The following is a 144,179-nucleotide window of genomic DNA, read 5'->3' on the forward strand; positions in this document are numbered from 1 at the left end:
ACCTGACTGGATTTGTCTATTGATGCTGAATATGTTAATGTTTCTTCTCTGTCCTTGTCTTTGATGTTGATCTATTCTCTCTTCCTTTATAGCTGACTTGGTTCTTCATTATGAGCCATCATAGTTTTTCATTAACTTACCAATTTTTCAAATGTTTTTCAAATTTTTCTGAATTCCTTAAGTGTGTTTTATTTACATTTGCTCATTTTCTAATGACTTTTGAAATTTTTCCAACAACTTGACCTTGAAGTTCTAATTGAGCATAACTGTAAAACGTTTTCAGATTAACGTTTGTCCAACCCGTTGATAATAGCAACTGTCAGAAACAATGGCATTGTGGCAATGTCACTAGACCAGCAATCCAGCACCGCCACCCCTCCCCCCACAATCCCCCACCCCTGCCCAATGATCAAGGAAAATGGGTTCAAAATTCCACCATGGCAGATATTGAAATTTGATTAATATAACAAAACTAGCCCAATGGTAACAATGTAGCCACTATAGTCATAAAATTGCATGTTGCCCCTTCGGGAAGGAATTCTACTTTCCTTAGTCAGTATGGCCTAAATGTGATCTAGATCTACAGCAATGCAGTTAGCTTTTAACTGCCTCTCTGCACAATTGGGGATGAGCAATAAATGTCAGTGATGCCATTTCAAAAAAAACAAGTTATCTAAACAGGACCACAAGGCAAACCTTGATCAGTGAGCGATATTCATGATTGACAGAGAGAAAGCAATGTTTGGCCAGGGTGTCCCATGGCTTGGCAGGTATTGTAATTGTAATGAATGGGCTGTACTATTGATGGATGATGGAATGGATGGGTAGTGCCACTGACCATTCAGAAGTGTACTAATGATTGATGAGAGAGTACAATAGACATTGGGGAGATTTCAGCAGTTTGGGTTTTGTTGCTCTAGCAATATTGTTTCTGGGTGGTGCTACTTTTTTTGATTTTGGTTGCATATCAGTTTATTGCCAAGGGGAAGAATCAAGCTCCGTGAAAATTTCATGTCTAATATCCCCCTGTTCCAGGGTACAGTTAATTACATTGTCATGTGATATATAATAATTTAGAGATTCCAGAAAATAAGATGTCAAAGTCTCACCGATAGAACACGAGTGCTGCCAAGAACTCTATTTGTGAATGGTACAGCGGTAATGAACAGTTAGGGGTTACTCCTAATATACTAATATAGCTCATGTGACTTGATAGCTGATATGCGATATAGAGCTATGTCGGTAGTGTGGGTAGTGTAGTCAATTCCCACATTGGCTGAGACTACGTGAAGGACTCACCTTCTCAATCTCTCCCCTCATGAAGGAGCAGCGTTCTGAAAGCTAATGCTTCCAAATAAACCTGTTGGATGATAACCTGGTGTTGCGTAATTTTTAACTTTGTACACCCCAGTCCAACACCAGCACCTCCAAATCATCTTCCCTCACCCAATGTGTGGTGGCCCTCAAGTTAAACTTTTGCCAGGCATCTCTGTATAATGAGAAAGCAGCTATATGGTGACTTTATTCTTTCTTAATAGATGTTATACAAGCATTAACAGCACATCATACAGGTTGGTCCTTATCAGAACAGTGTAGTTATCCTCTGGCATTTAATGGAATAGAAAGCAGAAGACAATTGCCCACTGCTGGAGGATGAGACACTTCATGACCTGTTTCTATCCAGTTATCAAGCCATATAAATGAAGGGCTGAGGGTGAAAGGAGACCAGTCTCCACCACTAAGTCTCCGTCATAATATTCCTTCCTGTTTCCCAAAAAAATCCCACGAGCTACAAACTGTCACATGTACCATAGCAGCTGCTTAGTAAATGGAGGTCACCATTACATTCTTCTCAAAACATTCTGAGAGACTTTGGGGGGATTCAAATTTCCAAATCATGACATGTCTTTTTAGTGACAGTCAGCCAACAGCAACCTTACCTCAGCCACTAAGAGAGTTTCACTGAGAAGAAATACATCATTAGCTTAACAGTTCAATATTCTGCGCAGGAAAGGAAAACACAGAGAGGAAGCAGACACTAAACGTAAGGATACTTATGTGAATGTTGGACAGTAAAGAATATAACACCCGATATTGTCCTTTGGGAGCTAGTTTCTCTCATTAATGCATAAGTACATGTCAAGTCGACAAATGCTGTTCTCAAGAGAGAAGTGTTTTGTTCTGCCTGACATGCTTCTTAAAGGCATAATTTCATGGGTCAGAGATGATGGTGGATGTGTTTATGGCAATGGATCAGTTACTTTCAAGAGAACGGTCTGTTTTAAGTGTTTGCAAATGGCTCTAACATCTCCCAATAAGGTTTATGGTGTGTCGCATACTCTCCTGGGTCCTCATGTCCCTCCAACCTTTCATTTCTTTACAGTTTCACTACCTTTATGTCTTATTGTAATCACTGCTTCAAACCTGAATCTGACAAGGTGAGGGGGATCTCGTGATTTGTTCATCTCAGTTCCAACTAAAGGCTGCCAAACCGAAGGACGTGCAATTAAGTGCACTGGAGCCAACCTGCCCCTACCCAAAGGAAGAAATATAAACAAGAGTTCTATCCTCATTCAGCTAAGCTGAAAATGTGTTGCTGGAAAAGCGCAGCAGGTCAGGCAGCATTCAAGGAGCAGGAGAATTGACGTTTCGAGCATGAGCCCTTCTTCAGGAATCATTCTTGAAGAAGGGCTCATGCCCGAAACATTGATTGTCCTGCTCCTTGGATGCTGCCTGCTGCGTTTTTACAGCAACACATTTTCAGCTCTGACCTCCAGCATCTGCAGTCCTCACTTTCTCCTCATTCAGCTAACCTAAGTTTAAAATGTTGAGTGAAATTGTGATTTTCCGAGATAAAACAAGGGTCTAGGTGAAAATTCTCAATAAATATTTCCCCACCAAAAGGGACAACTGAGTGATTTGAAAAAGGAAACTAATGAGACAATTTATGTTTTAAGTGCATGGAAATTTATAATAACAAAACAAAAGAAAATTTGGAGATTATAAGAAATCAATGAAACTAAATAAACTCACAAAGATATTTTTGCTTCTATTCCTCTTTCTGTGAGAGAATCTAAAATTCAACCTTAGTAACACTACTGAATGAGTAAACCAGAACCTCAGGTTAAAGTTCTGTGCACATGGGTTCGATTTCCACCTTGGCAAATAGAGAAATTTGGATTGATCGAAAATTGAACTAGAATTGGGCCAAATAGCAATGGTATAATTATTATTAAATGTGATGAAAACCTACTTTATCCACTAACATCTTCTGGGGGAAATCTGCCACCCTTAACTGGTCTGGCTTACATGTGACTCAAGACCAACAGCAATATGGTTGACTCTCAACTTCCTTCTGTACTGGCTTAGCCGCCAATCAGTAATACCAAACCTCTACAAAGTCTAAAGTAATGCAAATTGACGAACTGACCTGCATTGACCTAGGCAGTGAAAATGACAACTGCAAATCCAACTCTGTCAATCCTATAAAGTCCTCCTTATCAGTATCTGGGGGCTAGTGCCACAAAAAGGAGAAATGTCTCACAGACTTGTCAAGCAACAGCTTGACATGGTCATTCTGATGGAATCATATTTCACAATGTCCCAGACAACACCAACACCATCCAAGGGGGCAGTCAAGACCCAACAATGGTGGCAGCACAGTGATATACAGTTAGGTGGGAGTCCTCAATACTAACTCTCATTGTCTCGTGGATCAGGTCAAGCCAAATCAGCAGGGATACTTCCTCCTCATTGCTATATATTGCACATCCCAAAACCTCACTCAACTATAAATCAGTTCTCTAACATGTTGATCACCACTTGGAGGAAAGACTATGGATGAAATGTATTCTGAGTAGGATTTCAAAGTTCATCACCAGGAATGGAACAGGAACACCACGACTGGCTGAGCAGGTCGAGTCCTAAAGGACATAGCTGCTAGGCTGCTATGTGATGAAAGAACCAACAAGTGGGAGAAGATTCCTTGATCTCATCCTCACAATCTACCTGTCACAGATGCACCTGTTCATGATGATATCAGCGGGAGTGGAAGTCATACAGGGATTGTGGAGATAGGGATACCCTACATTGAGTTGTGTGGCATTACCACTGTGTTAGAAATCTGATACAGGCTTCAAACAGATCTAGCAAGATGGGATCTAGCAGATTTAGGGATTTGAGGGCTTGAGTCAGAAGGAGAGGCTGGATTAGTGGGGACTTTTTCCCTGGAGCTGAAGGGGGTCCTTATAGAAGTTTATAAAATCATGAGGGGCATGGATACTGTGAATAGCTAAGATCTTTTTCCTAGGGTAAGGGAATTCAAAACTAGAGGTTTAAGATAAGTGGGAAATGATTTGAAAGGACCTAAGGGGCAAGCTTTTCATGCAAAGGGTTGTGCATGAATGGAATCAGGTACTAGACGAGATGGTGAAGGCTGGTACAATTACAACATTTAAAAGGCATCTGGATAAGTACTTGAATATGAAGGGTTAAGAGGGATATGGGCAAAATGCTGGAAAATGGGACCAAAATAATTTGGGATATCTGGTCAGTATGGATGAGTTGATCCAAATGGTCTGTTTCAATGTTGTACATCTCTATGACTATATGACTATAACTTAAGACTGAAAAGTCATGAGGTGCTGTGGGCCATCAGCAGTAGCAAAATTGTACTTAACCATAACCTGCAACCTGATGGCCAACAAATTTGCAACTTGATCATTAGCATCAATGTAGGGGATCAACTCTGCAATTAGGAACGCAGAAGGATACTCATAAAAGTGAGGTATTAATCTATTCAGAAACCATCTGCTCAGTGATGCTTAGTTTGGATTCTGCCAGGGTCACTTTGCTCCTGGTCTCATTACTGCCTTGATCAAAATATAGTCAAAAGAGCTGAACTCCAGAGGTGAAGTGAGAGTGACTGCCTTTGATATCAAGGCTTCAGTTAATTGAATGCAATAGCATGGGGGTCCTAGCAAAATTGGAGTCATCAGGAATCAGAGGGAAAACTCTCAGCTGGTTTGAATCATATCTTGCAGAAAGGAATATGGTTATGGTTTTTGAAGATCAGTCATCTCAGTTGCAAAACACTAACGTAGGTGTGCCTCAGGATTGTGTCGTAGCCCCAATCATTTTCAGCTGCTTCATCAATTATCTTCCCTCCATCATCAGGTCTGAAATGGGGATGCTCGCTAACTTATGCCATGCCAGGCAAGATGCCCATCTGAAACAACACAAAATCCAATCATCTTCCTCTTGTCATTTGTGACAATGCAATCCGTGACTCTATCCATATCGACATCCAGGGAGTTACTAATTACCAGAAACTAAAATGAATCACTATGTAGATACTGTTGCTACAAGAGCAGGTCAAGGGTCCCAAATTCTGTGGAATTCGGTATGCCTGTCCTTAATCTATTCACTACAAGTCAGGTGTATAATGGAATACAGTAAATCTTCGCTTAAAGTCATGTGGTTGCATGACTTTAAATAAATTTAAGTGAATCATAATTTACCTTTTGGGCATTTCTCACCTGGAAAGGGAGATATGGAAATTGAAATACCACCAGCACTGCACATTCCTAGCTGTAATAACTTGCAAAATAAAATAAAACACCAAATATTAAAGAAATACTTTGTTAATTCGAGAAGCATTGTTGGCCTATGGGCAAGAGCAGAGAACACAACATGTAGTTTCAAAGTTATTTCAAAGGGGGGCAGCAAAGTATGATAGATTGAATGGCTTCATTCTGTGCTATATGCAGTACTTTTATTCCTCTCTGATTCTATGATTGGAAGCTGAGAAGAAGTTTAGTTTGTCATATTTTCCCTAATCTTCATAGAAAATCTCTGTCATATGCTCCTCTGGAGGGTTCAGAAATCTTGTCCCCTTAGTGCTTTCAGATGCAGCTTTAAAATGCATTTTTGAAAAAAAATATTTTGGTCATCTTTCATTTAAGAAATGTGGTGTTCTATTTTCACACCTGTTTTAATTCCTCATATTTTTAATTCTTTGAATAGCACCCCCTAAAGAAAATACCTAATATTGTGTCACAGATTACTGCTGAAGTCCTTCAGTCACATGCAGATGGGTTTCCAATACTCTCTGCCTGAATTTCTACAGATGCAATGTGCAACTCCTCAATGTGCAACTCTGAATCTGAGAAGGCACACAAATGATATTTAATGAAAATGGTGACATGAACCAGAAAAACAGGCCCTAAGCAACAAAACACAATTAAAACAAAAATAATTTAAGAGGGGACTTGCTGCACTCTCCATTTACTTGAAGGGTGCAGCTCCAAAAAAAAACATCATGTCAAACTAACCTCTGGATCGACACCTCATCCACCAACATTCCCTCCCTTCTTCACTGATATATAGTGTGTTCCATCTACAAGATAAACTGCAGTAACTCAATATGGTTCCTTCAACAACACTTTGGAAACCCATGGCTTTTATCACCTAGATGATGAACAACAGTAGATGCATTAGGATAATACCAACTGCAAGTTCATCAACAAGTTAAACAAACCATCCAGACTTAGAACTGAGCCTGTGTTCCTTCAGTCAAGTTAATTGGGTCAAAGTTCTGGAACTCCCTTCCTAAGAGCTCTGCAGGTGTACTTATATCACATGACTGCAACATTACAGGAAGGCAGCTCACCAACAATTTACGCAAAACAATTAGGGATGTGCAATAAATACTGGCCTAGTCAGCAACACCCACATCCCATGAAAATAAAACAACATAGATATATAATCCTCAAAATTAAATAGAAAAACATTTAATCAAATATTGAAGGTGATCTTCATCCTCAAGTGTGTGAAACTTATTAGGTTCAGAATGAAAAGAAGCAAATCTCAATGAAACTTCAAATTATTTAAGTGATTTTGAGATAGTATGAATGCTTGCAGTTAAGCAATCAACAGTTAAGAAGTTGTTCATTTAATCAATAAAGACTGCTCCTCTCATTATCCTGTATTATCCCACACTTAGCAGTTTCGACAGAGGCCTGTCCTCGGCAGTTTCAAGAGCCTCCCTCAGTCCTCGGCGATCAGTGACTGGACATGCCTCTGGTTCTCAGCAGTTAAAAGGGTTTAGTCTTCAGAAGTTGGAGAAGGCCTTCATTCTTGTCGGTTGTGGCATCCCCCCTTGCTCACCAGTTGGGTAAGCCTTGGTCTTTGGCAGTAGCTAGTTTGTGAAACTAAGCAGCCATGGAACGAGCAAAAAAAAGTTACTTGTCTAACTTTGTCTCTTTTTTAAAATATATAATTTATTGAATTAAGTGACGCTTTTTTGTGGCAACTTTTACACATTTTACTATATTTTCACAAATACAAATAACAACAAATTTCTATCTATCTATCTATCTATCAATTGTGAAAAGACTGTAAGATGCTATTACAGTTCTAAGAAAGGCTATTTTGAATTTACTGTACGTAGAATTGGATAACGAACACGTTGGTCAAGGCATCTAGCTAAGTTGCAGTATCCAGCAATATATTAAGATTTAGGGTTGGCATTGTACACTTACAAGCTTAGTGTCATTGCAAGAATTCATTTTAACTCTGCGTAATTCTTAGCAACTTTACATTGTTGTGAGGGGAGTGTTCATTATGTGTTTGCAAACTAGTTTTGTCGCCATTCAAAAATTATCTTGTTGTGAGTGTGTCACTTTCAATCTGATATTCCTATTTTTACCTGATAGCTTTTGAACCATACTTCTTTGCACTACATCGTCAGGCCCTGAGCTCTGTCAGTCACTCGGATGTGCAGCTTATGCCTCAAAACAAAGTAGACAGAAAAGCACAACTATTCATTTTATCAGCAGTAGCAGCAATAAAAAAAAAGGAATAGATCCCAAAATAAAAGCTCTCAGGAAAGACCATGCAGCCCTTAGGCCAAATTGGAAAGAATTAGATGCCGTTCTACTGTTGGTAAATTTATTATAACTGAATGCTGAAAACTTGTAAAATTTACTGTTCATCTGCATACTGTCAGTTCCTTTAAACAGTGCCACCTCCCAGGTGCAACCTTCCTCTTCTCAATGTTCATTAACTCAGATAGCAGCATTTAATGTGAGACCACTTGAAATGCAGGAAAACTTTCTGTAAACCTTGTTACCTGAGTTAACTCATCCTCCAGGCACCAGAGATATTCAAAAAATAAATTTGTTTTGTAGATTTTTTTACCAACTTATTTCTTCATTTATATTGACAGAGGGATTAATTTGCATTTGGAAATGCTAAACAAACTTGTGAAATCAATTAATTGTACATGACCGAAGCAGTTTAATACACCAGGATCATTAGCTGTAGGTTTGCTCGTTGAGCTGAAAGGTCCACTTTCATGAAAATGAACCTTCCAGCTCAGCAAGCAAACCTACATCCAGAACCTCAACCTGAGCTACGAATCATCTCAAAACTCATCAGAATCATTATCAGGATGCTTGTGGAGCACTGGTTAGCATTTCCAAGCTATTTTTTCATCATTTTTACATTTATGGCTGTAATAAATCAGTACAAGAATTGCACCACCGTAAATAAAGCTGCCTTTCTGATTAGACATGTCAAACTGCAAATTACACTTGTGTTGAGTTTGCAAGGTAGCCTCATAGGTGAATGGAGTCAAACTCATTGGCATGGGACTTTGTTGTATCTGGGCCAGACTTTATAGGAAGAGCAAGTACTCTTCCTTCAAGATAAGTTTCATGACATTCTTCAACCATAAGTGCCAAGTGGATGATCTACCTCAGCCTCCTCCAGAGATCCCCAACATCACAGATGTCAGTCTTTAATCAGTTCACTTCATTTAATAGCAATAAAGAGCTCAAGGCACTGAATACTGCAAAAACTATGGGTCTTGACATTACTCCAACATCCACTGACAATATGAGAAATTATATGTGCTGTACACAAAAAAAAACAGGATATGTCCAACCTGGCTAATTGTCACCCTATCAATCGATTCACAATCAGAGTTCCAGTGTTGCGGTGACAATGACAATAAGGCCCTTAACACCAAGGATATATTTGACCAACCGTGACGTCAAGATGTCCAAGCAAAACAGGAGTCAATGGGAAACAAGGGAAAATTCTTCCCTAGTTACAGTCATACTTGGCACAAAAGAAATTGGTTGTTGTTGTTGAAAGTCAGTCACCTCAGCTCCTGAATATCTCTGCAGGAGTCCCTCAGGGTAGTGTCCTGGACAAAATCACTTCCAACTGCTTCATAAATGACTTTCCCTCCATAATATGGTCAAGATATTCACTGATGGTAGCTCAATCTCCAGCACAACTTGCAACTCTTCAAACACTGAAACAGTCCATAACTAAATGTAGTTTGACCTGGGCTGACAAGCAACTGTTACATCTGTAAATCATTTAGAGAATACTGAGAAGCCTGGATACAGTGGACAGGAAGACGAGTTTTCTACTTTTAGGAGAGACTAAGACACAAGGACCCAGCCTCAGAGTGAAGAGACAACCTTTTAGAACTGACATAAAGAGGAAGTTCTTCGACCAGAGGGTGGTGAATCTGCAGATTTCATTGCCACAGAAAGGTATTAAAGCCAAGTCATTGAGTGTGTTTAAGACAGATACTGTTGGATTCTGGATTGACCAGGTGGACAACCCCAGGAGTTCACTTATTTTATGGTCAGTGCCTCATGTTCACATGTACAATTTACTTCTCAGTTCTGATCTGTAAGTTTCTCCCCCCCAATCACAAAATTCATCCTGAGTTTCTCCTGAAATAATTGGTGAGTAGCAATTGGAAAAATACAGTAAGTGTAATTTGTTGAACAAATAAGGAATTGAGGTTAATATGAGATAACACCTTGGCTGTGAAAATTTTAAAATTTTGATCTCTGAGAATGGAGGGTAGATTATGACAAGAAGAGAGTACAAAGTTCCCTTTATCGGGCCAAAAATCATGGAATTGATTTTTTGACAGAATTGTCTTTCACACACATATGTACAAAATTGATTGATCATTTCCAAATGCTGCACTTCTGAGAGGAAGCTTCATCTGCTGGGAAGAAATGTAAGGTTCAGGAGTTAGAAGCTGGTGATTAACTGAAATGGTCACTGACCTGATGGAAATTGAAGACTCTGTTATCACGATCCAGATTGCAACATGCGTATTGCAGTAAGATGCAAATTTGTTGGGAGTGGGGGAAGTGAGGACCGTTTGGCAGGATTGCTGTTGTGGGTGGGGTTGGGTTGTCTACAGTGTGGGGTTCTTTGCCTTTTCTGGTTGGAGTGGTTTCAGAACCTGCTTCCTTGTCCTACCCACAATGGAGATTGAGCTGTTGTACATAGGACCTGTGTTTGGACCGATGAGAAATGGAGAAGAAAATCCCATGCAGCACCTTGCCTAGACTTGGGACATTTCCCATTGATGGCTGCAGATTCAGCACTGGAGCATGTCCCCATCTCCATCCTGTTTATATAATCTTTGGTTGTATCAAGTGGCTTTGGATATTTGAGAACTGATACATTCAGTAGCAACCAGAGACAAGAACACTGACACGTGCAACCTCCACCTGGAGGCTGTCTCGCACAAATGTGTGTTCCCAAAGGACTTTTCACAATCATTTTCAGTGATTCAGTGTTGTATTTTTATTAGGACAGGTTAATAACATTATTCTGACCAATTTCTTTTGGGGGGTCAGTGTGGACTTGTTGGGCCGAAGGACCTGTTTCCACACTGTAAGTAATCTAATCTAATCTAAATATCAGAGCACCACAGCACACCTTGCAGATTTGAAAAATGACATGCCTTCTATATTAATATTTTTTATTTAAACTTCCAATATATTCAAGGGAGAATTTGTAAAGATCATGTCTTTTTGTTTTGCTGATTATGAGCAGAAAAAAAGTAAAGGACTGTTTTAAAACAAGAATTGCAGTATGTTTTGAAAGAAAGTAACCTGACACTCATTGTGAACTCAGTTTACACAGCTGCTGGTTCCAGCCTTAGCTGAAGTGTAGTTTGCAGACAAGCTGGAGCTGAAGGAGATTCAGCATACCAAGTAGCTGATTGATCTGTGGACTAATGACTACTTATCAATGATAAAGGCAAAACTATCTGATTGGTTTTCAGGACGATGAACAGCTTGAGGGTGTGAATAAGGTAGAGAGAAGCTATCAGAGCTCAACCAGCTAAGGAGCTCTCTCTGTTTCTCCATAAAGCCACTTGAAGCCTGAAGAGAACCAGTTCTTATTTCCTCCAGCTGTTGCTGCAAGTAGTGACTTTAAATTAATAAGAAAGAGACCTTTTATAAGTGTGAGTCAGCCCCTGTGCCTCCGAGAAATGAATGTATATATCTGGAGAAAGATGTTTCCATTTCCACCTGGTTCCTGAGGTCTATTCTTAATGGACACTGGTGGAATTGCTTTGGAGGTGACAGGAGTTTGAGGGGTGGCAATGGGGGGTATATGAGATAATGGTAGGTGGATGTGGGAATGAGCTGGAAATGATGTGGTGTAGAGGTATGGCAGTGGATGGAGGGCATAAGTTGACAGGGTGGAGCCATGGGAGTATGAGAGGAACTGGGGGAGAGGGGGAATTTAGGTGGCAACTGTTGACATAAAGATTGTGTGGGGTGGGGTATGAAAGATGAAGAGCAAGGGTTTAATTGCTATTAAAACAAGTGTTACAAAGTGCCAGAGAGCTGAGTAGAGACGACCCAGCACTCACTTGCACCCATGGAACACTGAATTGGCAACCAAGCTTTCTGACTCAAGCAAGTTGACTGAGTCACAAATATCTGGAAAATAATCTGTTCCTGTTTTTTCTCTCATTGAGCATGTGCTGATAATGATTTTGCTGCTGCCATTTAAAAGTCCACTAGATTCACGTTTGTCCCATTATTTTCCCCCACTGCCATCATCATGCTCTTTCCTTAATCTTTCCCGCCTTCTGCTCTATCGCAGATTTTCTCTTATCCATTCCTCCCCATTCCATTTTTTTGCCTTTATCTTTGCTGTTACATCTGTAGCTTTTTCCAGTTTTGATAAATAGTCACCAAATGTTAACTCCATTGTGCTCTACAGAAATGCTGCCTTACTTGCTAAGTATTTCCTGCATTTTCTGCTATTATTTTGCATATAGTGATATTCCTTTTCGAATTTTCCAAGTCATGACTGGTGTGCAAACTATTTGATTCCCCCTTATAATAATAGTCATTTACTCCCAGCACACAAATTATAATTGGTGGAAATCTGTGGACATTACCCACCATATCTTTATAAAAACTAATACTGTGTGGACTCTGTGCTGAGGGGGAGCATTTTAAAGACTGTCATTAGTAGAAATAGTTGGCCGTGCAGCAAATTTTTCGTAATGATGTTGGTGCTTTTGACTTTGAAAAAAAAAGTCTCTCTACTATTTGCAACATATACAGTGAAGCAAATGCAGCACCATGTGGTAAGCATAGAATGGAAAAAGGCCATAATGATTGTTTTGAGCCTTTATGACTGGTTAGTAAGGTTAGATCTCATGGAATACAGAGAGAACTAGCCATTTGGATATAGAATTGGCTCAAAGGTAGAAGAGAGAGGGTGGTGGTGGAGGGTTGTTTTTCAGACTGGAGGCCTGTGACCAGTGGAGTGCCACAAGGATTGGTCCACTACTTTTTGTCATTGATGCAAACAATTTAGATAAGAACACAGCAGGTGCAGTTAGTAAATTTGCAGATGTCAACAAAATTGGAGGTGTAGTGAACAGCGAAAAAGGTTACCTCAGATTACAACGGGATCTTGATCAGATGGGCCAATGGGCTGAGGAGTGGCAGATGGAGTTCAATTCAGGTAAGTGTGAGGTGCTGCATTTTAGGAAAGCAAATCTTAGCAGGACTTATTCACTTAATGGTAAGATCCTAGTAAGTGTTGCTGAACAAAGAGACCTTGGAGTGCAGGTTCGTAGTTCCTTGAAAGTAGAGTTGGAGTTAGATAGAATAGTGAAGAAGGTGTTTGGTACGCTTTCATTTATTGGTCAGAGCATTGAGTACAGGAGTTGGGAGGTCATGTTGCATGTAATTCTGATCTCCTTCCTGTCGGAAAGATGTTGTGAAATTTGAAAGGGTTCAGAAAAAGTTTACAAGGATGTTGCCAGCGTTGGAAGATTTGAGCTCTCGGAAGAGGCTGAATAGGTTGGGGCTGTTTTCCCTGGAGCGTCAAAGGCTGAGGAGTGACCTCATAGAGGTTTATAAAATCATGAGGGGCATGGACAGGATAAATAGATGAAGTCTTTTCCCTGTGGTGGGGGAGTACAGAACTAGAGGGCATAGGTTGAGGGTGAGAGGGGAAAGACATAAAAGGGATCTAAGGGGCAACTGTTTCATGCAGAAGGTGGTACGTGTATGGAATAAGTTGCCAGAGGAAGTGGTGGAGGCTGGTACAATTGCAACACTTGCATCTAGATGGGTATATGAATCGGAAGGGTTTAAAGCGATATGGGCCAACAGCTGGCAAATGGGACTAGATTAGGTTAGGATATATGGTCTCCATGGTTGAGTTGGACCGAAGGGTCTGTTTCTATGCTGTATATTTCTATGACTCTATGACTCTACGTGACCTGCAACAATAGAGCTTGGAGCGATTCTGGTGGCGGACACAGTAATACAGTGAAATCACTGATGTTTAACATCAAAATGGTTGTCGGCCCTCATGCTGAGATGGTGGGAAAATGGCACACATCATCTCACGTTCCAATTTCCTCTTTGCTCCTAAAACCTGATTTTCTTCTGTGTTCTACATCATTACTTTCACAGGTCATTGTAAAATAGCACACCATGTGCTTAAACTCACAAATGTACCTTCCACTCTCAGGACAAATAGTGTACAAGAACACATGGGACACAGCCAGAACCTGAACATTATTATGATTTGTGCATCCCTTCGATCCTTACTCTGTGATCACTTCCTAAATGAGATTCATATAAGCAAGTCATCTACATAAATTGAAATCTATGCCCAAAGCATAGCCTTGGGCAAACAATTTCTCTGAACAATGGTTATCAGACTGGAAAGTAGGCTAAGTAGGCTTTTCTGTCTACTTCAAAAAGCACTAGATTACATACGGTCAGAACATTATGTTTAAGCTATACATATAGCGGCATTTTCAACAAGTATGCATTTTTTCTGCCTGTATTTTCTTTTATTGATTTATTTTTCTGCGTTAAAATGGCGCCAGACAGTGGTGACGCTATACAATACTTTTCACTCCATTTTGTAGCAATATACACGACAATAAATAAATCAAATCAAACAGGGAGTCACATCCAGGTAGAACTAACAAGAAAGGATTGTAGGGGAAAGGATGAACAGCTTGGATCTCTGGCAATTAACAGCTTTAAAGAAAGCAACTTCTTGAGCAGAGATTGGTGAGAATGTTGTGGTTCTGTTCGCCAAGCTGGGAATTTGTGTTGCAGACATTTCGTCCCCTGAGGAAAGATCACAGAAGTGCTTCACAGGAGGCTCCCAAGCACTGAGGATGTCACCTAGACAGAAACATCTACAACACAAATTCCCAGCTCGGTGAACAGAACCACAACAACGAGCACCCGAGCTACAAATCGTCTCACAAACATTGGTGAGAATATTATAAAGAGTAATTAAGACAAATAGGATAGCAGCATGGGGGATCATTGGTTAGAATTGCTGCCTCATAGCACCAGGAACTTGGGTTGAATTCACTTCAGTGTGGAGTTTGCACATTTTCCCTGTGTCTGCAGGTTTCCTCCCGTGGTCCAAAATGTGCAGATAAGGTGGTTTAGCCATTGGAAATGCAGTGTTACAGGGATGGGATGGATCTGGTGGAATGCTCTTCAGAGGATTGGTGAGGACTCAATGGGCCAAATGGCATGTTTCCACACTAGGAGCATAGGATGATAAGTAAATTTGTGATGATGCAAATATTGACCAGGTACTTGACAGCAAGAATGAAGGTGTTAGGTTACAGGGAAATATAAACGATTTTTTAGATGGGCAAATTAGTGACAGATTGAATTTATACCTGAAACATGAGAGACAATGCACTTTGGAACACAGAACAAGATAAGGGAATGCTCAATGAATGGCATGTCAGTAGGAAGGTCAGAGGAACACGTAGGGTGCTTGTCCACAGGTCCCTGAAGGTAGCAGAGACAGGTTAATACACTAGTTAAGAATGCAAACAGGACGTTCACCTTTCTCCATTGTGGCATCAATAATAAGAGCAGAAAGGTCATGTTGGAGCTGTATAGAACTTTAGTTAGGCAACAGCTGGAGAACTGTATTGTGTTCTGATCACCGCAATGTTGGAAGAATACCACTGCATTGGAGGGGGTGCAAGGGAGATTCATCAGGGAGTGTGGAGGGGGGAAGAGTGTGGGAGGGGGGAAGAGTGTGGGGGGGGGGAAGAGTGTGGAGGGGGGAAGAGTGTGGGGGGGTAAGAGTGTGGAGGGGAGTGTAAGGGTGTGGAGGGGAGTGTAAGAGTGGGGGGGTGTAAGAGTGTGGAGGGGAAGGAAGAGTGTGGAGGGGGGAAGAGTGTGGAGGGAGGGTAAGAGTGGGGTGGAAGAGTGTGAAGGGGGGAAGAGCGGGCGGAAGAGTGTGGAGGAGAGGAAGAGCGTACGGGGGAAGAGTGCAGAGGGGGAGGAAAAGTGTGGCGGGGGAGGAGGAGTGTGGGGGTGGAGAGTGTGGTGGGGGGAAAGAGTGTGGTGGGGGGAAAGAGTGTGGAGGGGGAAAGAGTGTGGAGGGGGAAAGAGTGTGGAGGGGAGTAAGTAGGGAAGTGTGTGGAGGGGGGGAGAAGAGTGTCGGGGGGGAGAGTGTGCAGGGGGGAGAAGAGTGTCGAGGGGGGAGAAGAGTGTGGGGGGGGAAGAGTGTGGAGGGAGTGGAAGATTGTGGAGGGAGGTAAGAGTGTGGAGGGGGGGAAGAGTGTGGGGGGAAAAGTGCGGAGGGGGAAGAATGTGGAGGGGGTAAGAGTGTCTGTGGGGGAAAAATGTGGGGGGAAGAGTGGGGGTGGGAAGAGTGGGGGTGGGAAGAGTGGGGGTGGGAAGAGTGGGGTGGGGAAGAGTGGGGGGAAGTGAGGGGGATGAGTGGGTGGGGAAGAGTGGGGGGAAGAGTGTGTGAGGGGGAAAAGTGTGTGAGGGGGAAAAGAGTGTGGAAGGGGAAAAGATTGTGGAAGGGGGAAAAGAGTGTGGAAGGGGGGAAAGAGTGTGGAAGGGGGAAGAGTGGGGGCAGTGAAGAGTGTGGAGGTAGAGGAAGAGTGGGGGGAAGAATGGGGAGGCAGGGAAGAGTGTGGTGGGGGACGAAGACTGTGGGGGGGGGGAAGAGTGGTGGGGGGGGAGAGTGGTGGGGGGGAAGAATGGGGGCGGGGAGAAGAGTGGTGGGGGGAAGAGTGGGGGGCAGGGAAGAGAGTGGAGGGGGAGGAAGAGTATGGAGGGAGTGGAAGAGTGTGGAGGGCGGTAAGAGTGTCTGTGGGGGAAAGAGTGTGGGGGGAAAGAGTGGGGGGGGAAGAGTAGTGGGGGGGAAGAGTAGTGGGGGGGAAGAAGTGTGGGAGGGGGAGAAGAAGAGAAAGGTTTGCTGGAAAGAGACCTGGGAACACTATAAACTTGGAGGAGAAAAAAGATTTGGAGAAGAATCAGAATTAAACTAAGGGGAAGTTTAGAGGAAGGAATGGGGGCAGAAAGGGAGTTTGTGTGTGGGTGTGGAGAGAATTTAGAGAGGGAAGTGAGTGAAAGAACAACAGTGAAAATGTTGCGGAGGGAGTGTGTGGGGAATGCAGCTTTAACTCTCCTGCGTTAAAGCTTGCAGGCTGAATCGCTAGAACATGCGTTTTTCTTTCGTTGATCGATTGTGTGCTGGTAAAACGCAGGGAAAGCTGGTAGCTGGTTCACTCTGAGCAGTAAAATATTGCTCCTCCTTTCGTATGTGTGAAGTGTAGCTGTGTCCGGAACAAAGGGCTCACTGAGGCGGACTGTCCAGCTCAGTCACTCTAAGGCTGCCTACAGCAACCTGCTGCTCACTGACGGTACGTGCAACCTCCAATAGCAACTCCCATTGTTTGTAATCCCATCCCAGTACATTCACTGTCACCGCTTGAGCAAAGAACAATACCTCCACTGTCAAACATGCAAACGAAACAGAAGTTGCTCATCCATTGCTCCTGACATTTATTTATATATAGAATGGATCAGGGTGATTGTAAATGGTCTCTTATTATGTGGGAATCACTACGTTTTCAACTATCCACATTGAATCTTTTTGCTAATTAAGACGTACATATAAATGTAATCAAAGAAGATAGGTAATGTTAAGCTTCGGAGCCCACTTGGTGAACTGCTGGTACGTGCTAATTTTCACATGACTGATCAGAAACTGTTGAGACTGCAGATGGCCAATTAATGTTATCGAAGAGTTGACGAATGTAGTTCGACTCTTGTGTGAGCAGAGCTTTGTTAGGCCTGCAAAGAAGGATGACTTTTACAACTTTCATCTTTTAAGCTGAGCCCTTTTTTTCATTATTTTTACTTGTTTGACAAATGGTTCATAAAGAATTACTTTTACTTGCCCATATTTACACGGTTACCTCTCACAAAGTTTATATATTGCCCTCAAAATGCATATATTAAAAATAAGCAATGTTGCCATCATGTTTTAATTATTTGTTCAGTGGAATATGGATGTTCAGTCGCGAGGCTCGCATTTGTTGCCTGAAAGTGAGTTGCCTTCTCGAACTGCTGCAGTCCATGATGAGTGGGTATACTCACAGTGCTATTTGAGAGAGAGAGAGAGAGAGAGAGGAACATTTTCTGACCAAGACACCATGAAAGAAGAGTGAAATAGTTCCAAGTCAGGGCAATATGTGGCTTGGGGGAGTTTGCACTTAGTGGTATCTTCAATATATGCTTGTCCTTCGAGGTGATAGAGGCCTAGGAAACCGCTGAAGATGTCTTAGTGAGTTGCTGCAGTGTATCTGTGGGTAGGATACGTAGCTGGTGTTCTGTATTGATGGGATGCCAATCAAGTGGGCTGCCTTGTCTGGGATGATGTTGAGCTTATTGAGTGTTGTTGGTGATGAACCCATTCAGACTTGCAGAATATGAAAAGTAAAAAAGAATGACATTAGTTTGGAATTCCCTCCCTAATTGTGTTGTGACTCTACCTACAAAACATGGACTACAGCAATTTAATTCTAGAAACTGCCATTTCAAAACCACCTCAAGGGCAACTAGGGATTGACAATGAATGCTGGCCCAGCCAACGACACCCACATCCCATGAGTGAATAAAAATTCTTTTGGCAAAACTATTTTATATTCTTGGTTTCATTGTGCTGCTCAAGAATACTTGCAGAGTTTCTGAGGTAGAGGAATCAGTAATTTTTATTTAAGAAACATCTTACAGTTGATTCATTTTGCCTTGAGATCAGCAAGAGAGAACAAGATAATGTAATATTGTATCACTTCCTGTGATGCTGTGTCATGTTGTACTAGCATATCAGATAGTCAGATCTAAGCTATTATACTGCAGCTCACAGTATTTGAACTTATTCCCCTATATTATAGCATCTTTCAATCTTTATATACCGTGACTGACCTCTGTCATTCCCAGACAATCGCATTTTTATGGCTGCTTATTTCTTGCCTAGATGAGTCAGAACCTTCTCCACATTCTTTTCTGTATATTTGGTACAGAAAATGTCATTCTTTGCAGTTCAGTCTCACCCTTTCCTTGGGCTGTTTAGCTGCTGCCATTCTACCGAGGCATTGTGCTTGACTCAAACTTTAAAATCTACACCCAAATGTCTCAGAGACCCTTCAAAACTGCTCATCCTTATCCTTAACTCACATGCATCAGCCCTAAAATTCTTATTCTCTCTGAATTTCAGGGCAAGTTTTTAGGCGGGGAATGGATGAGAATGGAGGCAGGCAGACAAGGCTTGCCATTTGTCCAGCATTATTCAATCCCCCAACCATGCAAAAGACGCAAAGCCATTGTCAATGAGGATAGATCAATTACAGAATTGTTACCCATCCACAAACAGTGGTCGCTTAAAGTCAGTGATTAAGGATTGACTAGAATTTACTGACAGGCTTACAGGGTCCCTAACTAGTGTTGCAAACACAGCAACTGCCTTGGGATGGAATTCCAACAACTAGCCCTGGGGCCTATTGCTTCAGCAAGCCTTTGAGGCTTCTCTGTAACATACCCATAGTTACTGTGGAGGATTTCATCCCTACCTAGTGAACTCCATCCAGCTGTGACCATTCTGCTTTCAAATATTTTAAAAGTTCAGAGGGAACACCTCTCTCCTCTTTTTCAGATGGAGGATTTCCCCCCACCTTACTTACCTGCAATGGCAAGCTGCAGCTTCTTCCAGGTTGAAAAATCTCCTATTGGCTCCCCAGCTTTGAGAGTTTATCCATCATCCTCAGTTGGATGCCAAGCAACTCCTGTGGTCATTAATTGCCTAGTCCCATGGTGCAAGATCAAGAATTGTAATTTACCCTGATCCAAAATGGAGAATCTAGCTTTGTGCTTCCCATACATTCAAAATGTGGGGGACAAGAACTAAAATAGGCCATTTAGCCCCAGCAGCCAGTTGCTCTATTCAGCTGGATTAAGGCGTATCTGTACCTCTGTTTGACACCCTTGATAAACAAAAATCAACAATCTAAGTTTTGAATTTTTCAATTGACATCTGCTCAGGAGCTTTTTGGAGGAGAGAGTTCCAGATTTCTTTGTCCGTTGTGTAAAGACCTGAATCCTGAATGAACTAGTTCAAATTTTAAACCGCCTCATCGAAAGAAATACTACCTCTCGATCTAACCAAGTTGCTGTGGTAATCAGAAATGCCAAAATTAGATCACCTTTGATCATTGATATTCAGGCTGAAGCTGCACATTCTTGCCCTCACAGTTTGCTGAGCTTCAATACTGTACAACATTATCTCACTTTCCTACTATCTTTGGCCACATTGATTCCCAAATCCACAATACACAAATACAAGACCTTCTTCCATTCTAGTGTTATGACCTTCTCGACTACTTTATTGTTTTTCAATCTGTCCTTGCATTCCTTCATTTCTTCCCACTTTTGGATGTTTTGGCTCTAAACCTCGTGCACCAATGCAAACAGGAGACAAAGATAAATAACATGGTTTGGAATCTTGTTAAAGTAGAGGCCTTACAGCGAGAGACCTGCACTGACTCATGGAGTTAAGGCTTTCTCAAACTAATATCGATTAGCCACTGGAGAGGCCATCAGCAGGGCTTCACCAATTAGAAGCTGGCATGGCCCACACCTCGCAGTGTCAATGCCAAATGGGCATTCAGGGTCACAGTGGTCCAAGGTGTAAGGACAGTTTTTTTTGGAGGGGGCAATGGGAGAGGGTGACAGGGAATTTGGAAGCATGGACAGGGGGTGACTCCCTGCAGATGCCCCATTGTCCTATGATTAGTTGCTTGATTCCTGCAGACAATCCACATGTTTGCAATTGGGTTGATTCCAGCAAATTCAGATTGAGGCTCTTAACCCAATCTTAAGTGTTTCATATCTCAATTATATCTTGTAACAGCCTAAAGCAAAAGTGACAAAATATTTGATAATTAATAGGACTAAAGGCAAACATGTCACCAGCACCTTATAGCCCAGATCCGAATTCTTTCCAGAAAGTAGTAGCAGATCATGGAAGCATTTGGTTGAAATATTCCAGAACTCATTAGGGTCCAGTGGTGAGGGAGCAGAGGTTTTCCTGTGAATTGGAAATCTCTAAAGAGACACCTCAGTTCGAGAAGAGAGGGAAAGGGAAAGTAGGAAATATTTAGGACAGTTTGTCTAATACCCATCATTTGGAAAATGCTAGAGTCCATTATTAAGTAGAATTAGCAGGACATTTAGGAGAGTTTAATGCAATCAAACAGACAATGATTTTGTGAAAATAAAATTGTGTTTGACACATTTGCTCATGGTCTTTGAGGATATAATATTCAAAACTAATAAGATGGAACCTGTAAATGTAGTGCATTTAGATTTTCAGTCGGCATTTGATAGGGTGTCTTCCATTATTTGCTATATGTACTAATGACATGGAAGAGGGGACAGACTGTCAAGTATATAGCTAGGGGAAAGTGAGGGGCTGCAGATGCTGGAGATTAGAGTCGAGAATGTGGTGCTTGAAAAGCGCAACAGGCCAGGCATCATCCGAGGAGCAGGAGATTCAACATTTCGGGCATAAGCCCTTCATCAGGAAGGATGAAAAGCTTATGACCAAAATGTCGATTCTCCTGCTTCTCTGATGCTGCCTGACCTGCTGTGCTTTTCTAGCACCACACTCTTGACTGTCATGTATGTAAGTCTGCTGATGATAAAAAAAAATGTGGGAGGGCGTATTATAATGAGGATTTTAGGAATCTGCAGGGGGATTTAGATGTTGAGTGAATGTGCAAAACTTGGCAGTAGCAGTTTTAAGTGGGAAAGTGTGAGTTTCATGCTCTTTGAGAGCAAAAGGCAGACTATTATTTTAAAAAAAAGAGACTCCAAAATGTTGCAAGTATTTGGAACAGCTTCATTAAGTTGGGATGAGCTGTTGGGTTTTCAGCACAGAGTGAATTAGCTGTTCGTATGCAAGAAAAAAAGCAGCATGCAGGTGCAGCTACTGGTTAACCAGGCCATTGGTTTTTACTGCTGAAGGTTGGACTCTAAAAATAGGGAAATCTTAATCCAGCTGTACAGGATGTTGGTGTAGCTTCATCTGGAGTACTGTGCACAGTTTTGGTCCCTTTATTTAAGGAAGGATATACTGTCAGGCAGTTCAAAAGAGGTTCATTAGGCTGATTCCTGACATGGGAGGGTTGACTTTATCAAGAATGACTAAATAGATTAGGTGTTTATTCATTAGAGTTCAGGAGAATGAGGGGTGATCATATTGAAATGTACAAGATTCTGAAGGGACTTAACAGGGTAGATATTGAGAAGATGTTTCCAAGAAGACGTTGGTTTTGACCTAGGGGATATAGTTACAGAGGAGAAAGTGAGGACTGCAGGTGCTGGAGATCAGAGCTAAAATGTGTTGTTGGAAAAGCGCAGCAGGTCAGGCAGCATCCAAGGAGCAGGAGAATTGACGTTTCGGGTATGAGCCTTTCTTCAGGGAAGATATTTTCAGATATAGTTACAGAATAAAGTCAGATACATTAGGGACATTTAAGGGACTCTTGGATAGGCACATGGAAGTGAGCACAATGAAGGGTATGTAGGTTAGTCTGATCTTAGAGTAGTATAGAAGGCCGGCACAACATCGAGGGCTGAAGGGCCTGTTTTGTGCTGCACTGTTCTGTGTTCTATGTAATAAAGGGACTCATTTAAAACTGAGACAAAGAATTTAATCTCCAAAAAGATAGTGAATGTCTGGAATTAGAGAATTGTCGAGGCTACATCAGTGAAAGTATTTAAAGAGGAGGTTGTTATGGACCAGGCCAGACCCCCTCAAGAAAGTAGCCCAGATTTTAACTTTGCTAGTTGTTTTAAGCAAGTGTAACATGGATATTCCAGGAGGGATGCAATTGGTCAAATCGTGTCATTTTAAACAAAACAGAATTTATTTACAAGATTACCAAATGGAACACAAACAAAAGAGAGCAGGATACTGAATAACTTAACCTATCTGAAAACCCAACAGATCATCCCAACTTAATGAAGCTGTTCCAAATACTTGCAACAATCCTCATAAATACCCTTTGGCACAAAATCAAACACAGGGTCTAACAGGAGAGAAGTGAGAGAGAGAGGAGGATCAGCCTGGACCCGCTTCTTTGGGTACAGCAGCTTTTTCAACACTGCTACTTAAAAACCAAGTAAAAAGTGAGGCCTGCAGATGCTGGAGATCAAGCTGAAAATGTGTTGCTGGTTAAAGCACAGCAGGTCAGGCAGCATCCAAGGAACAGGAAATTCGACGTTTCGGGCCGGAGCCCTTCATCAAACCAAGCCAAACAAGGGAAAAGCTGAGCTGGGAGAATTGGCCATTCCCGCTTCATTGTACGTATTTCTTTTCAAAAGCTTGAAAGACTGTTGCCTATAATCAAACTGGCTTTAAAACCTTAGACTTTTTGGAATTGTGTTTTTTACAACCTCTCTGGAAAAAAAACCAAGAACAGCATTTCCTTGTTAAAGGAGCAGCTTCATTACAAGGTAAATAGATTCCTGAACTATCGATGAGTTGTGCTGAACTGGCATAAAAGAAAAGTTGAGTGCCTAGCAAGCCTAAGGAGCTAAGTTGCCTACTTGTGCTTTTATTTCTTATGTTTGTAATTGACTACTTAAGGGTCTCAACTGATGATGGGATGGGGAGGCTGACCACAGACTGTAGAGGTTTAAAAAGGCAGCTATCCCATCTTCTCATCGGTAATAAGGACAAGCAATACATCCTAGTCCAGTCAGTCATGCTTGCATTCCCATGAATTTTTTTATATATACATAAAGGGCCTTGCCACCCAAAATGTGCAGCCAGGAAGGCGATAGAACTTAAGTGCACCATCATGTCACCTCATTAAGTGGTGTTTCACCTTCAAATTGACTGTCTCTGGGAACAAAAGATTCCACCATTTTTTCTCTCAGTTGGCTTTCTTGTCTTCCTAATACTGATTCTCTGCTTCCCCCCACCCCGACCACCACCACCACCGTGTCTCTTGCTTTTGTCACCCTCCAAAATCTTAAAACTCTGACATCAGGAATGCGAAATTCCTATATTTAAAAATAATCTTTTTATTACTTTATTAATGTCAACCTTCCTACTCATTATAAATTCCTTTCACCATATACTTGAGACAATTATGCAACTGTACAATGTGACCCCTGGGTGGCACTGTAATATCTCTTCCACACATATTGTGTAAGATCCTTTAGGAAACTATTTTCAGTGAGGTTTTTTAATCACCATTTTTTCTCAGTAACTAATATCCAAATTAAGGGTCCAAGCAAACTGACAATTCAAAGCAATACACATATCACAGCACAATGATGTGAATTGATTGTCATTTAATGCTTTCATTAAAGTTTTGCTTGAAGATATGTCCCTTGTCAAAAACCTGGGCTTGAACTTGGACCTATTTGTTCTGGGGGTGAGTTACATTTCAATTGTGCATTATGAACATGTACAGAACATTTTCTAATATCCATGAATCAGTTGTGCAAATGGAATACTTATCATTATCTCCTGACAGTTTCAGCTATTTTTAAAACCCAGTCCAGACGAAAAAACATTTTTATAGTGCCTTTCGCCACTTCAGGACATCCTAGAATATGATCCACCCAATGCTGTAGGTTAAGGGACTGCGTTGTTCTTCAAGTAGTGCTAGGAGAGCGTTGATGTTCATTTCAGGGGAAATCCAAGACCTTAACATAGCAAACAGCTTATCAGAAGGACAATACGTGATGGTGTAGCACTCCCTCGGCAATGCCCTGTTAGCCAGGTTTAGCAGCTTGTCTCTGGAGTGATGCTCGACCTCAGAACTTTCTGAATCATGGGCATCAGTGTTTGAAGGCAGTCTTTTGTTTTCAGAGATGGTATAGGTGCTCGGATAGCCCTTTATAGTGGTCACATAATGTTAGTTTAAAAGAAATTCCATATCAAATGAGGGGGCACAGTTGGGTTTAAGGGTTGTAGGGATGTTTGCTCTTAATATTTCACATAGATGTTGATCTTGAAGGGAGGTACAACAGAAACATGTTTGCCATAATTATATTTTGTTGATTATAATTGTTGTATGCTCATAAATTTAGTTTTCAAGGAGTCAACAGTGTAAATCAGGATAAGGTTTTTCCGGAGCTGCGTTGGTCATATGCGGTTGCATTATATTCAATTATTCAGCATACAAGCTGAAAGCAATTAGCAGGTTAGAAATCTTATATATGCCCTTTTCATAAATCTGATGCATTAGTTCTTGACTTATGACTAATAGATATATCTTGAGTAAATAGTTACAAACATATTGAGACAGACAAGATAAAACGTAACATTTTAAAACTTCAAATCTAATTCTAAGTATCAATTCTATGTCTGGGCGACATAATTCATCAGATATGAAAAAATACGCATGGAACATTACGAAACAGTGACGCTGTTTGAAGGTCCCATTCAATTTTATAGAGTTGTAGAATCATTGAGATGTACAGAATGGAAACGGACACTTCGGTCCGACTCATCCATGCCGACCAGATATCCGAACCTGGACTTTGGCCCATATTCAAAGTTTGGCCCATATTCCTTGAAACCCTTCCTATTCACATACCCATCCAGATGTCTTTTAAATGCTGTATTTGTACCAGCCTTTACTGTAGGTTCCCATGCCAACTGAGGTGCTACAGACTTTTGAGCCAGTTCAAAATTTCAGAAATTGTTTGTTGCTGTGGTATTATGACATGGTTGAGGTCTGACATGTTAAGAAATATATTGTTTAAAAATTAATCATGTAATTGTCTCCAACATTCTTTTGAGCTATTGAAATCCACATTGTCTTGATTTAAACTCTTTCATAGATAGCAGATAATGACCCTACACCGAATGCTGTCAGGGTCTGTTGGTTTAATAAAACGTTGCATTAATTTTCAACTTTTCCTGAACCATATCCCGGTAAAATTTTGGATTGTTTTTCTCCTGCTGCTCTGACTGCTCACAAAATAAAAGTATGTGAAAGAAAAATTACATGCACATGTTATGCCTGTTTTCAATGCTGCATCAGAGTTGATTGTCCTTGCTCACACTTGGTGCACTGAATGCCATCTTTAACATTTAATGATGGGATGAGTATTTTAATTCATTCAGAATCAACACTGTACCAAACTCAAACCCCCTTGTTGCTGACTGAATCAACCAAAAAGGGCACGACCTACACCACATGCTTGTATCTAAACCTTACTGAGAAGACTCATCCCTTGTTTTCTCCCCACAAAGGTTCTGATCACAGCTATGCCACTGGAACTAACTACAAATTACTTTCCTAGAGAGAAACAAAATTGGAAAGAGATTCATATTACTTGGTTGTTACTCCATAACAGAGAGGAGTTCGTAGGTGACAGGCAGAGAATAGGTGATGGAGTGGTGCACCTGGAATATTACATGCATAATCATATACCTCCCACAGTGAAGGTAATCCTTCATTAACAGCAAATGCTCAAGATGGGCGGAAGATCTTTGCAATGTGGGAGAGGTGAGTGTGCAGTTACAAGTACACTCAATGGAGAAACTCAAGGGAGTCCCTGTCAAACACCAATAAATTGCATGGATACTATGTTCAGCTTCTCCTCCCTTGAAGACAGCAATATTGTTCACTGACTCCTGGGTTTTATGTCAGCAAGCTTCCAGAAATGTCAGGAGCTGGAGCAAACAATGCATTGAAGAGCAGCTCCTGTAGTGGTGCAATGACATTTCTGCACTTCCTTTGTGAGGGGGCCCAGGACTGAGAGGGCCTCAGCATTCTTGGGATCTCCTGCATAGATGCACCCTCCTCACGTGACCTGCTAGAGCTGATGGAATGCCTGAGTGAAGGAGAGGAAAGATTGAGTGAAAGCACCCCCTTGGGGTATCCTGGAATGAACCCTCCAGGGCAGCTTCCTAGCACTTCTAATCGCTGTTGGTGTGCAATAGTCTGTTCCTGAATGCTTTGAGGAAAAAGGGAGCAACTGGAGTGGAGATGATGTACCTCAAACCCCTCTCACCTAGCCATTATGCAGTGCATCCATTAGCACAGCAGGTGAGTGCAGGCATATCAGGCAGCTGTTCAGTGTTCTGCTCTAACTGAAACATATCTCGATGGAGATAGCCAGGCGCTGGTATATAAGTGTCATAAGGTCGAGTGAACTCGGCTGGAATCCTCTACCTTTTCCTCTCGTCTAACGTGGACCTCTGGTTTCTCTGCCATCTGTTGTATTGCCTGTCTGTGCCTCTCCAGCAGATTTCTTCTGGCTGAATCCAGTGGTTCATAATCTTCATGAGGCCCTGCAGATGCATGATCATCATGAGAGGGGCTCCTGCTGCTGTCCCTAGGAAATTGGATCTAAAGTCGGCAATCTAAACTAGCCTGGAAGATCACCTTACTGACATTACATACTGCCAAACTGTTTACATTGTGATCACAGATACTACTGTCATTTGAAATGAATCACCTTGAGTCGGAAACCTTTTCCAGAAATCCACTACTTTTAGGGGACAGAAGATCTCACATCCAACGTACCCAAACACAGCTTATGAACTCCCAATCCCTTGCCCCTTTCCAGCCTATTGAATTGAAATAATTGCCATTTCTAACAATAATTAGCAAACAAAATCCAAACATTTCATTAATTTACAAAACTCTTGTCACATCCCTCTACAGTCAATTCCTAAACATTTGGCTCATTGAGCCTATCTTGGTAACTTACAAATTTTCAGTTTAAAATATTTATCAGTCCTCAAAGGTGCTCAATGTTATTCTGGTATTCAGTCACATCAGGTTATAATATATTTTACTTCACGATGGCAAAGTGAATGTTCTCTGATTAGTGTTCATACTATTCACTAGGCTTGAAAGCAAGGATGTGAATAAAAATTGGTTTTTTCCAAATTCTGAAAATGGACAAAATCATCTCCATTTGGGAAAAAAAATGTGAAAACCAGACAAGGCTAAACACAAAATGTTTCTGCTGACAGCAATAATTACTTTACTCTTTTTGTTCATTATAGCAATGCATGTTGACACTGTTAAGCAGACTAATCTTAAAGTGAAATCAGAATGAGTTCATGACCAAATTGGATGCTATTTTAAGAAATGATAATTTGAACTGGTATATGAGATGTCTAATTTGCTGGGATATATAATCGAATGTCATGAACTGAGGACAAATATTGATCTGGTTAGGAAATTAGCTGAGTGACAGGCAACAGGCAGGACAATTAATAAGACTGGCAACTAGTGACTTAGGGGACCCTAAAAACATTTGTGTTCATTTTTATTTTAAATGATGGGATAGAAAGCCATATGTCCACATTTGCAGATGGAGCAGAAAAAGGTAACTTTGTATGCAGAGTAGATGGAAGCATTAAATTACAAAGAGATATTAATTGACTCAATGAATGAACAAAACTTGATCAAATGGATTCCAGAGTCAACAGGTGTTATGTCATTCTTTTTGAATCTGAGGAGGATAAAACAGGGTAATTTCTAAATTGTGAGAAGCTAGGAACAATGGAGCTTCAGGTCTAGGTAAGCAAATCATAAAAATGTCATGAACATGTACAGAAAATAAGCAGAAAAGATGAATGAATCTTATCCTTTACATTTCAAGGGTTCGAATACAATAGAGTAGAAGACATATTCCAGTTTTACAAAGCCCTGGTTAGACCACATCTGGATTATTGTGAGCAGTTCTGGCTACCGAAAGTCAGCAAAGATATATGGGCCTTGAAGGGAGTGGAGCATGTGCCTTCCACAATTACACCTGGCCTCCAAGGATTCAGTTACAAAGAGAGGTTTCACAAATTGGTGGTGTGTTCCCAGGAATTTAGAAGGTCAAGGGATGCTTTGTTTGCAGTTTTCAAGATATTATGGCGAACTAGTAGGTTGGATTGGATTTTGTGGGTTTTTTTCAGATGAATATGCCAGCTATCTTGTCGTAATTACTATCTGTTCCAGTGTGTGGTACTTGACAGGGTTATTTGAACAAGTTTGCTGCTCCCATCCTCCTTTGCCTTTGCTCTGTCTTGGGCACATCTAATGATTAGTAGTTGAAATACACCATGAAGAATATCCACAGAAGAGTTTTGTTCTTTAATAATAACAAGATTTATCGTATAACAGCAATAAATGCAACTACATTGAATCAGGTGTAATTACTGGTACCTTAAGGAGTTGGTTCAGGTACATTGCTCTCTCTGAAAGCTGCAGTAGAATTCTTCATCTCCATTCAGACTGTTTGAGACATCAGTACAACAGCAAGATTCCTTGTAACATGAGGATTTGACCCATTAGCACTTTACCTTATTCAACAGACTTCTGCTTGTTTGGGATTCAAGGATCAGGGAAAATTGTATCAAGATTAGAGCTAGACCTTTCAGGACTGAAATTAGGAAGTAACCGTGCGCACAAAGAATGTTAGAAGCTTTGATCTCACTTCCATAACCAACAAATAGTGTCTGAGCACTTTTGTTTTTGTTAACCACAACAATTAAGATATATGAGGAAATTAGTGGCTATACAGAAGTGGGTCACAATCAACCATGCTGGTACTGAGAGGTAGAAAGGGTTTAATAAGCTAATGTCAAGATTAGAGTGGGGCTGGAAAAGCACAGCAGGTCAGGCAGCATCTGAGGAGAAGGAAAATTGACATTTCGGGCAAAAGCCCTTCATCAGGAAAAGTTGATTTTCCTGCTCCTCAGATGCTGCCTGATCTGCTGTGCTTTTCCAGCCCCACTCTAATCTGGACTCTGATCTCCAGCATCTGCAGTACTCACTTCTGCCTTAATAAACTAATGGTTTGCTTCTATTATTGGATTTATGTATTTATTCCATTTGATTTGTAAATTCACCTTCCTACAATATGACTTTATTTTTCATACTGTTTGACTTTGTGCTTTGATAGCTACCTCAAAAAAATTTGTGCCTAATTACCACAAATCTGTTATTTTTTTCTTCAGTTTTTAAGCTAAGCAATTTTGGTTCATGAATTGACTTTATGCAACAACTGCTATTAAATTGATAAATGCACAGATTCAAACTTGAATTTCTGTGCTAGTTCTCCACAAATACTTTCTATTTGGTCAGACAACAGAAGTTCGGAGTTTCAAGGGTGTTCTCAGTAACCTTTACACTTTTCATAGGGATTCTGAAGAAGTCAGAATGTTAAGTCTGTTTGTCTCTGCTTGTGTAGAGGTTTATTAGAACATGTAGAAAACCTTGGACAGAGAGATCAGAGTGGAAAAAAGATGTAGAATTATATTTTAAATTAAAATGGAATTATACAAGTACTCAATTATATAGTTTTAAGAACAATTATTGTCAAAATTTCTGAATGATTTTCAATTTCTCCTCAACTCAACACTTGTTATTGTTATTATTATATTGTTTTACTGAAAACGGAGTGAATAGGCATGGAATGATGGTGGCATGGAGGTATGTGAATAGCATGGGCATTTCATGATTCAAGCTACCCACCTCATTAGTGAAAATCCAGCCCTCATCCTGAAAGAGTACACGTTAAATCAATCTGTCAAAGACAAGGACATTATCATAACCCCATGTGATATTACAATAAGTCAGAATACCATTATAAGATACTAGGTCAAGAAGATACAGGAGTTCTGTTTATGGAGACAGTGACTGATGCTGGGGTATCAAATGGTATCATTTTCATAAATGCTGCGCAACCTTTTTCATAAAATAACATATCAGAACTTTTTATATAAAAAATGAACTATATAATTAATTGAATGAAAACAGTTTCAACGTTTGTTATTATGAGAATGACAATCTGCATTTTTAAAACAACAATCAAAGGTTAAACCTCTATATAACTTAACACTTTTGACTATCAATGCCAATAAGGCTTTTGGAGCCAATAGTGAATGCATGATATTTTGTAAGTGATATTGTTAAATGTTCTGGATTTGATAGGGACAAGATGGGATTCTTCATGTCTAAATCATTGGATGAAAGCCTAAAGAAACAACAAGAGTTCATGGCAGCAAACAGTGCTCTTCAGGTATGACTATCATTCTGAGAAAAAAGTGATACAGTGTTCCACGTCATGCCTTCATTATCTGCTCTAGATTGGTAATATGAGCTGGCGTGGCTTAACGAACACTAGCATATTAATGAAATGATGTATTTCAGAACAGATTTTGCTGAAACTAAAACTTGATAATAGAGTTGTGTTATTTACCAAAGAGCTCATTGGTAACGTAATATCATGGTACACGCATTGACACATGTTATTTGCTGGCAAAACTCACACATCACTTGTTCATTGATAAAACAAGGACCTTTCCTATTAGGAAGGTTATTAACACTGATGGTAAGTATATTCCTATTTAAATCAGATTGATGGTAAGAACTTTAATGGCCTCATACATCTCAACTTAGGGACAGGCAGGAGGCTGAAAGATCACAGCAAGCCAGGCAGCAGCAGGAGGTGAAGAAGTACATGTTTCAGATATAACCCTTCTTTAGGACTGGGGTGGATGTAGAGGGAGCTGCAGATAAAGGGTCTGGACAGGGGCAGGGCAGTGAATTGGGGATAGGTGAAGATAGACCGAGGGTATGACTTGTTGATCAATGGGAGAAAGGAATCCGGTTGGTGGCTGGGAGGAGTGGAAGGGAGGAGAAGGGGCTGGGAAGGGAGTCGGGGGATGGGAAGGCAGTTTATCTGAGATTGGAGAACTAGTGCTGAGACCTCCAGGCTATAAGCCGCCCAGATGGTGGATAAGGTGTTGTTCCTCCAATTTGCAATTTGGTTCATTGTGCAATGGAGGAGACCAAGGATGGTCATGTCGGAAAGGGAGTGGGATGGAGAATTAAAATGGGCGGTGACTGGGAGGTCCGGTTGGCTTCTGCGGGCTTGGCTGAGATGCTCGCCAAACCGTTCCCTAAGTTTACCTTTGGTCTCCCTGAAACCACCAGTTTGTAAAACATTTGCTGCCAGGGAGTATGTAAGGTAGAAAGTGGATGCTGGTAAAGCAGAGCTTGTGGAATAGATTTTATCAAATAAAGCTGTTGATAAATTCAACATAAGTAATGCACCATATTCATTTATGTGCTTTCAGCAAAACTCTTAACTAGTAATTCAGATCCTGGTTAATTGATTTTAATTGTTTCTTGGTAACCTGAAATCACTGACGAACAGCTGATGGACCAAGTGACAAAATTGTTTTACGACAGTAAAGCAAACTATTATGTTTTTGTATCTTTTCTACTAACTCTTGCATGAAGTTCTATGGCTTAATTATTTTAGATTACTCTCAAGTCCAAACTGTTTGTGAGTGTGACAGTGTCTTCCCTGGCCTTAATACATAGGTAGGCCTTTGTTATCCTGTATAAAGGATAACAAAGAGAAAAACCTTTGCTGGTGATTATTTCCCTGACTGAAATTAATTGTGCCCTTAGTGTGATTCTTCCCTCATCTTCAAGAAGCAATAGTGTGTCAGTTTGCATTTTAACTCTAAGCTTAAGAACAAACTTCTTAATGATGACCAAGCAAAGTAGTGCAAAACTTACATTCATCATTATATTAGTTGTTCAAAAGGGAAAAGCAAGACACTTTGTTTCACTATTTTGGAAGCTAAATTAGTTTGGCACAACCTAGGGCAGGACTTTTCAGATGCTGCTGTTTTTTGCCCTAATCCACAAACAATGTCCTCCATCACGTCTCTTCCACTTCCAGCACCTCTGTCCTTGGACCCCAACTGCGACAAGGGTGGAAGCCCCTGGTCCTCATATCCACCCCCCAAATCTCCAGATACAGCGCACCATCCTCTGCCATTTTTGCCAATTATGTCAGACCCCACCACAGAATGTACATTTCCCTCTCCATCCATATCTGCACTCCACCAGAGACCATTCACTCGGTGACTCCCTTGCTGGGTCCACACTCCCCACCAACCAACCTCCGCTCCCTTTGCCGTCCACATTCCTGATGAAGGGTTATGCCTGACACGTTGACTCTCCTACTCCTCGGATGCTGCCTGACCTCCTGTGCTTTTTCCAATGCCACACCTTTCGATTTCGACCACACAAAGTGTTGGCAGAGCAAGCAGCTGTGGTGCTACCAGCTGCCTGCAGTCATTTAACTTTGAGTGGGGTGTTAATTGATGGAGGAAGCTCCATCTCAGAGAGCTGCCAATTAATCAGCTTGCTGGCAACTCGATCAACCCACTAACGTTTGGGATGGGGTAGGTGGGAGACGTCAATGCCCAACTGCTGGAGTGCAGGGCACTAGGAGTCACAAGGTACTCAAGTTGGGGTCTAGGTCAGGTACCCAACAGGGGCCTGTGATTTATGCCACTGCTGTGGTCCGAGTAGTGCCAGGATCGAGTCATACAAAGATGCGCAGGTTAGCTGGATTGGCCATCCTAACTCACCCTTAGGTATCAAGGGATGTGTAAGTTGGTTGGATTTTCCATGGAAAATGCAGGTTTATGGGGATAGGGTAGGGGCATGAGTATCCATACTGTAGGGATTCTATTGTGGCTACTGCTGAGATCACAGGAAATGTCTGTAGAAGAGGAACAAATCAAGACCAGATTTTAGGCAGTTTAGGGATATGAGCAGGACAAGTGACAGTTTGGAGAGGTTGAGGGAGAGTTAAATGAGGCTATGACCTTGTGAGGATGTCTCCAGTGGAGACAGGGGATCCCAGAGAGCTTCCTTCCCTTGCTGAACACTAGAACAAAAAACAAAGAAAGTTACAGCACAGCAACAGCCCTTTGGTGCTCCAACCCTGTGCCAATCCCAATCTTCTATCTAAACATGTTGCCTATTTCCTCAGGATCTGTATTTCTTTCCTCCCTACCCATTCATGTATCTGTCTAGATACAACTTAAATGACATTATTGTTCCCACCTCTAACACCTCTGCTGGCAACCCATTCTAGGCACCTACCACCCTCTGCATAAAGAACTTTCCATGCATATCTCCCTTAAACTTTTCCCCTCACACTGAACCCGTGACCCCTCGTAATCGAGTGCCCCACTGTGGGAAAAACCTCCTTCCTATCTACCCTGTCTATACCTCTCGTGATTTTGTAGACCTCAATCAGGTCCCCCCCTCAACCTCTATCTTTCTAATGAGAATAATTCTAAACTACTCAACCTCTCTTCAAAGCCAGCACCCTCCAAACCAGGCAATACCTTGGAGACTCTCCTCTGCACCCACTCCAAAGCATCCACATTCCTTTGGTGATGTGGCGACCAGAACTACAGTTTTCCAAATGTGACCGACCAAAGTCTAATACAATTGGAACATGACCTGCCAACTCTTGTACTCAGTGCCCCATTTGATGAAGGAAATTATGCCGTATGCCGCCTTGACCATTTGATCAATCTGCATTGCCACCTTCAGGCTACAATGGACCTGAACACCTAGATCTCTCTATACATCATTTTTTCCCAGGGCTTTCCCATTAACTGCATCATTCACTCTTGAATTGGATCTTCCAAAATGCATCACCTCACATTTGCCCAGATTGAACTCAGAGCTGAAAATGTGTTGCTGGAAAAGCGCAGCAGGTCAGGCAGCATCCAAGGAACAGGAAATTCGACGTTTTGTGCATAAGCCCTTCATCAGGATTGAACTCAATCTGCCAATACTCCGCCTAGCTCTCCAATCTATTTTTATTTTACAGTATTCTCAGATAGTCCCCTTCACTGTCTGCTACTCCACTAATTTTCGTGTCATCTGCAAAATTGCTAATCAGACCACCTATGCCATCCTCCAGATCATTTATGTATGTCACAAACAACAGTGGTCCCATAATGGATCCCTGTGGAACACCACTGGTCACAGTTCTCCATTTTGAGAAATTCCCTTCCACTACTATTCTGTTTCCTGTTGCCCATCCATTCTCTGTCATCTAGCCAGAACACTCTGAACCCCATGTAACTTCACTTTCTCCATCAGCCTACCATGGGAACCTTATCAATTGCCTTAGTGAAGTCCATGTATATGACGTCTGCACCACTTCCCCCATCAATTAACTTTGTCATTTCCTCAAAAAAGTCTATTAAGTTAGTAAGACATGACCTTTCCTGCACTAAACCATGTTGCCAATCACTGATAAGCCCATTTCTTCCAAATGGGAATAGATCCTATTCCTCAGTATCCTCTCCAACAGCTCCCCTACCACTGATGTCAGGGTCACCGATCACCTGGATTATTCTTGCTTTCACTCTTAAACAAGGGCACAACATTAGCAATTATCTAGTCCTCTGGGACCTCACCCATGCTGAAAAGGTATCTGTTAACACCCTAACTATTTCCTCCCTCACTTCCCTCAGTAACCTGGGATAAATCCCATCCGAACCTGGGGACTTGTCCACCTTAATTCCTGTTAGAATACCCAATGCTTCCTCCTGCCTTGTACTGACTTGACCTTGATTAATCAAACATATATCTCTAACCCAACATTCATCATGTCCCTCTCCTTGGTGAATACAGATGCAAACTATTCATTAAGTTTCTCACCCATTTCTCTGACTCCACTCCTTTGTCCCTGGCCAACCCTTTCTCTAGGTACCCTCTTGCTCCTTAAGTATAAATAAAATGCTTTGGAATTTTCCTTAGCCCTGTTTGCTCAAGATATTTCATGACCCCTACTCATCCTTTTAATTCCGCGTATCAGAATGGTCCTACTTCCCCGATATTCTTCCAAAGCTTCATCTGTTTTCAGTTGCCAAGACAGTATGCTTCCTTTTTCCTGTTAGCTAGTCTCACAATTTCATCCATGGTTCACGAATCTTGCCATTTTTATCCCTCATTTTCACAGGAACATGTCTGTCCTGCACTCTAATCTCTTTAAAAGCCTCCCATATTTCAAATGTGGATTCACCTTCAAACAGCTGCTCCAAGTCCACATTCCCCAGCTCCTGCTGAATTTTGGTATAGTTGGCTTTCCCCCAATTTAGCACTCTTCCTTTAGGACCACTCTCAGCCTTAATAGTCCTTGGCAAGCAGATACTGCCTGGGTCAAAGCCAAAGGGTCTGCTAGTCTTACGTCTTCACTGGCCAATCTCACCAGTCTCCGTGCAACATGCAATGATCCTCACCACCTTCAAGCATCCTTGCAAGCCATTGGAGACTCCCATCATCTTATGTCATGCCGAGATGCAATTATACTGTTCCTCACCTACTCAATCATGCGATATGTGAGACCTTTGAAGTCTTTCTTTTATGTGCATTTCCTTAAAAATGTCCATTGTTTCCCAGTAAAAGCTGCTAGCTAGCATCTGACCTGGCTCTCCTCTGTCTGTGGGAAACAGATGGTAAGGATTTCTCCAAGTACTGGTTCAATCTGTCTTTGTTACGCTTGTAATCATTGAGGTCAGAGATTGTAACTACATTAGAAGAATAATAATAGTAATAATGACTGCTGTTGAAAATGCTTTGTGAAATTTCCAGGCAGTAGAGTTCAGTGGTGTATTTCACATAGGTCAGCATTGTGAGTGAGGCCTTCTTCGTACCACAGTGTTCAAATGTTTTGTGTCCCTGTGTGTCATGACAGAGAATCCAAGTTCATTCTTTCCTTTTTAAAAGTTAGAGACAGAGACTTGAGCCAGAATGCAATGAAACTCTGGAACAGAATGTTTCAATTCCTAGCAGAGATGGGATCAGAGGAAGTAAGGCCCAAGAACTGGTGTCAGCAAGGAGCTTTGCTACATTTTAAGTCTGTTTTCCTTCTGGGTGGAGTGGCAGGTAGCTTTTTATATCATATAAATGGATTCCTAAGGCCATTTAGAAGAAGCAGACTAGACCATTACAGTTTGCAGACTCAGAGCAAAGTTGAAATTCAGCCAGGGTGAAGGGTGCTGACTCCCAGTTGCTGCAATGGATGGAGGGACCAATTTTCCATTGACCATCGATAACCTTTTCCCTCTCTCTACACCCGCCATAGCCACTGGACTACCTTTGCCCCTCCACCATGATGGCCTAGCAGTTCTGAATTTTTTGAATGGATTTTTAAAAAATTTCTCAAGTGGGAGTGTCTTCCTCTTGTCTTCTTTCCAGGAGATTGCCATCTCAGGCAATTCAGCTACCAATTTATCATTGGAATTGTACCTCCATCTCTGCAGATGCCCTTAACCAGAATATGAGTGCAGCGTTTTGCTGATAATTGGCCATCCTGACAAAAAAATTGGTCAGATGTCTATTATAGACCCAGGACCTGTTGCTTCCACTGATATCACGATCCCAGAACAAAACTCCAGCTCTTCACCTTGCATTCAGTTTCTATAAGTCAAGGTATCTGAGCTGCCAACAAGCTGAAGAACAGGAATATTCTTGAAAATACAAGCGATTTGAGTCTGTATTTGCAGCACATGGTCACATGGTCAGATTCTATCTATGTGTTCAGGGGGTAACTCTTCCTGTGAATGAAAGGGCAGCAATATTTTCAGCCATGTGAGTGGTCCTGTGCAGATAATTAGCAGTGCCTAATATTTATCATGCCATGCAGCGATTAAAATTAAGACTGCTTTTCTCATTGGTGCTGCCTTTCTGTATTGAACATGTGTGCCAATGATGTTGAAAAGGGGCATCCATTACATAAAAAGTAGGCATGTAATATATAATATTGGTTATCTTATGAAGGTGCCTGGATCAGAATACAAGTTGAGTACAGAGATCTATATTTATTTCCTTTCTTACTAAATTCACTGACCTGATATTAGTCCTTGAACGGATTTCCAGTTTCAGTTGTTGACACAGGCCAAATTATTATCCTGTACTCTCTTTACACACTATTACTGGCTGACTTAAGATTGTTGCACCATGTTCACATTGCACTGGATAGCAGTAACTTCTGATCATTGATCTACCATTAAAACCTCTTGGTCAACATGCTATTTCCATTCACATTATGCTAAGTGAAAGACACTGACCATTTAATTAAGCTGCCCCAGCTTTGCTATTCCTTCAAATTCTGCCGGTAATTGCTGATGGTTTTAACCCCACCTCAAAAAAAGTGAGGTGGGAATCTTTAAATCATCAATTACGGCAAATGCTAGAATTTATTGAAACAAAGAAGCCCCCTGCCCATTATTGCTGTGTGGCCAATTTGTCTATTCCCAGACAGGATTTTAAGATAATAGGTAAAAGTTAACATTCAATGCTACTAACGCTATTTGAGAAATTACTAGATATTAATGCACAATTAACCCAAAAATTAACTCAAAATTTAGAGAAAATTAAACACTGCATTTGGCAAATTTCACATAAATATAAGTAAAAACATTGATAGTGAATGACCCTGAAAGTGTGAGCTGTGATCATATGTGGAGACATTGTAATTATGGAATTTGCATCAATATTTTAAGAATTTCAGTAAACTCAAAAGTGAACCTTGGATTGTCCTATTCACAGTCTTCAGGAATACTTTGTCAAATCTTGCAGCACCTCCAACAACAGACTGTGCTGAAGAGGATCCATCCCATTGAAACATTCTAGCTGAATTTGCTGTCCTTGAGATTGCTGTGATGGCAACATCAATGTAGCATGTTTGAAAAGCTTACAGAGACAAATAGTGGACTTTGTTAGAAATTTGTTGGCAGCAGCTCATGATCAACCTGTATTTGCATGGAGTGTCCAGTGTAGTGAAATACCCTACGGTGCTTCACAGGAACATTTTCAAACAAAGTGTACAAACCTATGTTAGGACAGGTGACTAAAAGCTGGTTCGAAGAGCGAGGTTTTATAGAGGTGGGAGGCAGAGAAGTGTAAGCATGGAAATCCATAGCTTAGGGCAGAGGAGTTGAATGGTGGCCACAGCAACAGAAAGGATTTTCACTTTGTTCAAGAACAGAATTTGGTTATTTAATACATGTGAATACAGGAATGGTTCATACAAAATTGCATGGTATAGCATATAGTTTTGTGGCAGAATGGTGCATTACATCAAGTCACTTGCTCTATATTGAACAATTGACACCTTCTGAAAGTAAATTAATGTGATAATCTGCAATGTTTGAATGCATTAGATCTCTTGGTGAGTAATTTTGTAGGTTCATTAATGTAATTTTTTTTACTGCAATATACTTTGTTGGAAAAACGTTATTGGGAGTGAATGAGTGCTTAGATTTGCTGCAAAAGCAAATTTATTTTTCTAAAATCATAAACAAGCTCTCAGTTTGTTTTCTTTGTTTATCATCCACTTGTTTTGTTTAAAGTTTGTAGAACTAACTGTTCCATCACACAAATAAATGATTATCACTTATTCAGCAGTTTCAATCAGTAGAAAGGTCACAGACACACTGAAATAAGATGGCTAGTAAGATTCATCCTCCCACTTCCTCAAGACCAAAGGGGTAGCCATGGGCACCCGCATGGACCACAGCTATGCCTGCCTGTTCGTCGGATCCGTGGAACAGTTCACCTTCCATAATTACACCTGCACCGTTCCCCACCTTTTCCTCCACCACATTGATGACTATATCGGCACCACCTCGTGCTCCTACGAGGAGATTGAACACTTCATCAACTTCACCAACATCTTTCACTCTGACCTCAAGTTCACCTGGACCATCTTGGACACCTCCCTCCCCTTCCTGGATCTCTTCATTTCCATTTCCGGTGACAGACTCAGTACAGACGTCTACTTCAAACCCACTGTCTCCACAGCTACCTGGGCTACACTTCTTCCCATCCTCCCGTCCTATAAAAATGCTATGCCTTGCTTCCAGCTCTGCTGCATCTGCTCCCAGGAGGAGCAATTCCACTCCAGAACACCCTAAATGGCCTCCTACTTCAAGGACCACAATTTTCCCTCCCACATGGTCAACAATGCCCTCCAGCACATGTCCTTCACTTCCTGTACCTTTGCCCTCAAAACCCACTCCTCCAACCACAACAAGGATAGAAGCTCCTGGTCCTCAACTTCAACCCCACCAATCTCCGGAAACAACAATCACCCTTCGCCAATTCTGCCACCTACAGTCAGACCTCACCACTAGAGATATATTTTCCTCCCCACCTCTATCAGCATTCCGCAGAGACCATCCCTTCAGCGACTCCCTTGTGAGGTCCACAGTTCCCACCAAACCACACTCCACTCCCAACACCTTCCCCTGTCATCACACGAGGTGTAAAACCTGCCCCCATACCTGCCCCCTCATCTCCATCCAAGGCCCCAAAGGATCCTTCCACATCCAGCAGAAATTTTTCTGCACATCCAAACACCTCATCTACTGTGTTCATTGCTCCCGGTGTGGCCTCTTGTACACTGGGGAGACAGGATGCCGACTTGCAGAACGGTTCAGGGAACATCTTCGAGACACATGTATCAAGCATCCCCGCCACCCTGTGACTGATCACTGCAACTACCCCTCCCACTCCGCCAAGGACATGCAAGTCCTGGGCCTCCGCACTGCCAAATCCAAGCCACTGGACACCTGGAGGAGGAATGCCTTATCTTCCTCCTTGGGACCGTCCAACCACAGGGCATCAGTGTCAATTTCACCAGTTTCTTCATCTCCCCTCCCCCTACCTTATCCCAGATCCAACCCTCCAATTTGGCACCGCCCTCTTGAACTGTCTTACCTGTCCATTTTCCTTCCCACCTATCCGCTCCACCCTCTGCTCCGACCTATCACATTCACCTGCACCTTCATCTAACTATCGCCTTCCAAGCTACCTCCCACCCCCCAGCCCCACACCTCCCCCAATTTATCTCTCAGCACCTTGGCCCACCACTCCAACATTCCTGATGGAGGGCTTATGCCCAAATCTTTGAGCCTCCTGCTCCTCGGATTCTGCCTGACCTGCCTGCACCGCACTTTTTGGTACTTCATTCGTAGCACTCTACCTAAAAAAAATTGATGTAGCATGAAGAAAACACAAAATCAAACATAAAAATTGGGGCATGAATGCAAATTGTCATCTTTACTGAAGAGTTTTTGGAACCTGACAATTGCCATTGGAATTAATACTCTTTGGGAATGTATGCAAGTCAGAAAACTGCTCAGATACATCTCTTTCTCATTTGTGGGCTGTCTCTTTGGATGGTCAATTTGGCATTTTTTTTGTGCTGTCTTCTCTCGGCAAGTCTACTACTCTAATGGGGAGGGTGCCATGACGTGCCAAACTTAGCAATTCATCATTCCTCCACCTACTACTGCAGCAGCCCCACAGCTCTTCAGTCCACTGCTCAACTTTGATGTTGTCCTATATTTAATTAGTGACAATGTATTTTGAAGTAACTATGATTGGAGTCTTAGAACGATCTGAGAGGTGTAGGCTGCATTGAGATTTGCAGCGGAACTGCACAGGAAGTCTGATGAGGCCCAAGTGATGTTGGGAACACCTTGCAGCACCGTTTCTGTTTTTGAGGAGTGGCGAAGTGAGTTCCTTGCTCGGCAGCAGCAAGTTGTCAATTAAATGGGATTATTGCTTGTAAAAACCTTGCTAAAGGCACAACTGACCTCATCAATATTGAGCTTGCTATCTTTTCAGTCCAGCTAGATGTTGAGAAAACTCAACGTGAAAACTAGAATGGCGAATCAACTTGTCGCTTGCTCCAAAGGATCTCCATGTTGCTCACCATCCTCGGTCACATTCTACTGGCATCAGCCACACTCAGCCAATATTAATGGACATTGGAATCTGACATTTGGCACTTTTCAGATGCACTGATAGTGTGCTCAGAAAGCACAGACCTGCATTGCATGGTGCATTAACAACGAGCACTGCAAGGCTGCAACAAGTACACTTTACATGCAAGGACTGACATCCAGCTCATGAATTGGAAGAGGCTGCATTTCAGGGCTGTTCACTTCCGCTCTTTGTATTTTTCTTCAGCATCTATCTGCAGACTCATTGCATCCAATGACATGCCATAATCGTATGTTGCCCTTTCACCCAAAGCTATTTCCGCTTTGAGGAACTCTTGCAGAGATGCACAGACAGGCTACTTGTCAGAAAGGATCTGTCCAATGGTGGGGGCTGTGGATATCTTGCTGCCCTGGAGTGAGAGGGGTAAGATATAAAAGAGACCTAAGGGGCAACTTTTTCACTCAGAGGGTGGTACGTGTATGGAATGAGCTGCCAGAGGATGTGGTGGAGGCTGGTACAATTGCAACATTTTAAGAGGCATTTGAATGGGTATATGAATAGGAAGGGTTTGGAGGGAAATGGGCCCGGGTGCTGGCAGGTGGGACTAGATTGGGTTGGGATATCTGGTCAGCATGGACGGGTTGGACTGAAGGGTCTGTTTCCATGCTGTACATCTCTATGACTCTATGTGCACAAAATACATTGCATGTCTATTCAACTAAATGGTCATGTGGGAAAGTGGGTAGGAGTCAATCCACAGGGAGAAAGTGAGGACTGCAGAGGCTGGGGATCAGAGCTTTAAAATGTGTTGCTGGAAAAGCGCAGCAGGTCAGGCAGCATCAAAGGAGAAGGAGAATCGATGTTTCGGGCATAAGCCCTTCTTCAGGAGTCAATCCACAGTCCATTCAGGGGACGGAGGGGGGAGGGAGTTACTCTTAGTCAGGGTTTCATAGTACTCGCATTGGCAATACACATTCCAGGGTCAGTATCTCCTTGGGCTGTTCACAGCTGTGGTATCTGTCCCACTACATTACAGGCAGTGTTCAGTGGTCGGTCCTGTGAGGCCACACAAATAGTCGGGGAATCATCTATTCTTATTCGGGGAGCTGCAAGTATAGCGGGCCAAGATCTAGCCAGTTATGTCTAGGATTTGTCAAAGTCAGCAGCGGATGGGGACAAACACAGTCCAAGAACCATCCATGGCTTGAAAGTAGGTGCAACATGTCTTTTGTTGAGCAAATGTGAGATTGTCACAAGTGGTAGGAGATACAAGGATCTCGAAGGGTGAAGGATCAGCAACATTTGCAGAGTTGGGGACAAGGACAGTAATGGGCTGGGATGAAGCTCGGGTATATCAGGGGTATGCACAACAGCATCAGAGAGCATGGTTGGCTCTGGATGGGGGAGTGAGATTTATAGGCATCATCGCCATGGCCTGCAAAGGGGGAACACAGTGGGACCCCTAGAGAAGTAGGTGGGCATCATGAATTTGTAACATCTGGGTTCAGGGGCCAATGAGGACTGTTCTAGGTTGTGCGGGGGTAATGGGTTTAAATGGACTGAGGTGAAAATGGACGTGGTAGCTCTTGGGATGGGTGGGGGATACCAAGTGAAGCCTGGAACTGATTCTGTCCACTACAGACTGCATCTCCAGCCATCACTTGCTGTTTTGTAGATGCAAATTAACACTGGAAAATGGCTAAAACAATGTCCATGAAGGGGCTGTAAGGTGGAGTGGGGTAACCAGTATCTGTTTGATGGATGAAAGCATGGCATCCATGTTTGCTGGATGTTGAAGGAGTAAATACATGAATCAGGCCGTTGCAACGCCCGGTTGCATTTCATCTGCAACCGTTTCATCGCCTACTTGCCAGACATGCAGTGAAGGTGCTTGGAGATCACATGTTGGTCAAAGACGTTGCACCATGCTATTTGTCATTGCAAACTGAACATGAACATTGAATTGAACCTCAATAATAGTGAAGTTAGTTGGAATGATTTACAAAGAAACTATTGCTAGTCAAAGGTAATCTGCTATCATGCAACTTCCAAAGATGCTGTGTGAGCTGCATGCCATCACTTCACCATCTATCTTGGAAGTGTAATGAAGGTCCATACTGAATGTAGTGAGAAGTTGAATGATTGATGTGGGTCTGAGAAGTAAAGGTGTTCAGAGTACAGCAGGCTCTTCCTTTTGATGACATATGGCCACGTAGCCAATACAACACCCTCACCAGGATTCTGCACTTGCTGACGGCTGAAGCTAAATAAATGATCAAGTCATGGCTCTCTTTATCAAAGTGCTGCATGTTTCACTGTTTGGAGAAGTATGCTCAGCCCTCATCTATAGGGTATGTCATTAATGACGCTTCTGACATTTAAGAACTACTTTCGCTCCTTGTGTTCCCAATGTTCCCATTTCCACTAAGAGTCCTACGTTATAGGGGCCACTGATTGTACACCTGTGGCACTAAGACAGCAATATCACAACACTGCCGAAAGGGATCCATTAATTAATGTTCAGCTGATCTGTAATCACTGTCAACACTTACTGCAGGTATATGCCCACTACCCTAGCAGCCGCCATGGCTCTTATGTCCTGAAGCATTCTTGTGTTCCAGGTTCATTTGACGGTCCAGTTGTCTTAAAGGCTGGTTACTAGGAGGCATGAACTATCTACTGCAACTAGTAGGCTGATGACAATATTATACAAACCCTTGACTGATGTGGAGGACGGATACAATGCCACTCATGCCTCGACCGGGGCCATGCTGGATCAGATGGTGGGGCAGCTGTAAATGTTGTTTCGCTGCTGGACCAGTCTGAGATGGTCCTCCAGTAGAGTGCGGACACAGTGTGCAACATCATCCTGGTGTGCTGTGCAATGAGGTAATTTGCCAAATGTTAAAGAATTGGGGGAATGTCAGCAGTCCTCTAAAGGCAGTGGGAAGGAACCTTTTTCTTTTTTGCATGACAGAGGATGGTTGCAGTGGGTGCCACAAAGCAGACAGGACCTGATTGACACCCAGTTCAAATGGATGAGAGCTGGGTGCAGAAGACCTTAGTGAATTGGAGAATAGTGTGGTGTTTAACATTTGGAGGTGAACTACAGGCCCAATTTGTTTGTCTGTCTTCCATTTTACTATCTGTCAATAAAAGCTCATGTTTGGAATTGTCTGATAATTTGACTGTATGGGATTTTCCCCTATTGAGCAGTGACAAGATGCAGGTCTGCAGTGGGCATTGGGGATAGAGTAACAGGAACTTAGTGAGTTTACAAGAGAGGTAGCTAAGCACATGTAAAGTGTGTGGCCTTGTAGTTAAACAGCAACTACAGTGAGAAAATGGTGTATGTGCAAGAGAGGGTTAGTCATGTCAGCTATGCGCTATGAACAGTGTGGCTGCTGTTGGTGAGGGGCAACATCAGATCATAAGAAATGGAAACAGGAATTGGCCATTCAGCCCCTTGGGCCTGATCCACCATTCAATAGGATCATGGCTGATTCAACATTACTGACATCAAATTTCCTGCCCTTTCCCCATGATTCCCCTACTTATTATTATTATTATTTTATACTTACCTATCTTATCCTTAAACATACACCTGCTCACTGCTCACATAGATCTTGGTGGCATGAAGTTCCAAACATTCTCAACCTTCTGAGAGAAAAATCCTCCTCATCTCAGTCTTAGATTGGCTCCCTTTATTCTGAGAGAAGGAGTAAGTGAAGACTGCAGATGCTGGAGATTCAGAGTCAAAAAGTGTGGTGCTGGAGAAGCACAGCAGGTAAGGCAGCATCTGAGGAGCAGGAGAGTTACCAATACCTTCTACCCTGACCTCAAGATCATATGGACCATCTCCAACATCTCCCTCCCTTTCCTGGACCTCCCTGGGGACTAACTCAACATGGACATCTATTTTAAACCTGTCAACTCCCAGAGCTACCTTGACTACACCTCTCCAACCCACCCACCCCCCAATAAAAATGCGATACTTTATTCCCAAATCCTCCACTCCTCACTATCTGCTCCCAGGTGGAGCAACTCCAGGACATCCCAGATGGTGTCCTATTTCATGGACCGCAACTTCCCCTCCCACATGATCAACAATGCCTTCCAGTGCAACTCCTCCACTTCCCTCACCTCCGCTCTCAAACCCCATCCCTTCAACCATAAGAAAGTTTTAACCCCTCCCTCCCCCCACCACCACCACCACTATCCTCATATTCCACCCTACAAATCTCAGGATACAGCACTTTATACTCTGCCATTTTAGCCACCTAAAGTCAGACACCACCAATAAAAATATATTTCCGTCCCCACCCCTCTCTGCATTCCGTAGAGACCATTTGCGAACATAAGAGGTACAGTTAGTAGGTTTGCAGATGACACTAAAATTGGAGGTGTAGTGGACAGCGAAGAGGGTTACCTCAGATTACAACAAGATCTGGACTAGATGGGCCAATGGGCTGAGAAGTGGCAGATGGAGTTTAATTTAGATGGTGCTGCATTTTGGGAAAGCAAATATTAGCAGGACTTATACACCTAATGGTAAGGTCCTAGGGAGTGTTGCTGAACAAAGAGACCTTGGAGTGCAGGTTCATAGCTCCTTGAAAGTGGAGTCGCAGGTAGGTAGGATAGTGAAGAAGGCTTTTGGTATGCTTTCCTTTATTGGTCAGAGTATTGAACACAGGAGTTGGTCGGTCATGTTGCAGCTGTACAGGACATTGGTTAGGCCACTGTTGGAATATTGCATGAAATTCTGATCTCTTTCTTATCGGAAAGATGGTGTGAAACTTGAAAGGGTTCAGAAAAGATTTACAAGGATTACCAGGGTTGGAGGATCTGAGCCACAGGGAGAGGCTGAACAGGCTGGGGCTGTTTTCCCTGGAACTTCAAAGGCTGAGGGGTGACCTTATGGAGGTTTACAAAATTATGAGGGGCAAGGATAGGAAAAGTAGACAAATTCTTTTCCCTGGGGTGGGGAAGTCCAGAACTAGAGGGCATAGGTTTAGGGTGAGAGGAGAAAGATATAAGAGACCTAAGGGGCAACTTTTTTACACAGAGGGTGGTACGTGTATGGAATGAGCTGTTAAAGGATGTGGTGGAGGCTGGTACAATTGCAACATTTAATAGGCATTTGGATGGGTATATGAATAGGAAGGGTTTGGAGGGATATGAGCCAGGTGCTGACAGGTGGGACTAGATTGGGTTGGGATATCTAGTCAGCATGGACGGGTTGGACCGAAGGGTCTGTTTTCATGCTGTACATCTCAATGACTCTATGACTCCTTCGTTAGGTCCACATCCCCCACCAACCCACCCCGTGCACCCAGCACCTTCCCCTGCTGCCGTTCAAGGTGCAAAACCTGCACTCACACCTCCCCCTCACCTTCATCTAAGGCCCTAAAGGATCATTTCAAATCCCTGGGAGATTTTCCTGCACATCCATCCACCTCATCTAGTTCATCCATTGCTCTTGATGTGGTGTCCTCCACAATGTGGAGACAGAACACTAATTACGGTGGATCAAGGAACATGTCTGGGATGCAGGTAACAAACAACCCCACCACCCTATGCCCAACTGCCCCTCACACTTCCCCAAGGACATGCAAATCCTGGGCTGCCTCCACTGCCAAATCAAAGACATCCACTAACTGGAGTTCTCAGGAATCTACAACCATTATGCAGAAGTGGGTACTGCAGATGCTGGAGATTAGAGTCAAGATTAGAATGGTGCTGGAAAACACAGCAGGTCAAGCAGCATCCGAGGATCAGGAAAATTGACGTTTCGGGCAAAAGCCTTCATCATCATTGCCCGAAACATTGATCTTCCTGGTTTTTGGATGCTTCCTGACCTGCTGTGCTTTTCCAGCACCAGTCTAATCTTGCCTACAGCCACATAGCATCAACATTGACTTTACCAGTTTCTAAATCTCCCCTCCTCCCACCTCATCCCAGATCTAACCTTCCAAATCAGCACCACCCTCCTACACATCCATCTTTCTTCCCTCCTATTCGCTCCACCCTCCCCACTGACCTATCACAATCACTTCCAAGCTGCATGCACTTATCACCATCCCACCTTCTTTCACCTCAGCCTACCCTCTCCCCTCCTATTTATGTCAAGCCCCTTCTTCCTCCATTTTGTGATGAAGGGCTTATGGCCAAAACATCAACTCTCCTGCTCCTCGGATATTGCCTGACCTGCTGTGCTTTTTCCAGCACCACACCTTTTGAATCCCTTTATTCTGAGGCTATGCCCTCTGCTCCTAGACTGTCCTATGAGGGAAAGCATTCTTTCAGCATTTATCCTGTCAAGCCCTTAAGAATTCTCTATGTTTCAATGATATCACTTCATCTAAATTCCAATGAATAGAGTCCTGTTTAAACTTTGCTAAAAAGACAAGCACTGCATTCCAGAGATCACCCTAGTAAGCTTTCTCTGAACAACCTCCAATGAAATGATATCTTTCCTGAAATAAGGAGACAAGAACTGCTCATAGTACTCTATATGTGTTGTACAGTTGTATAACTTTGTGTAGTTGCAGTAAGACTTGTTATATACCAACCTCCTTGAAATAAGGGCCAATATTCAATTAGCCTTCCTATTAACTGCTGCTCCTGGGTGCTAGCTTCGTGTTTCAGGGACAATTACTCCCAAGTCCCTTTGTGTTCCAGATGTTTGCAGCTTTTTTTCATTTAAATAATGTTCTGTTCTTTGGCTCTCCCTTCCAAAATAAACAACTTCACATATTTCCATATTATATGCCATTTGCCAACTTTCTGCAGACTTACCTAACCTATCCATATCTTTTTGTAAATTGTTTATATCCCTCTCACAACTTGGCTTTCCATTTATTTTTGTGTCATCTGCAAATTTGGCTGCAGTATATTGACTTTTCTTTCTTCCAAGTCATTAATGTGGAATGCAAATAGTTGTAGTCCCAGTACTGATCCCTCTTGTAACCCAACTGGTCATACATCACCAACCTAAAAAATATCCCCTTAACACCACTCATTGTTTCCTGCCCATGAGCCAATTCTGTATCAATTCTAATATACTATCACAAACACTGAAGGTCCTTATCTCATGACTTAACCTTTTGTAAGGTACGTTAGGTTTCTAACACTTATCCAGATGCATAGCAGTCTCTCAAATATGGTACACTTGTAAGGGATGACGATAATTCAACACATAGCTGCTGGTGATGAGTTATTCCAAAAATTGCATGTCATAGAGGTGTACAAGATGGAAACAGAGCTTTTGGTCCATCCTCTCCATGTCAATCAGATATCGTAACTTAACCTAGTCCCATTTGCCATCAGTTGGCCCATATCCCTCTAAACCTTTCCTCTTCATACACCCATCCCAGAAGCATTTTAAATCTTGTAATTGTATCAACCTCCACCACTTCCTCTGGCAACTCATTTCATACATGCACCACCTTCTGTGTGAAAATGTTGCCTCTTCTGTCCTTTTTAAAATTTTTCCCCTCTCACCCTAAACCTATGTCCTCTAGTTTTGGACTCCCCCACCCAAGGAAAAGACCTTGACTATTTACCCTATGCATGCCCCTCATGGTTTTATAAACCTCTATAAGGTCACCCCTCAGCCTCTGACACTCCAGGGGACACAGCCCCAGCCTACTCAACCTCTCCCTATAGCTCAAATCCTTCAACCATGGCAACATCATTGTAAATCTTTTCTGAATCCTTTCAAGTTTCACAACATCCATCTGATAGGAAGTAGATTAGAATTGCATGAAATACTCCAACTATGGCCTAACCGATGTCCTGTGCAGCCGCAACATGACCTCCCAACTCCTGCACTCAATACTCTGACCAATGAAAGAAAGTATACCAAACTCCTCCTTCACTATCCTATCTACCTGTGACTCCACTTTCAAGGAACCATGAACCTGCTCTCCAAGGTCTCTTTGTTCAGCAACACTTCCTAGGACCTTACCATTAAGTGTATAAGTCCTGCTAAGATTTGCTTTCCCAAAATGTAGCACCTCACATTTATCTAATTTAAACCCCATCTGCCATTCCTCAGCCCATTTGCTCCTCTGATCAAGATCCTGTTGTAATCTGAGATAACCTTCTTCGCTGTCCACTACACCTCCAATTTTGGTGTCACCTGCAAACTTACTAACTATACCTGTTACACTCACATCTAAATCTTTTCTATAAATGACGAAATATAGTGGACCCAACACCAATCCTTGTGGCACATCACTGGTCACAGACCTCCAGTCTGAAAAGCAGCCCTCCACCACCACCCACTGTTTTCTATCTTCGAGCTAGTTCTGTATCCAAGTGGCTAGTTCTCCCTTGCTAACCAGCCGACCATGAGGAACCTTGTCAAATGCCTTACTGAACATATTGATCACGTCCACCACTCTGCCCTCATCTTTGTTAATTCTTCAAAAATCTAAATCAAGTTTGTGAGACATTATTTCCCACGCACAAAGCCATGTTGACTATCCTTAATCAGTCCTGACCTTTCCAAATGCATGTAAATCCTGTTGTTCAGGAGTCCCTCCAACAACTTGCCCACCACTGATTTAAGACTCACTGATCTATAGTTCCCTGACTTTCCCTTACCATCTTTCTTGAACAGTGGCACCATGTTAGCCAGCCTCCAGTCTTCCAGCACCTCACCTGTGACTATTGATGATACAAATATCTCAGCAAGAGGCCCAGCAATCACTTCCCTAGATTTCCACAGAGGTCTAAGGTACACCTGATGGGGGCCTGGGGATTTATCCATTTTTATGCATTTTAAGATATCCAGCAACTCTTCCTCTATACTATGGACATTTTTCAAGATGTCACATACTATATTTTCCATGTTCTTTTCCACAGTAAATGTTGATACAAAATGCTTATTTAGTATCTCCCCCATTTCCTGTGATTCCACACATACGCTTCTTGCTGATCTTTGAGGGTCCCTATTCTCTCCTTAGCACCTTTTGTCCTTAATAGATTTATAAAATCCCTTTGAATTCTCCTTAACCCTATTTGCCAAAGCTATCTCATATCCCCGTTTTGCCCTCGTCTTTTCCCTCTTAAGTCTACTCCTACTACCTTTATACTTTTCTAAGGATTTACTCAATCTCTGCTGTCTAAACAGGTACCTGACATAAGCTTCCTTCTTTTCTTAACCAAAACCTCAAATTTCACTTGTCCTCCAGCATTTCTTACACCTACCAGCCTTGCCTTTCACCCTAACAGGAATATAGTGTCTCTGAACTCTCGTTATTTCATTTTTGAAGTCTTCCCATTTTCTAGCTGTCCCTTTACCTGTGAATATCTGCACCCAATCAACTTTTGAAAGTTTTTGCTTAATACTGTCAAAATTGGCCTTCCTCCAATTTAGAACTTCAACTTTTAGATCTGGTCTATCCTGTTCCACCACTATTTTACAACTAATAGAATTATGGTCGCTGGCTCCAAAGTGCACCCCCACTGACACCTCAGTCACCTGCACTGCCTTATTTCCCAAGAGTAGTTTCAGTTTTGCAGCTTCTTTAGTAGGTACAACCATACACTGAAGCAGAAAGTTTTCTTGTACACTCTTAACAAATTCCTCTCTATCTAAACCCTTAACACTTTGGCAGTCCCAGTCTATGTTTGGTAAGTTAAAATCCCCTACCGTAACCACCCTATTATTCTTATAGATAACTAAAATCTCCTTATAAATTTGTTTCTCAATTGCCCACTGACTTTTGGGGGGTCTATAATACAATCCGAATAAGGTGATCATCCCTTTCTTATTTCTCAGTTCCACCTAAATAACTTCCCTGGATGTATTCCCAGGAATATCCTCCCTAAGCACAGCCGTAATGCTGTCTCTTATCAAAAATGTGTTTCCCCTCCTCTCTTGCCCCTCTTTATTTCCTTCCTGTAGCATTTGTATCCTGGAACATTAAGCTGCCAGTCCTGCCCATCTCTGAGCCATGTTTGTGTAATTGCTCTGATATCCCAGTCCTATGTTCCTAACCATGCCCTTAGTTTATCTCTGCCTTCCCTGTTTGGCCACTTGCATTAAAATAAATGCAGTTTAATTTATCAATCCTACCTTGTTCTCTGTTTTGTTACTGCCTGCTCTGACTGTTTGACTTGCTTTTTTTTCCCCAACTGTGCCAGTCTCAAATTGATCTCTTTCTTCACTATCTCCCTGGATCCCACCACCCCTCCAACCTTACCACTTTAAATCTTCCTGAGCAGCTCCAGCAAATCTTCCTGCCAGTGTATTAGTCCCCTTCCAATTCAGGTGCAATCTGTCTTTCTTGTATGGGTCACTTCTACCCAAGAAGAGATTCCAATGATGCAAAAATGTGAACCTTTCTCCCCTGCACCAGCTCCTCAGCCATTCATTCGTCTGCTCTATCCTCCTATTCCTATTCCTCACTAGCTCATGGCACCAGGAGTAATCCAGTATTACTACCCTCAAGGACCACCTTATTAAATTCCTACTTAACTTTCGTGTGATAAGATGCAAGTAGAATTGAACACCATAGAGGCTGAGTTGGTCGTTCATAAAGCAAGTTTAGTAAGATGCAGCAAAAAGTCTCATTAGTCTAGTGGCAAAAACCTTGACACCTCATATTTAGCCAAAAAACATAATTTTCAGCCCAGAAGGTTTGTTGCATTTCAATGCTATTCCTTTTAAAATACTGCATTCCCTTTGATTATCCAACTACTCCCAGCCTGCAAATTCCACACCAGGAATTAGTTATACAATTATGTAAGGAAGGAAACAAAGTTAGTCCAGAATTGATGATGCCCAGCTAAAACTGGTTAAAATTTACTGTTGTGCCTTGCTGGAGCCAAACTGACGGAAAATTCATTTTTTTGAAAAATTATTTATGCCGTGTGAGCATCACTGGTTAGGCTAACATTGATTTTCCTTTCCCAAATTAGCCTTTAGAATGTATTAGTATGTTGCCTTTTCAGACCTCTGTAGTCGTTGTGGTATAGGGACATTGGGGGACAGTGCTATTGGGACAAGAGTTCCAACATTTTGACACATTAACAATAAAGAAACAATGATATAATTCTTAATCAGGATAGTATGTGAGTTAGCGGGGAACTTGCAGGTGGTGGTGGTCTCATATATCTGCTATCCTTATCCTTATTGGTCATAGAAATTTGATTTTGGAAGATGCTGTCAAACAGACCTTGATGAGTTGCTGCAGTGCACCCTGTAAATGGAACACACTACTGCTACTATGTGTTATTTATGAAGGAAGTGAATGTAGAAGATGGTGGAATGTTTAAAAGTTATACCGTTCTTTCTGCATTTCAGGTGCCTCTTTTAGCTTTGTTCTTATCTGACAATTCTTTTTCAAAAAGGTGAAAATATATTCAAAAGAAATTTGGAGTTGTAATGCATTCTTAATTCTAGTCTCAAAAATGCTAAACCTTCACATCACAAATGTTAAGCTATTTTAATTTATTTTAGATTTTCAGTGTCCATAGTATTGTACTTCATGCTCACTTGATTTTTTTTAAGGTACTGTGGGGGTTGTTTTGTGTCTGGACAGAAAATATATTCTGCAACATAACTGTGTGTTAGCATTCCTAACCATTTATTGGCACCGTATTTTAAATGAATAGAAATTATCTAGTCAGACTAGACAGTCTTAAGATACACAATCAGAAGAGGGGAAGAACATTCAGTTTTCAGACATCAGTATCCCAGTGCTGCAGAAAGTATGAATGACCTTTTAAGAATTGTTGATAAACTTACAAAACATATCAAGGCCAGAATCCTTGTGACATTACCAAATAAATGATCTTTACCAAAAATCTTTTACCCAAAATAGATGGCTACCTTTTTGTAATCTCCAGTCCTATTCATTACACTTTTTGTCCAGGACACACAGCTATTTAATAGCCGATAAGAATGTTACTCATGAAGTAAGATGAGACTGGAAATAAAACTGTGCATTCATTTTATATTTGAATACTTAATAGCATTTGAAATCTGTTTTAAACAGTTTAGCTATTAGAAAATTAAAGAATTTGACATGAATCATTTAAGCACTCATCCAATAAAATTCAATATAATGTTTAGCCTCGAATTCTTTTGATAAAAGCAAAAGATGCTAAAGAAAATTTCCTGCTAAGTTGTGACATAGCTGCCAGCCATCCTGCAATTAGGACAGCATCTCAAAGAAAGTCAAACTTTAAGAATTTGAATTTTAAAGCACCTTCTGTTGGTCAGGAAAAGTGTCAGGATAGAAAACAGAAAAGTTAATATCACCTCATCTTACAGTAAAAGCTTTACTGTTGACATCAAATTGTATGATTAGATTTGATTTCCTACAGGCCCTTCAGCCCAAGTCCACGCCGACCCTCCGAAGAGTAACCCACCCAGACCCATTCCCCGACCCTATATTTACCCCTGACTAATGCACCTAACACTATGGGCAATTTAGCATGACCAGTTCACCTGAACTGCATATTTTTTGGATTGTGGGAGGAAACCAGAGCACCTGAAAGAAACCCACAGAGGCACTGGGAGAATATGCAAACTCCATATTTCCCTCCCTACTCCTATTTGCATTTTGGAGAGACCATTCCCGCCGCAACTCCCTTGTTAGGTCCACACTTACCACCAACTCACCCTCCACTCCTAACACCTTTCCCTGCCAGACGTTTAAAGAGAGGTTGATTAGAGTTCAGGAGAGGTATGTTCCTATGAAAATAAGGGATCAAAATGGGATGGTTAGGGAACCATGGTGACAGGTGAAATTGTGAGACTAGCTAAGAGGAAAAAGGATGTGTAAATAAGGTCTAGGCTACCAAACACAGACAAAGCTTTGGAAGAATATCATGAATGTAGGACCAATCTGAAATGAGGAATTAAGAGGGCTATAAGGCGTCCTGAGATATCTTAAATAAACAGAGTTAAGGAAAATCCTAAAGACTTTTTTTCATATATAAGGAGCACGAGGGTAACTAGAGAAAGGCTTGGCCCACTCAAGGGCAAAGGAGGAAAGTTATGTGTGGAGTCAGAGAAAAAGGGTGAGATTCTTAATGAGCATCTTTATTTGCCAAGGAGAGCGACATGACAGATGTTGAGATTAGGGATAGATATTTGAGTACTCTAGGTCACGTCAGCATAAGGAGGGAGGAAGTGTGCATTCTAACAGGCATTAAGGTGAACAAGTCCGCAGGTCCTGATGGGATCTATCCCAGGTTACTGAGGGAAGCAAAAAAGGAAATAGCTGAGGCCTTAAAAGAGATCCTTGCAGCATCTTTGAACACGGGTGAGGTCCCAGAGGACTAGAAAATTGCTAATGTTATCGCCTTGTTTAAGAAGGGTAGCAGGGATAATCCAGGGATTCATAGACTGGTGAGCCTGATGCCAGTGGTAAGGAAGCTGCAGGAGAAGGTACTGAGGGATAGGATCTATTCCCATTTGGAAGAAAATGGGCTCATCAGTGATCGGCAGCATGGTTTTGTGCAGGGAAGGTCACATCTTACAAACCTAATCGAATTCTTTGAGGAGGTAACAAAGTTGATTGATGGGAGAAGGGCTGCAGATGTCATATACATGACTTCAGTAAGGCATTTCATAAGGTTCCCCATGGTCGGCTGATGGAGAAAGTGAAATCGCACGGGGTCCAGGGTATGCTAGCTAGATGAATAAAGAACTAGCTGAGCAATAAGAGACAGAGAGTAGTAGTGGAAGGGAATTTCTCAAAATGGAGACCTGTGACCAGTGCTGTTCCACAGGGATCCATGCAAGGAACACTGTTTGGAGATGCCGGTATTGGACTAGGGTGTACAAAGTTAAAAATCACACAACACCAGGTTATAGTCCAACAGGTTTAATTGGAAGCACACTAGCTTTCGGAGCGACGCTCCTTCATCAGGTGATTGTGGAGGGCTCGATCGTAACACAGAATTTATAGCAAACATTTGCAGTGTGATGTAACTAAAATTACACATTGAAAAATTGATTGTCTGTTAAGCCTTTCATGTGTAAATCACAAAACCCTTTTTTTTAAAGTTGCATTCTTGGGTTAGCTGTTAACAATGGTGATAGCTAGACAATATGTTGAAGGTGTTAGCCCCCTGTGTTCTCTGTCTATGACCTGATGTTTAGATTGATTCTAATCTAAAATGTGAGATAACAGTTTTACATAAATTCATGCAGTTTTGAGCTCAGAGTTCTACATGAATGTATGCAGTTTTTGAGCAAAGTGCAATGTAACTCTGCAAGTACAAATTCACCCCACAAAATATATTTCTGCATGGGGCTAACACCTTCAATATATTGTCTAGCTATCACCATTGTTAACAGCTAACCCGAGAATGCAGCTTTTAAAAAAAGGGTTTTGTGATTTACACATGAAAGTAGTGAAACTATCACTGTATTCTAACAGATGAAAGTCTTAACAGACAATCAATTTTTCAATGTATAATTTCAGTTACATCACACTGCAAATTTTTGCTATAAATTCTCTGCTACGATCAAGCCCACCGCAATCACCTGATGAAGGAGCGTTGCTCCGAAAGCTAGTGTGCTTCCAATTAAACCTGTCGGACTATAACCTGGTGTTGTGTGATTTTTAACTTTGTAGGACCACTGTTGTTTGTGATAGATATAAATGATTTGGAGGAAGGTATCGGTTGCCTGATTAGCAAGTTTATAAATGACATCAAGATTGGTGGAGTAGCAGATCGTGAAGGGGACTGTCAGAGAATACAGCAGAATATAGATAGATTGGAGAGATGGGCAGAGAAATAGCAGGTAGAGTTCAATTTGGGCAAATGTGAGGTGATGCATTTTGGAAGGTCAAATTCAAGAGCGAACTATAAAGTAAATGAAAAAGACCTGGGGAAAGTTGACGTACAGTGAGATCAGGTCCATTGTTCCCTGAAGGTGACAACGCAAGTCAGTAAAGTGGTCAAGAGACATACAGCATGCTTTCCTTCATTGGATGGGGTATTGAATACAAGAGTTAGCAGGTCATGTAACTGTTGTATAGGACTTTGCTTTGGCCACATTTGGAATACTGTGTAAATTCTGGAGAAGGTACAGAGGAGGTTCACCGGGATGTTGCCTAGTATGGAGGGTGCTAGCTATGAAGAGAGGTTGAATAAATAAGGATTATTTTCAGTGGAAAGATGGATTTGAGGGGGAACCTGATTGTGTCATGAGAGGTATAGCTGGGTGGATGGTGAGAATCTTTTTCCCAAAGTGTGGAACTCAAACACTAGGGATCATGAGTTCACAGTGAGAGAGGAGAGGTTTAGGGGAAAAATGCGAGGAAAGTTCTTTACGCAGAGGGTGGTGGGGACCTGGAACATGTTGCCAATGGAGGTGGTAGAGGTGGGAACAATAGCATCATTTAAGATGTGTCCAGACAGATACCATGAATGGCAGGGAGCAATGGGGTACAGGTCTTTAAAAAATAGGCAGGAGATTTGGATAGAGGATCTGGATTGGCGCAGGCTTGGAGGGCCGAAGGGCCAGTTCCTGTGCTGTAATTTTCTTTGTTCATCACAAGAAGGGCAAAACATGCGCCGCACCACACCGCCCCCCTCACCTTCGTCCAGGGTCCCAAAGGATCCTTGCGCATTTGACCTCTCTTCCACAAACATCATCTACTATGTCCATTGCTCTTGATGTGGTATCCTCTACACTGTGGAGACAGGATGCCAACTTCTCTCTCCACCCCCATCCCCACCCACCTTTGTCTACCTATCACATTTCCAGCTACCTCCCCCCACCAGCCCGACCCCCTCCCATTTATCCCTCAGCCGCTTTGGGCCACCCTCCTCATTCCTGATGAGCTTATGCTCAAAACATTGACTCTCCTGCTCCTCAGATGCTGCCTGGCCAGCTGTGCTTTTCCAGTACCTCAAACGTCATATCTGGCAACTTCCCCATTGTTGGTGAATGCTAACTTGAGCAGTTAGCTAGGGGCACAGCAAGTTTTGGAGCATATAATTGCTGTAATATTGTCCTGGCCCATAACTTTTACAACATCTACTGTTTTCCGTCATTTCTTGATGTGAAGCCAGTTGGCTAAAGGCTGCTACTGTTCGTTTATACTTGTCCAGGCTTAAGTTGCTAGGTCTGTTAAAAATCTATGCCATTCATCATGGTGACAGCTCAGTTGGCTGGTTCACTACACAGAGTGATGCCAACAGCATGGATTCAATTCCCACACGGTTTGAGGTTATCATGAAGGACTATCCTCCTCAATCTCTCCTCCTACATGTGGCGTTTGCCTCTTCAGTTAAACAACCACAAACTGTCTCTCTCTACTGAGACAAACAGCATTATGACCTGGTAGGCCTGTGGCAACTTTATTTACAGTGCCACACATCACAATGTAGGTTATGCTCAATGTGAAGCAAGATTTCATCTCCATAAGGACTTTGTAGTTTTCACTCTTATCAATACAGTTACGGTCAGAAGCACCAGCAGCTGAATGATTGATGAGGATAAAGTCGAGTATGTTTCACCCCCTTGGTAGTCCCTTCTCCAAATGCCAAAGACCCAGTTTGAATGACAATATATATCACTGGAGAATGTCTAGTGCCAGAATCTTCAGCTTTTTCTTCTTAGTGTTCTGCCAAAGATCCATTCATTTAAACAGCAAGTACAAACTTTGCATATGCTTCATGTTGTCAAATGTTATTGATGGTGGCACCAACACATTAACTGACTTCTCTCAACTGTGACTTTTTTTCTAGTTACTGGTTAGAGGCAGAATTTTGTGTAGAATGTCATCCCATATGTAGCATCACAATCTTAAATTTCACCATTTCATTGGCAGAAAAGTTTGACCAAAGAATATTTGCTTCAGAATATCTCAAACAAATGGTTCTAATGATCATTACATAGAATAGTGGATACCTAATTCCTTTGGCTGCTTTGCTATCTATGACAGCTCAAAAATCAGTAGCAAAATAATAAACAAGGCATGGTCAACTCATCAGAATAGTGATATTGCCCTCTGCTTTGAGTGATGATGCTATGGTGGCACTACATCTTTGTTGGTGCATCTTTTGAAAGCAAAGTGACCAGGTTTACTGTTGCTGAAGTTCTCACAATTGCGCTCCACTGGAATTTTGTTCCCTGTCCTCTACAATAGTTTCTGCAGCTTGAGAGGAAGATAACATACTCAGGAAAAATCATAAACTACAACATCAAACAAATGCATTGCACCAAGTTCACAAGGCCATAATGAAAAGAACACAAAACACTGAGGTTAGTTTCTAGTTAGTTTCCATATTACAAAAACGACAAAGAGGACTTGGAGAAATATTTTATCAGGCTTGAGCGGTTTTAATTACTAGGGAAAAGTAAGCCAGGCTGAGAATCTTTTTTCACTAGAGAGGAGAATGCTCAGAAGTAACCTAATGTCATCCCCATTATGGAAGGATTTGACCTAGGAGCAGAATTCAGCCTTGTAAACCCCTTCTTCCATTCAATCAGACCTATACTGGTCTCAATCCACTTACCTATTTGCCTTCCATAACCCTTGACCCCCATGTACATCAAAAATCTATCAATCTCAGCTTTTAATAAATTAAATATCCCAGAATCCATTGCTTTCTGGGGAGGACAGTTCGACTGAGCAATGACCATTTGAGAGTAATAATTTCTTCTCATCTCCATCTTAAAATGCAGCCATTTATTAATGAACTGTGCCCCCTTCTCTCCCCCACAACTCCAAAATCTACTCATAGTCTAGATAGATATCTAGATGATTCAACTATCCAGTAGCTGCTAATAAATGCACATAAATTGGCATAGTGGCTCAGTAGTTAACACTGCTGCCTCACACCACCAGTGACCTAGGTTCAATTCTGCCCTTGAGCGATCGCCTATTTGGAGTTTTCAAGTTTTCCTCGTTTTATGTGGGTTTCTACCGGGTGCTCTAGTTTCCTCCTACAGTCCAAAGTCATGCGGCTTAGGTGAATGGGCCATGCCAAGTGTTCCTGTAGTATCCAGGGATGCGTAGCCCAGGTGGATTAGCCATGGGAAATGTAGAGTTACAGGGATGGGTGGTTCTGGGTGAGACGCTCTTCAAAGGGTCGGTGTGGACTCAATGGGCTGAATGGCCTGCTTCCACATTGTAGGGATTCTATGATCCTATGCTTTGAGAGAGTCATTAAAATTTAGAACTCACCACCTCATTGGGTAGTTGAAGTGAACAATTTAGTTGCATTTAAGAGGAACCAAAAAATTATATCTTGAAGAAAGGACAGCTGAATATGAGAGGAAGCTTGTACATAGCTTAGATACCAGTATTAATTAATCATACCAAATACGCTGTGAATTTGATATAATAGAAGTGTTCAGGTTTTGACCAGTACAAGTGAAAACCATGGTGTACCACAAACTATGTAACAGGCAAATCTATCTGTAATTAAGTAATCACTTCCAGAGAGAATGTGCAAGTCAATATAGCTTGAGAGATAACTAACTATACAGCTATCAATCACACTTATTTAACATGCATATTTTTTATTAAAAATTAACATTTAACTTGTGATGGTTCATCAGACTGCATATTTCTCTTTAATGGCTCAGAACTGCTTTAGTACATTCAGTTATTTAAAGTATCAAAGAAAGGCTACAGAAATATATATTACTTAGGAGAAAAAAATTGATGACCCTTGGAACATTTTCTTTTTTTGTTTCAAGTAAGTAATCAATTTTAGTAATCACTTAAACTACGTGGTTACATTATGGGTAAATAAAGATAAATTAACCATTGTGAACTTTTTTCTGCTTCAAAAAATTACTGATTAACATTTATCTGCTTATTTGTGGAGCCTTTAAAAATAAACATTAAAATTGTGATTTTACCAGTGCTTAATTTCAACTTCTGTAGTTAAGTATTCAGTGTGAGCTGCATCACATTGTTCTCCCTGAAAGAACAAACAAAATGACTTTGGTATAATTCTCTCCCCGTTTCTCAGAAAAAATACACTGCCAATTGAAGCAATCCAGAGAAGTTTCATGAGGCTGATCCCGGGTATTGTTTTTTTATTAGGAGAGGTTGAGTAGGTTGGGTTTTTAAACATTGGAGTTTAACAGAATGAGAGCCAATCTTGAAACACGAAATATTATTAGGGGATTTGGCAAAGCGAATGCGGATAAGTTGTTTCCCTTTGTGGGAGAATCTAGGATGATTGAGCATAATCTCAGAGTAAGGGGTCACACATTTCAGGCATGGAATGAGAGTAGTGAAGCTCTGGAATTCTTTACCACAGAGGGCTGTTGAGGCTGACTCATTAAAATTGTGCCTTGAAAATACTTAATCAGTAATAAATCATGGGGATAAGGCAGGAAAGTGGAGTTAAGGTTGATCAGATCAGCTGTAATCACACTGAATGACAAAGCAGACTCGATGGGCTGAATAGCCTACTTCTACTTCTATGCCGTATTGTTATCAGGTAGATGGAAGTGTCAATGTTCTGCGCCAGGCCTTTTACCTAGCCCCCCACCACATCTAGCCCCATTTGCACTCTTTCCTGGGCCACCTATCACAGCCCCTATAATAAGTTGCATTCCTGCCTGAACGAAAATGCAAAGTTTTGGGGCACATGTCCTGGGTCAGGTTTGCATTGCCAAGAATTGTCCCAAAATGGAGGCTCTCCAACTCTGAACACCTGAACCCAAAGCCCTCCCCGGTTCACATGAACACTTCCTTTTTACATTAAGTTAAAGTCTGTTCCAAAACACAAAAAACATGTACTTGTAAGACATGTCAAAATGAAAACACTTAAGAGTCATAGAGATGCACAGCTTGGAAACAGACCCTTCGGACCAACCCATCCATGCCAACCAGATATCCCAACCCAATCTAGTCCCGCCTGCCAGCACCATATCCCTCCAAACCCTTCCTATTCATATTCTCATCCAAATCCTCTTAAATGTTGCAATTGTACCAGCCACCACCACTTCCTCTGGCAGTTCATTCCATACCCATACCACCCTCTGTGTGAAAAAGTTGCCCTGTAAGTCTCTTTTATGTCTTTCCCCTCCCACCCTAAACCGATGCCCTTTAGTTCTGGACTCCCTGACCCCAGGGGAAAGAATTTGCCTATTTACCCTATCCATGCCCCTCATAATTTTGTAAACCTCTATAAGGTCACCCCTCAGCCTCTGACTAAGTAGCTTCTAAATGTGCCTGCATTTTCTGTCAACTTCCCAGGAAAAAAATCATATTGAGATGTTTGAACTTGCTCCTTTGTTCAATTTAGTCCCAATTAAAATCAACTAATCCAGCTAAAACATGAAAAAAGGTTAATTATTACCGAATATACAGAAATCCATCTCCTAGTCCTTAGCAGTGAGAAGATGTGAGTTCTCACTAATTAAATCAATTTAATGAAATTAATTTTTACTTTAAAGTCAATTGAAAAGATATTAGTGTAGAGTTCATAACAGATAACTGATTGATATCTGCAACTTTCATCTTTGTCTAGATTGAAAATTAACCTTGTAACAGAATCATTTTATGAGAATTTCTGAACACTCAGATACTCCAGTAAGGTGTTTAAAAAAAGTTATTTTTGTCAATGTTTCAATTCTTTTTTCTTTGGAAAGGCTTACTGAATATTTATGTGAATAGAGCTTGTATTTTAAACATGCCACTTTTACTGAATATCTCCTCAGTTTTTGAGATGTGAACATGATGCCTTAACATAGGCTAAATAATATCTTATTTTGTAATGACAAAAGCAAACTTCTGTGAAGTACAAAACTGATGAAGAAAGATAAACTCTTGATTAACCACTGCTTGCCTAAAGTTAGAGAGACCAGCCCTCAACGAATGTTGCTCTCTGCTTGGGCTAAGGGATTTGGATGATAGTGCAGTATTTCATAAGTTGAAAGAGCTAATTTTCTACTGTTCCTGAGTTTCTTCTGAATGAATTTAGTTTTAGCTGCTGGCATCATAATCATCATAGCATCATCTTTTAATAAACTTTTGAGGAGGGGGGAAAAGCTGATAAAATAATGTTATTACTATTTTGTTTGTATATGGGTGAGTCTTGGTCATAACTAGCTGATCCTCATCCTACAGTTGCTCAGTGCTGTAGTCCTTGGATACAATTGAGCAGGGGTATTGTGTAGGAGCTTCACTTTTATAGAAATTTACAGTACAGAGGAAGGAGGCCATTCTGCCCATCAAATCTGAACTGGCCAACAAGTAGGCTTCCAGTCTTATCTTGCTTCACAGCACTTGGTCTGTAGCACTGTAGGATATTCTATGCATCCACATTTCCAAGTTCTTTTTACATGTTATAGGTATTCACCATCTTTTCAGGTAGCTAGTCCCAATTTACCACTATGCTCCAAACCTCCCCTTAGTCTAAATCTATGCTCACTGGTTATGAACCGTTCAACCAAGTGTCTTCCAATCCACTCCAGATGGGCTACTAATGAATTTGTCTCCATTTCTCTATTCTTAGGAATTCAACTGTATTCTATCCAATCCTTCCTCATAACTGAAGGCCTGCAATTTAGGCAATGTCCTGATGTGTATTCTTTGCATTCTCTCTACTGTAAACGTAAATTTCCTACCATGTGTTGAACAGACTGCAGTACTGACTAGTGTTTTATGCAGTTCTAGCATAACCACGCAGCTTTTCTATTCTATGCCTCAGCCAACAGAGAAGCAATTCTGGCCATTTTCTCTAGTGTACCAGTCACCTCATGGGTGTGAGGAAACTCTGAGATCCTTCTGTTCCTCAACATTTTTCAGTGTCCTGCTGTTTAAGTGTATTCCCCTGCCTTTCCAAATGCATTATCTCACACTCCTCCAACTTCCTTTTCCTACTCTTGTGCTCACCCAATGTGTCTGTTCCTATTTTGCTGTGGTTTTATTGTTTTCTTTATTGATCACCATCTGTAAACCTCTTCATTATAAAGTGTCAAGATATTGATGCTACTTGTAGAGTTCTTTTGTCATTGCAGCTTGGTTCACAGAAAGTCAAGCTAGTGGTTAAACAATGTTTAAAATGTAATCCCATCTAGATATTTATTCATCAAAGGTGACAGCCAGTTGAACATTTGCTGATTTAAGAACATATTTTTTACAAATAAATGTAAAAAAAAGTAACATTTTTATAACAAAACAAAACTGAAATTGCTGGAGAAACTCAGCAGTTCTGAGAGCATCTGTGGAGAGACAAATAGAGTTAAGTAATTAAGTCCAGTATGACTGTTCCAAACTGAAGGGAGCTAGAAAATTGTATGTTGTTTTGCTAAAGTAAAACAAATAACTGCAGGTGGTGGAGGTTTGAAACAAAAACAGAAATTGCAGACAAAATTCAGCAGGTCTGCAGCATAGAAGTATAGTATCCCGACAGTGTGGAAAGAGGCCATTCAGCTCATTGAGTCTGCACTGACCCTCAAATTCATCCCATCCAGACTCAACACACACCCCTCCTTACCCTGTAACCCTATGTTTACAATGGCTAATCCACTTAACTTGCTAGCCACTGAGCCACCATGCCACTCAAGGGGGCAAAGCAAAATTAACATTTCAAGTCATGTGACTTCATCAGAACTGGATTTTCTTTTGTGCTGTGACAAAAGGGGAGATGGAGCAAGTGGACAGATTGTGAGAGTGTCCTGAACAAATGACAAAAGGAGTGCTGATGTAGTAGAGGAGCATTATAAATGAAGAATAGGTAATAATGATGGGTGTTAATAACAGAAAATGGGTGTGCTTGCTGATAGTAAACCCAGGCAACAGAGTACAGTTGGTGGGGTGGGTATTTGGAGAAAAAGAGCTGTAAATAAAGTAGAAGTTGGTGTTCGAGTTCTGTATGCACGTACTTTCTTTGGAAAGTGTTTAGCCTAAAAAGTTATAACATAATGTATGAGTGCAATATTTGGAATTATCCACTTGAGAAAAAACACTTGTTCTTTTTGGAATGCATAAATAACTTCAACCAAGGATTTCTGTGTGATATCTCAGATGGATTGTTACCCCTATTAACTTAGAATAATGCAAAGAAATACCATGTACCTTTTTCCCTTGGAAACTCTTTTATAAACATACAAGTGGAATTTCATATAGACCATTTTAACTACAAAAATTAGATCTTCAGCTTCCCAGTATCTACAGCGTGGCTGACGAAAGATGCCAAGTTTCTGCATCAATTTTCCTAATACCCTTTTGCAGGTTGTTGGAATGTGTTAAGCTCCTGCAAATTGACGACTTCATTATGGGAGATCTTAATGATGTAAAGCTGTAAATGTTAAATCCTGCAGCATGTCATCAGTGCTGGTGACAAAGTGATAATCAATAGAGCTGATAACGGTTGTCACTCCTATCATCAGTTAACAGCAATAATTTGACAGATTGCATCTTTGTTCTTATCCACTGTTCCCTGCATGATATTCTCCATTCCTTCCAATTGCTTTTATTTTCCCTTTACAAAGATTTAACAGTTTCTGGTTCAGTAAGTGCCACGTTTCCCTGATGACTTTGTCTACACATCTCATTTTTCCTTCAAGTTCTGACGAAAATTCTCCTTGTTTCTTGTAAAGACATGGTAAGAAGTTATCAACATGTCACAGTGCACACAACAAATATTGAATACACAGAAGAGCTCTTGCCTCCCACTCTCGATCTGTTTTGCATACTTGTGAGATTGTTGAGTAATTTTGTAAAGTGAAAGTTCTAATTCTAGTGTAGATTCAAATTAAGATCCAAAAAGAATTCCCGATACAACATTATCAAACTTAAAGCATTTTAGGTTCTTCTACTTGTAGCTTTAAATACAGTGACATAGTAGTATTGTCACTGGGCCAGCAATACGGAACTCCAGACTTTGTTCTTAGGGAAGGAAATGTGCCAACCCTAACCTGGCCTACATGTGACTGCACATCCACAGCAATGGGGTTGACCCTTAACTGCCCTCTGGGCAATTAGGGATGAGCAATAAATGGCCTAGCTATTGATGTCTGCATCCCATGAATTAATTTTTTAAAAATCTTGTTTTCAGATTGACTTGCTTTGTTTCATAAACAAGTAGTATTTTGATTTGAGGTAGAGGAACACCCAAATATTTGTCATAGTTTGTTTCCTGACAACAGACTGCAAGAACAAACTATTTGGGGTTACACAAGAGAAGGCAGACTTAACAAATGTGTTTGTTAGTTTGTAGGTGAAAGAATACATTCCATGTCAATTTTGTCAGAAAATAATAAATATGTAGTTTTGGGCAAACAGGTAATGCTATGGCTATTCATTTGAGAATGTTAGTGACAGGGTAAAAAGTAGGTAAATTGGTTAGGAGTTGCATTACATGTGATTAGCTTTGGGACTAAAACAAGAGAAAACAGTTTTAAAAAAGGGGGCCACTAGGCAATGTCATTGGTTGTGAATCCTATCAGATCAAATGGAATGGTTGGAGCCACAGTTAGAGGCAATGAGGAATTTACAAGAGCAAGGGGATGTGATGGATGGCAGTTATAGGAAGGGGAGACAAGTCTCAGATACAGTCACATAGTTGGGTTAGCTCTAGGAAAGTTAAGAGAGGTGGGCAAGTAGTGCAGATGTTTTCTGTTGGTATCCTAATTTCAAACAAGTATGCTGTATTGGAAAATGTAGGGGATGGTGGATTCTCAGGGCCACAGACTTATGTTTCTGAGGCCAGCAACGAAAAATCAGAATGGTGTGTTGTTTCCCTGGTTCCAGGATCAAGGATGTCCCAGACAGGGTGCAGAATGTTCTCAAGGGTGAGAGGGCCCAGCAGGAGGTCACTGTCCACATTGGAAGCAAAGACATAGGAAGGGAAAAGGTTGAGACTCTGATGGGAGAATACAGAGGTTAAGCAGGAATTTAAAAAGGAGAACCTTGAGAGTAGTTATGTCTGGATTACTCCCGGTGCTGCGATATAGTGAGGGTAAAAATAAGAGGATAGAGCAGATGAATGCATGGCTGAGGAGCTGGTGTATGGGAGAAGGATTCACATTTTGGGATCATTGGAATCTCTTCTGGGGTAGAAGTGACCTGTACAAGAAGGACAGATTGCATCTAGATTGGAAGGGGATTAATATACTGGCAGGGAGTTTTGCTAGAGCTGCTCGGGAGGATTTAAATGAGTAAGGTGGGAGTGCGGGTGGGACCCAGGGAGATAGTGAAGAAAGATCAATCTGAGACTGGTACAGTTGATAAAAGAAGCGTGCCAAACAGGACAGGCAGGGACAAAACAGAGGACAAGTTAGCACTGATAAATTAAACTGCATTTATTTCAATGAAAGGGGCCTAACAGGGAAGGCAGGTGAACTCAGGGCATATTTAGGAACATGGGACTGGGATATCATAACAAGTACAGAAACATGGCTCCGGGATGGACAGGACTGGCAGCTTAATGGTCCAGGATACAAATGCTACAGGAAGGACAGAAAGGGAGGCAAGACAGGAGGGGGAGTGGCATTTTTGATTAGGGATAGCATTACAGCTGTACTGAGGGAGGACATTCCTGGAAATACATCCAGGGCAGTTATTTGGGTAGAACTGAGAAATAGAAAAAGGGATGATAATCTTATTGGGATTGTATTATAGACCCCCTAATAGTTAGAGGGAATTTGAGAACCAAATTTGTAAGGAGATCTCAGTTATCTGTAAGAATAATAGGGTGGTTACGGTAGAGGATTTTAACTTTCCAAACATCGACTGGGACAGCCATAGTGTTAATGGTTTAGATGGAAAGGAATTTGTTCAGCGTGTACAAGAAAATTTTCTGATTCAGTATGTGGATGTACCTACATGAGAAGGTGCAAACCTTGACATGCTCTTGGGAAATAAGGCAGGGCAAATAAGGTGACTGAGGTGTCATTGGTGGAGCACTTGGGGGCCAGCGACCATAATTCTATTAGATTTGAAATAATGGCAGAAAAAGGTAGACCAGATCTAAATATTGAAGTTCCAATTTGGAGAAAGGCCAAATTTGATGGTATTAGGCAAGAACATTCAAAAGCTGATTGGGGGCAGATGTTCACAGTAAAGGGACGGTTGGAAAATGGGAAAATGAGATAACGAGAGTCCAGAGATAGTATATTCCTGTTAAGGTGAAAGGGAAGGCTGGTAGGTATAGGGAATGCGGGATGACTAAAGAAATTGAGGGTTTGGTTAAGAAAAAGAAGGAAGCATATGTCAGGTATAGACAGCAGAGGTTGAGTGAAGCCTTAGAAGAGTATAAAGGAAGTGGGAGTATACTTAAGAGGGAAATCAGGAGGGCAAAATGGGGATGTGAGATAGTTTTGGCAAATAGAGGTTAGGAGAATCCAAAGGGTTTTTACAAATACATTACGAATAAAAGGATAAGAAGGGAGAGAATAGGGCCCCTCAAAGATCAACAAGGTGGCATTTGTGAGGAGCCACAACAGATGGGGGAGATGCGAAACAAGTATTTTTCATTAGTGTTTATTATGGAAGATATTGACTGGAGGGAAAGAGATGGTGACACCTTGAAAAATGTCCATATTACAGAAGAGGAAGTGTTGTCTTGAAACACATAAAAGTGGATAAATCCCCAGGACTTGATCAGGTGTACCCTAGAAATCTGTGGGAAGCTAGGGAAGTGACGGTTGGGCCTCTTGCTGAGATATTTGTATCATCGATAGCCACAGATGAGGTGCTGGAAGACTGGAGATTGGCTAGTATGGTGCCACTATTTAAGAAAGATAGTGAGGACAAGTCAGGAAACTATAGACCAGTGAGCCTGATGTCGGTGGTGGGCAAGTTGTAGGAGGGAATCCTGAAGGACAGGATGTACATGTATTTGGAATGGCAAGGACTGATTAGGGATAGTCAACAGGGCTTTGGGAAATCATGTCTTACAAACTTGATTGAGTTTTTTGAAGAAGTAACAAAGAGGATTGATGAGGGCAGAGCGGTAGATGTGATCTCTATGGACTTCAGTAAGGCTTTTGACAAGGTTCCCCATGGGAGACTGGTTAGCAAGATTAGATTTCATGGAATGCAGAGAGAATTAGCCATTTGGATGCAGAAATGTCCCGAAGGTAGAAGACAGAGGGTGGGTGGTGGAGGGTTGTTTTTCAGAATGGTGGCCTGTGACCAGTGGAGTGCCACAAGGATAGGTGCTGGGTCCCCTACTTTTCGTCATTTATATAAATGATTTGGATGCAAGCATAAGAGTTATAGACAGTAAGTTTGCAGATAGCACCAAAATTGGAGGTGTAGTGAACAGTGAAGTAGGTTACCTCCAATTACAAAGGGATATTGATCTGATGGACCAATGGACTGAGAAGTGGCAGATGGAGGTTAATTCGAATAAATGCGAAGTGCTGCATTTTGGGAAAGCAAATCTTAGCTGGACTTATACACTTAATGGTAAGGTCATAGGGAGTGTTGCTGAACAAAGAGTGCAGGTTCATAGCTCCTTGAAAGTGGAGTCACAGGTAGATAGGATAGTGAAGACGGTGTTTGGTTTGCTTTCCTTTATTGGTCAGAGTATTGAGTATAGGAGCTAGGAGGTCATGATGCGGCTGTACAGAACATTTACATCACTATTTTAAATCTAATAGAATTATGGTCACTGGACCCAAAGTGCCCCCCCACCCCCAACACCTCAGTCACCTGTCCTGCCTTATTTCCAAAAAGTATGTCAGGTTTTGCACCTCCTCTAGTAGGTACATCCACATACTGAATCAGAAAGTTTTCTTGTACACACTTAACAAATTCCTCTCCATCTAAACCCTTAACATTATGGCAGTCCCAGTCTATGTTTAGAAAGTTAAAATCCCCTACCATAACCACCCTATAATTCTTACAAATAGTTGAGATCTCATTATAAGTTTGTTTCTCAATTTCCCTCTGACTGTTAGAGGGTCTGTAATACAATCCCAATAAGGCGATCATCTCTTTCTTATTTCTCAGTTCCACCCAAAATACTTCCCTGGATGTATTTCTGGGAATATCCTCCCTCAGTACAGCTGTAATGCTATCCCTTATCAAAAATACCACTCCTCCTCCTGTCTTGCTTCCCTTTCTATCCTTCCTGTAGCATTTGTATCCTGGAACATTAAGCTGCCAGTCCTGCCCATCTCTGAGCCATGTTTCTGTAATTGTTATGATATCCCAGTCTCATGTTCCTAACCATGCCCTGAGTTTATCTGCCTTCCCTGTTAGGCACTTTGCATTGAAATAAATGCAGTTTAATTTATTAGTCCTATCTTGACCCTGCCTGCCCTAACTGTTTGACTTGCTTCTTTTATCAACTGTACCAGTCTCAGATTCATCTCTTTCCTCACTATCTCCCTGGGTCCCACCAGCCCCCCCACAACCTTGCTAGTTTAAACCCTCCCAAGCAGTTCTAGCGAATCTCCCTGCCAGTATGTTAGTCCCCTTCCAATTTAGGTGCAATATGTCCTTCTTGTATTGGTCACTTCTACCCCAAACGAGATTCCAATGATCCCAAAATGTGAATCCTTCTTCCATAAACCAGCTCCTCAGCCATGCATTTATCTGCTCTATCCTCCTATTCATGCTCTCACTAGCTCGTAGCACCAGGAATAATTCAGGTATTTCTACCCTTGAGGACTTCCTTTTTAAATTCCTGCCTAACTCTCTGTAATTTCCCTTTAGAATCTCAACCTTTTCCCTTCCTATGTCATTGGTTCCAATGGGGCAATGACCTCTTGCTGGTCCCTCTCCCCCTTGAGAACATTCTGCACCCTGTCTGGGACATCCTTGATCCTGGCACCAGGGAAGCAACACACCATTCTGATTTTTCGCTGCTGACCACAGAAAAGTCTGTCTGTACCTCGGACTAGAGCTTCCCCTAACACAATCGATCTCTTGGAACTTGACATACCTTTCATTACATTAGAGCCAGTCTCAATACCAGAAACTTGGCTGTTTGTGCTACATACCTCTGTGTCCATCACCCCCTACATTTTCCAAAAACAGCATACTTGTTTGAAATGGGGATAGCCACAGAAGACTCCTGCACTACCTTCCCATCTCTCTTACCTTTCCTGGAGTTAACCCATCTATGTGACTGTATCTGAGATGTTCCCCCCTTCCTGTAATTGCCATCCATCACATACTGTTTTTGTTGCAAATTTCTCACTGCTTCTGTCTCTCCAATTGACCCATTCAATCTGATCGGAATCGCAACCAATAGCATTTATTGCAGCTATAATCTGCAGTAACCCGTAAACTTTCCTTACACTCCCACATCTGACAAGAAGTGCACATCTCTCTACTAAAGACCATTTTTTGCTCCTTCACAATCTACAGACCCAGAAAATAACACTGTCTTATTCCTCTACAAAACATTGCCCCAGGTTAAATTAATAGTTAGGGCTTATATTTTAAGTTTAATCAAGTGGTATCTCAAAAAAACATATAATCAAGGAAGAACCCACTCTACTCACTACTGCAGACTCTCTGTAGGCCACACTTAAAACAACTCACTTACCTGTTTCTGTGCTGTGACTTCACACAGACAGTTCCTCCGAGATCAGTTGTGATTTTCACTGTTTGTTAACTTTCCCAGATGCACTCCAATATCCAGCGATACATGAATTCAAAACAGCAAAAGCAGTAACTGTGCAGGTTCATTGTGGTGTCAGTTTCTTTCTCTCTCTCTCTCTCTCTCTCTCTCTCTGTCTCTCCTGCACTGACCTCACCATGTGCTTCCTTTGTCTGTTCTTCTCCCTTTTAAAACTGCTGTTGTTTTGATTTTTGTTTTTCTCCATGTTCCAAAACAATGCAACAGCATATAAAACAGTAATTGCTGCTCGTGGAATTCAAGGAAATCACCTCCAACACCTAAAATACCTCAAAAAAGGAGCAGCTGTTCCAGCCAGAAATTTTTCCCATCCTCCATCTTGAATTACCCAGAATTCTCTTTCTGGAATATTACGTGTAATCTTGGTCTCCTTCCTATCAGAAGGATGTTGTAAAACTTGCAAGGGTTCAGAAAAGATTTACAAGGATGTTGCCAGGGTTGGAGGATTTGAGCTACAGGGAGAAGTTGAATAGGCTAGAGCTGTTTTTCCTGGAGCGTCAGAGGCTGAGGGATGACCTTATAGAGATTTATAAAATCATGAGGGGCATGGATAGGGTAAATAGACAAGGTCTTTTCCCTGGGGTGGGTTACTCCAGAACTAGAGGGCATAGGTTTAGGGTGAGAGCGGAAAGGTATAAAAGAGACCTAAGGGGCAGAGGGTGGTGCATGTGTGGAATGGGCTGCCAGAGGAAGTGGTGTTGACTGGTACAATTCCAACATTTAAAAGGCATCTGGATGGGTCTATGAATAAAAAGGGTTTGGCGGGTTATGGGCCAGGTGCTGGCAGGTGAGACTAGATTGGGTTGGGATATCTGATCGGCATGAACGGGTTGGACCGAAGGGTCTGTTTCCGTGCTGTACACCTCTATGACCCTAAGAGAAAATCTAACCATCTTCACATTCAACAGCGTTACAATCACTGGATCCCTGGCTACCAGCCTCCCAGGAGTTACCATTGACCAGAAACTAAATTCAACTAGCCATAAAACTAGAGTGACTACAAGAGTCAGAGGCTAAGAATTCTGTAGCAAGTGACTCACATCCTGATTCTCCAAAGCCTTTCCACCATGTACTGGACACATATCAGGACTGTGATGGAATATGCTGCACTTGCCTCCAGCAATACTCAAGAAGCTTGGCACCATCCAGGTCAAAGCAACTCATTTGCTAGGAGCCACATCTATTTACATCCACCATCAACCCTCAGTAGCAACAGTATGTACCATCTGCAATATTCACTGCAAAAAGTCATAAAAGATCCCAAGACATAATCTTACATACCCAAAACTCTATCTAGAAAGACAAGGATAACATATTGATGGAGAAACCACCATCCCACCCTGACTTGGAAATATATCACTTTTCCGACAGTGTCTCTGGGCTAAATGCCTGGAATTGTCTCTTGACCAGCATTGTTGGTATCCTTTCATCAAATGGACTGCAACAGCTCAAGAAGGCAGTTCACCAACACCTTCTTAATGGTAACTGTGTTTGGGCAAGAAATGCTGGCCCAAGCAGTGACATTCACATTCCATGAATGAATATTGAGAAAAAATCTGAAATGAAATAGGAAATGCTGGAAAAACTCAACAAGTCTGGCAGCATCTGTGGAGGGAGAAATAAGAGGTTCAGGTCTATGACTTTTCATCTGATTGAAGTTCTGATGAAAGATCAGAGGTTGTGGGTTTCAAACTCAGATTGGCATAAGTTCTAGAGGAGAGATGAGGCCAACTGTTTCCATGGAGATTAGGAGCATGATGGGCAATCTCACTGAAATGGGTAGTGGCAGTGAATTCCATATGTAATGCCATAAACTCCCTCATTGTTCCAAGACAGTCCATAAATAACTTTTAAAGCAAGCTGGATGGGAACTTGAAGATGAGAAACATAACCAATCATGAACTTAAAGCAGGAGGGGTAAGCCTAGAATCCAACTTTTCTTTCAAAGAGCCAGCTCAGGCACTGTCTAGTAAATGATTTCCTGCTGTGCTGTAAACTTCTGTGAATCCACATATATGATTCAGTTTTAGTAGCTCACTTCATTAATACATGGAATTCTCCACGCTGATATCTTATTTTGCAGACAAACAATGAGATAAAGATTAGTGTTAGATTGTTTAACACAGGCTAACTTGACGTTGAAAGAAACTGGAATCATTTTTCACCAAACAGGATACTTTTATATTAATTACCATTTTGATTCCATGGAAAATGTAACAGGACGCTAATCCCCAATGAGATCTTGTCAACCTTGACGTATTTCTCAGCATTGTGTAAAAATGGATTCTGCAAGTTGTTGAAATGATAAAGGCTATGTTTTTGTACAGTATTGCCGGAATAAAGAAAAGTTTTTATATAATCAAAATGGTTTCAGAATATTCCTTAATTAAAAATAACAAATACAGTGGACACACTGAGGATCATGTTATCCTTGACTCCTATTTTTGCAATTGTTTGCCTGCACTAAAATGAACTATTTCTGGTCAGCGCACTATGACTCCAGTGTCAGTAAAGCAAGATATTGCATGAATAAAGAATGTTCATTTATATGGAGCCTTTTACAATCTCAAGGTGTCCTAAAGCACTTTATAGACAATGCCTACATGAAATGTAGTTCATGTTCATATGTAGAAAATATAATAACCATGTGCATGCAATAAGGTTTCATTACCAAAGACATTACTAGTTAAGTCTTTTTGCTGATGTTAATTGAGTGATCGATATTGGCAGACAACCTTCCCATCTTTTCCTTCAAATAGTACCACTTAATCTTTTCCATTCACCTAAAGTGGCAGACAGGGCTTCCTCTTGCAGTGTCATATTTGCTTGACACTGCACTTGTGCTCAAGTTTCTAAAGTGGCATTTTGAACCTTCAGAATTGGAAGTCGGTCTGTTTAGAGAGATATTCAGTTGACATCTAACACACAAAATCATTACAGACACAGTGCTGGGTGATAGTGTATTGCTGAAGGTTGTCAAACTAAGACATAAGAGTTGAAAGTCTGATGCCTGAAAAACACAGCAGGTCAGGCAGCATCTGCTGAGGAGCAGGAGAATCGATGTTTTGGGCATAAGCCCTTCATCAGAAACAAAGACATAAACAGAACATTTCTGTGCTGTTCGTGGTGATATAAACTACACTCTACATGAAAAATTTTGTGCATCAGCATGCAATTTAAAATTTAAATTTACACATCAACCAAAGATCTTGTTTAAAAGATTAGATTAGATTACTTACAGTGTGGAAACAGGCCCTTCGGCCCAACAAGTCCACACTGACCCGCCGAAGCGCAACCCACCCATACCCCTACATCTACCCCTTACCTAACACTACGGGCAATTTAGCATGGCCAATTCACCTGACCCGCACATCTTTGGACTGTGGGAGGAAACCGGAGCACCCGGAGGAAACCCACGCAGACACTGGGAGAACGTGCAAACTCCACACGGTCAGTCGCCTAAAGTGGGAATTGAACCCGGGTCTCTGGCGCTATGAGGCAGTAGTGCTAACCACTGTGCCACCGTGCCGCCCAAAGATGTAGTCCAGTGACATCAAACTTTGACCTTTAATTGAAATAATAACGAGATGTCGGAATCAACCAAAGCTTTGTTCTTACTGTTTCATTGGGAGGCACTTGTCTATGACAGTGCAGTGCAATAATTTTTTGAAAGCATTGTTTCAAGACCAGGTTAAGCATGTTCAGTAACCTGAGATTTGTCTCCTCTTCACCCTACATTCAGCTGCATCTGTTCTTGCAAATTCTCTCCCAGGGCAATTATAATTCCATTTACAACTTCTTCAAATATATTTACCACAGTGCAACTGCAACAGTGGATTTTCTCAACTCATTCCTCACATTGTCCTTAGTCAAGTCTTCACTATCCTCATCCCAGTCATTGCCCTGAATGAGCTCTTGGCTTCACTGTCTCAAGTTGAAGAGATGCAGAGTTATTTGATAAAAACTTGTCTCAGCTATCCATTCCAGATGTAACTGAAACACGTTGTGTTTGGTCATCTTCTCTGCCACTACCCCAGCATTGTTTCTTAGAAAATATACTTGACAGATCTCTTTATTTCACTATCAATTGTCTCATTGGTTCATATACTCAACTCCAACCAGTAACTGGAGTCACTTACAAAGCTCTTTATTGCCAAGTATAGATTATCCAATCACCTACCTCTGTTGTTCCTCAACCCCTTCACAAGCAAACATTAATTCCTTAGCTCTAAGCCTGTGTCTGAGTATTATTTTCCATCTACCCATGCCTCCTCTGAACATATGTTGTCTGTATGGCTTATAAGACTCACCACCTACTCCCTTGAACAAATTTTTACTAAATAACAGACAGCCCTGTCTCAATGTCATATTTCCACATTCTTATTTCTTTCCAAATTCCACAATCAATAGTTCTTTTCGTCCATGTTGCACAGCTATACAACACCTGATTGAATCCACACATAGTTGTGCTAAAGAATTTAATGTTCATAATCAAACATATTCATTCATGCACTGCAAAAAATAATTAGTAAGGTAGTTTGCTGGCAAATACCTAGAAGAACAGAATATCCATGCATCCATCTTCCATAAGGCTGGATGTCAAACACTCCTTTCATTTCTATAGCTAAATAGAGAAATCATCAAGTTGCAGCCAACTTCCTAATGTGTTGTCATTTTCAGTGCTTTTATTCATTGACACCATCCCATTCGCTCATTCAAATTAAATGTCTGCCCCATCCCCATGTTCATGTCCTATGTGAAACTGCAATCCTACAGGTTTGTTGCTCCTTTGAACAGTGGATGCTCACCAATATTTAGTCTCCTATATCACTATTGAAACTGACCATTTTCCACTCACTGAATGGGGGAAGTCTCTCCATCCATCCCTCACTCCAGTTACTATAATCTTTCAGAGGTGAAATTCTGAAAGGGTCATACTTTCTTAACTCCCCATACAAGCTGACAATTGCCATGCTATGATATAATTAAACGCCCTGTATTTACATGTAAAAGCATTATTCCAACTAATGTACATTCCTTCTGTATTTCAGTGCTGACAGTCATGCCTTTTCAATCCAGTTAGATGTTTCTCACATGCACTAGGAGCTTTTTTGAAGTCACCTCATCCAGATTGACAATATCACCTTTTCAAAAGCAATTACACTTATTCACTTTCGACAGGTTTCTGTCCAATGTCAACATCGTTGGATAATTTTTTTAATGAAATACGAACATAATGAGATCGCCATTGTCAATAAGGAACTCATGTTTGTATGCGTCATCCATTTTATGAGCTAGCTCATTTATAGACTCTGCACTTTTCACTTCAAATACAAATCCGGACTTTCTTTCATTACACTGGTTTGAAATAATACCATTACCTTGATCTCTTGTCAATCAGATCCTTGTCAAGACTGGACAAAATGTAGCGTGGCTCATTTAAAAATTGATCTTCTGAAAATTGTGAGGTTGTAAAGTTCAGGAACTGTTTTCTCACCAGAGAATTTTTACTCCAGAGAATGCTCCTCTTTTAACCCAAAGGAGGTTAAAAAGAGGTAGAAAATCCATATCTGCATATCTATGCACAGAAAACTAACATTGCTTCATTTTGTAATCAGACAAAAATGGGTTTGAGCGAGTCATCAGATACAGGAGGTGTAGCCAAAAGAGGTCTAAAGAGGATCTTAAAAGAGGAGAGCAATGTGGGCAGGCTGAGAACAGAAAGTAAACTGGACCAACCAAATAAATACTGTATATACAATAGTAAGTCATAGGCTAGAACTCCTGCAGCGAGTAACTCACCACCTGACTCCCCAAAGTTGGTCCACCACCTACAAAGACACAAGTCAGGAGTGGGTAAAATTATCCATTGACCCAGATGAGTGCAGCTCTAGCAACATTCCAGAAGCTTGACACCATCCAGGACGCAGCAGCTTACTTGATTGGTACCACATCCACAAATATCTACTCCCTCCAGCACTAACACTCATTAACAATAATCCACAAGATTCACAGTAGAAATTCATCAAGTCTTCTAAAACAGCACCTTCCAAATCCATGACCCCTGCCATCTAGAAGGACAAGAGCTGGAGGAATATGAGAACACCGTTACCCCCTCTAAGCACTCCTCCAAGCCATTCAGTATCCTGACTCAGAATTATGTAACCATTCCTTCAGTGTCACTGATTCAAAATCCAGCAACTCCCTCCCTAATGACATTGCAGGAGCACTCACACCAAGTGGATTGCAGCAGTTCAAGAAGGCAGCTCACTGTCACCTTCTCATGGGCAATTAAAAATGGGCAATAAATGCTGACTCAGTCAGCAAATCTCACAGCCTGTAAATGAATTTTTAAAATTGACATTGAACCAAATAGGAAATATTAAGTTAAATGACCAAAGAGGCATATTTTAAGAAGTATCTTAAAGGAGAATGTGAGGTGGATGCTCTTGAGAACTTACCTCTGTTGCTATTTTAAGGCTGTTTTTTACCTGTCCTGGCATTCCCTTAAGCAAATTGGTGTCAAACTTTGTTAATAAAGCAATTGTGAAGCATCTTGGGTATTTGATGATGTTAATGACATTGTGTGAATGTATGTTCTTGTTCAAGGTAGTGAAAAGAGAGTTTGGTTGTCAAGATAGATTGTAGGGTTAAAGGTGGTTGCAAGGAAATGGAGGGGACAGGTCTTTTAAGGTTTTAAAAATCAAGATCAAACATTTAAATTGGAGGCACTCTGAGCTAATTTGTGTCAGCAAGGGCAGTGTGTGGAGGATTTGGTGACATTTAGGAATATGGCCGGCAGAGGTTTGTGTCAGTAGGCATTCACAAAAGGTGAAGGATTAGATGTGAACCACAAAGACATTGGATTAGTGAAGCTTGTGGGTGATGAGGGCATGGACGAGAGCCTTAGAAGCAGAGAGGCTTAACTGGAATGGAATGATCTTTGTGATGGAAAGGAAATGGTTTATAAAGCACACTTTGGATTTGAATGTGGTACTGAGGAGACTGTTCAAGCTGAAGCACTTGAATGCAGGGGTGTAAAGGGAATCAAAGGTGAGGATTTTAATCTTCAAAAAAACATCCATCACACCTAAAACTGGATGATGGCCATGCAATCAGACAAGGCAGATAAAATGGAGGAGTTCAGATCGGTGGTCGAGAGGTGGAGCTAAGTGTCTATATGCAAAGCCTTTCAATCTTTAGATGTGGCTGGTAAAGAGCAGCATTTAAATGAGGCCACTTGCTTCTAAATAAAATGCTTGAAACTTTAGCATTATCTTATGAGATCTTGGCTTGTTAAATATTCACATATAGGAATAACAATTTTAGGCTCCTGTTAGAGATACTTGTTGCTATGGTATTCTACTATTTGCTGCGGAAGATCAGACTATATTATTTAAAGTTATCCCATTTCAAGAGCGAGATGATAGGAAACTAGCAAAACTGTTAACGTTTACATCCATTTGTACAGTGCCTGCGGTGCTCCCAATCAGCTTCCATTTATAATATTGCAAAACATATCATCAAACAAATGCTTGCAATAGTTGTACCAACAGGTTAGTAGTCACACCCCAAACCAGGTCAGACGTTTTGACACCATTCCTGAAAATTACGAAGCCTGGGATTGGGGGTTGGGAGTTCAGGAATTTGGGCTTTCCTGCTATTTTTAAAGAACTCTAAATGATCCCAACTTCACAAAATTTGCGTCCTCTTTTGTTGCCTGGATGTGCTTATTTAACTCAATTCCAGTTTCCTAGGGTGTATATTGGCAAAGGCATAGGGGAAAATATCCAGTTATGTGCATGAGCAATGCTGAAGTCTAACATGGTGGCTTAGTGGTTAGCACTGCTACCTCATAGCACCAGGGTCCCAGGTTCGTTTCCAGCCTTGGGCGACTGTCTGTGTGGAGTTTGCACATTCTCCCTGTGTCTGCATGGGTTTCCTCTGGGCTCCGGTTTCCTTCCACAGTCCAAAGATGTACAGGATAGGTGAATTGTCCATGCTAAATTGCCCATAGTGTTACGTGCATTAGACAAAGGGAAATGCGTTTGGGTGGGTTAGTCTTCAGAGGGTCGGTGTGGACTGGTTGGGCCGAAGGGCCTGTTTCCACACAACAGGTAATCTAATCTAATCAAACTACCTAACGCCATGCAGTAATCAACATAGCACACTTGTAAATCCCCTGGTGGCAGCTTAGCCGTTATCCTCACAAACACCATATAAGTGTTTGTAGCATTTAGCTTGTAAAGGTGTAATTTAATGGGTTTGTGGTCTTAGCTACCAGCAGTCATGGGACTATACCCTCAATGATATTTTGTTTCCTTTGATTATACATAGTGGTACGTAGTAGAAGAAAAACTGAAAGTCAAGCACACAAAAAAAGTAATGGAGTCTATGGATTACAATATTTCAAAAAGCCTAAAGACTTAGAGTCATAGAGTCATGGAAATGTACAGCATGAAAATAGATCCTTTGGTCCAACCCGTCCATGCCGACCAAATATCCCAACCCCATCTAGTCCCACCTGCCAGCACCTGGCCCATATCCCTCCAAACCCTTCCTATTCATTTACCCATCCAAATGCCTCTTAAATGTTGCAATTGTACCAGCCTTCACCACATCCTCTGGCAGCTCATTCCATACATGTACCATCCTCTGCATGAAAAAGTTGTCCCTTAGGTCTCTTTTATATCTTTCCCCTCTCACCCTAAACCTGGGCCCTCTAGTTCTGGACTCCCTGACCCCAGGGAAAAGACTTTGTCTATTCATCCTATCCATGCCCCTCATAATTTTGTGAACCTCTAAAAGGTCTCCCCTCAGCCTCCAACGCTCCATGGAAAACAGCCCCAGCCTGTTCAGCCTCTCCCTGTAGCTCAGATCCTCCAATCCTGGCAACATCATTGTATATCTTTTCTGAACCCTTTCAAGTTTCACAACATCTTTCCGATAGGAAGGAAACCAGAATTGCACGCAATATTCCAACAGTGGCCTAACCAATGTCCTGTACAGCCGCAACATGACCTCCCAACTCTTGTACTCAATACTCTGACCAATAAGGGAAAGCATACCAAATATCTTCTTCACTATACTATCTACATGCGACTCCACTTTTAAGGAACTGTGAACCTGCACTCCAAGGTCTCTTTGTTCAGCAGCACTCCCTAGGACCTTACCATTAAGTGTATAAGTCCTGCTAAGATTTGCTTTCCCAAAATGCAGCACCTCGCATTTATCTGAATTAAACTCCATCTGCCACTTCTCAGCCCATTGGCCCATCTGGTCCAGATTCTGTTGTAATCTGAGGTAACCCTCTTCGCTGTCCACTACACCTCCAATTTTGGTGTCATCTGCAAACTTACTAACTGTACCTCTTATGCTCGCATCTAAATCATTTATGTAAATGACAAAAATTAGAGGGCCCAGCACCGATCCTTGTGGCATTCCACTGGTCACAGGCCACCACCCTCTGTCTTCTACCTTTGAGCCAGTTCTGTATCCAAATGGATAGTTCTCCCTGTATTCCATGAGATCTAACCTTGCTAATCACTCTCCCATGGAGAACCTTGTCGAACGCCTTACTGAAGTCCATATAGATCACATCTACTGTTTTGCCCTCATCAATCCTCTTTGTTACTTCTTCAAAAAACTCAATCAAGTTTGTGAGACATGATTTCCCATGCACAAAGCCATGTTGACTATCCCGAATTAGTCCTTGCCTTTCCAAATACATGTACATCCTGTCCCTCAGGATTCCCTCTAACAATTTGCCCACCACCAAGGTCAGGCTCACTGGTCAATAGTTCCCTAGTTTGTCTCTACCACCCTTCTTAAACAGTGGCACCACGTTTGCCAACCTCCAGTCTTTCGGCAGCTCACCTGTGACTATCGATGAAACAAATATCTCAGCAAGAGGCCCAGCAATCACTTCTCTAGCTTCCCACAGAGTTCTCGGATACACCTGATCAATCCTGTGGATTTATCCACCTTTAACTGTTTCAAGACATCCAGCACTTCCTCCTCTGTAATCTGGACATTTTGCAAGATGTCACCATCAATTTCCCTACAGTCTTTATCTTCCATATCCTTTTCCACAGTAAATACTGATACAAAATATTCATTTAGTATCTCCCCTATTTTCTGTGGCTCCACACAAAGGCCGCCTTGCTGATCTTTGAGGGGCCCTATTCTCTCCCTAGTTACCCTTTTTTCCTTAATGTATTTGTAAAAACCGTTTGGATTCTCCTTAATTCTATTTGCCAAAGCTATCTCAAGTCCCCGTTTTGCCCCCTTGATTTCCCTCTTTAAGCATTCTCCTACTTTCTTTATACTCTTGTAAGGATTCACTCGATCTATCCTGTCTATACCTGACATATGTTTCTTTCTTCTTAACCAAACCCTCAATTTCTTTAGTCATCCAGCATTCCCTATACCTACCAGCTTTCTCTTTCACCCTGACAGGAATATACTTTCTCTGGATTCTTGTGATCTCATTTCTGAAGGCTTCCCATTTTCCTGCGAACATCTGCCGCCAGTCAGATTTCAAAAGTTCTTCCCTAATACCGTCAAAATTGGTCTTTCTCCAATTTAGAATTTCAACTTTTAGATCTGATCTATCCTTTTCCATCACTATTTTAAAACGAATAGAATTATGGTCGCTGGCCCCAAAGTGCTCCCCCACTGACACTTCAGTCACCTGCCCTGCCATATTTCCCAAGAGTAGGTCAAGTTTTGCATCTTCTCTAGTAGGTACATCCACATACTGAATCAGAAAATTGTGTTGTACACACTTAAGAAATTCCTCTCCATCTAAACCTTTAACAATATGGCAGTCCCAGTCGATGTTTGGAAAGTTAAAATCCCTTTCCATAACTACCCTATTATTCTTACAGATAGCTGAGATCTCCTTACAAGTTTGTTTCTCAATTTCCCTCTGATTATTGGGGGGTCTATAATACAATCCCAATAAGGTGATCATCCCTTTCTTAGATCTCCGTTCCACCCAAGTAACCTCCCTGGATGTATTTCCGGGAATATCCTCTCTCAGCACAGCTGTAATGCTATCCATTATCAAAAATGCCACTCTCCCTCCTCTCTTGCCTGCCTTTCTATCCTCCCTGTAGCATTTGTATCCTGGAACATTAAGCTGCCAGTCCTGCTCATCCCTGAGCCATGTTTCTGTAATTGCTATGATATCCCAGTCCCACGTTGCTAACCATGCCGTGAGTTCATCTGCCTTCCCTGTTAAGCCCCTTGCATTGAAATAAATGCAGTTTAATTTATTAGTCCTACCTTGTCTCTGCCTGCCCTGACTGTTTGACTCACTTCTGTTCTCAGCTGTATCCGTCTCAGATCGATCTCTTTCCTCACTATCTCCCTGGGTCCCATCCCCTCCACCTTACTAGTTTAAATCCTCCCAAGCAGTTCTAGCAAATTTCCCTGCCAGTTTTTTGTGCCCTTCCAATTTAGGTGCAATCCGTCCTTCTTGTACAGGTCACTTCTACCCCAAAAGAGATTCCAATGATCCAAAAATGTGAATCCTTCTCCCATACACCAGCTCCTCAGCCATGCATTCATCTGCTCTATCCTCCTATTCCCGCCCTCACTAGCTCCTAGTATTGGGAGTAATCCAGATATTACTATCCTTGAGGACCTCCTTTTTAAATTTATGCCTAATTCTCTGTAATCTCTCTTCAGAGTCTCAACCTTTTCCCTTCCAATGTCATTGGTTCCAATGTAGACAATGACCTCCTGCTGGCCACTCTCCGCTGTGAGAACATTCTGTACCCTCTCTGAGACATCCTTGATCATGGCACCAGGGAAACAAGACACCATTCTGCTTTTTCTCTGCTGGCCACAGTCTGTCTGCACTTCTGACTGCAGAATCACCTTACACAGTTGATCTCTTAGAAGCTGATGTACCCCTTGTTGCATTAGAGTCAGTCTCAATATCAGAAACTTGGCTGTTCATCCTACATTCCCCTGAGAATCCATCACCCCCTACATTTTCCAAAATAGCATACCTGTTTGAAATGGGTATATCCACAAAAGACTCCTGCATTGCTGCCTACCTCTCTTACCCTTCCTGGAGTTAACCCATCTATGTGACTGTATCTGAGACTTCTATGACCTTTCCTATCTGAATACTGTTCCAACATTAATCACTCAAATGTGCTATAAAGGTTATCAACTCAATTTGTCCCTGATGCTATTTTGTCTTTTCTGAATACTAATTTTTCAAAGCTGGCATTTTGATTCTGTTATCTTAACTGTTGATTTCATTCTGTAGTAAGAACAGCAAGTCACACAATACTACATGAATAACTTGTAACCTTGTCATTTAGATAGTGTTTATCTGTTTATAAGAATCAATTAATAATGATCACTGTGCTGTATGATGGGAAATTTTAGTGTAAATGCGAAATATTCATTTTCTTTGCTTATCTGGAATTTTATTTCCTACATTTATAATCCATGTATGTGACTGTAAAACAGTTCAGTACTTTTACTGGTGTGGCTGGACAGGCCACCTGAAATAATGAACTTGTGATGGACGATAATAAACCTCCTATGGAGTTACGAAAGATGGACAATGATTAAAACATGCTGGGAAATAGAACCCAGCCTTGACTAAAGTGACTGTGCTAATCCACATGCCTGCAGAATCCAGACAGGTTGCAGCTACCCACAGACTGTTTGCAAACAAACTTGACAGCTGCAGACCCTGCAATGCATACCTGAAGTTGGACTTGAATGGGGCAATTGAATGTTGCCCTTGTGATAGCCAGGAAAAGTGAGTCAGTCGCTAGACACTGAGGTGCCTCGCACCCTTATTTGGAGGAGGCTACGTGCACCCAGCACCTACCATAATGGACACCTATGGGCCACCATCAACGTGCCAATCCATAACTGATCAGGGTAAAGAAACCAAATTTCATCCATTGGCAGATACTCAAGAACCTCCCAAAAGGGCACGAAGACTTGAAAGGATAAGAATCACCGCAAAACCCCACTTAGGACGGTAACCCGAGGATAACCACTGAAAGAGAAGACATCTCCAAGACCACCGGAAGAAGAAGACAATATCACCACATGGAGCCCGGCCAAGTTCGAGTGTGGTGGTATATGATCACACAAAGTTAAAACATAAGATAGTTTGTAATGCTTTTCTGTTAGTTTATAGTATACTTTATTGTTTTAATATTGTTCCCGTTTCCTTTTAATACTAATTGAGTTCAGTAAACGAGTATTATTGACTATGAGTCTCCCAAACTTAAACTATTGTTCTAAGATTCTAAAGCTGTTGCTTTCTTCGCTCACCACTGACGTGAATGCTTTGGAAAGGGTGCATGGAAGGTTTACCAGGATGTTGCCTGGTCTGGAGGGTTTTATTTGTGGAGACAGGTTAGATAAACTTGGGTTGTTCTCATTGGAAAGATGGAGACTGAGGGGCTGCCTGGAAGAGGTCTACAAAATTGTGAGAGGCATAGATAGGATGGATAGTTAGAGGCTTTTTCCCAGGGTGGAAAGGTCAACTACAAGCTGGCACAGGTTCAAGGTGAAAAGGGAAAGTTTTTTACATCAAGCTTGAGGGTGCTTGAAACGTACTGACAGTGAAGTTGGTGGAAGCAGAAATGTTAGCAATGTTTAAGGTATAGAATAGAAGACAAACAGAGGGATAGAAACTGCGTATGGCCAATAAGTAGCAGGTCTAAATAAGTACTAAGCATTGGCGCAGGTTTGGCTGAAGAGTCCATTCCTGTGCTATACTGCATTATGTTGTAGTATTATGAGTGCCTGAAAGTTAGTTTTAATTTAGCAGAATTATACTGATAACATTTTTGCAAGGCTCTCAATTGAACATTACAGTGCACGTCCATGGGTTAAATTTGCAGCTGGCCTAGCATGAAAAACAGTCTTTCCTCTCTGCTGTGAGGGTACAATGTTGATGCATTTCAGAATATGACTGGACAAAACAGTTGGTAATTCTGCATAATCAAGATAATTAAGTATTTTGAACTTTGTTTCATGTATGCATGCATTTGCTGAATAGTAGCCTGGTGAAGAATAATCTTTTACTCCAACTTTGGTTTTGATATCTTTTAAAATCAGTCATCACAAAAGGATGCTAAATAACCTATGTATATTATACATGTGCTGTGCTAATAAAATGAAAATTACACCTAATTAATATTGTGTTAATAACATTCTAGTCCGTTACAATTGCCCCAGTTAATTATGGAGATGAAGAAATTATATCATTAAAGATGTTATTCCATGAAAGAGAATGAAATTGAGCCATTCCTTTGAGACTTACGGTGCTACCAACTGTAATTTTTAGCATTGCACTTTAGCATCTAATATTGTTTTCTTCCTTAACTAGTCATTTACAAATTTAAGTATCAGTAACTCTCAATACAGCAGAATCTCAAAAGGTTCCATAATGATAGAAAGAGGCTATTTGGCCCATCATGTCTATTCAGATAGTCCCAACCTGTAATTTCCTCCCCATTTATCACTTAAACTTGTAATTAGAACAGGGCAGAATTTTTCCTGACAATAAAATGTAACCTTAATAAATTAATTAATTTAAAAATAGGCAGTAATAATATGGTTTAAAATAAAAACGTTTTACTGGATATTTAATACAAATTATTTGCTATCATCTCAAGTATTCAAGTAATGTGAATATTACTTGACACACAATTCGCACACTACAATTAGCTTCACAAAAATGGCATGTTACCCTTGACCTCGTGATTTTGTCTGGGAAACTTTGTGTATTTTCTCATCAAACTAGCTGTGCAAGTCTGACCATTATAAATGAAAATGATAATAAATTCTAAAGTGTTTTAAACGTAATAACTGGTAACGACTGCTAATGCACTCTCTAGCACCAAGTATGGAGTCTCATTTTTCAGCTCTGAATTCTTCAGAGTTATCTATGGAAAACTGCTTTAAAGCTTTGACAGCTCTATTTCCTTCCACATAGCTCGTCAATGACTTCTGTTTTATTCAGCGATAACACATCTTGATAGTGATGTTTTCCTGAAGAAAGTGAGGGCTGCAGATGCTGGAGATCAGAGCTGAAAATGTGTTGCTGGAAAAGCGCAGCAGGTCAGGCAGCATCCAAGGAGCAGGAGAATTGACTTTTCGGGCATGAGCCCTTCTTCAGGAAGGGCTTCAGTGATGTTTTCCTGGTTTGACATGAGATCCCCAGGATTGTGTGGATATTTGTTGGACATGTAAACTTTTATATAAAAATTGCAATGCAGGCCACTCTGGCCAACTGCTCCATACTAGCATTTATGCTTCCCTCCTACCTTCTATAGTGATTGTGATTAGCAAATGAATAATATTGTTCTGAATACAACATTAACCATAAACATGGTGACAGATCATTGGTGGAAATATTGAGTTAATCAAGACTACTAACTTTTATGGGAAAATTTAAATATTTTTTTCAGTTTGCAATTTGTTTTCTGATAAGTATATTAAATTGCTTGTGTCACCTTTTACAGCTGGAAAGACAAATGCTGATGCAAAATGAAATGAGACAGAGACAAGTGGCAATGCAGATCGCATGGTCCCGTGAATTTATAAAGTACTTTGGAACTTTTTTGGGACTGACAACAATTGGTTTAACAATAGGGTGAGCATTTTCTTCTTCTTTTATGGCCATTCATGGAGATTGTGAATCCATCAATGTTTTATTGGACTAAATGATCACCTGATAAAATTATCTTTCGACGTAACTGATCCAGAGATCAGCAAGCTTGATACATTGCTATTGCTGTAATCAATGTGGATGCAGGTATAAGCTTGTAAAGTACCAATATTCAGCAGGATTTCAGAATAAACAAGCACATTTATTGAGAAAGCATTGACGACCGCTCCCTAGATGTCTCCTGTAGAAAGCAGTAGGCATCCACCAGTTGAGATACTTATTGTATCAAATTAAATCAAGCAAAGAACATTAGAGATTGCTGGTTAACATAACTCACCCAGATTACCAGATTTAACAGGGGACCAAAAACTGAATAACCAGAATGATTGTAATTCAAATCATTTCTGAGTCACAATAACACTGTAAAGAGTATCACAGCATAACTTATTGATCTTCTGTATGACAGTTACCTCTGATCACAATTACATTTCTATAGCACCTAGATACTTCACAACTGTTTTAATGTCAAACTTTGATACCGAGCCACAGAAAGATACATTAGGATCGATGGGTGAAAGGTTTATCCAAGATGTTAATCATTTGAAGTGTCTTTAACCAGGACAGACTGCTGGAAATGTTGTGCAGTCCAGGGAAGGAATTCCACACGTTCAGTCTGAAACTCAAAATAGGTGCCCCAATTGTGGAGTGATGAAAATACATAATGTGCAGATGACCAGAATTACAGAGAGGTTACAGTGAGAAAGAATTAGTTCAGCTGAATTAGTTCATTTTGATTAGTACATGAACAATATAGTTCTAAACAACATTAACTACAAACATGATGACAGATCACTGGTGGAAATATTGATTTAATCAAGACTGCTTACTTCTGTGGGGAAAATTAAGATTTTTTTCAGTTTGCAATTTGTTTCCTGATAAGCATACTAAATTGCTTGTGTCATTTTGGTGGAAGAATAAGGAGAGACAATATAAAATAAAAGATAGAATTTTTTTTTAAAAAAAGGTGCACGAGCAGAGGATCTGGTGTACACAATTCAGTGAAGGCAACCAGGCAGGTTGATAAAGTGGTAAATAAAGCATATGGGATCTTGGGTTGTACAAATACAAGAGCAAGGAATTTATGGTAAGTCTCACAAAATGGCTAAAGTTTAACATCCAGTTCTGGATATCATACTTTAGGAAGAATGTGAAGGCTGTGGTGAGGGTTCAGAAAAGATTCAGGAGAATGGTTCTCATAATTAGGAGCTTCAGCGATGTGTATAGTTTGGAAAAGCTAGGTCTGTTCTCTTTGAACAAGGTTAAGAACGGGATTGAGATTTTCAAAACCCTAAAAGAAAATCCATGAAATGGTGAAGAGAGGATACCGATTTAAGGTTATTGGCCAAAATTGCTACCACCTAGAATAGGCATGGGGACACCACCAACTGTACATTCCTGTCAGAGCTACACGCCATCCTGATTTGGAACTACATCTTATTCCTTCAATATCACTGGGTCAAAATCCTGGAACTCATCCCCTGCAGGATGGATGTGCCAGTTTAAGGAGGCAGCTCCCCACGAATTCCTCAAGGGCAACTAATAATGGGCATAAATTGTGGTCTTTCTGCTGAACACAAAGAAAGAAAAGCAACATGAGGAAAATAGTCTTTATGTCACCAGCACTGAGGATCTGGGTGCTTTGCCTTAGAGTGCAGAGGAGACAAATTTAATTAAGGTCTTCAAAATATAATTGGATCATAATCTAAAATATTTGCAAGTTGATGGATGAACAGCAGTAATGTATTAATTACTCCTGCAAAGAGCTGGCATGGAGGTGACTAGCTGAATGGCCTCTTTCAGTGCTGTTTTCAATTTGTCCAGGTTGTGAACATGGAGGAGTTTAACAAAGCTTCCTCAGTTTCTTCATATACCTTGGAATAAAAGACACATTGATTGTTCAACATTTTAATCATACTGCAATATGAGAACACAATTGATCCTTCCACCCCAACATCAACATTCTGAACGGAATCACTAAATTAGATCACACATTGCAAAGCACATATGGTGCTCCCAGTGGATTTCAAATGTCTTGATCATTAGAACATTGCCAGATGGCTCTGCAAACTCCAGAGAAAACTTTTTTAGGCTGATTCTCGTGTGGTGACATTGACTGTGACAAATGAAACAACACAACCTCTGGAGTAATTCAATTCATATGAGTGACAGATAAATTCATATTCTCCCAAAACAGTCAGAAGTGAACTCTCTCTTTCCGGAGTGGCTTTTTACATTTCACTTTTGTCAATTCAGATTTCTCTAAGGCTCACTGGTTAGCACTGCTGCCTCACAGCGCCGGGGACTCTGGTTTGATTCCAGCCTCAGGAGACTGTATGTGTGGAGTTTGCATATTCTCCCGTGTCTGTGTGGGATTCCTCCCACAGTCCAAAGATATGCAGGTTAGGTGAATTGGCCATGTTAAATTGCCTGTATGGTTCAGGGATGTGTAGGCTAGGTGCATCAGTCACAGGAAATGTGGAGTAATAGGGGTAGGGGAATGGATCTGGATAGGATACTCTTTGGAGGATTTGTGTGGACCTGTTGAGCCAAAAAGGCTGTTTCCAACTGTAGGAATTTTGTGATTGCAATAACTGTTGGCTCTTCCACTGCTACAGTTGGTTCATAGCGTTGAGGTGGACTTCCATTCTACTCCTGGAAGAGACTTATAGCTAACCTCCTCTCTTAGGAGCACAGAATTGCTTCTCGTTTGCCACTAGTATGCTGTAGTGAAGGAGAAGACAGATTGGTTGATATTCACTTCTCTGCTTTGGGTAGGTTGTCTCCATCTATCACCATTCTCTGGGCCTGGGGTCCATTTCTCTGCTGATCGGATGTGAGGCCATCTGCACAAGTATGAAGGGGAGTATCTAATATGTGTTTTATTGAGACTACAGCTGTGCTCCATAGATGGTGATCATGTTAATCTGTTAGTTTTTTTATGCCTTCTTGAACTGCCACAGTAGGTATCCTCAATGGAAGAGAATTCCTAAATTTTGACGAGCAACAGTAAAGGGACTGACAGCATGGTATAATTGACAGGAAAAATAGTAATACATTTCTGTGAGTGTTAAAATGATCACTATGTGACAAATTTCGCACTGGATCTCTCTTATAATTATAGAATGATGAACATGTTTAATTGTGCATTCCCCATTACTTTTTCCCATCAAAGCCAGGCCTTTCAAATGGACTATAGTTTCAGGTGCTGCAGTCTTAATGATGAAAATGTCCTTCGGAAGCAGTGGGTGCAGAAATTTAATTGTCCTATTTAAAGAGATAGTAGACAGGGGGTGTTCAGGAGAAAGGAGAAGAAGAATGCATTGATGTGGTTGAATGAAGAGTGGTGCAAGAAGTCTTAAATGTCAGAAAAACAGAGGCATGGATCAGAAGGGCTTAGCAAGTTGATGTTCTAATTCTATCATCTCTGGAGATATCTGACCACCTCAGTCATCTCCTAGACTATTGCAGCACACCTGAGGCAGGGAGATAACCCATTTAAAATTGACTTCTATTTGCCAATTTAGGACATTACCAGGCAGTCCAGCTGAACAAGAGCCCAGTATGTTTTGTCTTCCCCTTTTTTGAGAAAGGGGAATAACTGTAAAGTTTAGCCAAAATAGATGTTACTTTACTTCAACATCAGCAGTCTACATTTTGACCTTAGCTATCTTCTGTGCAGAGCTTTGAAGAGGAAGAGACCAGGAATTCTTGTTCCCATTGTTCCACTGAGCTTCGTTTTTGCATATCAGTATGATCTGGCATATGGAACATTAATGATAAGGATGAAAGGTAAGTAAATTAGCTATAAATCTGTGACTTTATTGTTCAAGAAGCAGTTTAATATAAACTTACATTCATAATGTTTCTCCAATTTAAGTGCAGCTTGGGAGAACATTGAAGCATAACACGATCATAGCACAGAAGGTGGCCATTCGGCCTATCTTTTCCACGCTGGCTTTCCATCACAGGAACTCAGCCAGTCCAATTCCAACATCTTTCCTACAATTTTACAAATCAAATTCCTTTTTGAAACCAATGAATTTTCCCTCTCAGGCAGCGCATTTCAGATGATAAGCACTGACTGTATCAGAACGCTTTATTTCCCATCTCCTCTGATTCTTTTGCCCACTGTCTAATTACCTGTCCCATAAACACTCATTCTGTTTAATTACATTCTGTCCGGGGTAAGTACAGTACCATTGGCCGTCTCTAGCATCTTACACACGTTGCAATGCTTCACCAACTATCATGTCTGATTTCACACCAACAGCTAATGTACCCTTCAGAAACCAGAAGACATTGTAACACTAACTGGCAGCTGAGTGCCGTCATGTAACCTCATGACATGAGAGTTCTGTAAATGCTGCAAGAGGTGGTGAGCAAGCTCTGAGGGAGAAATGGTGATTGAAGGGTTGGGTGAGCTGGTTTGAATTTACGTTTCTGTTACTATATCAAAATGATGTAGCTTTCTGCAGCACTGAAACTAGTTTAAGACAATGTATATGCACACAGAGTGTTGATACTCTGGATCAAACGTTGAGGAAGAGAAACCGGTTACCCTGGTAGGGAAACCCAGAGCAGGAAAGTGTAACCTTAAAATCAGTGCTGAGTTTGAGGCCCAAGTCAGACAGTATGTCTTCACACAAAATAGTGGAAATCCAAAATTCTCACCCCATAGTTTCATGGTCATCAATACTAAGACTAACGTTCAACTCCAGATTTATGAATTGAACTGAAATTCCACCAAATGTCATGGTGAGATTTGAGCTCATGTTCCTAGAGTATTTGACAAGTGGCATTGGTCCTCAGCTATCTACTTGGTGTGAAACTGAACAGCAGGAACAGGCTTTAGATACCAAATGACCTGATTTTGTTCCTACATTCCTTTACTGGCTTAGAATCTTGGGGAGAAATTAGTTGATGTCTAAATTCTGAGCACAGCTTTGATTTTATACAGGGCATGAATGATATTTTGTTAATTTTATATTTTGTGGGCAGCACTGTGGCTCAGTGGTTAGCACTGCAGCTCTCACAGTACTAAGGACCTGGGTTTGATTCCAGCCTCAGGTGACTGTCTGTGTGAGTTTGGTGTGGGTGCATCATTTTCCTCCCACAATCCAAAAATGCTCAGATTAGATGGATTAGCCATGGTAACTTACCCATAGTGTCCAGGGATGTGCAGGTTAGCCATGGGAAATGCCGGGTTTCAAGGATAAGGAAGGGGATAGGCCTGGAATGGGATGCTCTTTGGGGGGTCAGTGTAGACTTGATGGGCCAAATGGCCTGCTCCTACGCTGTAGGGATTCTATGATTCTATGTTGCTCAGTACATATTGACTTTTCCTGTTCTACTAAAAACTTGATTTGTTATTCACATGTCCCACTTTTAACGTATAATTAATTGCAATTCTCAGTCTCAAGGTCTGCATTTAATTCATGGCGTTGCACATCAGTTTTCCACAGTTTGCCATGCAGGCAGCTACAGATCATAGAATTAGCACAGTGCAGAAGGAAGCCATTAAGCCCAGCATTTCTCCACTGGTTTATTGAATGAGCGATTCACTTAGAGCCATTCTCCTTCCTTCTCCCTACGAGCCTATGCATTGTTCCTTTACAATTAATAGTCTAATTCCATTGTAAATTGAATGCCTCAATTGAACCTGCCTCTACAACATTCTCAAGCTGTGCATTACAGACACAAACCACTCACTGTGTGGAAAAACATTTTTCTCATGGCATTTTTATCCCTCTTACCAATAAATTTACTGCATTTGACTTCAAGATATGATTATTAAATTCCAGTCTTTTGAATTGACTGGCTCATGTATAGAGAAGAATGTAGTTGTTTTTGGGCTCTCAAAAATGATCTTGATGCTATGATGAGACTTTATTGTGTAGCAGGTAAAGAATCCTTCAAAATGAATTCAAACAGACATAGCCTTGTAACTTTTGTTTAGCAAAAGTTTCTGAATGACTGACGTGCTTTTCTTATTTTCAGTTGTTCTGTGGCATACATTTGAGCAGTAATTGATATCATTTTCTTCTTCCAGATGAAGCAGAGAATATAATTGATAGAGAACAAACCCTTCTTCAGATGCCAAAAGGAGTGCCTACCTTTGAAAGTATTGAAAAGGCCAGAAGGGCTCGGAGTATGTTTTTCATCCAAAAATAGATTTGGAGTATATAAGTCGTGAATCTGGCAATCGAAATCTCAGATCAAAGGGGAAGTGTGTATTAGTAGCAGCTCTTTATCCTTGTATGGATCTTTTTAATCAAATGGCATGCATAGTTGTAACCTTTAATGAACTTGTCTATTATTGAATAAAGCCTCATGTGATTTGGACATTTTTTATTTATTATTTCAACCTCATTTTAACTTGCACTAACCACAAATGCAGAGGGGAGCACATTTCCAAAATTTCATTTTCAGAAAAAAAACAGAGACTTACTTCTGTCCAAACCAGCAGAAAACCCACAGCAGTGAAGGGACACTGGATGTTAACTCTGTTTTCAAAACATTAACAAAACATTATCTTGTGTTTTCTCTCCATAACGCTACCAGATCCGGCACGGTGGATCAGTGGTCAACACTGCTGCCTCACCGTGCCCGGGACCTGGGTTCGATTCTAGCCTTGGGTGACTGTCTGTGTGAAGTTTGCACATTCTCCCTTGGTCTATTTCCTCCAGATGCTTTGGTTTCCTCCTACAATCCAAAAGATGTGCAGGTTAGGTGAATTGACTGTGCTAAATTGCCCATAGTGTTCAGGGATGTGTAGGTTAGGTGCATTAGTCAGGGTGAGTATAGGATAATACGGTAGGGGAATAGATGTGGATGGGTTACTCTTCGGATGGTCGGTGTGGACTTGTTGGGCCGAAGGGCCTGTTTCCACACTATAGGAATTCTATTGTATTCTAGATCTGTGCCTGAATTTCTCCAGCAATCTCTGTTTTTATTTCGGAAAACCTGCGGAATTACTGAGAATAATACGCATTGAAGCATTCGATTGGGTTTGCTCAGTATTGTAAAAACCTTTTAAATGTCCTGCCTTAATTTCTAACAAATCAGTATTTGTGCTGGGCATGTTTCACATGTGTGAGTAACTGAATTCATCAGACTTAATTGGTATTCAGTGGTCAGTTCAACCAGGCCCCATTGTGCATGATACAAGGGCCTTAAACAACAATGAGAGAGGTATACATCAAAAGCACAGGCTCAAGCTTCATTTACGTCTGCTCTTAAAAAAGTAATAGAGTAACGACACAGCGGAAAGCTACCAAAGGATTGTTGAAAATGAAGAGTAAAAGAATTGAATTAGGCTTATTGTCACATGTACTCAAATGAGTACAGTGAAAAGTTTACAAGTTGCCACTTATGGTGCTATTTTAGATACATGATGCTCTCCCTAAGTATAGATGCTTAAATATTTGGTATAAAATAAAAAAAAGTTAAAAGTCTACCATAAGAATAAGAAAGGAAAACTAAAAAAATAAAAGTATACAGTTTACAAGTCCTTCCACCTCAGTCCATGTTGGTACCTAGCTTTTTTTGATTATTTCAAAAATATATTCACAAAATATTTTGATGATCTGTACAATTGGTCATGCCATACATACCTAAACATTCCATTTCTTTGCATACAGAGATTGGAATTAATCATTTGTATATACAGGTCTGTATGTTTACCATCCATATATCCATATGTTTAGCTGAGGCATCAGCAGAGCCCACTTACTGAGTGGGCCCCCTGTTCTTCTTTGGCAGGCAGACATTAGAAGGTGGTCTTTCCCCACCGCGCCTTGGTGGCAGCTGCCCCAAGCTTCAGTGCCTCCCCCAACACATAGTCCTGGACCTTGCCAAACTGCAACACTCAATCGGGGTCAGGAGGATTAACAGGTTTCAGACAGACCAAAAAGCATCTTTCTCCGAATTGATGACCTTCCAGGCACAGTTGATGTTCATCTCGGTGTGCATCCCAGGGAACAGACCGCAGAGCACAGCGTCATGGAGCTGCTCGGGATGAACCTCGACAAACACCACTGCATTCCCCTCCAGATTTCCTTTGCGTAGGCACATTCCAGAAGGAGATGTGTAACAGTTTTGTCCCCTCCACAGCCGCTTCGAGGGCAGCGTGCGGTACGGCTGAGAATCTAGGCGTGCATTAAAGGATCTCACAGGCAGAGTCCTTCTCACTACCAGCCAAGCCATGTCTTGATGCTTGTTGGAAAGTTCTGGCGATGAGGCACTCTGCCAAATGACTGACAGTCTGCCCAGGAAACCCCTCGACAGGATCCGCCAACTCCTTTTCCCAAAGGGTTTCAATAACACTACGTGCTGACCACTTCCTGATGGATTTGTGGTCAAAGGTGGTTTTCTTCATAAATTTCTCCACGAAGGACAGGTGATACGGAACGGTCCAACTACTCGGAGCGTTCCGCGGCAGCGAGGCCAGGCCCATCCTTCGCAACACCGGGGACAGGTAGAACCTCAGTACATAGTGACACTTGGTGTTTGCGTACCGGGGATCCACACACAGTTTGATGCAGCCACACACAAAGGTGGCCACCAGGGTGAGGGTGGCATTGGGTGTGTGTTTTTTCCCCCACTGCCCAGATTTTTATACATCGAGTCCCTTCAGACACGGTCCTTCTTTGATCTCCATATGAAATGGGTGTGGCGACACTGGTTCTGGGGATAGGCCAGAACTGTGCCACATATAACAACACTGACAGTACCTCACACCTGATGACCACGATGGAGAGCAACCATTGCTTCCATCTGCCCGGTTTCTGCCTCACTTTCCTGATGCGCTCCTCCCATGAATTGGCGCACACCCCAACCCCCCCCCCGAACCAAATACCCAGCACCTTCAGGTGGTCAGTCCTGATGGTGAAGGGAATGGAGGATTGGTCGGTCCAGTTCCTGAAGAACATGGCCTCACTCTTGCCTCGGTTGTCCTTGGTTCTCGAGGCCCATTCGAACTGGTCACATATGCACATGCATCTGTGCTCGGACAGCAGATCCGAGCAGAAAATGGCGACGTCATCCATGTACAGGGAGGTCTTAACTTGTAGGCCCCCACTGCCAGGAATAGTCACCCCTCCCAGGCTCGCATCCTTCCTGATAGACTCGGCAAATGGCTCTATGCAGCGCACAAACAAGGCAGGAGAGAGAGGGCAGCCCTGCCTGATTCCAGATCTGACTGGGAAGCTATCTGATTCCCACCCATTGATTGAGACTGCACTGACAATGTTGGTGTAGAGCAGTCTGATCCAATTGCAGATTCCCTCTCCAAAGCCCATTTGGAGAGGACATCTCTCATATACGTATGTGATATCCTGTAAAAGGCTTTCTCCTGGTCCAGGCTGATCAGGCAGGTGTCCAACCCCCTGTCCTGCACGTAGGCGATTGTATCCCTGAGGAGTGCGAGACTCTCAGCGATCTTCCTGCCCAGTACAGCACAGGTTTGGTCAGGGTGAATCACCGACCCCAGAGCAGACCTGACCCGGTTGGCGAAGACCTTTGACAAGATTTCGTAATCCGCATTCAATAGTGAGATATGTCTCCAATTTCTGAGTTCCTCCCTCTCCCCCTTCCACTTGTAGATGAGGGTGATGATGCCTTTCCTCATGGATTCACGCATGGTACCTGCCCGAAGCATACTGACATACACGTCCAGCAGGTCCTGGCCAATCAAGTCCCACAGAGCGGAATAGAGCTCAACCGGTAAGCCGTTGCTTCCGGGAGTTTTATTCTTTTCAAAGGACTCTGATCAGCTCGTCCAGTGATAGTGGCTGGTCCAGCCTCTCCCGTGTTCAGTCATCTAAGACCTCTGTGATAGAGGACAGGAACGACTGGGAGGCTGCGCAGTCTGTTGGCTTCAAGTCATACAGACTGGCATAGAAGGATTTGCTGATCCTCATGACATCAGCCTGAGATGACATTATCAAGCCATCTTCTTCCTTCAGGCTGCTGAGCACGGAGCTCTCTGTGCATCTTCTGGAAGAAGAAACGTGAGCAAGTCTCATCCTGCTCCACAGAACGGACCCTGGACCGGAAGATTATCTTGGAGGCCTCAGAAGTAAAGAGCAAGGCTTGCTGGCCCTTCACCTCCTGGAGGTCCTCCATGACATCAATCCCCATCATCTGCAGCAGGAGCAGGTTCTGCATACTTTCCTGGAGCTAGGACAGTTTTCCCCGCCTCCCTCTTGCCTTCTGAACACCATTGAGGATGAAGAACCTCTTGATGTTCTCTTTTACTGTTTCCCACCAGTCCGCTGGGGACTCAAACAGGGGCTTCACAGTTCTCCAACCTGCATAATCCCTCTTGAGCTCCTCAATGTGTCCCGGAGTTAACAGCTTGGTGTTCAGCTTCCACGTACACTTACCAGCCTGCTGCTCATCCTGTAGGTGACAGTGGGCCAGCAGGAGGCAGTGGTCAAAGAAGAACACTGGCTTGACGTCGGTGGATCTGACCGAGAGCGTTCGGGCCACAAACAGGTAATCTATCCTTCAGCGGATAGACCCATCTGCCCGTGACCAGGTGTATCTACGCTGCGCTCCCTCTGCAGGGGTGCTGAAGATGTCATGCAGCTTGGCATCTTTGACCGTTTCCATCAGGGCTCTGGACGTGGCGTCCAGCTTACTGTCCCCCCCCGCCAGATCTTCCATCTGCATCAATGATACAGTTGAAGTCTTCGGCCAGAATGACCGGCCTGGATGTAGCCAGCAACAGTGGAAGCTGCTGCAGGATGGCCAACCGTTCACTCTTACCTGTTGGGGTGTACACATCAATCGGTCTCAGGGGAATATTTCTGTACATGACATCAGCGACGAGGAGGCGCCCGCCTACCACCTCCTTAACCTTGGAGATGGCGAAGTTGCCTCCTCGCAACAGGATATCCAGGCCGGATGCACGGCTATTGTTGCCCCCCACCAAACTGACAGCCCATGGGCCCACGAGCTCGACCATCTCCTGTAGCTGCTGAGGTGTGGTATCCCACACTCCTGCAGAAACAGGACGTCGGCTTTAACGTTGGCGAGGAAGGCCAATGTAGAGACACATCGCGTAGCAGACTTAATACTATGCGCATTAATACTGGCAATTTCTATCCCCATTTTAACAGTTTATGAGGTTACCAGTGTCCATTTGCTGCTGGTCCAGCCTCTCTAGGGTAGCTGTCTGCATTCCTGTGGTGAGCGCGAACTGCTGGACACTCGCAGGTCTGAAGCTCCATGCTGCGGACATTTCCCCACTCTGGTGTCTTCGGGTCAGGACCAGGGTTTGTGCAGTCTCATTCTCTGTCTGACAGAGGGTTCATCATTTCCTGTTTGGTCGATGCTTCCCTCCTTTCTCCCCGCAGCGTTCTGTCTCTTCCTCTGGTGACAACCCTCCTTATACCTATCCTCACCATCTAAAGAGTTGGCTCTTGCAGGTGTCGTTTCCCCCTTTGCTGGGTGGTTTTGGGGGCCTGGCAAGGTTTCCTATTCCTGTTTTTTTTACACTCCTCTGCCTCCTTGATTTGCTCCTCCTCCATTTCCTCCTTCTATCCTGTAGGGGCTTGGATTGGCTGCTGCACCTCCCCACTAACCGCCATCTGCTCCCCTCCCAGACCACACTGGGCTACAAAACTCTAGGCGTTGTCTCTGGTCCGGCAGGAGTCTTGCCTACCCTTGACAGGGAAACACCTCTTCATGATAGCCACCAATTCGGGGACTCGTCTCCACTTCACCCCATGGACCCGCCTCCCTGAGACGGCATTCAATCCTTGTGCTGATGTCTCCTCCATTCCAATCTGATTCTGACTGTGTCAGTTTAAAAAGTTTTGAAAAGTTTCAAAAATGCAAACATAAAGAAAAAAGGAGCGAATACCAGAAGAGAGGAGCTATGATCGAAATTGAAGGTGAAAATAATGCCTGAAAAAGTAGTGGGGCAATGTAAAAGTGAGTTATGCGAACACAGGGACACAGATGACAGGGGGAGAAAAATCACAAAAAGAACTGGAGAATGTCATTGGAATGACTGAATTCCAAGTTTATTTTGCAAAACAACGACTAGAGGAACAACATTATGCAACTATCGCCTTCAATCTTGCTGGACAGCCTTCAGATATCCAGCTTTATTGCATTTCCTGTGACATGATCTCCACATTTTGCTAACTCAAAAGAGCAAAGGCTGCCTGTGCAACTTTGCTATGCCAACTGTGAAGTATTACTTCACTGTTCTGACTCCACGACCAGCTCCACTTTAAGGAATCGGCACATTCTTTTAAGAGCTATGACATCACAACGTTATCTGACGCCCAGACAAGCTCATTATCCTAGGTTTTTTTTGAGTGTGCAGGACAGGTGAGAGTGAACCTGAATGATGGGCCTTCATGTCAAAATGTGTGCCACTGGAAAAGTACAGCAGGTCAGGAAGCATCCAAGGAGCAGGAGGTTCGATGTTTCGAGCATAAGCCCTTCATCAGGAATGTAAGAGTAGAGGGAAATGGGCTGAGAGATAAATGGGGGAGGGGGTGGGGCTGGGGGGAAGGTAGCTGGAAAGGCGATAGGTAAACTTTTTGCAGAGCTCTCGGAATGTGGGGCAGCTGGCCCAGGAACAGTCCCCTTCCTCTCAGACACAGTCAAGGAGGAAGGCGATAGGTAAATGCAGAAGGAGGGGGTGATTGTGATAGGTCGATGAAAAGGGTTCAATGAATAGGCAGGAAGGAAGATAGATCTTAGTGCCTGTGATCAAACAACTTGAGGTGTTAAAGGACACCAGATAGCAATTGGCTGCTTCCATAAGCTCAGATAAGGCATAAGATGGAAGAGCAGAAGTAGGCTATTCAGCCCATTGAGTCTGCTCCAGCATTTAATGAGATCATGGCAGATCTGGTACTCCTCAAATCCACTTCGCAGCCTTTTTCCATAAGCCTTAATTCCCTGTTATAAAAAATCTGTTTATCGCATCTTTCAATATGCTTAACAGCCCTCCGCAGTAAAGTATTCCACAAGTTCACTACCCTCTGAGAGAAGAAATTTCTCCTTTCCTGTGATGTAAACTGTGTGATCCCTTTTCCTGAGATTATGCCCTCTGGTCCTAGACTCTGCACTAAGGGGAAACAACCTTTTCCTATTGACCCTGTCAAATTGCCTAAGAAACTTGTATGTTTCAATGATGTTGCCTTTCATTATTCTAAATGAAATTCCAATGAGTACAAACCCAGACTACTGAAAATGTCCTCCAAAACCTGCTTCAGCCGAGGGAATGTTCTTTGGAATAACTCCAGTGCTGGTGTATCTTTTCTTAGGTAAAGGGCCCAAAACAGTCCAGAGTATTCCAATTGTGATCTGGCTAGTGCCTTGTATAAATTTAGCAAAACATCCCTTACTTTGATATTCTATTCTCTTTGAAATAAAGGCCTTCATTCCATTTGCTTTCCCTATTACCAAGTTGTTGCCCACTCACTAACCTGCCCATATCATTCTGCAGAATCTGTGTCATCCTCGATACTTGCCTGCAGATCTATGTTTGTGTATTCCGCAAACTTGGCTGTAGCACATTCACTTTGCTCATCTAATTCAATAACATATATTGTAATTAATTGTGTCCACCAACACTAATCCCTGCGGCATTTTATTGGTTACAGTATCCTGAAAATGTCCTCCTAATCCTAAGTCTGTCATTTACTAGTTAGCTAATCTTCTTTCCATGCTAAATATACTTCCTCCAACATCATGGGCTCTTAATTATTGAATAGTCCACCGTGTGGACCTTTATCTAACACCTTCTGAAAATCCAGATATATTGGATCCATTACTCTTTATTTATCTCACTTGTTACCTCCTCAAAGAATTCCAGTAAATTTGTCAGGGATGACCTCCCCTTCATGAAGGCACCCTAACTCTGTTGGATCATGTATACTTATAATGCTCTGCTTTCATAATATATTCCAACACAGGCATTAAGCTAACTGACCTATAGTGACAGATTTTGTGCCTGTTTCCCTTTTAAAAAAAAAAGTTACATTGATGAAGCTTTCATGAGAGCTGGGAAAGAATACTATCTGTCTAACTGAGGCATGCTGATTATGGACAATAGAAAACAAAGGAAAATTTTCTTTACCATCTCAAAATAATCCTTGAAGAGGCGTCTTTGCGATTTGTTAAACAAAATTGTTTTTTCTTCTTTTGTATGAAAATACAAATCCTGTCCTTGGAATAATATTAGAAGGAAAACAGATTTTCTGGGGGGAAAAGTGACCTGGGAGCAAATTCCTCTCACTTCACCTCTGCACAGTCCTTTCACACATATTGGACAGTGTACTGAAAGTGCCTGAACCCATCTATATTTCTTCTCCATTACTGAAAGGAGGAGCAGGCTCAAAGTGTTAAATCACCTATTCTTGATCTCACTCCTTATAGTCTTTAATAATATCTGGAACTGAAAGCCCATGTCAACCTAAACAATGACAATTGTCATCAACACGTATCTTGTACACTAATGTCCTGGAAAAGGAAATCTGCCTACATACACATCTAAACTCATAACAATGTGGTTTATTTTCAACTTCTAAATGATACAGTTGCTAAATGGGCAATGTGTTGTGAAATAGTGTAACTGTAAACTATGTGCTGCCACCTTTAGGTAATTGAGTCTTTCATGCAATTGAGACTTACTTCATTGTGTCTGCTGGAATAAACCATAGCTTACTTGAAGCTTGCAAACTCAGAGCTATCTCTTCCTGAGAGAAATGGGCCTGGGAACATGGCCTTGGTGAAATTCACAAAGGCATTTTAAGAGTTAATATATAGGGTAACTTGTGGTTTCCAAAGTTGTAGCCAACATTGGCTTTGTTTTTTATTTTTTTTAAATTTTATTCATAAAAAATCTCTTTGTATATATACATTGATCACAAATGCAGTTCCGTTCTGTACAGTAGCACACCAAGTAAACAAACAAATATTTGGAGAAATTGAGGAGTGCAGATACTGGAGATCAAAGTCGAGAGTGGGGTGCCAGAAAAGCACAGCAGGTCAGGCAGCATCAGAACAGTAGGAGAATTGACATTTTGGGCAAGAGCCCTTCATCAGGAATGAGGCTCAAATATTTGAGTTTGACTGTATCGCAACAAATCAAAGACATCTGTTACACATACAAGACTGTATTTACACGCATTGAGGCACCAGGAGAGTCCAGTAATTGAACAGACGCCCAATTAACTGGGAAAACCACTTAATTTGAAAAAATATAATTTATTCATTTAAATGTATACATTGTCATTAATGCAGTTTTGTTCTGTACAGTAGCATAGCCAGTAAACAAACAAACATTTGAGTTTGACTTTATCCCAACAAATCAAATGCATCCCTTCTGCATACAATTCTATATTTACACGTATTGAGGCACTTGGAGAGTCTGATAACTGAACAGATCCCCAATTAACTTCAGCAGGAAAACCTTGGATAGTGGTCTTTCCCAATTGCACTTTGGCAGCAGCTACCTCGAGCTTTAGTGCATCCCTTAGCACTTGGTACTGGACCATGGAATGTACCAGTCTGCAACACTCAGTCAAGGTCAACTTCTTGTATTGGAAGACCAACAAGTTTCGGACAGACCAAAGAATGTCTTTCACTGAGTTGATAGTCCTTCAAGTGATGTTGATATTTGTCTCAGTGGAGCTGTTCAGGATGAACTTCATCTTTCTCCAGACTTCCTATGCAAAGGCACATTCCAGCAGGAGGTGTGTGACAGTCTCAACTTACTCCCCACGCAACGCAGCTGCTTTGAGGGCAGTGTGCGGTTGTACAGATGGAACAGGAGTACATGAAGGATCTCATAGGTAGTGCCATTTTCACAACTAACCAAGTGGTATCTTTATGCTTGTTGGAAAGTTATGGTGATGAGGCATCTGCCAAATGACTTTGAAAGTCTGCTCAGGGAACCACGTGACAGGGTTCATCCTCTCCTTTTGCCTCAGGGTCACAAGATGTTAAATGCTGACCACTTCCTGGCAGACCTGTGGCCAAAGGTGTTGTTCTTGCAAATTTCTCCATGAGGAAAAGGTGTTACGGAACCATCCATACAATGGAAATGTGCCTGACTACAGCAGTAGCAACTTCCTTTGATGAGAAGGACTCAAACGAAAGACTTAATAACCCACCTTTAAGGACATTGGCAATTTCCAATCACTTTAACATCAATTAAAACTTTATGAAGCACAGTGTTAGAACTAAGAAACGAAGTAGCTCACCTTACACAGCAAACTCCTACGAGCTATGTGGTAACGATTTGATAATCTGTTCCTGTGACGCTGACAGGCAGACTCCGGAGTGATTATTAGGAATGAAAAATGGCCCCCGCACATGCGGATCTCGAGCTGCGAAAGCCTCACTGCCCACAATAGGGCACAGGGGCATCTGCACATGTGCAGCTGGCAGCAGCGTGCCAGGATCCTTCCGCCCATTTGCCACTGATGTCTCTGCTGTTTGCACGTGACAGAGTCCCACTGACACTCTTCATGCCTATGTAGGTCTTTCCTTTGAGATCATTGACAACTGATATTTGGTTTTCACTGGGGCCTCCTCTGAGATGTTGCTCCCCTTTGTAATGGCTTGAGGTGAAGAAGAATGGAGTTTGGGAGGGAAGAAGGAGGTGAGGCGGGAAGGACCCTGGGATGCCGGATCAGGAAACTCCCCCACCAAGGTGCGGCATTCTCAGTTATTCCACTTTCACATAGTCATCCTACCCTGCGCCCAGCCATCGTGCTGCCCCATGATTTGTTACCACACTGGTCCCAGCACAGCTCAAATATAACCCATACTAAGCACTGAATTAGTTATAATCCCTCATCAGAAACTCTTTAATAATCTACCTATGTCGTTGCTGGAGATCAGAGTCAAAAAGTATGGTGCTCGAAATGCACAGCCAGTCAGGCAGCATCTGAGGAGCCGATGTTTTGAGCATAAGTTCTTCATCAGGAATGTGAGAGGGGACCCAAGGGGCCTGAAAGATAAATGGGAGGGGGGTGAGGCTAGTGGGAAGTTCCCACATTCCTGATGAAGAATTTATGCTCAAAACATCGACTCTCCTGCTCCTCGGATGCTGCTTGAACTGTTGTGATTTTCCAGCACCGCACTGCAGTCAGTTTCTGCCAGTTGTTTTTAACCTTACTGCAAATCCTCTTCCAAGGATGCCCACCTTGAGAAGTTCTCCTCCTCCCTCTATAAGGATCTCAGTGAGTCCCTCTCTCACTGCACCCCCAGGTTGTTTCCTCTGCCCTGAAACTCTTCAGCCACGTCCAGACCCAACCAATCGCATTCCCAACTACCTTCCCCCTAGCCCCACCCACCTCCAATTCATCTCACAGCCTCCTTGGCACCCAGCACTCCCCCAACCTCCACATTCCTGATGAAGGGTTTATGCCTGAAATGTCAACTGTCCTGCTCCTCGGATGCTGCCTGGCTGGCTGCGCTTTTCCAGCAGCACAACTTTTTGACTACCTATGTCATTGGTATGTAAGTGGACTGAAACCACTGGATTCCTACCTTCCCTCTCCAAATGCCTAGCCAGTCTAGAAGAGATATGGATACTGGACCACTGTAGTCAGCTCACTAATCTTCCCTGCAATTTGCATATTCATCCACAACAGGGTGGGTGGCACGGTGCCCCAGTGGTTAGCACTGCTGTCTCACAGCACCAGGAATTCAGGTTTGATGCCATCTTTGGGTGACTATCTGTGTGGAGTTTGCACATTCTCCCCATGTCTGTGGGTTTCCTGCGAGTTCTCCTGTTTCCTCCCACAGTCCAAAGATGTGCAGGTCAGGTGGAATAGCCATGCTACGTTGCTCTGTAGTGTCCAGGGATGTGCAGGCAAGGTGGATTAGCAATGGGAAGATGCAAGGTTACAGGGATAGGGTGGATCTGGGTAGAGTGCTCTTCAGAGGGTCGGTGTGGATTCAATGGGCCAAATAACACAGGCATTCTATGAGTAAGACCCTCATACCTATTAGACCAGGAAACTGGTTGAACCTGCTCAAAAGCTAAATTCCGATTCCTTTTAATTGTCTCACACACAGTTACATCTTTCTGTCCCAGACAAAAGAACCTTTTTGATGTAACTTCTTATTTAATATGGCATGAGTGTCAGTAGCTAGGCTGGCATTGTTTGCCCAACCATAATTGTCATTGAACCAAACTGCTTGCTGGGCAATTTCAGAGGGCAGTTGAAAATAAACCACGTTGCTATGGGTCTGGGTTCACATCTAGGCAGATTTCCTTTTCTACAGGTCATTAGTGAACCCCAGATGGGCGGTTATGAGAATTGTCACTGGTTAGTTGACATGGCTTTTTAGTTGCAAGTTTTTAAGAACTAGGAACAAGAGGAAGCCATTATATATCTTGAGTCTGCTCCACCTTTCAATAGGATCATGGCTGATCTAGCATTCTTAACATCCATTCCCTGTATTCTGCCCCATGATGCTTGATTCCCCGACTGATCAAGAATTTAAATAACACAGCCTAAAAAATATATAAAAGAACTCTGCCCTCACAGTTCTCGTTGGCAAGGAGTTCCAAAGACATACAACCCTTTGAGAGAAGAAATCCATCTTCATCTCAGTGTAAGTTGCTGCCCCTTGATGCCCTCTGCTCCTAGACTCCCCCATAAAGGGCGGCACCCTCTCAGCATTTATCCTGTGAAGCCCATTGAATCCTGTTGTTTCAATGAGATCACCTCTCATACTTAGAAACTCCAGTGAGTAGACCTCACTGTTTTAGCCTTCGCTCATAAGACAATCCTTCCATAGTGAACCTTTTTTCAGCTGCCTCCAGTGAAATGGTATAATCGTAGAGTCATACAGCACAGAAACAGACCCTTTAGTCCAAATATAATCCCAAACAAAACTAGTCCAACCTGCATACTGCTGGCCCATATCCCTCCAAGTGTTTCCAAATGTCTTTTAAATGTTGTAACTATACCCATATCCACCACTTCCTCAGGAAGTGCATACCCTTTGTGTAAAGAATTTGCCTCTTATATCTTTTTTAAATCTCTCCCATCTCACCTTAAAATTGCACCCTAGTCTTCAAATTCCCCGTTTTAGGAAAAGGACAACTGCCATCAACACTATCTATACCTCTTATTATTTTATAAACTTCTATCAGATTTCCTATGCTCCAGTGCTCCAGTGAAATGAGTCCCAGCCTATCCACTCTATCTTTATAACTTCAATATTCCATCCCATGTAAATCCTGATAATCTCTGCTGAATCCTCTCCAGCTTGATAATATCCTTTCTATAACTGGGTGACCAGAACTGGACACATTATTCCCGAAGAGGCCTCACCAAAGTCCTACACAACCTCAACATGATTTCCCAACTCCTATACTCAAAGGACTGAGCAATGAAAGCAAGTGTGCCAACATCTTTGTAATCATCCTGTTTATATGTGACACAAACTTTAAAGAATTAGATACCTCCTAGGTCCCTCTGTTCTACAACACTACCCAAGTCCCTATTATAAATTGTATAAGTCCTGCCCTTGCTAGTTTTACTAAAATGCAATATCTCACATTTATCCAAATTGAACTCCATCTGTCATTTTCCAGCCCATTCACCCATTTGATTTAAGGTCCCTTTGTTATCTTAGAAAATCGTCTTCGCTGTCTCCTATGCCACCTGTTTGGGTGTCATCCAAAACTTCCTAACCATGCCCATATATTCTTATCCAAGACATTAATATAGGTGACAAACACAGGAGGACCCAAAATCAATCCCTGCAGAACACTGCTGTTCACGGATCTCCAGCCCGAAAATCAACCTTACACCATTACTCTCTGTCTCCTGTCATTGAGCTAGTTTTGTAGTCAGTTGGCAAGCTCACCTGAATCCCATGTGGCCCAACATTATTAATTAGGCTATGCTCACAGTGCTGCAGACGTGAGATGTGTATTTGTGAACCAGTATTCCTGAATCCCTTTGCATTATAGCTTTCTGCAGGTTTTCTCTATTTAAATAAAACTTTGTTCTTTTGTTCTCCCTTTCAAAATGAACAGCTTCACATTTTCCCACTGTACCTTCTCCAGTTGAGATAAGGTTTCTCTACTCTTTTATTCTCACTCCTGTGAAATAGGGTTAACATTTCATTAGCCTTCCTGATTATCAGCTCCGAGGAGAAAGTGATGACTGCAGATGCTGGAGATCTGAGTCGAGAATGTAGTGCTGGAAAAGCACAGCAGGTCAGGCAGCACCCAAGGAGCGGGAGAATTGATGTTTTGGGCATAAGCCCTTCATCAGGAATGAGGCTTGTGGGCTGGAGGGCTGAGAGTTAAATGTGAGGGGGTGGGATTGGGGGGGAAGGTAACTGAGAATGCAATAGGTAGATGAAGGTGCGGGAAGAAGGTGATAGGTTAGAGAGGAGGGTGGAGTGGAAAGATGGGAAAGACAATGGACAGGTCAAGAGGGCAGTGCCAAGTTGGAGGCCTGGGACTAGGATAAAGTGGGGGGAGGGGAAATGAGGAAACTGCTAAATCCACATTAATCCTGTGTGGTTGCAGGATCCCAAGACGGAAGATGAGACGTTCTTCCTCTAGTTGTCGGGTGGTTAGGGTTTGGTGATGGAGGAGGCCCAGAACGTGCATGTCCTTGGTGAAATGGGAGGGGGAGTTTAATGTTCAGCCATGGGGTAGTGGGGTTGGTTGGTGTGGGTGTCCCAGAGATATTAGAGTCATAGAGTCATAGAGATGTACAGCATGGAAACATACCCTTCAGTCCAACCCGTCCATGCCAACTAGATATCCCAATGCAATCTAGTCCCACCTGACAGCACCCAGCCCATATCCCTCCAAACCCTTCCTATTCATATACCCATCCAAATGCCTCTTAAATGTTGCAATTGTACCAGCCTCCACCACATCCTCTGGCACCTCATTCCATACACATACCACCCTCTGTGTGAAAATGTTGCCCCTTAGGTCTCTTTTATATCATTCCCCTCTCACAGTAAACCTGTGCCCTCTAGTTCTGGACTCCCCGACCCCAAGACTTTGTCTATTTATCCTATCCATGCCTCTCATAATTTTGTGAACATCTATTAGGTCACCCCTCAGCCTCCGACGCTCCAGGGAAAACAGCCCCAGCCTGTTCAGCCTCTCCCTATAGCTCAAATCCTCCAACCCTGGCAACATCCTTTTCTGAACCCTTTCAAGTTTCACAACATCTTTCCAATAGGAAGGAAACCAGAATTGCACACAATATTCCAACAGTGCCCTAATCAATGTCCTGTTCAGCCGCAACATATTTCCCAACTCCTGAACAATAAAGGAAAACATACCAAACGCCTTCTTCACTATCCTATCAACTGCAACTCCACTTTCAAGGACCTATGAACCTGCACTCCAAGATCTCTTGTTCAGCAACACTCTCTAGGACCTTACCATGAAGTGTATAAGTCCTGCTAAGATTTGCTTTCCCAAAATGCAGCACCTCGCATTTATCTGTATTAAACTCCATCTGTCACCTCTCAGCCCATTGGCCCATCTGATCAAGATCCTGTTGTAATCTGAGGTAACCGACTTCGCTGTCCACTACACCTCCAATTTTGGTGTCATTTGCAAACTTACTAACTCTACCTCTTAAGCTCGTATCCAAATAGTTTATATAAATGACAAAAAGTAGAGGGCCCAGTACCGATCCTTGTGGCACTCCACTGGTTACAGGCCCCCAGTCTGAAAAACAACCCTCCACCACCACCCTCTGTCTTCTACCTTTGAGCCAGTTCTGTATCCGAATGGATAGTTCTCCCTGTATTCCGTGTGATCTATTCTTGCTAATCAGTCTCCCATGGGGAACCTTGTCAAATGCCTTACTGAAGTCCATATAGATCACATCTACTGCTCTGCCCTCATCAATCTTCTTTGTTACTTCTTCAAAAAACTCAATCAAATTTGTGAAACATGATTTCTCATGCACAAAGCCATGTTGACTATCCCTAATCAATCCTTGCCTTTCCAAATACATGTACATCCTGTCCCTTAGGATTCCCTCAAACAATTTGTCCACCAGTGACGTCAGGCTCACCGGTCTATAGTTCCCTTCCTTGTCTCTACCGCCCTTAAACAGTGGCACCACATTTGCCAACCTCCAGTCTTCCGGCACCTCACCTGTGACTATCGAGTATACGAATATCTTAGCAAGAGACCCAGCAATCACTTCTCTAGCTTCCCACAGAGTTCTTGGGTACACCTGATCAAGTCCTAGAGATTTATCCACCTTTAACTGTTTCAAGACATCCAGCACTTCCTCCTCTGTAATCTGGACATTTTGCAAGATGTCGCCATCTATTCCCCTACAGTCTATATCTTCCATATCCTTTTCCACAGTAAATACTGATGCAAAATATTCGTTCAGTATCTCCCCCATTTTCTGTGGATCCACACAAAAGCTGCCTTGCTAATCTTTGAGGGGCTGAAAATGTGTTGCTGGTTAAAGCACAGCAGGTTAGGCAGCATCAAAGGAACAGGAAATTCGACGTTTCGGGCCAGAGCCCTTCATCAGCCCCTTAATCTTTGAGGGGCGCTATTCTCTCCCTAGTTACTCTTTTGTCCTTAATATATTTGTAAAAACCCTTTGGATTCTCATTAATTCGATTTTCCAAAGCTATCTCATGTCCTCTTTTTGCCCTCCTGATTTCCCTCTTAAATATACTCCTACTTCCTTTATACTCTTCCAAGGATTCACTTAATCTATCCTGTTGATATCTGACATATGCTTTCTTCTTTTTCTTAACCAAACCCTCAATTTCTTTAGTCATCCAGCATTCCCTATACCTACCAGCTTTCCCTTTCACCCCGACAGGAATATACTTACTCTGGATTCTTGTTATCTCATTTCTGAAGGCTTCCCATTTCTCAGCTGTCCTTTTACCTGCGAACATCTGCCTCCAATCAACTTTCAAAAGTTCTTGCCTAATACCATCAAAATTGACCCTTCTCCAATTTAGAACTTCAACTTTTAGATCTGGTCTATCCTTTTCCATCACTATTTTAAAACAAATAGAATTATGGTCGCTGGCCCCAAAGTGCCCTCAATCAACTGTCCTGCCTTATTTCCCAAGAGTAGTTCAAGTTTTGCACCTTCTCTACTAGGTACATCCACATACTGAATCAGAAAATTGTCTTGTACACACTTGAGAAATTCCTTCCATCTAAACCCTTAACACTAGTCCCAGTTGATGTTTAGAAAGTTAAAATCACCTACCATAACTACCCTATTATTCTTACAGATAGCTGAGATCTCCTTACAAGTTTGTTTCTCAATTTCCCTCTGACTATTGGGGGGTCTATAATATAATCCCAATAAGGTGATCATCGCTTTCTTATTTCTCAGTTCCACGCAAATAACTTCCCTGGATGTATTTCCGGGAATATCCTCCCTCAGCACAGCTGTAATGCTATTCTTTATCAAAAATGCCACTCCCCGTCCTCTCTTGCCTCCCTTTCTATTCTTTCTGTAGCATTTGTATCCTGGAACATTAAGCTGCCAGCCCTGCCCATCCCTGAGCCATGTTTCTGTAATTGCTTTGATATCCCAGTCTCATGTTCCTAACCATGCCCTAAGTTCATCTGCCTTCCCTGTTAGGCCCCTTGCATTGAATTAAATGGAATTTAATTTATCAGTCCTACCATGTTCTCTGCTTTGTCCCTGCCTGCCCTGACTGTTTGACTCACTTCTGTTCTCAACTGTACCAGTCTCAGATTGATCTCTTTCCTCACTATCTCTCTGGGTCCCACCCTCCCACCAAACTAGTCTAAATCCTCCCAAGCAGTTCTAGCAAATCTCCCTGCCAGTATATTAGTCCCCTTCCAATTTAGGGGCAATCCGTCCTTCTTGTACAGGTCACTGCTACTTCAAAAGAGATTCCAATGATCCAAAAATGTGAATTCTTCTCCGATACACAGCTCCTCAGCCTTGCATTCATCTGCTCTATTCTCCTATTCCTGCCCTCATTAGCTCCTAGCAATGGGAGTAATCCAGATATTACTACCCTTGAGGACCTCCTTTTTAAATTTATGGTCGCTCTCTGTAATGTCCCTTCAGAATCTTAACGTTTTCCCTTCCAATGTCGTTGGTTCCAATGTGGACAATGACCTCCTGCTGGCCCCTCTCCCCCATGAGAACACTCTGCACCCTCTCTGAGACATCTTTGATCCTGGCACCAGAGAAACAAGACACCATTCTGCTTTTTCTCTGCTGGCCACAGAAACGTCTGTCTGTACCTCGGACTATAGAATCCCCTAACACAATTGATCTCTTGGGAGCCGACATACCCCTCGTTGCATTAGAGCCAGTCTCAATACCAGCAACTTGGCTGTTTGTGCTACGTTCCCCTGAGAAACCATCACCCACTACATACCTGTTTGAAATGGGTATATCCACAAAAGACTCCTGCCCTAGGCGCCTACCTCTCTTACCCTTCCTGGAGTTAACCCACCTATGTGACTTTATCTGAGACTTTCCCTCCTTCCTATAACTGCCATCCATCACATACTGTTGCTGTTGCAAATTCCTCATCGCTTCTACCTGTCTCTCCAACTAATCCACTCGATCTGATAAGATTCGCATCCAACAGCATTTATGACAGATATAACCTGCAGTAACCCTTAAACTCTCTTTAAACTCCCACATCTGACAAGAAGTACATATCACTGCAAAGGCCATTTTTGTACCTTCACAATCTACAGACCCAGAAATTAACACCGTCTTTTTTCCTCTACAAAACAGTGCGCCAGGTTAAGTTAATAGCTATGGCTTATATTTTAAGTTTAATCAAAAGACTTATCTACAAAAACATATAATCAAGAAAGAACTCACTTTACCCGCTAATACAACCTTTCTCTTGGACAGACTTAAAACAACAATTAACTTATCTGTTTCTGTGCTGTGAACTTCACCCAAACCGGTTCCTCCAAGGTTAGTTGTGAAATTCACTGTTTGTTAATTTTCCCAGGTGCACTCCAATGTCCAGCGATACATGAATTCAAAACAGCAAAGGCAGTAACTGCGCAAGTTCTCTCTCTCTCTCTCTCTCTGTCTCTCTCTCCTGTACTGTCCTCACTATGTGCTTCCTTTGTCTGCTCTTCTCCGTTTTAAAACTGCTGTTGCTTTGACTTCTTTTTTTTTTCCCAGTGTTCCAAAACAATGCGACAGCATATAAAACAGTAATTGCTGCTCCTGGAATTCAAGGAAATCACCTCCAGCACCGACAATGCCTCAAAAAAAGGAGCAGCTCTTACAGCCAGAAATGTTTCCCGTCCTCCATCTTGGATTACCCAGAATTCTCTGAAATGATCTGAAAGTTGGCATCCTGTCTCCCCGATGTACGGGAGACCACATCAGGTGCAACAGATACAGGAGCAAATTTCAGTTGGATGTGGAGGATCCTTTGTGACCTTGGATGCAGGTGAGCGGGGAGGTGTGAGCGCACGTTTTGTAACTCTTGCAGTGGCAGGGGAACATACTAGGAGTGGATGCTACCTGACTTGCTGTGGTTTTCCAGCACTACCCTCTTGACACTGATTACCTGCTGCACCTATGATTTAGCTTTCTGTATTTGTAGACTAGTATTCCTGAGTCCTATTGCGTTAAGCTTTATGCAGCGTTTCTCCATTTAAATAAAACTTTGTTCTTTTCATCTCCCTTCCAAAATGAACAGCTTTACATTTTCGTACATTACCAACCTTTGTGTACTTGTGTAACTTATCAATATCCCTCTACAAAATTTTTCTTTCCCCTGTTTGTTTTTGCATTATCTACAAATTTGCCAACAGTGCATTCATTTCCTTCCTCCAAGTCACTAATGTATATAAACAGTTGTATTCCCATCATTGATCCCTGCAAAATTTCACTGGTTATAGGTTCCAAACACAAAACAGAATCTTTATCCCATTCACTGTTTCCTGCCCAATAGCCAATTCTCTATCCACACTAATATACTATCTCTAGCACTATTGGCTCTATGACTTTGCTTTTTCTTGTCAAACACCTTTTGGAAGTCCAAATGCAACACATCTACTGGTTCCCCTATAACCATTCTAGTTGAGATTTACTCGAAAATGCTAATAAATTAGACACAGTTTCACTTTCGTGAGGTCATGTTGACTTTGCTTGATTAGATCATGATTGTCCAAATGTGTTGCTATTATTTGCAAGAATTGATTTCAATATTTTTTCAAAAGTAGATGTTAAGCTAATCAGCCTTTGACAACCTGCTTTTTGCCACACTCCTCTTTTTGAATATGGGTGTCACATTTGCTGTTTTCCAATCCCCTGGTTCTTCTTCAGAATCCAAGAATTGTTGGAAAATTATAAATAATGTATTATGAATAAAATTATAAATAATATATCTCTGTAGATACGTCTTTTAGGATTCTAGGATGTAAGCTATCAGGGCCAGGGACAAAAGCCAGGGAGCTATAGAGCGGTGAGCCTGACATTGGTGGTCGGAAAGTTGTTGGAGGGAATCCTGAGGGACAGGATTTATTTCAGAAGGCAAGGACTGATTAGGTATAGTCAACAGGGCTTTGTGCGTGGGAGGTCATGTCTCACAAACTTGATTGAATGTTTTGAAGAAATAACAAATAGGATTGATGAGGGCAGAGCAGTAGACACAATCCATATGGACTTCAGTAAGGCGTTCAACAAGGTTCCTCATGGGAGTCAGGTTAGCAAGTTTAGATCTCATGGAATACAGAGAGAACTAGCCTGTATTGAATACAGAACTGGCTAGAATGTAGAATGTAGGTGGTGGTGGAGGGTTGTTTTTCAGACCGGAGGCAGTCTCAAAAGGATCAGTGCTAGTCGATTGTTTCTCATCATTTATATAAATGATTTGGATGTGAACATAGGAGGTATAGTTAGTAAGTTTGCAGATGACACCAAAATTGGAGATGTAGTGGACAACGAAGAAGGTTACCTCAGAGTACAATGTGATCTTGATCAGATGGGCCAAAGGGCTGAGAAGTGGCAGATGGAGTTTAATTCAGATAAATGTGAGGTGCTGCAATTTGGAAAAGCAAATTAGAGCAGGACTTACACACTTAATGGTAAGATCCTCGGGACTGTTGCTGAATGTAGAGACCTTGGAGTGCATAGCTCCTTGGAAGTAGAATCACAGGTAGATAGGACAGTGAAGAAGGTGTTTGGTATGCTTTCTTTTATTGGTCAGAGCATCAAGTATAGGAGTTAATAGGTCATGTTGTGGCTGTACAAGATATTGGATATGTCACCTTTAGAACATTGTGTGCAATTCTGGTCACCTTCCTATCGGAAAGATGTTGTGAAACTTGAAAGGATTCAAAAAGATTTACAAGGATGTTGCCAGGGTTGGAGGATTTGAGCTATAGGGAGAGATTGAATAGGCTGGGGCTGTTCTCCCTGGAACGTCGGAGGCTGAGGGGTGACCTTATCGAGGTTTACAAAATCATAAGGGGGATGGATTGGATAAGTAGACAAGGTCTTTACCCTGGTGTCGGGGAGTCCAGAACTAGTGAGTATAGGTTCAGGGTGAAAGGGGAAAGATGTAAAAGAGACCTAACAAGTAACTTTTTCATGCAGAGAGTGGTGCATGTATGGAATGAGCTGCCAGAGGAAGTGGTAGAGGCTGGTACAATTGCAGCATTTAAAAGGCATCTGAGTGAGTATATGAATGGGAAGAGTTTTAGGTGGATATGGGTCAAGTGCTAGCAGATGGGACTGGATTAGTTTAGGATATCTGGGCGGCAGGGACAAGATGGACCAAAGGATCTGTTTTCATGCTGTACACCTGTATAACTTATCTGCCATTAGCCCCATTAGTTTCTCTAAAACTGCTTGTCTAGTGATGGTAATGGCACTTAATTCCCCACTGATGTTAGACATGTTCAAAGTAGCTTCCACCTTAAAGACTGACAGTATAATTCCTCTACCAATTCCTTGTTCCCCATAACCATCACCCCAGGTTCATCTTCTGAAGATACTGCATTCATTCACTCTTCCTTTTTATATATTTAAAGAAGCTCTTATTGTCAGGTTTTTTTATATTCCTTGCTAGTTTGCCCTTGTTGTTTATTTTCCCTTTGCTTATTATCTTTTTAGTGCCATTTTGCTGGATTCTGAATTGATTCCAGCCTTGGGAGTTTCTTCTTGTATCTTTTTCTTACAACTTTATACTCTCCTTAACTACCTTTGATAACTTCCTGGATTGGTTTATATCTCTGTTAGAATTTTTCCTCTTTTCTGGGATGTATTTTTGTTGAGAGTCATGAACTATGTCCTTAAATGCCTGCCACTACTTGCTTACTGTCTTTCCTGCTAATCTATCTGCCCAATTCACTTTATCTAACTAACTTCTCATTTCATTGTGATTCCCTTCATTTTAGTTAAACCTAGTTTTGTTTCTGACTCAAATTTCTCATAATCATACTTAATATCAAATTCCATCATGTTATGATAACTACAAACTGAAGTGTACTATGAGAGGAAACTGCAGAATGGTTGGCAAACCAATTCTGATTGGGATAGCTGAAAATGTGTTGCTGGAAAAGCGCAGCAGGTCAGGCAGCATCCAAGGAACAGGAGATTCGAAATTTCGGGCATAAGCCCTTCTTCAGGAATTGGGATAGGCATTGCCATGGAGGATACCCCAGCTAATGAAGATTGCCAGTTCACCTTTGTAGTGGAACAATCAAATAATTTCCCTTCCCAGATATCCTACTGGAGAAATCATCTGGTTGTGAGAGAGGGAGTTCTTTACTTCTGTCTGCCACAAACCTACTATAGAGCAACAGGCACAGTGTTCTCCATGAAATTGATACTGTGACCAAGCCAATACATGGTTCTTTCTGTCACACAATGAGATACATCAAATGGATTTCAACAAGAGAGCAATGCCAGTTATATAGGCTAGGAAACCTAAAGACTGGTGGAACATATTAAACAGGATATACCTTCAGCTGTATACAACAAGGAAGTACTGACCATACTCAATTAGCCCACACTTGCAAAACACACAGCACAGCGTTTGAAACTAGATGTGATTAATGGTTTGATAACATTTGTTAGATAATCCTGAGTGTATGAAGAATTAATCTGACAACCAAATTATAATTTTAAGTCAGATACAGAATGTGTCTGTATACAGTGTGTACAGAATGTGTACAGAATAAGTCAGTATGCACAATATGTGTATACTGGATAGTAAATATATCATTACACAAGATCCTGATATTTGTAAACATGTAGAACATGTACACAAGTCCATTCCTCGGGGCAAAGTCGTGATCATCAGAGACAACCTTTCTGGTCTAAAATTTAAACAAAGCTTGGCATTTATTTGCCAGTCATCATTAATTAGTGCATACAACTCGGCAATGATTCAACTGGTCTTACGTCACCTGCCAATCCATCAGCATTTACACAGAATAAATATTATTTTTCTTTTATGTCGGTATATCTTGCAATTGTCATAATGACAGCAAGACAGAAAACTTAAAATGTACTTTTCAGCAATACATTGGAGTTTATTAATAGAAATATTAATTAGAAAAATAAATGTATAATTGACAATAAATATATGCAAGCAATGTTTCTACACTGCAGAGTACAATGTAGAGTTTTTTTTAATGACTCTTACAAAAAGGAGGATAAGATCACAGGGAATACACAATGTAGATTTTCTCGAATAAGAATACAGACAACTATGATAAGTTTTTGATTAATGGAGTAAAAAAGTGCAAGATTTACCGAACTTCTGTTTTCAACAAAAGTGGGCATTTACTTGATAGAGGAACCAGTAATAGACACAAAAATTTAAAATGGTCACTGAGTGCAAGGAGATAGGATAGAAATCATGATCATTTATGAGGAAAAGGTGCAGCATATTTGAACAGGGATTAGGTACAGGGTTACTGGGAGGTGTGCACTTGTGTTTAATTGGTACTGTGCCAGCAGTGAGCTGAAACCATCTTGTGACAATGGTAGAACAGGATCCAAATCATGCTTTTATTATTCCTGATATGATGTGAGCAGACAACGTGTCAAATAACATTAAGAAGGATTAATAACATAATATCAATAAATGGATCAAAGATTGTCATCATCAACAACTACCAACGCTCACACGTTAAAAACATACCAAGCAGGAGAGCATCAACATGATGAACTCCATATGGAGAAGTTCAAATGTGTGACTTTGACAAATTCACATTCAGGATGGAGGATAAGGTTTATGTAGAAATAGTGGAAGCACTAGAGTAATTTCTGAAAAACAAGTTAACGAGCGATATTAATAAATGAGAGAGCAAAGAGGAGACACGATTGGGATAAAAGGAAGTTTAATTTGAGAGATGGCGGAAGCTGTACATGAAATGAAAGATGAAAGCAGCAAGAAGACAAGAGCTGCATTATCGATAAAACTGGTAAAACAAGAGAAAGTGAGATGAATCGAAAGGTTAAACTATTAGGAAAACTGGAAACTTAAAAGGCGGGTTCGAAGGATAACCAAGTGTTTGAGGGACAGGAGAAGATAAAGGCATTGCTGATCGACGCAGTTTCCGATCAGTCCCTCAATTCTAAATGTGACAGTGAGCCAAAGGGAGTGTATCTGCCAATCTGCCAAGAACATCCCGAAGACGTCAGAGGGAGAGAGGGAGGGATAAATGCTTCAAAAAAAAGGCGGTGGGTCAGAGGGAAGGAGGAAAAACAGCGATATAAAGGGCAGCGGATCGGACATGTAGAAGGCAGTGACAAGAGGGAGAGAGTCACTACAATATTGACATCTTTCTGCCAACAGTCCGGGCATCCGCGAGAGAAACACACCCCAGAGCTACGATTCCTGAGAAGCCCACGCTCAACACTTGTGAGCTGAGATGAAGTGCCTGGTGTGTGTTCTGATCATCAACCTGTTGCTGACCTCCTTTCCCGTTTCGGTCCTGTCCCAGTCTTTGAGAAGTGGGGAATCGGGAGTCAAGCTGTGCGGCCGCCAGTTCATCCGAGCGATCATTTATACCTGTGGGGGTTCTCGCTGGAAGAGGCTTCTGGATGACCAGAACGGTGAGCATTCAATTAAAAAAAATCTTAATTGCTGCGTCCTTATCTAAAAAGCGAGTGTTTTAAACAATATTGCATTGGAGAGGTATTTGCGGAGGCTCTGCAAAAGTCGGGAACCTAAGTGGTACCTGTATACTATTAAAACTGAAATAGTCATTTATGAAATGCCGCACTCCAAAATGTCAGCTTGAGTGGAAATGATAAAATGTTGATTCCAATTTTACTTGCGAGAGCTTGCCCCTCTTGTAGTTTCTTGTGCAGAAAGTGCATCAGTTCTGAACATGCCAATAGAAATCACCATCCGGTCTGTTTTGAGCTTGGGTAGAAACATTTACTGTACTAGGTAAGTTCTGAAAAACAAGTCAATGTGAGGACTGTTGTCAGCACAATTGATAGCAGAGGACTGCTCTTTTCCAAGTGCTGCCTGATACTCATTCTCAGTCCTTATTTCAGCTTCGGCAATAACTTTCAGGGGGGTGAAGGACTGGTGCAGCTGTCAGCCGGCAGTTACCCTTTATTTGAAATCACAGCGTTGTGAGAAATGTATGAGTTTTCCTGGGCAGATGAATCACCAAATATCCTGATCACATTTTCATGGAAGTTGTTAGTGCTTTAAATTGATAGTGGGATCTTTCAATAAAGCCTGAACTATGATGACCGTATTCCTAACCGGGGCAAAATCAGGGAGGAAAGCCATTGATATTGAGATTTCAATTTAATATGGTACATATTTCCACTGATTTGCAAACCGGAACCTTATTCAATGAGCATTCTGCATGAGGCACTGGGAGTAGGAATGGGAAAGACCAAGAGAGCAGCTCTAATTGGTCAGCTGGTGGAAGACTAGCTGACTGTATGCAGGAGGAAAGTAGGAAAGAAAATATTGCACCTGAACTTGGAAGGTGATAAAGCCCATGCAACCCTTGGCCCATAGTATGTACAATATAGTTAATTTACAATTGGTAATTATCAGTAGTCCACTTCCATCAACTAATACTGAGATGCCATCAGTTTAGTAAGTTATTTTCTGCTTATCTTCTTTCCAGAATTGGGGATAGAAAAGGATGGTGAGAGATATTTGAAGGGTTTGGCTGAGAAAAGACAACAAATTGGATTGGAGACACAATTGGAAGGAAAAAAAGCTCTGATGTAGCCTGAATGCCAGGAGTCATGACTGACTCCCATTCAACAGGTAGCTAGCTATCAGATACAGTTAAACAGTGACTTCTGTAATAAAAGAGCAGAATTGTCAACCATCAAGCAGGGAATAGAAACTTTCAAATCAAAGCTACAAATATGAACTTCCCATTGGCAGGAGTGGGAGTGGCACTAGAAGAGAAAAGAGAAAAAAAGACTATATTTCAAGTTCTAGAAAATATTTACCTACTATCAACCAATGATGTTTACCTCAACATGTTAGAATCAGTAACATCTCTTATGCAGTCACTCCTCTTCAGATTGGAGATTTATTCATTCAAGGTTTAATTATAATTTCTTTCACTTTCTTTGCAATGTAGGTCAAGTAGTGATTATCAAATTTGGGATCGTTATTAATTATTTCTCTGACCATATGACCAATATATATTTAACAAAATATGTTTGAAGTCAAAATACAATGGTACACATTAAAGTAGAATGCTTTTGTGAGTCCAGGGGCTAGAACATTTCTCTCAAACAAAAGGGAGCAGGAATTAGCCACATATGATACAAATACATATGTTATTAAACATATTATTTTTGTTCTAGATCCTTTCCAGATCTCAGCTGATAAAGATTACTCCAAGGAGATGGACAGCATGAGAAATCTTCAAAGAATCTTTGGCAGTGACGGAAACCAGGAAACCGAGCCATCTTATGCTGATCAAGTGTTTGACGAGTACAACAACCAGTATGACCAGGCACCAGGGGATTTCAGTGAGTACATTCGCCAGATTGATGGAGGCAGCAATAAAGACCACGCTTTTGCATCAACACTGGTGCAGCATCTACCATGGGCCAGATCCATCAGGAAGAAAAGGGAAGCATCAACAGGAATGTCAAGCAAATGCTGCACTTACGGCTGCACCAAAAAAGATATCAGCATACTCTGCTGAAAACTGTACATTTCTATTTATAGAATATTCATACACATGAACTCTGTTTCAGTGAGATTTCAAATCATGTAATCTATTAAATATCTCACAAATGTGGTATAAAGGAATCGTAACATACATGTAATTTCTAGTATGGTCTATGTGACAAGCTTGTGTTAGTGATTCTGAATCCCTTAAAACAAATTAAATCAATTGCAACTGTAAAGTTTCAGCTCTTGATTTCTTATAACAACTTTTAAAAATAATTTCATTTATTCACAGCATTGAAACATATTTCCCAATGAATTCCATGTGTTATCACTAACATTCATGCACAAATTCTTAAGTTGAGATTCAAAACTATCCGATCCAGGCACATTTATGAAGCAAATTTAACATAATCAAGACAATAGTAGCTGGAAATGCTACAGTGTTATTTGTCATGATTTGATCCTGTTGGCAATATTCAACATTGCAGAATTTTCAAAATGTAATTCTAGTGCTCCTCTTTTATCAGCCCAACAATAACTTCAATTTATGTACCTCTTTTCGTGAAATCAAAAGCATTATCAAATAACATGTTAAATGGGTTTACTTGTTACTTAACCACTAAAGCTTTCCTCTGTGTGAAGAATCACTCAATAAGTAAATCGAAACATTGTCATAAACTTTCAATGCATCCAAAATTGCTGAACCTGATGATAGTACAACAATTATGAGATAGCCTTTCTTAAAGCGAGATAAATTATGCCAAGCCTGATCATAAAAGCTTAGTCCATGAGCAAACATCAAAGTTTAGTGGCAACATGGTTGATAAAAAAACAATTATGTGATAGGACAATAAAGGTATTTTATTTGTACTTAGTAAAACATGCTCAGCAAGTATGAAAAAAGATCTGAACAACTTGGACTATGTTCATCATCACAGGGTGGATATGACTTGATTTAGGTGTTTAATATTATAAAGCATTCAGAGAACCAAAACATGGAAGCATATCAAGGAACAGCTTGAGCACAGGTAATAGGAAGTTTATTGATGCTGTTCTTAAGGCTGTGACATGCACTACCAAAGTAACCAAGCTCAATCTTAGCTCCACCTCTTATTTATCCTTCAAGCTGAAGACGGACAATGATCATCATCTAGTTTATAAGTTGATAAGGCAGAAGGTCAGAATTAGGCCATTTGGCCCACTGAATCTGCTCTGCTATTTGATTATGGATGATAGGCTCCTCACCCCCATTTTCCTGCCTTCTCCACATCACCCTTCAAACTATTATCAATGAAGAATCTCTTTAAGTCTTCAAATTTACTCACTGTCTCAGCACCCACTGCACTTTGGAGTAACAAATTCCACAGGTTCACAACACTTTGGGAGAAGTAGTTTCTCCTCAACTCTTTTTAAATTTGCTACCCCTTATCCTAAGACTACAATCTCTCATCCGAGAATGCTCCACAACAGAAAGCATCCATTCCACATCGATTTCATCCAAACCTTTAAGCACCTTGAAAACATCGATTTTATCTCCCCTCATCCTTCCAAATTCCAGACAGTATAGGCCTAAACTGTTAAATTTCTCTTCATACGACAAACCCGTTATTTCTGGGATCAATCTGGTGAACCTCCTCTGAACTGCATCTATTGCCATTACATCTTTCCTCAAAAAATGGGACCAAATCTGTGCACAATTCTCAGCTGATGTCTCACCGATGCCTTGTATAGTTGCAACAGTACTTCCTTACAGTTATATTCTCATCCATTACCTATAAAGGCCATCATTCCATTCACTTTCTTTATTATTTGCTGTACATGCATGCTAGTTTTCTATGACTCATGAACAAGGACACCCAGATCCCTCTGCACTGGAGCACTATGAAGTCTCTTCCCATTTAGATAATATGTCGCCATCCCTTTTTTTGACCAAAATGCAAGACCTCACACTTATCCTTGTTAAACTCCAAATGCCATATTTTGGCCCACTCTCCTAACCTATCTATATCTATTTGTAAGGTTCTTATTTCCTCATTGCAGTTTGCTGTTCCACCCATTTTTGTGTCATTCACAATTTGGCTATAGAGCCTTCTATCCCTGTATCCAAGTCATTAATAAAGCTTGTAAATAGCTGGGGTCCAAGGACTAAACCCTGTGGCACTGCACTAGTTACTTCTTGCCATCCAGAAAAAAACCTATCCTGACTCTGTCTTACGTCCAAAAGCCAGTCACTTAACCAAGTTAATAAATTGCCCCTAACCCCATTTGATCCAACCTTGTGAATTCAACTTTTGTGTGGCACCTTATCAAATGCGTTCTGGGAAGTCCAGATATATTATATCTACAGGATTCCCATTATCCACTTTGCTTGTTACACCTTCAAAGGACTCTAAGCTGCCAGAGGAAGTGGTGGAGGCTGTTACAGTTACAACATTTAAAAGGCATCTGGATGGGTATATGAATAGGTTTGGAGGGATATGGGCCGTATGCTGGCAGGTGGGACTAGATTGGGTTTGGATATCTGGCTGGCATGGACAAGATGGACCGAAGGGCCTGTTTTCATGCTGTACATCTCTATGACTCTATAAATTAGTCAAACATGATTTAGGCCCTATGACCATAAGACATAGGAGTGGAAGTAAGGCCATTCGGCCCATCGAGTCCACTCCGCCATTCAATCATGGCTCATGGGCATTTCAACTCCACTTAGCCGCATTCTCCCCGTAACCCTTAATTCCTTGTGACATCAAGAATTTATCTCTGCCTTGAAGACATTTAGCGTCCCGACCTCCACTGTACTGTGCAGCAATGAATTCCACAGGCCCACCACTCTCTGGCTGAAGAAATGTCTCCGCATTTCTGTTCTGAATTTACCCCTTCTAATTCTAATGCTGTGTCCATGGGTCCTAGTCTCCTCGCCTAATGGAAACAATTTCCTAGCATTGATCCTTTCCAAGCCATGTATTATCTTGTAAGTTTCTATTAGATCTCCCCTTAATCTTCTAAACTCCAATGAATACAATTCCAGGATCCTCAGCCGTTCCTCGTATGTTTGACCTACCATTCCAGGGATCATCCGTGTGAATCTCCGCTGGATATGCTCCAGTGCCAGTATGTCCCTCCTGAGGTGTGGGGTCCAAAACTGGACACAGGACTCCAAATGGGGCCTAACCAGAGCTTTATAAAGTCTCAGTAGCACAATGGTGCTTTTATATTCCAACCCTCTTGAGATAAATGACAACATAGCATTCGCTTTCTTAATCACGGATTCAACCTGCATGGTTACCTTTAGAGAATCCTCGACTAGCACTCCCAGATCCCTTTGTACTTTGGCTTTATGAATTTTCTCACCGTTTAGAAAGTAGTCCATGCTTGTATTCTTTTTTCCAAAGTGCAAGACCTCGCATTTGCTCACATTGGATTCCATCAGCCATTTCCTGGAACACTCTCACAAACTGTCTAGATCCTTCTGCAGCCTCCCCACTTCCTCAGTACTACCTGCCCATCCACCTAACTTCGTATCATCTGCAAACTTTGCTAGAATGCCCCCAGTCCTTTCATCCAGATCATTAATATATAACGTGAACAGCTGCGGCCCCAACACTGAACCCTGCAGGACACCACTTGTCACCGGCTGCCATTCCAAAAAAGAACATTTTATCCCAACTCTCTGCCTTCTGTCAGACAGCCAATCCTCAATCCATACCAGTAGCTCACCTCGGACACCATGGGCCCTCACCTTGCTCAGCAGCCTCCCGAGTGGCACCTTATCAAAGGCCTTTTGGAAGTCTAGATAGACCACATCCACTGGGTTTTCCTGGTCTAACCTACTTGTCACCTCTTCAAAGAATTCCAACAGGTTTGTCAGGCACGAACTCCTCTTACTAAATCCATGTTGATTTGTTCTAATCCGACCCTGCCTTTCCAAGAATTTAGAAACCTCATCCTTAATGATGGATTCTAGAATTTTACCAACAACCGAGGTTAGGCTAACTGGCCTATAATTTCCCATTTTTGTCTTGATCCTTTCTTGAACAAGAGGGTTACAACAGTGATCTTCCAATCATCCGGGACTTTCCCTGACTCCAGTGACTTTTGAAAGATCTCAACCAATGCCTCCGCTATTTCCTCAGCCACCTCCCTCAGAACTCTAGGATGTAGCCCATCGGGGCAAGGAGATTTATCAATTTTAAGACCTTTTAGCTTTTCTAGCACTTTCTCTTTTGTAATGGCAACAATACTCAACTCAGCCCTCTGACTCCCTTTAATTGTTGGGATATTACTCATGTCTTTCACTGTGAAGACTGACGCAAAGTACTTGTTAAGTTCTCCAGCTATTTCCTTATCTCCCATCACTAGGCTTCCAGCATCAGTTTGAAGTGGCCCAATGTCTACTTTTGCCTGTCGTTAGTTTCTTATGTATTGAAAGAAACTTTTACTATCATTTCTAATATTACTGTCTAGCCTACCTTCATATTTGTTCTTCTCCTTCCTTATTTCTCTCTTTGTTATCCTCTGTTTGTTTTTTAGCCTTCCCAATCTTCTGATTTCCCAGTGCTCTTGGCCACTTTATCGGATCTCTCTTTTTCTTTAATACATTTCCTGACTTCTTTTGTCAGCCATGGCTGTCTAATCCCTCCCTGGATCATCTTCTTTTCTTGGAGATGAACCTCGGTACAGTGTCCACAAACCCCTGCCATTTTTGCTCTACGGTCTTCCCCGCTAGGCTCTGCTTCCAGTCAATTTTCATCAGTTCCTCTCTCATGCCTCATAATTACCTTTATTTAACTGTAACACCATTATATCTGATTTTGCTTTCTCTCTTTCAAACTGCAGACTGAACTCTACCATATTATGATCGCTGCTTCCTAAGTGTTCCCTTACTTTAAGATTTTTTATAAAGTCTGGTTCATTACATAGCACCAGGTCCAGAATAGCCTGCTCCCTTGTGGGCTCCATGACAAGCTATTCCAAAAAGCCATCCTGTAAGCATTCCATGAATTCCCTTTCTTTGGATCCACTGGCAACATTATTTACCCAGTCCACCTGCATATTGAAGTCTCCCATGATCACTGTGACCTTGCCTTTCTGACATGCCTTCTCTATTTCCCGGAACATGTTGTGCCCCTGGTCCTGACCACTGTTAGGAGGTCTGTACATAACTCCCATGATGGTTTTTTTGCCTTTGTGGTTCCTCAATTCCACCCACACAGACTCCACATCATCCAATGCTATGTCATTCAGTACCATAGATTTAATTTTGTTCTTAACTAACAAGGCAACCCCACCCCCTCTGCCCGCCTCCCTGTCTTTTCGATAAGTTGAAAATCCTTGGATATTTAACTGCCAGTCCTGACCCCCCTGCAACCACGTCTCTGTGATGCCTACCACATCATAATCATTCATGATGATCTGTGCCATTCGTTCATCTGCTTTGTTACGAATGCTACGAGCATTCAGGTAAAGTGCCTTAATGCTAACTTTCTTATCATTATCATTTGCACATCATAAACCCATGCTGACTGATTGATAGATTTTGACATTCCAAATGTCCTGATATTATTTCTTTGGTAATTGATTCTAACACTTTCCCAATAATGGATGATAAACTAACTGGTCTGTAATTTCCCACATATTGCCTTCTTCCCGTTTTGAATAATGACATTACATTAGCATTTTTCCAATCCACTGGAACCTTTCCTGTGTCGAGGGAATTTTGGAATATTGTAACCAAAGGATCCATTATCTCCACCACCACTTCCTTAATACCCTAGGATGGAGGCCATTAGGCCTGAGGTCTTGTCTGTCATCAATCCTAATAGTTTGCTGAGTGCCTTTCCCCAATCACTGTTGATTGTTCTATGTTCTACACTTTTTGTTGCCTCTGACTTGCCCATTCTAATTGGAATGGTACTCAACCATGAAAACTGAGGCAAACTACTGATTTAGTATCGCTGTTATTTCAGTGCTCCCCACTATTTACACTCCAGCTTCATCTTCCAAGGGTTCAACTTTCACCTTAGCAAGTCTCTTCCCTTTTACATACCTACAGAAGCTTTTGCTATCCTTTTTGATATTTCGTTCCAGTTTACTTTCATAAATTTTATTAATTTTTAGTATCCCTTTGTTTATATGTGAAAGTTTCACAATTTTCCAGCCTACCACTGGCCTTTGCAATATGGTATCCCTTAGTTTTTGACTTTATATTGTCCTTGACCTGCTAGTGCAGCCATGGATGTTTTTTACATGCATTGCCATCATTCTTGCTCACTGGGATATATTCAGTTGTGAGGAAATGAGTAGCTCCTGAAACAATTGGTACTGCTTCTCTGTTGTTTTACCTTTTAGCCTTCCTGCCCAATCCACTTGTGCAAAATCTGTTCTCATGCCTATGCAAGTTCCTTTGTATCATTCCAGAATATTACTGTGGGACTCCACTTCCTCACCCCAAACTGAACTTTGAATTCTATCATACAATGGTCACTACTCGCTAGAGGATCCTTAACTATGATGTCATCAATTAATCCTCCCATGTTTCATAATACTAAATCCAGAGTAGCCTGCTCCCTGGTTGGTTCCACAACATAATGTTCTAAGAAATCATCTCTTAACACATTCAATGAATTCAGTCTCCAGGTGACTGTTGCCAATTTGATTCTTCTAATCTATGTGCATTGAAATATTTGGGAAGGTTCTGATGGCAACATAGGTAAATGTTAAAACTGATCTTCACCAATGAGGTTCTGTTGTAAATGGCATCTGTAAGGAAATGGTCAAACAATAAGAGACTAGACCAGCTAAGTCATTGCATTCCATGGTATTGGGAAAGTTAAGGTGCAATTTTGTCATGAAATTGAATGGAATAGGTAGAGTTTGTTGGAAGAAATGTTCCCTGCTAGTAGGGAAGTCTGAGACTAGGGCTATGATCAAAATTAAGCTGAACCATTGAAATAGGAATTTACAGGTACTCAGATAGTTAATTGGACAACCTGTCCAATACAGTTACAGAACCCTTTGAATTAGATGCTGTGGTGACAGCTTTTGTTCAGTGCTGCCTTGTCTAATTTGCGTGCTGCTTTGTTGTAAGAGAGTGCAACTGGAGTTTGGTGAAACAGAATGTTAAGTGAAAGAGGGAGGAGGTGATCAGTCTCTCCTATCTCTCATCAGTGAGCACTTCTTTTTAACAGCAAAGTAAGGTCTTAGGAAATCTAAGCATAAGAGGAAAGAGTGACCTGAAGGAACTCTTACAGCGTACAGCACTAGAGGTCAGAGAGGAAGAGTGAATCTGCCAATGGAGCAGCTAAGCAGAGCAACAGGAAAACCTTCACAGGAGCAGCTGAGTGTTTCTTATATTCAAACCAGAGGCACAGCTCTTGAGGTGATATCAGGACTCTAAAGTGACACGAGGCAAGTGGAAGATTCCTGATTGGGTCAGTGCAGACATTAAGCATTTGCAATACTAATATTGCCTACATTTTATAAAGTTTTTGTTTCGTGATTTATAGTTTGCAAGGGCTATATTCTGTTTCAACAAGGTCCAAGGAAGAAGGCCCTTAAGCAACTGATACTATTTGATTGTAAGAGCCCTTTAAAGATTTAAACTGAAGGGGTAAGTCATTTTAAGAGAGTTAATAGCCAGGGTGCACTTCTCCTGCACTATGTGGGAAGTCAGGCACATTTCCAGTACCTGGGGCCAGCACGTGTGCAGGGGATGTCTCCAGCTGCAGCTCCTGGAAGCCTCGGTTTTGGAGCTGGAGTGGCAACTGAGGATACTGTGGAACATCCACAAAGCTGAAAGTATCATAGATAGCCCGTACAGAGAGGTGGCCACAATGCAAGCTCTGGCTCCATGGGCAGAAAGGGAATGAATGGCCATTTGGCACAGTAAGATGACTAGGCAGACATTGCAGAAATCACGTGGCTACTCCCCTGAAAAACCATATAATTTTGGATACTATTGAGGAGAATGACTTCTTAGGGGGAAACAGTCAGAGCTAAATTTGTTCCACCACAGTTGCTCTGTTTCAATAGGGAGAAGGAGAAAGAGAGGTAATCCTATAGTTATACTGGATTCAGTTGTAAGGGGAATAGATGAATGTTTACGTTGCTGCCAATAGATGCCAAGATGGTGTGTTGCCTCTCTGGTTTTCGGGGAAAATTGCTCTTAGCTGCTACAGAACTTTCTGAAGGGGGAGGTGAACACATTGGTTAAAAAAAGGGATATGATCCTAAAAGCAGAACATAGACAGTTCAGAAGTAAAGTGAAAAGTAGGATCTCAAAGGTGATTACCTCAGGATTCCTATCAGTGCCGCATCTAGTCAGAACAGAAAAAGCAAAATATATCAGTTGAATAGTTGGCTCGGAAGATGGTGCAAGGGGAAGAATTTCAGATTCCTGTGACATTATGACCGGGCCTGGGGAAGGTGGGACCATTACAAACTGATTGGGCTGCTCCTCGGCAAGATAGAGACTGATGTTGTAGGACAAGCATTTGCCAATGTGGTTGAAGTGGGTTTAAATTAGAATTGCAGTGGGGTGGGAATCAAAACAGGATGACAAAGTAAAGAAAGATAACAACTGTAGTAAAAGTCAGAACACTAAAATGCAAAAAAAAACAGTAGTTAGAGTAATCAAGGACAGAAGCAAATAGGGCCACAGTGTAAAGAAAAGTTTGGATGATTAAAAATGGCAAAAAGACAAGCCTAACTGCTTGTATCTGACTACATGAAGATTTGGAGTAAGATAGGTGAACCAATGGCACAAATTAAGGTAACTGATATGATTTTGTAGCCATTAAGGAGACATGATTACAGGGATATCTGAAACTTTTCATTCAGGAATATTTGACCTGTTGGAAAGACATGAGAATGAAACAGTGATGGAATAGTACTGTTAATAAGAGATGAATGGGTTCAGTTTAGCGATCGTTAAGGCTGAGATGATATAGAATCAATTTGGATGCAGGTAAATAATAGAAAGGGAAAGAAGAAGCTGGTAGGTGAAATGTATAGAACCCTAAAGAGTATTCAAACAGTAAGGAAAGGTAGAATAAAATATTAATAAAAGTATTATAAAAATAGCTGAACAAGTATTTAAGTGATTTAAATCGTTACCTTAATTGTGTCAATTAAGCTAAAACGGATAGCGATGACAATTAATTCATAGAGTGGATTAAGAATAGTTTCCTAGAGCAACATGTCATTTAATCATCCTCAATCTGGTAATGTTTAATGAGGTGCATTCAATAAAATACGATGTGGAGGTGCCCATGTTGGACTGGGGTTAAAAATCATATAACATCAGGTTATGGTTGAACAGGTTTATTTGAAAGTACAAGCTGTTGGAGTGCTGTTCCTTCATCAGGTAGCTAGTGGGACAGGAACATAGGATGCAGAATTTATAGTAAAAGATGAAAGTGTTATAAAGCTGATGCAATGTATTAAACAAACCTAGATTGCTGTTATGTCTTTCATCATTTAGAATGGGGATGCAAGTTTTAATTCATTAATATGTAAATCCCAGAACTTCTTTCAAGTCATATTTTAGAGATAACTTAAGGTCAGCTCAGACAATGCATTAAAGGTGTGAGGTTGGAATCTGTCTGTACCCCAGCCTAGAGTCAGACTGGTTCCATTTCCAAAGTAGGAATTTATAAAATGTCACATTGACTAACTGCCTACAGATTGTGTGCTTTTTGAACAAAATAGAATGTATCTGCAAAAACAAATCTGCAAATGGGAAATATTCTCCATTTGCCTTGTTATGGACTGGCCAGACCCCTCAAAACATTTCAAGAAGGTAGCTTAAACCCTAACTTTGCTAGATGTTTTCAGCAGGTGTAAGTGGATATTCCAGGAGAAATGTCACAGGTCAAACCACTTAGTTTTAAACAAAACAGAATTTATATATACGGTTACTGAACAATATTGAATAATTTAATCTCTCTGAAAACCCAACAGATTATATCAACTTAATGATGCTGTTCCAGATACTTGCAACAATCAAACACAGGTTCTTACAGGATGGAAGTCATACAGAGGACCAGCCTGGACCTGCTTCTTTGGGTCCAGCTTTTTTCCATACTCCTGCTAAAACCAAATCAAACCAAACCAAACCAATGCTGAACTGGGAGAACTGGCCACTCCGTTTTCATTGTGTGTAATATTTCTATATTTTTAAACCTGACAGCCTTCTCTCTGAGGCAGTATCTGTTAGTTATAAACAAATTGGCCCTAAAACCCTTCAACCCTAGACTTTTCAGAGTGTGTGTCGTTATCACCTCTCTGAAAAAAAATACCAAGGACAGCAAAGCTTTGTTAAAGGAGTGGCTTCGTCACAGCCTGGATGGGTGCATCCCCAACAACACCCAAGAAGTTTGACACCATCAACAACAAAGCAGCCCACTTGATTGGTATCCACATTCCACTCTCTCCACCACCTTCGCAACGCCTACTATCCGCAAGCTGCACTGTTAACATTCACCAAAGATCTTGAGATGGCATTCTCCAAACCTGTGATGATTTCCAATTAAAAGGACAAGGGCAGCTGATAGTTGGGAATACCACCATCTGCAAACTCTGCTCCAAGAACCTCAACATCCTGACTTGAAAATACATCGCTGTTCCTTCATTGTTGCTGGGTCAAAATCTTGGAATTCCCTCCCTTATGGCATTGCGGATCAACCTATAGCATATGGGCTGCAGTTGTTCACCCCTATCTTCTCATAGGTAACTAGGGACAGACAGTAAAACTGCTGCCAGTCAGTGATGTCCATATCCCACAAGTGAGTAACAAAAAAGTGAAAGTCAGTGAAATCCAGGAAGATTGGAACAAAATCAGAACCCAAAGTAGAACTAAATAGGTAATAAAGAGCGTGAAAATAAACTACAAGGGTAAATTAGCAAGGAATATTAAATTCGACAATGAGCTTCTTTAGATGTATGAAGAGGAAGATAAAAGTCAAAGTTAATATGGACTCCTTAGAAAATAAATTTGGGGAGATAGTTATGGGAACAAGGAAAGGGCAGAAGAGTTAATCAGCAGTTTTTGCAGCAGTCTTTACAGAGAAAGATACTTCAAACATCCCAATAATACTAAAAATTACAGGTGAGGAATTCAGTACCATCACCATCACGAAACTTATAGTACTAGACAAACTAATAGAGCTACAGACAATATCACCTGGCCCTGATGACTTGCATTGCTTGCTGGGATCCTAAAAGAAGCATCTACAGAGATGGCGAATGCATTGTTTCTATTTTTCCAATATATTTCAAATCTGGAATAGTACCACTATTCACTAAATTATTAGAGTTTTTTGAGGTGCTCTCAACCAGCATGGATAGAGGGGAATCAGTAAATATGTTCCATCTGAACTTCCAGATGGCATTCACCTGGGTACCTGACAGAAGGTTATGTCGTAAGAGCTCATGGTTTTGAAAGTAGCATATTGACACAAATAGAGAATTTCCTTATAGGCAGGAAACAGTGAGTGGGAATACCTGGCAAATTGTAACCAGTGAGGGTCCACAGGGATCAGTGCTGGACCACAAATGTTCACAACATACTAATGACTTAGAGGAAGTGAATGTGCTGTAGCCAAATTCTCAGGCAATAAAAAAATAGGTGGAAAGGCACGTTCTGAGAGGGATGCAATTTGGGGATATTGAAAGGTTAAGTAAGTGGCTAAAAGTTGGCAAATGATGTAGAAAGTGGGAAAATGTGAAGCTTTTCATTTTGGAAGGGAATACAAAAGAAAAGAATATTATTTAAATGGAGAAAAACTGCAGAAAGCTGTAACACGAGCGACTTGGGGCTACTTGTGCACGAAACACAGAAAGATAGCACACAGATGCAATAGGTAATCAGGAAAGTTAATGAAACATTGGCTCTTATTTTGAAGGGGGTTGGAGTATAAAAGTAGCAAAGTCTTAATGCACCCGTACAAGGTGCTGGTGAGACCACATCTGGAGCACTAAGCAGTTTTGATTCCCTTATTTAAGGAAAGATATCATTTCATTGGAGGCAATTTAGAGAAGGTTCACAAGGACGCGTGGAGGGATTGTCTTACAAACAAAATCTAAACAGGTTAGGACTCTACTCACTGGAGTCTGGAAGAATGAGAAGTGATCTCACTAAAAAATATAGGATTCTTAAAGGCCTTCTGTTACATCTCATAGTTTTCAATGAAAGTCTGAGTCAAGTGGTAGGTTCAGGCAACATTTATTGCAATACACTGTTATGAAGATGTGGGTGTACTGTACCTTTAGAGAGCTAAAAGCTAGTAGAATTACCAGACAGCACCAAGTGTTCTGAAAAAAAAGATAATGTAACATTTGGTCAAACAACTCGATTAGCTGGTTGGCTGGAGACAAGAACAAATTTGAACTTGGCCAAATCAGTTTGAATTATACCCCAAAATAACAACCTCCAATCAAGTTTGACAATTTTAAAAGCCAATGAAGCAATCCAATGCTTTGGGGGTATAAGACCAGGGAAAATTGAACAGTTGGGAGAAGAACTGCCATGCCATCAGCATGTAGAGACTGCTCCAAAAAAATAGCTCACTTAAAGGTACTTTATCAAACTAACCTATGAAGCAGAAATCCCAAAGAAGAAAAGACTGAGGATGAAGAGAAAACTTGAATTTTTGGTAAATCTTAATCTTGGGGGGGTATTAAAGGTATTATAGAAGGGAAGATAAAAGATAAGTTAGAGGAAGGAGTTGTAAATAGTTGTTTATTAATTAGTCCCTGTTATACTTTAAGAAATAATGTTGTTAATTTTTTTACTTTAAATAGTTCTTTGCCTCAAATTTTCACAGGTTACTACACAGGATAAATCTTTGTTGCTGGTTTAAATTAAGCAGGAGGGTTTACTGTGCTGTAACAATATACATCAGTCACAGCTTCAGATCTTCATAGCAACAAGGTACACAAAATGTTTCAGAGTAGCTTATTTCACACTGCTCAAACTCCTAGCACACCTCCAACCTCCTCCCCTTGTATACTATTAGTCAGCAGAGCTGTTATCCAATTATGATTGGATCTTTGGTACAGCATTTTATGCAGCAATTTGCTTCAGTTGCCAGCTGCACCATGTTAACTGCCAATTAATTGGATAGTTGCCTATCATTTAAGAACCTTTTTTTTAAAATTCTTTATTAACCTCATTGTAGGAAATACTTATTACCAGTTCCAAAAAGGTTTTGTGCTTACACTTGATGTTAGAATTCTTTAGCTCACAAGTTATGCTTACCACATTTACTAGGTATCCTTTGGTGTCTTACAATGTGTTCATGACATGGGGATTGCTTTTACTGTCTGAGATTGATTTGCTCTCATTACTTTATTTGAATCTTTTCCTCTAATTTGTCTGGTTTATTTTCTTGTTTATGGGGGGGGGGTCTATAGCTACTTCATAATATACGATTATTCCAAAGGGTCAGAACTAAAACCTACTCTTAGTAGTTTTACAGATTTTCTAAGTAATTCAAGACTGATTCACTGATTTAAATGTAGTGTGAAATGTTCTTATCTACGTCTTAGAATATGCAGCTGCAGTTGTTTATGCCTATCTCAGTTTGGTTACTTTGAGTCTACAGAGCTACTTTTGTTCCACTTGTAAAGGCTACATCAAACAAATATTTTCCCAAGCTCTCTAATATTGGGCAGCCATGTTCTGCTGCATTAGTCATGGGTAGTTGTCGGCCATTTTGTGCTGTTCAGTCATTAGTAGCCCTAACATCTTCACAGGATAAATACTGAGAGGATGTTCCCCTCATGGGAGAGTCTAGGACCAGAGGGCATAGTATCAGAATAAAGGGGTCCCAATTTAAGATTGAGATGAGGAGGAAGTTCCTCTCTTAGAGTTGTGAATCATTAACTCCTTGCCACAAAAGCTGTGAGGTTAGAGTATTTTTGTATACTTAAAAGTTAAAATAGCTTCTTGACCAGTAGGGAATAAAGGATTACAAGGAAATGACACCAAAGTGAATGTGAGGAATGTTGGATCAGCACGATGAATAGTGCAGCAAGCTTGAGGGACTGAGCTTATTCCTGTTCTTATTTCTTGTGATCTTATGGCTTGCAACTAAGGCAGGTAAGGACACCCAGAGGATAAAATTCTGCAATTGCCCATTGGATTTAAGTTTTTCTGGGAGTGAGGACTGCAGGGTGAATGACCATGACATTCAAGTCGGGGGAGGAAGAAGGAATGTAGTGTTTATACATGACAGTACGTTGAGGAGGATTGCCACAGTTCTTTGCAGTAAAGACCATGTGTCCAAATGTTGTCAAGGTTTGGGACTTCCCCTCTAGGCAAGAGAAGAACTTTCAATTGGATGGAGAATTGTTCACATCAGTACTAATAATATATTAAAGCTATGAACGAGAATCTGCTGAGGAAGAAAGGTTAAGTACTAAATTTTAAAAACTGAAGTTCAAAGGTAATCTCTGGATTATTCCCTGAACCACAGTCAAATTGGTATAGAATGACTAACATTAGAGAATTGAATGCATGATTTAAAGATTGGTGGGGGAGAACTGAGTTCTTCCTTTGGAGCACTGGTCCTAGTCCTGATATTCTGGGACTGTGTTTATTCAATCTAGACTCCTGATCTAGGGAGAACATCCTCACTGCATGTAGTCTGTGTAGCTCTGGTTGTAATTTAAACATTTCAGACAGAATCCCTCTTCTTCTAAACTCTAATGGATAAAGGCCCAGTCAAGCCAATCTCTCCACGTAGGACAGCCCTCAATCCCTAATTATAGAATCCCTACAGTGGGCAAGTAGGACAGTTGGCCTATCAAAACCACATCGACCCTCCAGAGACCAGCCCACTCAGATCCACATCCCTGGACATTGTGGGTAATTTAGCATCGTGAATGCATCTAATCTGGATGTCACTGGACTGTGGGAGGAAACCAGAATACCTGGAAGAAACCCATGCAGACACAGGAAGAACGTGCAAACTCCACACAGACAGCCACCCAAGGCTGGAATCGAACCTGGATCCCTGGTGCTGTGAGGCAGCAGTGCCAACCACTGAGCCACCATGCCATCTATAGCCACAGCCAGGATGTCAAACTGAGAATATCTGCTGCACTCCTTCTATGGCAATTACATCTTTTTTTTTGGTCGGGAGAATAAAACTGCGCTCAATATTCCAGGTATGGTGTTATGAAGGCTTTCTATGACTGTCACAGGACATTCCTACTTCTGAAATCAAATCCCTTTGCAATAAAAGCTAATATAGCAATTGTCTTCCAAATTGCTGACTGTACTTGCCAGACTACTTTTGTTGACTAGTGTGTAAGGAAACCCAGATCCTTTTGTATATAAAGATTTTCCAAAATATAACAGTATAACTAATAGTCATACATGCTATTTTTCACACCAAAGTGTATAGCTTCACAATTAACCATGTTATACACTATTCGGTCACTGACTCAAGCTGCCTAAATCAACTTGAAACTTTCTCAACTCACAACCCTGACTAGTTTTGTTTCATTAGCAAACTTGTAAATTTTGCATTTATAACAGGTCATTATAACATGAATTGCTGAGACTCAGACACTGTTCATTATGGTACCCCAGTAGTCACTGCCCACCTCCTGGAAAAACACTAACTTTTCCCGCTCGGTTTCCTGTCTGCTAATCAATTCCTGAGCCATGACAATCTATTACTCTTTATCCCTTGTGTTTTAATTTTGTCCTATCCCATTAGTGCTTCCCAACTGTGATTATCAAGTCTCTTATCAATTCTAGCATTTTCCTCCGTACCAATATTAGACTAACTGGTTTGAAATTCTTTCCTTTTTTCCCCCTCCCTTCACTGTAAATCAACAGACATCCACTCTATATATTTCTATAATCAGAAATGTTTAACCTCTTTCATAATTTTTCTTATTTGCTCCTAGCATGGAGATAGGTCTGTAATTCGTAAAGAATTGAGAAGGTGCAGAGGGTATTTAACAGAGTTGGTTCCAGAGTTAGGCTGGAGAAGCTGGAATTATTTTCCTGGGAGGAAAGATGATTAAAGAGAGATTTAAAGGGGACAAGATCGAGACAGATCCAAATGTGATAAATACTTGAAAACAGCCCTGCGAAATGGTCTAGAAAGGCTTAATGTTCAAGAGCAACGAGAAATGAATAACAAATTCTAGCCAAGACGCTCACATCCTATGAACAACTAACTAGAGAGAAAAGCTAGAAACAGAAAGGAAAAAGACAGTAAGAGTTTTCAAAAGTATTTAGGAGTAAAATGAATAGGTAAAGTGAGCGCCGGCCTTTTAGATGATAGTAATTAGTAATTAGAAAAATAGAACAAGCATTTTGTCAGTTTTTAACAGGACACATTTTTACAATCTTCATCATAGAAGATGCCTTGTGGAGTGCCACAAGGATCAGTGCTGGGTCCTCTAATTTTTGTCATTTACATAAATGATTTGGATGCGAGCATAAGAGGTACAGTTAGTAAGTTTGCAGATGACACCAAAATTGGAGGTGTAGTGGACAGCGAAGAAGGTTACCTCAGATTACAACAGGATCTGGACCAGATGGGCCAATGGGCAGAGAAGTAGCAGATGGAGTTTAATTCAGATAAATGTGAAGTGCTGCATTTTGGGAAAGCAAATCTTAGCAGGACTTATACACTTAATGGTAAGGTCCTAGGGAGTGTTGCTGAACAAAGACCTTGAAGTGCAGTTTCATAGCTCCTTGAAAGTGGAGTCGCAGGTAGATAGGATGGTGAAGAAGGCGCTTGGTACGCTTTCCCTTATCGGTCAGAATATTGAGTACAGGAGTTGGGAGGTCCTGTTGCGGCTGTACAGGACATTGACTGGGCCACTGTTGGAATATTGCGTGCAGTTCTGGTCTCCTTCCTATCAGAAAGATGTTGTGAAACTTGAAAGGGTTCAGAAAAGATTTACAAGGATGTTGCCAGGGTTGGAGGATTTTGAGCTATAGGGAGAGGCTGAACAGGCTGGGGCTGTTTTCCCGGGAGCGTCGGAGGCTAAGGGGTGACCTTATAGAGGTTTACAAAATTGAGGGTATGGATAGAATAAATAGACAAAGTCTTTTCCCTGGGATCAGGGAGTCCAGAACTAGAGGGCATAGGTTTACTGTGAGAGGAGAAAGATATGAGACCTAAGGGGCAACTTTTTCACGCAGTGGGTGGTAAGTGTATGGAATGAGCTGCCTGAGGATGTGGTGGAGGCTGGTATAATTGCAACATTGAAGAGGCATTTGGATGGGTATATGAATAGGAAGGATTTGGAGGGATATGGGCCAGATGCTGGCAGGTGGAACTAGATTGGGTTGGGATATCTGGTCGGTGTGGACAGGTTGGACCGAAGGGTCTGTTTCCGTGCTGTACATCTCTATGACACAAAAGCATTAAGAGTTGTGAAAATCAAGATGGAAAAATAATGAAGCATTTAATATACATAAATGATCTGGAAGATGGTTCTGTTGGAATTATCAAGTTTGCAGATGACACAAAGATTGGTGGAGTAGCAGAAAGCATAGGGAACTGTCAAAGAATACAGGAGAACAGACTGGAGAGTTGGGCAGAGAAGTGGCAGATGGAGTTCAATTCAGGCAAATGTGAGGTGATGCATTTTGGGAAGTCTAATTCTAGAGCGAATTATACAGTAAATGGAAAAGTTGATGAGCAGAGAGATCTGAGCGTTCAGGTTGTATCTAAAGTTGCTGCAGAGATGAATAGAATAGTCAAGAAGGCATATAGTATGCTTGCCTTCATTGGACAGGGTACTGATAAGAGCTGGCAGGTCATCTTAAAATTGTACAAGACATCGGTTCAGCCACATTTAGAATACTGTGTACAGTTCTGGTCGCCACATTAACAAAAGGATGTGGACACTTTGGAGAGGTGCAGAGAAGATTTTCAAGGATGTTGCCTGGCATGGAAGATGCTAGCTATGAAGAGATTGAATAGGTTAGGTTTGTTCTTTTTGTAGAAAAAAAGGAGATTTGAGGAGGGACCTGATTGAAGTCTACAAAATCATGAAGGGTATAGACAGGGTAGATAGAGATAAGGTTTTTCCCAAGGTGAAGGATTCAATAACAAGAAGTCACACTTTCAAGGTGGGAGGTGAAAAGTTTAAGGGGGATACATGCGGCAAGTACTTTACAGAGAATGGTAGGTGCCTGGAATGCATTGCCAGCAGAGGCAGGCATGCTAACATCATATAAGATATGTCTGGACAGATGCATGTGTAAGTGGGGAGCAGAGGGATACAGATGCCTGTGAATTGGGCATCTGGTTTAGACAGTGGATTTGGATCAGCTCAAGCTTGGAAGACCGAAGGGCCTGTTCCGGGGCTGTAAATTTTTTTTAAAAAAGCACAAATAAGGAAAGTATGCTAGTATAAATATTGGAACTAAAGACAGACAAGTCCCATTGACTTGATGGTCTGCATTTCAGTTTCTTAGAAGAATTGGCTGTAGAAGCAGCAGCTGCACTTATGATTTTCTGAAACTCCATTGACCTAGAAATGTTGTAGTATATTGGAGCATTGCAAACGTAACAAACCTTGTCAACACAGGAGACAGACATTAGGGAATTGCAGGTCAGTTAGTGTCTCATTTATCATTGGAAAAGTGCTGGAATCCATTATTAAGGAAGGAATAGCAGAACATTTAGGACCCATTACACAATCGGCTCAGGCTTGGTGGGCCGAAAGGCCTGTTCCTGGGCTGTAGATTTTCTTTGTTCTTTCTTTATTCTTAATCCGGCAAAGTGAAAAATGGTTTTTTGAGGAATATTGTGCTTGACTCCTGTTCTTAGAGATGAATAGGATTTTCTTTTTAGATTTTGAATTCTCATCCCCCAGTGAACAGTGGAAGCTTGGTCATTGAACATATTCAAGGCTGGGATATATTCAAGAGTTTTGATCTACAAGGAGTCAAAGGTTCTGGGGATTAGGCTGGAAAGGCCACAATCAGATTTGCCTCTACCTTATTGAATAGTCAAGCAGGTTCATAAAGGGCACATTTCCAAATTGTACTATGAATCATGTACACTGCTTTGCCTGAAGCCCACTGAAGATGTTATCTAGTGGGGTGACGAAATGTCTGGAAATGAACTTCCCAGCTCAGTGAGCAAACCACATCCAGAATTTCAACCTGAGCTACAAATCTTCTCAAATTACTGATTGTACTATGAGTCACTGTAAGGAAAATAACTCTTTCTTTATTTTTGTTTTGTACAGTATGTAAACTTTGTACCGAAGATCTTGCTGTGAGTTACCTGTACTCGAGTACATGTAACAATAAACTTAATTCTAATTCTAAATGGTCTACTTCTTCTGCTGCTACTTATGATCTAGTGGACTAAATTTGCAAACCTACAGGAACAGAAATGGGGAAGATGATAATTGTAATGGAGAGTTCATAATCTGAAATTGTTGATTTACAATGCAGGATCCTGAAAGCTGTAAAATATTCAAATTGAGAAAGGGAGGGAGGACTGTTCCTCCAACTAGCTTTGGGCTTCAGTGTTCAGCTAGAACAGAAATGTTAACATAAAAGCAAGATGGTGTTTTGAAATAGCAAATGGTAAGAACATCAGGGTCTTTTTTTTTTTGCAGATAGAATGGAGTTGTTAAGAAATGTGCAGTTTGCTTTTGGAAGAGGTACTGTATTGTGAGCAGCGAATGCAGTTGACTAGATTCATAGCTTCACTTGAAAGGTGTGTAACAGTCTCTGGAAATTTGTCAGAGGAGGGAAGGGTGAGGTAGCATCCTATTGGAGGCAATGGAAATAATAGATGAACCTTTGAGTGCAGAGGTTAGTGGAGTGGAAAGTGAGGACAAGAATAACCCTATCATTGTGCTGAGAAGGGAGGGAGGGGTTGAGGGCACAAGTCAGAAAATAGGTCAGATATGGCTAAGATTTCCAACCCATCTTACCACGTACTGTTCCTATAACAAGTTGCCACTCAGCCAATATCCCAGAATTCACCAGCATCCCTTGCACCCACATCATTGTGATGTAACCCAGAAGCACCATCCGTCTGAATCAGTCCTGCATGACTTCTGACATTTGCCCTGGGCAAGCAGGCAGGGAGAAACTGGCACTCTACTTTGAAGGCAATGTCCTGATGGACAAGGTGGTGCTGATATGGAATCCACTTCTTCCCCAGGATTGGTAGTTGAGGTCACAACACCCAAACATTCCAGCTGGTCCAAGGTTACCACCAAGATTAACATAGTCTTAGCTATCTGGAGGAATACTCAACACTTTAGGAAAGAAGTCAATGGCCTTCTTCACTTTGCCAAGTGACACCGTTTTCAATCATATACCTTCAACTCACACTGTTTCGGCTACTGTACTTACTTCCCACCAAGACCTATGCTGTATCATTTTCATTAATGCTTGTAACCTCTTCCGTCACTCTCTCATCTATCTCCGCTCTGACACTATGAACTGTATAGGCCCTCTACGCTTCCTACTCATGGACACCTCCCCACTGCTCCACCCACTTTCATTTCCCTTAATGCCTCTCACCTTTATTCCAGGGGGAAAAGAGTGCATAAAAGGGCTGAAAGAGTCAAACTGGATGGTGTGCTGCCTGTCTTCAGCTCTTCAAACCACAGTAGAAAAAGGGAAAGCAATGAAATCCATACACGAGCACTGTGGGCTTCCAGTGTGCACAAAATGAGTGCAATCTAACAACCCAGAGGTGTATCCTGTTCCAGTTCTTGAGCTAAGTGTGTGTTCCTGAGTGTACACAGTCATTGCAGTAGCATTACAACGATCGTGGCTGATGCAGCCAGAGGTACAGTATTGAAGTACATAAATGTACTGGAGATGTGACATGAGGATTCTTGGAATCATAGAATCCCTCGAATGTATAAGCAGGCCATTTGGCCCATATAGTCTACACTGACCTCCTGAAGAGCATCCCATCCTGACCACTGTCCCCACCCTAACACTTGCATTTCCCATGGCAAATCCACCTGGCTTGCACATTCCTGGACACTATGGGCAATTTAGTATGGTCAATCACCTAACCTGCATATCTTTTGGACTATGGGAGGAAACTGGAGCACACAAAGGCAACCTCCCCATACAGACATGAGGAGAATGTGTGCACGTCGGATGCCAAGATTCATGGATATCAAATGACTTGGCAGTGCCTATGAAACATTACCTGGCACCTGTTTTCTAACATGTTTTAGCAAGTGGTGAGCTGAACCTTACAGGTACATGCTCTAGATTGTGATGTTTTCTGACATCAAGCTTGTTTTGGCAAGTTTGTCAGATTCTGACCATTATTAATGTTAGCAAGGCATCTAACAAGCAATACTATCTCAATTGGCAACCCATCACCACCTAACAAGAATCTTGCCACTCTGCTTATGAAAATGATAAAAGATGGAGAGAGATGATTTCAACTCCTCGACTGGCTGAACCATGCTTGTTGCCTGATTCTACTACATGGCTCACTGTAGGCTACAACCTTCAGATCCCTATAAGATTCTGCCTGTTGTTTTAGACTTTTCCCATTCCATTCTTCCATTACTGCAATCAAACCAATCACACTGCAAGGATAGGTAAAACAATAATAAGGCTCTTTATTTGTAGATAAATTTGACCTGTAGGCCTGCTGCTTCAGTTGGTCTATAAACTCAAGATTATACATCACATCCTGGTTCATGGTAGTTAATGATGGGCAGCCATTTAAGATCCACCGCCTTAAAAGGTACATGTACATGACAACACATTCCCCCTTCTCCCTTGAAATTCAAAGGCTTAGCTTAAGTAAATTATTCACATTACATCAAAAGATATTTTGAATATACTCTTTCTAAATGCATTGATCAGTAGCCATTTTTATCATTTAGTCTGGAGAGAAAAAAGATGGTATTTACAATTTTGGGGTTTACTTTTACAAAGCTGGGAATTTTGTGTGTGCATAGCTTTAAAGACACATTCAGATGTCTGGTATCCAAACAAATGTGCAGAACCAACTCTTATGACAATTCGTGATGGAGCTATGCCAATTAGTGTGATGCTAGATTCTTTGAACTCTACAGTTTTTCCCTAACTTGTCAACTTCAACATCCATTGTGTTCCACAATATCAATGCCACACTGACATGCCAGATCAATAAATAAAGTAGCATCCACAAGTGGATGCAATACTGCATCATGTTGAAACTCCCAATCCTATTAAAACTATCCAGGTATAAGAATGCTTTGTCAACTACTGAGTTCTGTTGACTTTATCCTTAAGTGGTTCATATGTAGTCCTTGATCTGAAAGTTTATGAAGTTGCTAAAAAGAGAGAACAGTCTACTTCTGAGAATCAACAATTGTCAGCTTGATGATCATCATAAAATAGAAAAACCCTTAAGTAGATGGATGCACTTCTAGCTAGCATAATCCCAAAAAATATATCACACAGCAATTCTTAAGAGGGTGCCTAAATATACACTTCATATGCATTATGAAAAGGTAATATAATTACACTCAAATCAGGATTGATACTATAAGTATGTAGTGGAGACAAGTTCACTCACTGAAGTATTTGCAACTTACATATACAATTCATCTTAATAAAAGCAAAAAATTGCTGATTCTGGAAATCTGAAATAAACACAGAGAAACTCAGTAAGTCTGGTAGCATCAGTGAAGAGAGAAACAGAGTTAACGTTTCCAGTCCATTTGACTTGTCTTACACTTTTCTTCATCCCAATTTGGTTTAGCAGTTCAAGGTTTCATTCTTTGTCAAATAATAGCCTAAACTTTGTAAAATATTGCTCAATTTTTAAAATCCCCTTTCACCTCATCTAGTTACCTTGTTTTGAATAAAAAGGCAAAGCTGTTAAATTACCACAGCAGGAGTTTCAGTAATCAAAATATTTAACTTTAGAAAATTTGAACAAGAAAAATGCAAGTTGTAAAAATAATGAAACTTTTATTTTCTGAACAACAATGGCATACAGATTAAAGTGTAAATTAAAAAGAAAATGCATGGACAATAGTTTACAAGCACCCTGGCTCTCAGAAGCTGTTAAAAATATTTGAATTTGCAATAAAGTAATGGGTTAGCAGCAGAATATATGTGTCTTATATAAAGTCACAAAATATATATGCACATACTGCTGTTTATCACAGTTTATACATTTTTGTAGTACAAGGCACAATAGCAGTTACATCTTTTGTAACAAGAAAATGAAGAAATAAATGCACTTTTAAAGTACAGCAGACCAGTAAAATTATCCATAATATTTACATGACTATATACAATACCTTATTCTCTTCAAATGAATAGAAAATATTATTTTAACTTTATTTAAAAGACAAAAAGATAGCAATGAATTTTCATGCAATAAATTGTAGTATCACATCCTAAATAAAACAAACTATAAGTTAATAACTGATTATTAAGTAAATGAACAACAGCAGAAAGCTCACCAACAATCAGGGTTATTTGGCAAGTGATATTTATTTTACTGTCAGCGCATGAGTCAGACTGACCATCCAGACAATAGAGTTATGGTCTTAACTCCAACAGTTCCAGAGGCATGAGGAACGGTGTCTTGTTGGTTCTTTTATTTTCTTAAATTAAATTCAGAATCAGGATTAATAGTCTTTGCAGGGAAGACCGGATCAGAGGAATACAGCAAGTATTATTAGAAAGCACCAAGCTAGGTGTAAAACACTGCAGAAGGATGAAAAAGCTAAGGGCAAGGAATTCTAATTTTGAGATAGGAACATGGGAAAAGCATTAGAATATTCAGTCCCTCGCACCTGATCAACTTTCAGTTAGTCATGGCTGATTGATACCTCAACTAAATTTGATTGCCTTGCTTCCAAATCCTGTTTTCCTTACTTAATAGTTGTTGACCTCTGGCCACAAAGATCCAACTGACGGAGCATTCATAGGCTTTTGGGGAAAGGATTCCAGATTTCTAATGCAACTGCATGAATAAAAACGTTTGTGATTTAATTCCTAAATGGCCTAGCTCTAATTTTTAAGGTTATATCCTCCTGATCTCACTTCCTGCAACAGAGAAAATAGCTTTTCTGTACTACACAATTGAATCCTTTCAGCATCTTAAACACTTCAATTAGTTCACCTCACAATTTTCTCTGATTTAAGGAATGCAAGCTAATACAACTATCCTTATAATTTAACCAGTTAAGCCCCATGAGACTCTAATGCAATGTGATTTCAACATAAGAAGCATGTCTTGTGTACAGTGATATTTGTCACTCACCATCAAGGAGAAGTAAAGTTTACAGAGGATCATTGATCATTTGTTGAAAATAGAAACAGATTAGAATCTTAGCAATGGGAAATAGTTTAGATTTGAGAATAAAATCACCTTTTAGATGATGAAATTTTGCAGTATAAGAACAGTTCCACTACCTATGAGAACATTGCTGCTTGTGTGAAATTGGACTGCAGAGATAACTAGAATTACTGAGAATAAACAAGAATTTGGCATGTAAAAGGAAGCA

At 41.4% G+C, this 144,179-nt stretch overlaps 3 protein-coding genes across 9 annotated transcripts in view; 2 read left to right on the forward strand and 1 right to left on the reverse strand.

The window, feature by feature from the left end:
* The first annotated feature begins 16,905 nt into the window (after positions 1–16,905).
* On the forward strand, positions 16,906–92,894 carry plgrkt (plasminogen receptor, C-terminal lysine transmembrane protein). Its single transcript, XM_060845651.1, has 5 exons — positions 16,906–17,023; positions 30,635–30,722; positions 86,347–86,477; positions 90,232–90,341; positions 92,602–92,894. The coding sequence occupies exons 2-5, from the start codon at positions 30,642–30,644 to the stop codon at positions 92,721–92,723; spliced, it is 444 nt and encodes a 147-aa protein (XP_060701634.1). The 5' UTR covers positions 16,906–17,023; positions 30,635–30,641; the 3' UTR covers positions 92,724–92,894.
* Positions 92,895–117,438: 24,544 nt separating this feature from the next.
* Positions 117,439–119,712, forward strand: LOC132825995 (relaxin-3-like). The gene is made up of 2 exons (XM_060841701.1): positions 117,439–117,622; positions 119,366–119,712. Exons 1-2 carry the CDS (start codon positions 117,439–117,441, stop codon positions 119,710–119,712), a joined length of 531 nt encoding a protein of 176 aa, XP_060697684.1.
* A 22,941-nt stretch (positions 119,713–142,653) lies between these two features.
* LOC132824506 (tyrosine-protein kinase JAK2-like) overlaps positions 142,654–144,179 on the reverse strand; it is a 249,526-nt gene continuing 248,000 nt past the window's right edge. For all 7 annotated transcript variants that reach the window (XM_060839132.1, XM_060839103.1, XM_060839113.1 and 4 more), the window contains one exon: positions 142,654–144,179. This exon is cut by the window's right edge and continues 6,290 nt beyond it. The gene's annotated coding sequence lies outside the window, so the exon portion shown is untranslated.

This window comes from Hemiscyllium ocellatum, chromosome 2, assembly GCF_020745735.1.
Source record: "Hemiscyllium ocellatum isolate sHemOce1 chromosome 2, sHemOce1.pat.X.cur, whole genome shotgun sequence".
NCBI lineage: Eukaryota > Metazoa > Chordata > Chondrichthyes > Orectolobiformes > Hemiscylliidae > Hemiscyllium > Hemiscyllium ocellatum.

What these genes read in the sequence shown, in the direction of transcription:
- LOC132825995 (XM_060841701.1), top strand. Translation starts at nt 117,439, where the DNA reads ATGAAGTGCCTGGTGTGTGTTCTGATCATCAACCTGTTGCTGACCTCC. An exon ending in GCTTCTGGATGACCAGAACG is followed by an intron (nt 117,623 to 119,365) that starts GTGAGCATTCAA and finishes TTTTTGTTCTAG; the next exon opens with ATCCTTTCCAGATCTCAGCT.
- plgrkt (XM_060845651.1), top strand. Translation starts at nt 30,642, where the DNA reads ATGGGATTCTTCATGTCTAAATCATTGGATGAAAGCCTAAAGAAACAA. An exon ending in ACAATTGGTTTAACAATAGG is followed by an intron (nt 86,478 to 90,231) that starts GTGAGCATTTTC and finishes TCTTCTGTGCAG; the next exon opens with AGCTTTGAAGAGGAAGAGAC. An exon ending in ATTAATGATAAGGATGAAAG is followed by an intron (nt 90,342 to 92,601) that starts GTAAGTAAATTA and finishes TTCTTCTTCCAG; the next exon opens with ATGAAGCAGAGAATATAATT.